This window comes from Ixodes scapularis, unplaced genomic scaffold (assembly GCF_016920785.2).
Source record: "Ixodes scapularis isolate PalLabHiFi unplaced genomic scaffold, ASM1692078v2 PGA_scaffold3__209_contigs__length_174095766, whole genome shotgun sequence".
Taxonomy (NCBI): domain Eukaryota; kingdom Metazoa; phylum Arthropoda; class Arachnida; order Ixodida; family Ixodidae; genus Ixodes; species Ixodes scapularis.
The window spans coordinates 119,366,739-119,486,201 of record NW_024609868.1 but is presented as its reverse complement, the minus strand read 5'-3'; the positions used below and the strand labels follow the sequence as shown (position 1 = coordinate 119,486,201).

The following is a 119,463-nucleotide window of genomic DNA, read 5'->3' as shown; positions in this document are numbered from 1 at the left end:
ACTAGAACACTGTACCAAAGAAACAAAGAGCGGGTTGGTAAAAATACAAGAATAAAAACACTTAGGGACAAGGACAGGCAGCCAGTTCTTTCAAGAGTTGAAAGAACTCCTGTCTGTCCTTGTTTCGAAGTCTTTTTATTCGTTCTTTGATTCCTGAACACTGTACCAGTTGGTCGTTTTGAAGACTGGGTGAAAGGAGGGGGCGGGGGGGGGGGGGGGGGGAGGGGAGGGGGAGGAGTTGTTTGAAGTGGGAAGAGAGGGCGGTGCGTTTATTATCCGCTTGTTGTTACCAGACCGTTGGCGAGGGTCGCGCACATCGTTGCCGCTGACCGGGAAACAAGAGGTAGCATTGATATTAATTAAATTGCTTGTGAGGGGCATGCGTTCATTCTGGGCATTTTGCCAGATGCCGTTTGAGCGTTCCAGACCTTGGCAAATTGCTTTCGAAATGCAATTGGATTTCTGTTACTTCGTTGAAAAATAGCTCAGCTTTTTCAAATTACCTCTCAGCAGTAATTCGTTACAATTACACATTACTTTTAAAACGTAGTGGAAACAATTAACTCTTAGTGGCCTAACTTGCATTCTTGAGTAAATTACTTTTCAGTGTAATAAACAATGGACATATCAGGGACTATCTTTGCAGTTATAAGTTCAGACAAAAAGGGTGTGCGGAGAGCAAGTCATCTGCCGTCTACGCAGGGGTTGCGGTGACGACTACGCCAAATGCTGGTTGATTTTGATTAGAAGGATGTGCATCAACACTGTTGCTTTAAGGCCTACCCACTATTTTTTTTTTTCAATTAGCCAATAAGAGTTTAGCTTTCTGACATTATCACAATTCCTGTGCAAGAAGCAAACGAACTTGCGCTCTGCACATTAGCCGAGACAAAGTCAACGCCTCCATGTATTTTCATTCTTCCATTTTTATCGTGTTCACCTCTCACCTTACATGAATTTTTAAATGGACACAATGTGGCCAACTAATACAGTGCCAATTAAAGTTCCCAGCATCAAATGAAAGTGAATATTGCAATGTGCTCCCAGTTAAGGGAATCAACCTTTTCTAACTTTTTTATTCTCATGCAGCGACAATAAAATGTTTGTTTTATGTATTTTATTGGTTTGATTTCTGCAGGCACTGAAAACAGTGAGCTGAGACCGAAAATTCTTAAATCATGAGAAGGTAATCAGTGTACATACCATGATCTAAATTGCTTATTATTTTTCTTTCCATGCTGACAACAGAAAAGACTGCACTTATGCTGTAAGTAAGGCATCTGCTGTAATAAAATGATCTAAAGTACATCCTAGCTGTGATTTTGATTGTGGTTCGTTTGCATCTGCAGTCAATCCTCAGATGCAGCTTTTGTTCTACAGAAGCCAGTCACCATTAACTGATGGAAGCACAAATGACAGACATCGTGGGCTTCTTTCTTCGACAGCTACTTCATAAAAATGAGCTGTGCAATCATGAAATTATTTTCAAACAGTGTAACAGAATATAATGAAAAATTTTCCATTTATTAGTACTAAAGTAGTGGTTAAGATACAATCCCCTTTAGGTAAAAGTAATAAATCAAAATTAAAAATTATGTTGAGTAATTAGATTACAGTAGTTTGATCGCTGTAATTAAACTACCACCCAAGGTTCAAAACTTGTTCTGTACGCTTTTCCATGGCCAATATCCTATAATAATGTTTAAGTCATAATTGCACTAATTTATTTTTCACTTAGTTGACTAAGATGTTTCAAAAATCATGTTGAAATGCTTAACACTTAAAATTTTATGACATTTGCATACTACATGTGCGAGGTCCACAAGACGCTACCACAGCACTGCATGAAAAACTTGGGACTGAAGCAATTCCTTTCTTGCCCACAGGATGCATTTAAGCTAATACAAGTATTAAAATCAAGAAATTAAATGCACTCGGGTGGAGTGGAGACTTAATACCTCACATTTCTACCACCTTTCAAAAAAACAAAACAGTGATACTACTGCATACCACAGGTAAACAAAAAGAACATAATAAATGAAGCGAAGAAAGATCTGCGACTATACTCGGCATCGACTACTTTGTGCGCTACATTGCCAGGGCTAGCATAGCTTCCATGGTACTGCAGCCCCGCACTCTTGCGAGAGCACGTGACTCTGTCTCGCGTCTCAAGTGCCGTTCGCACACTTGCAACAGGGTACGACCAAGAGAGACAAGACCGGTTTTTAAGCCTCTTGCAACGGCGTAGAACCTGCTCCGCAGCAGCGCATCTGGTCTTCCACCGTCACAAGAGGCTTAAAATCCAGTCTTGTCTCTCTTGGTCGTACTCGGTTGCAAGTGTGGGAACGATGCTTCATTTGTATGTGCCCGCGCAACTAACTCTGATAGAGTTGGAGGACTGTGGAAGCTACGCTAGCCTTAACAACGTAGCACAAAATGGTTGACGCCAAGTGTAAAACTGGCAGCAAGCCAAACCGGAGTGTTTTTTATTTTGCCGATTTTGTTGGCATTTTTTTTACTATTTAGGTATGTCACAATGGGCCATCTTAACCATGTCAGGCAGTGACCTCTTCAAAGAGGAATGAGACAATAGCAGAATTCAATGTGAGAAAGAAAGTCACCAAAAACGAAGGTTAAAAAATTTATAGTTTATATTATCAGAGTAGAGATCCAAGCATTGTATTCAGTCCATGAGCTTCAGGGTAGAAATAGACTCCACAATCCTCGCTAGCTCTCCTTCAACTTGCTGAACCTGCAAAACAAACAAAAAGAATGATGTGCACAGTCAAAGGTAGGCTTTGCACCAAGTGACTCCTTAATTCATCACCTTACATGGCCCCATGTAAAATATACATGGGAAAGCCAAAGTGCACCATTCCTTTTGCCATTAACTCCTCATTGGCAGAGAAGGGGTCACACGCATAAAAATTATCCGAAGCACTTGCGAGGATAACTTTCGTCCTATGTACAGTAGCTCGATACCAGAGTCAGAAGTTATTTGCCAAAAATAGTTGTGGCCAAAGCTGCCCGGTATCTACTTAACCCAGCACTTCGAGAGCAAAAGCAAGGTCAATCACAAATGGAGATTAGGAAAGAACAGAATGTGCGGTCCAATTACGAGCGGCCTAATGACTTCTTCCCGAGATTGCAGTCACCATCAGCAACACCTCTAGAGCTGGATTTGGATCATTGCAAGATCCAATATGCCTCTCACGGATCAAGCTGAGATTTCATCACTAGGCAGTTTGTCCGCTAACGCGAGCAAACAACGGGGTCTGTCTGCCATGAAGTGCCACTTGCAGATGTAAACGAAACAAGAAAACACTACATCGTCTGCTAGGAACTGAGTGCCATGGCAAGTTGACATCGGATGCAGTCTGAAGATGTGATTGTCTGCCATTTCACGTTGGAAGCGATCGATAACTCTTGATTCCTTTGCGAATCTCAAGTCGTTCCGCCGCTTTGCGTCAGCCGACATCAGCCGGTGGATGAATGAAAAAATACTCCCAACCGTGATAACTGAAATAAGTACACTGACCTGACAGAGCATACAAAACAAATTCATTGGACCCCCCCAGGCTCACCTTCTCGTCGTTGGCTGCCTGCACAGCGGGGGGCACCTTGGTGGAGTAGTCTGAGGCCGCCATGGCCGCCCTCAGCTTCGTCAGCTGTGCTTGCAGCTTCTCCTCTTTCTGCTGCATGCGCTCTATCTCCTTGGCCGGGTCTACCACTCCCTGCGTCGTGCAGAAAAAGCAATGCCGTCTGTGCTACGTCGCTTCTCTACAGCTTGAGAGCCCAAATGCTCTTGTCGTCATCATCGCACTCCAGTAAAATCGCAAGCAAGGAAATGATATAGTCCATGGTATCTCTAACTGTTTTCCTGGGAACAGAGGAGTTTTCTTAGAGTGGCAGTCCTTTGAGCCGCCCAAATTCCTCGGCAGATCGCCACACTAAAACATTTTTCCAGATTATTATTTATTTATTTTTGCCGATACTGAGGCTTTCCATTGAGAGCCAATGCAGGAGTGGGATCAATGGCAATATGCAGAGAAAATAAATGTGAGCAATTAAAAAGTGGTTTAAGAAAGTTTGTTGTTAAGGGCAGCGGTGAAATTTTCGATGAAAGAAAGCGCTGGAAAATTAATACTTAAAAACATTGTTTTAAATTTGTGTTGCTTTATAGTTCTGGTGTGATTGATCCTGGTTGATCCAGTGGATGAAAAGGTGATATAATTTTTAACATTAAAAAACCGTCAACACTAGTTTAACGAGATTTTAGGCGCAGTGAGCCGCTAAATTGACCACACACCAAATATTCTCAGCTTTCTTCCTACAATGTACGCCGCACGACACTACTGCATAAACACAACGTCGAAGCTCTTCTGAATTTTACTTCGAAAGGGCATTGGCAGGTGCCATATTTTACCGCTTAGGTTAGTACACCAAATGAGCATTTACAAACAACACTAGTGGTCTTGATAACAAGCTCTCAGCATTAAAGAAAAGAAGAAAAAAAAGATTGTTTGTTTGCAGTGTTGTATTCTGCACATTACTGTTAGTGAAGTGTAAAACTCTTCAAACATTTTCGCTATAAGAATGTAGGAAGAGGAAGGTGATCTTCAATTGCGACTCAAGGTAGCCAGGAGTTCTCCAAACTCAAGTTCGCAGTGTGGCTGCTCCGGTATATCTCAGAAAACACGTGGAAGCAAAACAAGTTTGCTTCTGCTGGAATTCAGGGCTCCAGTGACGACCATCATTGCAAGGAGTGGATGGCTTTACTTTGGAAGTGACTTTGGAAGGCTTTACTTTGGAAGCTGTATGTCACTGATCCCCGACAGAGGAAATGTATAGACCCGTATCTCAATGTAACTGGAAAAAAACCAAAAAACAAAGGCTGCTAGGACTGAATATAAATAAGTTACCTATTGTTAAATTTTAGGTTCATAGGTTGAAGTATAGGGTGATTGAAATAACCAGGCTCGGTCTGAAATGGGCTCTAAAAATCGGCACTGCACGTAGCAATCTAGATTTTGCGTCAAGGGTGTATTTCACAGGTCCGTGTTTTCTTATAAAATTACAAAGTGTAGCTCCCTTTCTGTAAGAAATTGGGCCAAAAAACTTGCCACAGATAATGGCGGACGGTGATGCAGATGACCGGGTTGAGTGGCGGGGCACGTTCGCCACATGCATTTATAGATGGTGCTAGCTCCTTATCGAGACTGCTCGCGACCACTGTGATCTACTAAAATTAACATAATCTTTTGTAGTGTACCCTTGGTTTAAAAATAGATACGGACAATAAAAACAAAACTTGAAGTTAAAAAAAAAGAAAAAAAAGAGGTTGCATAACGATGGCGTTCTTGCTGCCGACGAATTTCGTCTGTGTGTCGTCTGCTTTCTTTCGCTGGTTGACTACACCTTCCGACGCTGCTCCCGACGCCATCTTTCAATATGTGCACCAAGCGTCGCCGCCTGCCGTCGATCTTCGCAAGTTTTTGGAACGCAGCTCTTAGGTGCCTGCTTCCAGGTCGAGCGGAGTTGCTGTTGCCGTCGGCGCAATTGCACGTTGCATTATGGGACGTTTCCCATAATGACATCACACATGACGTCAAGATCACGAAGGTAAAATTTTCCCGCTAAATTTGTTGGGAAATTTTTTCGCTAAATTTGGCGGGAAAGCTTTTCCACTAAATTTAGTGGGGAAACAGTCCCGCTAAATTTGTCGGGAAATTTTTCTGCTAAATTTAGAAGAGAAATGTTCCCGCTAAATTTAGCAGAAAACTTTCCAGCCAAATATGGCCGAATATACACGTGACGCCACACAGCCCGGGAAAATTTTACCGCTAAATTTAGTGAAAAAATTTCCTGCCATATTTAGCTGGAAAATTTTACCCTCGTGATGTAACACGTGACATCATCTGAATGAATGTGATGTCACGTGAAATCAAACGAAAAAACTTTTCCGTCAATTTAAAACCTCAATGAGGTTGCAGTATTGAATAAATAAATAAATAATAAATTTAGCGCAAAAATTTCCTCGCTATATTTAGTGGGGAAATGGGCAACACATGACCTCAACACCAATTCAGTTTCCCCGCTAAGTTTAGCGGGAAATTTTTCGCTCAATTTCCCGCTAAATTTAGCGAAAATTTCCCGCTAAATTGGAGGGGAGCAGGAGAGTAGGAGGGGAAGGGGAGGAGGGACATGCCCTCCCTCCATACCCTCCCCACCTCCTTCTCAAGAGCTGCACTCTAATTTGGCATTACAGAAAATTGTAAATCTCTTTTAATGTTTTTGGCTCTATTTCTTACAGGAAGAGAGCTAAGCTTTGTAATTTCACAAAAAAAAAAAAAAGACCGGTGAAATACGTTTTTGACGAAAAGATCAGATTGCTACGGGCAGGTGCCAATTTTTACGGCACATTTTAGATCGAGCTTGGTTATTTCAGTATACAGGATGTTTCTTTTCAGTCTTAACAGGTTCGTTTATAAAAAAAAGGCGTGAAATCTACACTAAAGTTTGTGCACAGAGTCATACGGCCAGGGGGACATAATATAGGATGCCAACAGTAATGATCAGTCAGCTCATTAACTGAAATATATTAAATAACATATTAATTAATGACTATAAACATGTATGGTTCTAATCATAAACTTCCCGAGTGAAATCGAAAACCACTAAAACAGTCAATATTAGAAAGACTTGGAGCACATGGAAAGCACGGTAGAGCGCTAAACTTGGGATATTATGTCCTCCTGGCCGTACAACTCACTTGCACAAACCAGATTAGTGTGGCTTTCGAGGATTTTTTTTAAAACAAAGTTGCTAAGCTTAAAATCATATTTTTTTTTTATTACCCGAAACGATTGAAAACGATGCTGGGACATTACCCTCAAAATTTGAAACTTCGGAATTCAGCATTTGTGAAGTAAAAAACAACTTCCAAATGCTGAATTCGAAGTTCCCGCACAATCGGCGCCGGTGCGTTGACGTCAAATATTGCGGAGTCCTGAGAGTCCACTTTCTTTCACAACTCCTTGCTGTTGTCATCACGACCCAAAGCGAGGAGGAAAGGAGCGAGCACCGGCGAACTGGTTTTGAGCGGTGTTGCCTGTTTTCCGTAGGAGGATACAAATCCAGGAGGCGGCACCACAACGGACTCCGATTTTTGGTATTTCAAAAAGAAGGGCCGTAGTGCGTTCGCAATTGCATTAAAAAACATGTTTTACGATTGCCGTTATTAAATATTATAAAAATGTCACCTACAAAGCTTCTAAATTTCATGATTCTTGACGTCACGAATCAAAAGAAGCGACAAGGCGAAAAGCGAGAGAGCACAACGCCAAAAATAAAAAGGCGCGCGCGCCTCTCAGTGTTCCTTTAAAAAGAAACACCCTGTATAATAAATGCCAAAGAGATTAAGCGAGATAAAGAGATATTTCTAACAAGTTGGGCTGGTTGGTCGGAAGAGTTTTTTTGTCCGTTCCTTCTTCTAATACTACATTTCCTTCGTCCCATTTTTTTACTTGAGATATTTTCACACCTTTTGATGTGTTGGGTCTTAAGGCCCAACTACATAGAGCGCGTTTCATGTGCTTCCCCGACGTCAGCGTCTGCACACGCCTGACGAGGAAGAAAGCAGCCAACCCCACGGAGACACGCTACCAGCCGGCATCGGATGGATGGTAATGGCTATACCCTTTTTAACAAGTGGCAGCTTGCGCCACCTAGCCTAACATTTCGTCATTCCTTCTATTTTAAAATTTTTTATATATTTTGTTCTAACACTACCCTCCCCCTCCCTCTTTTAAAGTGTTTCCATTGCTTATTTTTATCTGTATTTATTTTTCCCCTCCCTAGGTCTTTTTCACCAATTTTCCAATCTCCTCTTATACTCTATTTCACCTTATGATGTACCGCAGGAGGTGCTAAAAGCGCAAGCTCCTTGCTCTGGGCACATCTCGGCGGCACAAGCCCTCGTGCATTAGGGGCAGCTGCCAACGCTACGAGCTCGTGCTTCTGGCCTTCGCTGCGGTACAACATAAGGTGAAACAGAGTATAGTTACTGCAATTCTTTCCCTATCCATCCATCTATGTCCGGAAAACCCAGTACCCCCTCCAAATCTGTAGTCATCCCCCCAGGGAGGGTGGGACGAAGCCCCCTGCACCCTAAAATTACATGTTCTATAGTTTCCCTCTCACGTTTGCATATGTCGCATAGACTGTCTATTTCCTGGAATTTAGCCCTATATGTTTTTGTTCTTAGCACATCTGTTCTAGCTTCAAACAGCAATGAGATCCCCAATGAATTATCATACAACTGTTCCTTCTTTATTTCTTGTTTCTTTGTTCTGTATATTGTTAAAGCTGATTTCCCTTGCCTTCTCTCTTCCCACAATTTCCTCTCTGTTTCCTTTACTCCCTTTTCTACTGATATCCTCTGACCTGCCCCATCTCGTTGAATGTATTTAGATCTCAGTTTGCAGGTTCGCAAGCTGAGATATCCATAAGAGCGCTGTGCAGTGTTGCCAGATCGACTAACCCTCAAACACCAAAATACCGGAAACAACCACCTGGTAAGGCTGTATTCGTGCTGGACAAAAAGGTTATATTTAAAAGTTACACAGTATCTCTTCTTTTAATTTTACCCCGAAGAAAAAGTGCCAATCTCAAAAAAATCAAATACCTTGCTGCTTTGGCTGCGCGGAAACTAAACTTAAAATGTTCCAGCAAAGGTCGCACCTGGCCTCACATCCACCATGCGCGACTCTGATTGATCCTTGCCTGGCAAGCCATGGCGACGCCAAGATGTGGTCGGGACAGAAGTTGGCTCGGCCCACTCAAGGTGTGGCTGGGCCTTCGACCATTTTGGAGTACCAATCAAAAGCGAAGCAGTCTGGTATCGATTGGACACATGAACTTTAAAAAAAAAACATAATTTTTCTAGAGAGAAAGGGTGCAATAACCGTACTGCTAAATACTATGGTACTACATAAAAAAAGCTCTCTGGTTGTTCCACTGAAACCAGGGCAGTAGCTTTGAACTAAAATGTGGCAAACGCTCTGGCTGGAAAGCCTGAGAGAGCATAGTCTGGTGGAGCTGGTGACTCCCACCTTGAGCATGAGGTAGGCTTGGCAGGAGTCCGAAATGGTGGTCATGGCACAGCCAGCCGGCACCGCAGCGCCGTCTTCCAGCAGCTCCACCTCAGAGGAGCAGGTGAGGGCGGCAATCACTCCGCCCAAGGACGAGATGATCTCCCTCCCGCTGCCGCTGCACTTGGCATACACTGCGTGCACAGAGTGGAGAGAACTTAGCGAGCGAGAAAGTAGCGTCTGCTGCAGTCTATCCCAAGGTGAAATGGGGTGCATGTAATTAGGGAACTTTATTCGTGCCATAAAATATGGAGCAGGTGCCAACCCAGAATTAGGAGATGATCTTGCAAAGCTGGGGGATGGGCGCTTGTTAAGTTAGGTTGGATTTAGGCTGGGTAGAGGAAAATTTAGGTTAGGGTAAGTTACTGAAGGAACCAACATGGCATGCCGGACACCCCAGAAAGACGGAACATTTGTGGCACTCACAGTGCACCTTGTTTTTGGTGAGGTTGTAGTCAGCCCTGAGGGAGCGCACCTTGTGCACAAGGTCTTGCATGAACGTGATCCCTTTCTCCAGAGACTCGTCCCTTGGAGGAAACTGGCAATTGAGGAAATGAAAACAAAAAGTGAATAAGACTGACAGAAGACAGCTGCGTCAGTACCGTCGTCATCTCAAGTCTGTTGGCTGTGCGAGTGCTTTCTTGCTTTCATAGACATCAAGGGTTCAGGCTTCTAGCTGTTACAACAAACAGGCAATGCGACAGGTAATGTTCAATTCAAACATGGGGGGCTCACACTAGTGAAGTGTGACTCTGTGTTTGAGAGAAATGACATGCAATCAAAAGGAACACTCAACCAAAAACTGAACAAAATTTTAAGACAAGTTACTCAAAGAATAAACAGAGAGACAGACACAACGACACATCTTTCGAATAAAAGATGTGTCATTATCCTTTCAGCAGCACATATTTCTACCAACGTGCTCACCTTCTAAACAAAATCTTAAGGATCCTCAAAATCCAAAAAGCTATTGCTAAAAATCTGCATTTGCATATTGATCTATCCATTAAATCGTCACAAGCGGAATTGCATTTTATAAAGGACACTACAGACACCAATTCCAGCCTAAGCCTTCTATTTGTTTGTCTTGTGCTTTACTGGTTGCAGTGTATCAATGTTTTTCCCCATGTACACAGACTAATTTGTGTATTGCCGTTGCTCGTGGCGATGCCACATTGTTTTGCAGCACCCCATGTATTCACATATGGCGTTGTTACTGCTTTATGCTCTCGTGTTATGTACCCCTCCCCTTATGTAATGCCCTCAACGAGGGCCTTTAAGGGAACTTGAATAAATAAATAAGCATGTGATGCCGGTCCTAGCACCATTACTATGTCTTCCTATTAAAAAATTGTTCATTTCTTTTCTTGCCGGAGCCTGCTGCACAGGTCTTTGGCAGTCGGCCAACTCTTTTTCACCGTAGCATAGGACACTCTGCCACGGTCACTGGTGAAATCATAGCTTCATTAAAAGTGCAATTCTGCATTAATAAAGCATGTGTGAACTACTACACTTGTGAACAAAATCTGACAAGGGCATGAACACTTAGGCACATCTCCCATCTTCCCTAGAAAGTTAGTGCGGTAGTACTCTATAAGGCTTGCACAGACCTCACATCAGCCACCATTGCGGTGACTTTGCTGCTGAGCGCAAACTCGATGCAACATAAATTTCACACCACAGAATTTGTTTTTTTCGGCACAATAAGAGGGAATGACCACCAGCCAGGTGCGATGCACGCCCTGTGCAAGCTGTGTACTTGTTTTTATGTGTTAATTTTTTTCACAATGCCGGCAGTGAGACCAGAGCAGGTGTCGTAACGGCAAACTCGGTTCACGTAAAGCAGGATGCTGCCAGTGAGTCGAAGATACCTCGATTCTCTGCAACACGGCTTATTTTATGCGGAAAATATGCTAATATTTACCAAGGGCCCTCAGAACAGCACTTTTGATAAATATAGTTCATGCTTAAAAAGACAAAAACAGCAAAAAATGTTAGCCAAGATCTTTTTCTTCTTGCATTGTGAACACTATCAATGAATGATCACTATGCACTTCAAATTTCTGTACCCACATCACCAGATTTTTTTATTGTGTTTCTTACAAAGTTGTCTTGAGGAAAAGCTCGCCGAGATTCAATACTTCTGCTGAGACCGGTTATAACGAAGTCAATGGGAATCATAAATTAATTTACTATATTTGCTTCTTTGTTATATATGGACTCCATGAAAGTAACACGGCAAAAAAAAGTGGAAGCCGTTTACAACTCCCTGTTACACCGAATTAGAGCGCAGCTCTTGAGGAGGAGGAGGGAAGGGTACTCGGGGGGGGGGGGCACGTGACCTTGGGGGTTCACGTGACGATGCCGATGATGTCATCAGTGACAATGACGATGCGGACACCGATGACGTCATCAGCGATGATGACGATGACGATGCGGATGTCGGTGACGTCATTCGTGATGATGGCGATGACGATGCGGATGCCGGTGACGTCATCCGTGATGATGACGATGACGATGCGGATGCCGGTGACGTGATCAGCGATGATGACGTCATCAGTGACGATGACGTCATCGGGGAGGTCACGTGACCTCGGCAGGGGGGTCACGTGACCCTGGGGGTGGTCACGTGACCTCGGGGGGTGCCACGTGACTTCGGGGGGGGTCACGTGACCTCGGGGTGACCTTGGGGGTCGCGTGACCTTGGAATGACCTTGGGGGCCGCGTGACCTTGGGGTGACCTTGGTGACGGCGACGCCGCTCAAGCCGGGAACGGGCCCCTAAGAGCTGCACTCTAAAAAGATAACACAAGCTGTCACGGGCACATGTTTATCGTACCTGCAGAAAGTGCTCAAGGTTTCCCTGCACGCACTTCCTGCTAGATTGGAGCTGCTTCTTGCCAACTGCGAGAAGAAGTTCCGATCTAAGAAAGATCTTGGGAGCTAAGTACAGACCCTGTCAATAGCTGCGATGGCTGCCGCGAAGGACACCGGCAGCGAAGCGGCATTCTTTATATTTAATGTTCACTTCGTCGAGGATGGCACGCTTTTGTTTCAAGGAGACTGCCTTCCTCTTCCCCATTGAGGTGCCGGTGGTGCTGGCATTCGGCATCGCTAAGTGGCAATGACTTGCTGAATCGGTGCTTGAGCGAAGTTCGACTTTCGCGCGCAGAGAGTGACCACACCGACCAGCGACGATGACACAGAACACGAAGCAAACGAAGTAGTGCGCACGGCACCAGGCTCGCACTCAAGTTTGTGTTTTGTCGGTACAGAGCACCTAGATTTAAGAGAGGGGGCAGCTGCTCCATAGGGGTCACATGGTTTGTGGATCGCGTTTGCAGAACTAGCTGCAGCCTGCAAGGAGTCAAAAGTGTTCACCATCTGCAAACGTCTCCACCTCTCCACCCGGTTTCCTCGCCAAGCTGGCCACGTGACAGCCCAACGCAGGCACACTTGAGCCAATCTGCCTAGGAGGCGTCCGCCATTAAATTTCAAATGCTCTCCCCCAGTTGAAGTTGTTCTCTTTCTAAACTTTAAGCTCTCTTCATGGGTACGTCATAGCTAGGGCTCTAAACGCCCCTAACGGCATGCCACGATGGCTTCTTTGCGTTCGATGCAAAAAAGCCGCTTCCCAGATAAGGAGCAGGGAGCAGACGACGATGCAGAAGCTGCCGCCAGCAGCCTTCATAGCATCGTCTGCTGGCCGTTCTGGGTAACTACTCGACCGCAGCAGCAAACTGCGGCTGTCTGCAACTTGGTAAACTTTCTGAATCTAATTATTATTGCAAAAGCATTAGCTGTCTCATGGAGCAAGCAGACATCATCAGTTCGAAGAGCAAAAACGGCTCTCAGTTTCCGTGATCCCAATAGGAGCGATTCGCCTTCGGTTCCGTTGGCTGGCGCGTCGACGGGGCTTCCATTGGCCGCTGTGCCATAACCTCCGAGATCCCGAAGCGCGCGCGCGCTAGTATGCAGCAGACGACAAAGAAAGCGGACAAGCAGCTTGCATGCTTTCGCATTCACAACTCATAAGAAATGCATAGGTGCACCTCGAGCTTTTTTTTCAATTATCACAAAATTTTTCTTCGCTATATCCGTAGGAGCTGCTAAATTTCCTTTGCTAAGAACAGACACAAATAAGTAAAAAAGTGCAAATGGGAATTGGAAATCATGACTGCTTTGCTTTAGCCAACAATTCACTATACCGACTTCATTATAAGCGGGCGCAACAGTACTAGGAAAATACAAGGCGACATTTGTTTCAGCTTCAGCCCCTGATGTATGATATCTTCCTAAAATGCAGCACATACACCACTCATTTATGGAAGAGAGATGCAGCAGAAGGCTCTCATACTTTTCAAATAACCATAACTGATTATATGAGGAAACATTATAACAAGCTCCAAACTGACTTACAAGGCACCACAAACGAGCTTGTCAGAAAAGGTGTTTGTTACACTCTCAATAAGAGTGCAGAGTCTGGCAGTCATATTATTAATAACATCGCCTTGACATATGATGGAACAGATTTGTAGTGCATTCACCGAGTTTGGGAGCTTCTGTGTATCGCTGTCGGCGAAAGCGGTGGTGCTCTCGTCCTGGGCATCTTTTGTTGTGCCAATGCGAGGACAACAACTTGACGAAGTGCACTAATTTATTCTACGTAGTGTCGGGGGTGGCTAGCAGAGGCCAGCAGGCTCTAGTGGCCAAGCGCTACCCGCTTCCACACCGGAAGTAACAATGAGCAGCATCCAGCAGCCCTACCCCCTTCACCTCTGACAGCACTAAGGAGCCGGTGTGACTAGACAAATTTGAAGATTTATGCTCGTGTCCTCAGAAAAAGAAGGCAAGAAGTGCCGTGCCAATCAAAGCTTCACTTCATTGCATGGGAAGAAGAGCGAAAGAAGCCCTGAAGACGGTTAACCTCACCGAAACAGACACCGAGTTTAAAACGTGCAGACTTAATGAATGCGAGGTCCGTAATAAATGCATGTGTGTGTTTATCACAAGACTGCATCACAGGTACTTTTCATCATCTTTTCACAATCTTTAAAGAAGAAATATAGCTCAAATGTGCAGATGAGTGTATGTGATCAAATGGGAATACAGAGGACAGAAAGACACCAAATTATTTCAATGCCTTTCTACCTTTATATCCAGTCAATCAGTATGGCTCAATTAATTTATCTTTACACATTAATTATACGTTTGTAGTAAACATGTGTGTTTATTACGCACATGTTGTGGCCCATAATTGTGGCTCAAACGACCAGAGAAAATCGAGGCCCTTTGTTACACCAAGTTCAAGAGAGCCTGTAAATACCTGCCCCATCTGTAGTTGTCCACGCTCGTTTATACTGTACAGATTACTTTGGAGAATAAGCACAATACTATTTCTTGTATTTATCTCATCCATAAATTTTAGGCCCAATTATTTAGCTGCTTATTTTCCGCAAACACTCTGCCCTAAACACTACCATACTCACAAAAGAAAAGCAAAACAAAGGAGAGGGTCGAATGAAGACACTGCACATATCACAGAGAAAAAAAAGAGGTAAACTTTCATATGTATGCATAGCCATCCAAAAAAGAAAAAAGTTTCCTTTCTTAAGAAAAACAAAAAAAGCCAAAGCCAAACGCTATCTGAATGTGATGTAAGCTAAACAAACTAGAACGCCCAAAGCGTGTCGCTGCTTCATTACGCCGCCGAGCACAAGAAAATGCATTTTTACGGGAGGGTAACACATCATTCTAGCCCACTGCACAAAATGAATGAAGAATGGAGTGCTTCGTCTCTTTCCCCTACCTCTGTCACTTCAGGGTACCTGTCGACGCAGATGCTGGGAGCCAGCGAAGCCGACCGCCTCGGCAGCCGCTGGTAGAGCTCCTCGGTAAGGAAGGGCATAAGGGGGTGCAGCAGACGCAGCCCAGCGTGCAGGCACGTCAGCAGCACCTCCGAGGAGACCACCTTTGCCTCCGCGTCACTGCCTTGGAACACAGGCTTCAGGGATTCCTGCAGATGGTTGTTGCAAGGGGCTGGTGCGGTCAAACAAGTCTCTGACGAAATATAAATTCTCGAGACCGTCTTGACGCTTGTGGTGACCGAAACCTTTCTGCAAGATTGAGACAAATTGGTACAGTCTACCCGTGGCACGGAGAAAATGTCACGTTCGATGGCAACTGCGATTAACATGCCTCAATTGAAAACAGTGTTGTCTGCTTTCGACCGAGTTTTGTCGTCTGCTAGCTTCGCCTGCATCAGAAGATAGTGGCACAAGCATAGCCCTCAGTTAACTCTCGCCTGTGTTGCTGTGAGCCACTGACAATGTCAAGGGTGGTCTCATTTTATACAGGAACGTAGCTATGCCTTGAAATTTCAGGAGGTAAAATGCACCATTAAGATACACCTTTAATAAAAATTCGAGATTGCTATGGGTAGGCGCTGAGTTTTAGGGCCAATTTTAGATCGAGCCCCGGGAATCATAACACCATATACATATATTTTAAACTTGCTAGTTGGTGCAACGTGCTTTCAGACGGTGAGAACAGCACACACAGAAGACAGCTACGAAAGAAATAAAACTGCGCAGACAATCGCGCGACGTGATGCGAAAGGGCAGCGTCAGCTTGTGCAACATTTAGATGACGTTGCGTCCTGATTGACTGGAAATTCTGGCGATGCTGCACCGCACGGCATCTCGTGTAAACTCAGCTGATCACACACAAAGTGGCTAGCACCAAACATCGCTGACGCGCCGCACAAATTGCTTGGTCGCAACAGCGTGCCAATTCCTCGCTCGGTAAGGCTCTCTTCTACGTGCCGCTTCATGTTGACACGCAGCATGATATTGACGTCAAATGCGTTCCATCCTAACGCCCAGGGTGAGACTGTCGGCGTCTACACGTCGATAGCAGTCTCTCCCACGGGTGCGTTTACGCCGTCGAGCAGCTGCCGCTTGCTCCGGCAAGTGCTTTGGCCACCCGATTCTTGCACGCAAAGACTTGGAGCGCTGAGGGCACGGGCAACCGAAGGTGAAAAGGACCGGGTGGCGAGGAGCGCGATCAGATGAACCCCGGAGCAATCGCGATTGGCCGAACGCACTGCGCCTCCACCGCGACTATTATCGGCTAAAGGGCGAGGATATCGCTGATGTACTTGCCCTCTGCCAGTGTCAAAGCCACCCGGGATAATTGCACACATGCTACATTCATTTTTGGCAACAGGACCCAGTATGATGAGCTGGGCACAGCTGACGCAGTAGAAAGCCCACATATGCCGCTGTGTGTGTGCTCCTTTCCTTGGTGGTCACCTTTTGTGCGCACCATTCTCACTACAAGTTCATTGGCAAGCGGTTTGAATCGGTGCTCAAACTGCCGGGCACCTCACCAAGTAGACGTCGCACAGCTCGTACAGCCAGAAGCTGTAGATGGCGGTGGTGACCTGGGGGAAGTCGTAGGCCTCCAGCCCCGCATTGCAAGTCTCCGTGGCGGCCGCCAGTCGAGAGAGGATCCAGCGGTCCATCGGAGACTCCTTCCCAGAGACCTGGAAGAGGTGCACAAAGAGAACGGAATTTAATGTTGCCAATGCAACAGACAGGTCATGACTGGGGTTCCGTATTTTCAGGGTCTATTTTTCTTTAAATTGGGAAGTGTTTTCCTGGGAAAGGGGGGGGGGGGGGGTTGTACTGCAGATGCAGTGTTTTCTGGTGATGGATAAAAAAAAAAGATAATTTATCGAGGCTTATGTCGTAGGAAACGGGACATGCTCGGGAGATTCCTCAACCTGCAGGGAACTTGCATGTGACCCAAATACCACTAGGCTCAAGGTTTTCGCAAACAGAGTGGGCTGAAAACCACCTAAATCTTAGTTTTACATACCAGTGAGATAGTAAAAAGTGTGCTGACAGGTGGGCCATTCTAGAGGATTTTTTAGTGTTCATTCGTAGCAGGCACAGACCACGCAACAGAAACCCGCCACAAGAAAGAAGGCTCTCTCGTGAAACGAAGCAGTAGGATAGAATACAAGGGCCCAACTCACTGCTGCCACTTCCTTAGGCTTGAAGTCCTCCCCGATGGACATAAGGGCAAAGCGGGTGGCATTCCAGATCTTGTTGCAGAAGTGCCGGTAACCCTCGACGCGGTTGATGTCCATGTTGATGTCACGGCCTGCAGATTGGATCCAAACAAAGGACACAAAAGTATGCGGTGAGAAATTTTGACTATTACACTTTGTACAATCCCACGATGGACTGCCGGGGGCGCTACAAGTCATCAAAGTCAATTGATCGCTGTGCAAAAGGCTGCCCTGACAGGACACAGAAGATGCCGCACACGGCAAAAAAACGGGCGCCTTTTTCGCCCACATTGTAAAAGAAGCAAAAGCAATAGCTGCACGTCGCTGTGTACATGCATCCGCCTTGTCCTGTCATAGCTCGGGATCCTCAATGTGAGCGCGATGCTGGTCGCAATATGCAAAAGCCAGCCGTTCCCTCCGCGCTCACTCCTGGGAGGGAGTACGACCTTGGCTCGGCAACACTATTAGGACGCCTGTGGCAGTGATGACACAAGCGGAGGCGCAGGTTTCCTCGATGTTGTTGAGCCGTGAAAGGAGGGGGTAATGTTAGCATTCAGCGAAGAGTGCAGAGGAGGATGCATGTAAAGAAAGCAGGTAAAGCTTTGCGGGGATGGCGGGTGAAAGGCGAGGAGTTTTGGCAGAATATATTTTATGTTTCGAGTTGCGTTCGAGAAGTAGAGATGTTACAGTGAAATCGAATACAATGAAAGTTTCTAAAACCCTCCAACATTACGCGTAGCAACTGGATACTGCCAAAGTGGGATTTCGCATAACGCGAGTAATGCTTGAAAACGCCCGTTTTGAAGTTATTGTTAGCAGACGACAAGGGAAGATGCTCTGCCGACGCTTCCTCGTCGTTGCGCCGTTTTTGGCGGGTTGTCGGAGCTCTTCTCTTTCCTTTTCGCACGGCGCAAGCAATGGGAACACCAGACCTCTCTCCTCGCGCCACGAGCGGAGAGAACTGTTTTTCATCTCTGCTGTGACGACAGACAACAAACGCTGACACCGAAATTCCTGAATAGTGTCACCTCTAAAGCTATAGTTCTAAAACGCAGCTGCATCTCAAGAAGCATGAAAGTTGCGGCGTGCGCATACATTTCCCACGAGGACGTCAGCCACAAAAACAACTCGGTTTTCCTCCTCGCTGTCGTCTAGTACTCCCTTTTCTGGTTTTCAGGAGATTGGGGATCGACAACAACGGCAGAGGCCTTCACGACAACCAACAGAGTGTGTGAGTGACTGTCCAGACCTACATGATGAATACGCTTCAAGCCACTTTTCGAGAAAACAAGTAGAGGAAAGCTTTCCCCCCCTCCCCCCCCCCCCCGGCAAAATAAATGTGCCAAAGCGGACCGAAACCGGAGGAAAACTTCTACATCCGGTACAGCAAATGCTGTGACCGCAGAAAATGTGTCCTGTCTGAACAGCCCTTTAGTGTCACGTAGCCTTCAAAAGGGGCACAGCGATTTGCAAGGTGCGTAGTTATGCAAGATGTTCACGGTGCTGGGTTCACGGTGGCTCGTAGCATCCACTGCAATCCATCATAGGGTGAGACAGTAGAAAATTGGCTGCATGTTTAATCATTCTGCCAAATGCATTTAAATGCGGTAGCTTTATAAAGTGGGTAATCCTCTTAGTTTGGGTGGTGCCTAGGGTAGGATGATCCTTAGTCTTTCAGTGCCTGGGGTGAGTAGTGCTCTTAGCTTATGTGGTACCTAGGGCAGGGTTTTTGTATGCAAACAGATTACATCACACCATTGTCTCTTTGTGATGCTGCGTGCACTGCCCTCCAGCACGACCCAGATACAAAGCTTTTGCACTGAATTTTCAGGGTCATCAAGAGAAGAAAAATGCGCTTTCCTGCCTTTTCCACTCCCCGTTCCAAGCGCTCTTTCTAAACTACCTGTTTTTGCTCCTCTCTTCCTTGCCCTTTCCACCCCCTCCACTCTGCACACTTTCTCACACCACATTCTGCTCCTCCCGTTCCTGCATGCTGGGTCAATAGCTGAGTCAGCCGATGACTAAGGTTTGATCCTTGGCACTGGTTGCTGTTTTTTTCAAGATCGTATAGCGGTTACGAATTGGCCGACCTGGCACATTTTGTGCTTACGTGGCTCCCGAGGTTGGTTGGCACTATAAAGCTACCTCTTTAAAACTCTCTTGATAGAGTGTCAGTCAAGAAACCGATTTGTTTCAGTGTTGCGCACAATGCTTCATGGTGCACACTATGACCCTCCCCTTCAACATGCGCCAGTGGTTGAAGGCATTCCATCAGAGACATTCCGATTGTTGATAGCCCTACCGACCATGCAAGACCTTAAAGTTTCCAAGTAGCAAAATGCCTAAAACATGTCTGACTGGTATGCTTATCGTGTCTTTATGTTTATAACCTCGGCTTCTGACTGGTGACTCCACAACTGCATAATGCCGCCATTTGTCGAGACCCTGTTTGCAGTACAGCAGTGCAGGTGCATAGGGCAGACGCCAGCACAGCTGTAGCTTTCTCTGCAGCCAATCAACGGAAAAGGGCTCGGACCCTGCGACGACAGCAACACGTGCGTTCACTCTTCTTTGCCAGCGTTTCTACGACCAGTCAGCAAGGCCGCGACATTGCATACCATTTAGTTGCAGCGCCTGGAACATGTCTTCAACTGGTGTGCCTAATGTTCCCCACTGCCCATCGACTGAAAATGGTCCTCAAGTGGCAACAAATTACGTCACAAAAGCTAGTGCGTTGTGCTGTCAGTAGCGCCATTTTGGCGGTTGGCCGTAGAATTTCCAGCAAGAAGTAGAAGCAAACGCAAGTGTCACTGCTATTGCAGCGCCCTGACCCGTGGCTGCTTAGGCAAGTTTTCGTGGACCACAGAGCTGGCGAGCAACCCGTGGCAGAACGGGCATTGGCCACACTCATCGGTGTTGCTGTCCCGCCGCCAGGACCCTGCCGGACAATGGCAAGACACTTCCGCGATGTCCTCGGAAAGGAATCGGGCCACAGATGAGGATAAAATAAACACTCCGGTTGGAAATGCTTCCGGACATCGCCTATTTGTCGCCAGCTCCCGTAACGTATTCTGTTGCCATTACGGAGATGCCCTAAAGGAGGGGCCTCACCCTGCGACATGTAGGCACAGAGGGCGAAGCGCAGCGCGTCTGTGCCGCACTCCGGGATGCCCCTGGGATAGTCCGCCTTCTGCCCCTGCTTGGCACGCTCCACTTCCGATGGGTCCAGGTTGGAGTTGAGCAGTTGCTCGTTCAAGTCCTGCGTCGACACGCGGCGCTCATTAAAAACGCCCTGGAGCCATGGGGCACTTCGATACGGTGAAACCTCAAAGTAATTATGGTACAGTAAAACCTCGTTATAACAAAGTTAAAGGAGCGCTTGCAATTATTTTGTCATAACCATTAGTTTGTTATAGCCAATGTTCATTTCTTCCCACTATTAGCAAGCAAGGGAAATTATGATTGGTTTGCTATATACATTAGTTTGTTATACAGTAAAACCTCGTTATAACAAAACGGGATATAACAAACTAATGGATATAACAAAGCAATCATAATTCCCCTTGCTTGCTAATAGTGGGAAGAAATGGACACTGGCTATAACAAACTAATGGTTATAACGAAATAATTACGACCGCTCCTTCAACTTTGTCATAACGAGGTTTTACTGTATCCCATTTTGTTATAACGAGGTTTTACTGTAGTTCAGAGTTAATCATACTGCTGGTCTCTTTGATGACCAAACAGGAGTAGAAAACATAAAGAAAAAAAAAAAAAACACATTCCATGGTGCGTTTATTGCGAACTACAAAACTCAGAAATTGAGAAAGAGGCTGCGTTCGTAACATTGGGTAGCAGATTGTTTGCGAACTACAGCGCAATCCACTTTATAACGATAACGAGAAAACCCGAAAATTCAAATATTATAACCAATTATCATTGTACCTGGACTAGAAACTTTAGAAACTGATTGCTATAAGCAGTACATCGTTATAAGCTGTATTGTTATAAGTGGATTGCACTGTATTGTTCTTAAAAATAAGGAAAACTGAAATGTACAATTTTTATAAGTACCTATATATTGTTTGAAAAAATTATTATGAACGTTTGGGTGGTTGCTTGAGGACAAAAAAGCTTGATGTATTGATCTATTTACAGTGATGTGATTGGCCTGAGCCATTTTGGCGCACGCTTTGGAGCAACCAAAACAGTGTTTTGGCGCAGCAAATGTGGCCTTTGAAGGAACCAAAACACCGTTTTGGAGCAGCAAAAGCGGCTTTTGGAGTAGCCAAGACAGTGTTTCGGAGCAGCAAAAGTGGATTTTGGGGCAGATATTTTTAGGAAAATAAAAATATTTGTTTTAAGTGCTGCGCAAAGGAAGGGCACTTTGTGTTGTGTTGTGTTCTGATATGATGTGTTGTGAGGGAACTCGGTGCTTCTGTTTTTACTGCTCAGACATCCCACAAGTGTACAGTGCTGTAGGCATTGCCAAGCAATTTCGAAAAACCGCTTGCCACCGTTTTACTCGTTCCCGACGTGCCAGGTTTTCGTCAAAAGTAAGCAAATGTAAAACAATGAATTGCAAGCGTCCCAGCTGGTGTCTCAGTCTTGCAACCATGTTCGCATGCACGTGAGGCCAACTTCGGCAGGCTTGGTGTTGGGCATGCTTCGTCGCCCGAGCGCAGACAACGGCTGTCCGATCGAAACCGAAACCATGCCCCTCAGCTCCGTCGCTAACTTATCCCCAAAAATGTACACAAAATGTAACTTTCGAGCATGCGACAAAGACAGTCCAGTGGCGCGTTCTTGCCAGGCCGGCAAACAAGGTACAAGCTAAACACACAAAAAATAAAGAACCTGAGTGCATCACTGCAAGAAATTGCGAGCCAGCCTCAAAACGTTTTAGGAGCGCTTTGTGCAACGACTGAACTCGAGACAAACAAGCACGCTGTGCGGGTTCAGCGTGCAGACATTGCCTTCTTTGCTTTAGCTCACTTCTCTTCACCAACTTTCTTTCACGGCAGATCTTTCACGTACCAAGGTCCCTTTTGAAAAAAGGCCCACCGTTAGGAATCTAGATAATCAATACTTTGGCAGAGCAGTCTTTGAATTAAAGGTGGATTTTTGTAGTAACGTATGATTTAAACAAGAACAGGAATGTTGATGAACTTGCGGCGGTACTTAGTTTCATTTTAGAAAGTGCCATATCTGCAGTGATGTGTGGACGGCAACATTCGACGTCGCGCGACCACGGTGACTGAAAGGCAGTGACCTATAGTTTTCCCACGGCCGTTGCTTCAGCTCACAAAGTAACTCCTGCCGCGCAAAAACGTGGTTTCGTTTCACAGCATGACGGCATGGCTGGTACCCGGCACGCTAGCGTCGGAGCGTCTGCACACATCCGCGTCTATCTCTGAAAAAAAAAAAAAAAAAAAGAGAGACGAGATTTACAAGACAAGAGCGCGAAACGCGAGACGCCGGGAAAACCATGCAAGACCGGGTGGACAACTGATGCACGGTACTTTGTGTCAGGCGGCCGCTTGCGCCACATAACACACGCCTGCTCAATTACAGTAGTACTCAGTTTAGTTTCGGTTATGAAAGGCGACCTAAATTGGTCCATTGGCGCAGGCTTGGCGCAAATTACCCATATTTTGGCGAAATGTAGCAGGATGTAGCAGGGTTAGCCCCTTGGCGCAGTTTGGCACAATGGGCGCAGCAATCACATCACTGTATTTAATATTCCCAAATGATCAATAGTGACCAGATGAAAAAAAATTTATTTTATCTTTCTCTTTTGTGCAGCCGATTGATTGATTGCTCTAGCTTGAACAATGCTAAGGCTACCAGGGCCATAGAGAGCCAAAAACATTAGCTAGTAATAAGGTTGAGAGCCGGGCTAGTTGGTATTGTTCATACATGATGAATTAAAACGGTGTAGCTTCCGTTTGTACCTTTTTGTGCTGTTTTACTTCATTATATTACCTACCGTAGAATACCACGCATCCGCCCATTCCACACTAAGCGCCCATCCCCAAATTCGTAAGATCTGAGAAAATATGCACAGTACAGGGATATGTAAAATTGATGACCGGACAAGCGCCCATCCCCCATTTTTTCGCGATTATCTCTCAATTTTGAGTGGGCGCTTGTCTGGTATTTTACGGTAGTATATATTACAGGAAAGACGTATAGTAGAAAGCAAGGAAGACATTAGTCTATGTTGAAGAGACGAGTATTAGTTGAAGTGCCGAGCCCCTACCATGTACTACAATACCGAGAGTGGGAGGCCTCATTATTTAGAAAATTTGTTCCTCAATTCTTGCAACCTCTGGATCAGATGCTCCAAGCAGTGTGTTCTAATGCAGCAATAATATCTAAGATTGTAAACGTTACAAATTATAACTGGCACCTATCCTTCTAATCAGCATAAAACAAAAGCAAATTCTAATCCCCGCATTTTTACTCGCATCACTTTCTGAAAGGCATTGGTGCCATCTGGCGGACCCACGTTTAACTGAAAAAGGCCGCAAGTCTCACCTCCAGTGAAATCCCCCGAATGACGTCAATGGGGTCGATCACATTTCCCAGGGACTTGCTCATCTTCCTCCCGTGCGCGTCCCTCACAATGGAATGCAGCAGGACCTTTGGGGAGGGCAAAACAAATGCGGCAGTTTTTAAAGCACGGTATTAACTATTCCAATACTATACTGTATCTGCCAGATAGTACAGGGTGTACCATGCAACCCCAATTATGCATCCCCATTTTATCCGATGTCCCGCATTTCGCAACTATCTGGTCGGGTCTGGCGAACACCCCATAGGAGGAATGTATTGCAAGTTCAAACTTCACAGCACACAATCATATGCATTCCGTGTCATGCGATGAACCTGGTACGTTGCAGTGCTGAAAAAAATGGATGGGATGTGAAAACGAAACTGCGCACTGCGCTCGTTGTCATGTTCTCCTTCCTTCACTAACAGGCTGTCCTTCATCCATCCATTCATTCAATCTCCTTTGTAGGCAGTGTTGCTTTTGGTTGTTTATGCCCCATTCGCCTCCTTTTGATTGCATCTTCCTTTGCTCTCGCCCTCCATTTACATTTTTTTTTTTCTTTCTTTGACAACAGGCTGCCGTGCTGAGAGGTGGAGTGGGCTGTGATCGCAGCCAACACTGCCTCTCAAGGGTGACTTCCATGGGCTCCATGGTTCATGTGCTCTTGAATATCGACATGCCGTGCCCATGTGGACGTGATTGCTAGGTGGTAAATCTGCAGTACGTGCCGGGAAATGCAGCAAATGAACACCTTACAGATAAAACTGCCATGAGGGTCACCGCAGTGCCAGCAGTGTTTAGAATTCATTGCAACTCGTGGACCTCGTCAAATGCCAACGATGGCATCGCCACATGCGACACGGTGTCACTCGACGAAGTCCTTAAAAAGGGAACTGCCTGAAGACATGACGCTTTCGACAAAGGTGATGTGGTGCTTGCCAATGTTTGGGGAAATGTCATATTTTGGTGGCATTTGATGATCTCACGTCATTGACGACACATCAAATAATGTCACTGTCTTGTGATCTCATGCTGTCATGAGACATCACAGTGTCATGTGACTTGACGATGTCACATGATGGTGTCACCCAACTTTAGTTTCACGTGACACTGAAGTGATGTAACACCAGTGTCCCATGACATATTATGGTGCCATGTGACTGGAAGCGACAATGTCATGTCATAGTGTCACCTGTCATACGTGACTAGGGGCTTATCACGCCAGGTCATGCCACATAACACCATGATGCCGTACTATGGTGGCACCTGATGTGACATGACTTCATGTGACACCATGACATCCCATAACATCACCATGCCATGTGATGTCATGTCACATGACATCAGTGTCATGTGACTTGACGATGTCACGTGATAGTGTCACGTAACCTCAGTGTCACGTGACAATGAGGTGATGCCCCAATGTGACATCACAGTGTCTCCTGACAGTGTCACATGACATCATGGTGCCATGTGACTGGAAGTGACAAATGTCACGTCATGGTGTCACCTGTTGTACGTGACCAGGTGATGTACACCCGTGAGCGATATGAAGGTGAACAGCCCTCTTCTTGTTTTTGATGCTCCTGCAAGTTTTGGAACAAGCACTCTTCCAGAAGAGAACTAGAACGCAAAGTTTAGACCCCAAGCCACATACTATTTGAGATGTTGAGAGTTAAAATAGCTTTAGGAAGCCGTAAAACAGGCAAGAAACCAGGTAAGGTGTTCACCTTCATATCGCCGGCGGGAGTACCATCAGGTCAGCCACGGGACACCATGATGCCATATTTGGTGGCACCTGACATGATGCAACTTCATGTGACATTATGATATCACATCACGTCACTGTGTCATGTGATGTCATATTACGTGACATCAGAGTCATGTGACCTGATGATGTCTTGTGATGATGTCACCTAGCTTCAGTTTCATGCGACACTGAAGTGATGTGACATCACAGTGCCACAAGACATCATGACTCCACGTGACTGGAAGCGACAATGTCACGTCAAGGTGTCACCTGTCATATGAGACCAGGTGATGTAATATGAGATCATGCTACATGACACCACAATGTCACATGACCTCATGATGTCACGTGACATCAAAGAAGACCTTTAAATACTACTCATTCAGAGTGCATCTGGGAGAACGTCACATCACACTGTGATGTCATTGAGGTAACATCTGCGGACACAAAATCCGTAAGGCTGGCCCTTTAATGTTATGCACTTAAACTGCTCGACTAAGCTTTTCATCCACTCATGTCTACATCAGCTACCCTCGACAGCACCAGAGTCGCAATATTAGTTAAGGATGCACAAAAGCGGTCTTGACACTGTCTTTTTATGGCCCTAGTCGGCCTACTCTACAGTTTAAAATACCCAAATTATTCAAATAAGCATCCCACTTCTATTCACCTTCCCCGTGTTTATTCCAGAAGCGAAAACTTTACATCACTGAGCTTGTGTAGGCATGTGTGGCATCTGATATTCCAGAGAAGAATGCTACTGTGCGTGTTCAGACCATATTCCACCACCCACTAAACAAAGGTGGCTGTACCCTGTGAACAATTATGCCAATGGTCTACATAAAATGCACGAGCAAAGTACTGTACCCTTTTTCTTTCTCACGGCAAGAAAGGAGAAGGCAACAAATTCATCCCTTCCATTCCTTAGCATAGCAAAGGGAAAGAGTATGACCTGGATTGAGCACTTTATACGGAAGCACACAAACTGATTTGAAGTAGGTTGGTCGTGTTAGTGCCAAAAAAACAAACACAAAGTGAAAAAATTGCAAACGACCACACATAAGTGCGCTGTGATTGACAGCGGTAGCTGCTGCATTGTAGAAAGGCATTGTAGAAGATTAGCCTTCAACCAGTGTGCTGTACGTCTGCAATGGGTTCTTAGATTTCAGTGGAGTTGATGTAGGAGACAAGTTTGAGATGTGTGCTTTGATTGCATGTGTTAAAGAAGGACACAGAGACGCTTTTTTTTTTGGTGGTAAAACACTCTTTCAGAACGGAGGCACCCGTGATTGCGCCTAAGGTGGAAGAAGCAAAAGTGTGCACGCGAGCTGTTCTGTAGAGGCGCGGAGAGCACACGAGAACGGAACCTGGGCGGCAGCAGTGGGGAGGCGAGGAAGCGTGTTCGCACAGTGTTACCACGTGGGTATTACGCAATCGCGGCTGCCAGAGGGGTGGAGGGTGAGGGGGAAGAGGGAGTGTTTTCTCCACGATCACGTAGGGTTTTCGGAACAGCGGCAGCCTACAGAGGGGAAGGGCAGGGGAGCAAGAGAGAGCTTTGCCATGCGTGGGGAACGACAGGGAGAGGGAGAGCAGCGCCTCTGCTGTAGAGCGGGGTTTAGCGTTTGTACATGAGAATTTTTTACCTGGAAGGGGCACTAACAGCTATTGTATAAAAGCTGCTTCGAAGCATACCTCAGTGAAGGGCAGCTGGCCCATGAGGTGGCTCCCCAGCATGACCATCTTGGCCACCCAGAAGAAGAGGATGTCGTGGCCAGTCTCCAGGAAGGTGCCCGGGTAGAAGGCTGCAAGGTCTGCCGTCTGAAACACAGCAGGGAGGGATCGGGACGCGTCTCTCTCAACCGAGGGGACGCACATTAACAAGCCAAGCTGAATGCAAGCACCAATAGACCTTTTTTATCTACCCTAGTGCCGAGCCACATAGTTTGCATAACCAGTATCACAGACGCAAAACAAAAACAAAAACCTTACAGAATTAACGGAGAACATGCAGGCAAGCTGGTGAACTATCAACATCTTGAAAACCTAAGACTTGGAACAACAAAGAGAACAACATTTCTTGCGTCATCTCCTCTCTTGTTCCAAAGTCTTGAGTTTTCAGGATGTTAAAGACCTCACAACCTGGAATCGGTAAAAAAAATACAAAAGAGGCAAAACAAGGATGAGTGACAGTCGCGATCAAACGTGAACAGTTCCCAGTGAGTGGTGAGAGCAAAACAATATTTTTCCCCATGCTGGACGTTTCGTGATTCAAGATGATGTTCACGTGAAGAAGGTCTGTAGAGTAGGGACAGACATGAGGCTTTCTTTCACACGAGTACTGCACTAGCATCGGTGAGAATCCACCAGTGAGAATATGTGTCCTAGCCAAATGTTCACGCAGCACTCGAGTGACGCTCTTTCGTCACGGGAGTGCATCAGAGAAATTGGGTAGGAGCCAGCTATTATAATGCAAACTGAGTTAAAAATGGCAGTCCACAATAGGTTTCAGGGGGCATTTTGTATAGGCCAGTATCGTATAAGCCATTATGTTGCACATGGACATCAGACTGCTATTGATCAGTACAGCCAATAGAGCAACTACTAATGAGAAAGGTATAGGTATGTCAGCTCGAAAATAATTTCTTCACGAAGGACATCAAAACGGTGAAGAAATAGGTTGCACAACCTGGACAAAAATCTATGATCAATATCCTGGCACAGAATCACCCCGACGCAGTGCCCTTGCACGCTCAAAACCGGTTGCCAAGATCAACTCTGCTGGCTTCCTTGGACTTTTCCAATCTCATGTAGTGATCCCTGGGTCTCCATCCACTTTGAATTTGGGGTGCTTGGTGGCGCATAAAGTGTGAACAGAAAGAGCGAAGAAACACGATTGACTTGCCTCAATCCTACCAGGGATAAATTCGGTACGCACAGAATGTGTACTTTTGTGGCATTCTGTGAGGGGTTTGCGGTCAACTTTGAACCTGTTTTCCTTGGCGTCATGCAACGTCATCCTCGGAGATCCCAAACCTTAACCCTGTTCTGCGTTTGAACCTGCTAGAAACGATGCTGCTGGAACGGTCGTGAGAAGATGCAACGTCATGCTGTAAGGGCCAGCACGTTTGCTTTCAGGGGCGAAACTCCTTAGGGTCTAGCCTTGTCCTTCCGTCCGGCGTCTGTGCTCACATCGATTGCACTACCTCCGGGATCGGCCCACTTTTAAAAAAAAAACGTACACCCGCACGGGGTTCAAACTCAGGACTGCTTGCTTACGAGGCAGACGTCTTAACCACTATGCTACACTCCAACGTTGCATGTAGCCGCTTAACGTCTATACAGGAGAGGGCGCTGCAGTCAAATGCTTATATAATCGCGTTAAACTTTGCATGCATTGGCTGAACGTTTATACACGAGAGGGCGCTGCGGTCAAATGCTCAAATGCGTATATAACCACAATCCATACCACACATACTCTTTCTGACATGGACTGTTGACTTAAGCAGTGGAGATGCGTTCCCACGGCTTCTAGGGATCCAAGCTAATCCGCTAGAAGAACCACTGGCTCTGCATTTCACCGGCCATAAAGCAGTAATAATGAAGTCGAAACGCAACCCGGAACTCAGCACTACCTATGAGCAATAAAAAAAAATCAGCACCATCAGCACTAGCTATGAACAATAAAATCAGTATCATCAGCACCACCAGAGCTTCGGCCAAATCAACATCAATCACCATGTGGAGATGTGGCCTCTTTTTTTCATGTGTTCACACTAAAAGTAGATACGTGCAATTCTTGTGTTCCCATAAGGATCCCATAAATAGTATACCATTTAAAGATCTTCAAAAAGAACAAGAAATTCCGGGCTGGCAGGAGTGCTCCGGTAAAAATAACCAACGGGACAATGCGAACAGAGGCTACCAATATGCACGATCAACTCCGAGCGTTGTACAGGATTACTACCTGGTGCACCACCAAAGCCGTAAATAGTAGAGCAGGTAGATAGACAAGCGCAACTTTACAGCTGCGCTTGGGTCTCACCTGATCTGGCCATCCAAAAATAGAGAAAGGGAACAGAGCAGACGAGAACCAGGTGTCCAGGACATCTTCGTCTGTCAAAGACAGAGTCGCGTTAGCCACCACCTCCACGCACTTAAACCAATGGGTGAACCGGTTCGATCGAGCTAACCTTGGGTGAGCTTGATCTTGTCCTTGGAGACGCCAAACTTTTTGGCGGCTTTCTCTGCGGCTTCGTCCTGCGTCCTTCCGCTCACCCAGTAGTCGTTGTTGCTCTCCTGAAGTGGGAACGAGGCATCAAACTCTGTCCTTTGAGTGCACGAGACTCAAAAAGAACAAAGAGGAATGCGCCCCTCTAGGAATAAAGAAATTAAAAGTCAAAGTCATACGTGAAGAATAGTGAGGAAAGACAAAGGTGAAACAACAACTCTACACCTCCGCTTTTCCCCGCATGCGTCCAAATATCCGGAATTTAAATAGAATATCCTCGGAGTTAAATTCATGTTAGTTTCAAGACTTGGTCGTTCGGCAATTTTCTAATGTTGTCTGACAGCAAAATCTTCCTACATCTAAGAGATAATGAATGACTAGCATGTATGCGACGAAAATTTAAAAAAGAAGTAGATGAAGCAGGTTTTTTTCCATTCAGCTTTGGTTTTTCTTATTCAAAGACGGCTTTTAAGCAGACTTTTTTGGTTGTCTCCAATTTTCATTAAACTGACTCGAGGGTTACTTTTCGGGGTCAAGCAGTACGTACTGAAAACACAGAACCCCACTTATGCCGTAACTTATTTGCATCGTCGTAACAATCTTCAACAGACGGGCTACAAAGTAGAATAACCTTTATATGTATAATCATCGTGGCAATTGCACAAAACAGATGGCAACCTATGCAGGCAGTTTTGTCTCCGTTTAGGAACCTGCAAGAGCTTCGACTACACACGCAAGATCTACTCCACGCTCCAAACCCGCAACTAGATCCGGGGGTTTGAGATGTTAGAGCCCCGCCTCACCGCTCCGGGGGGAGCCTGCTGTCCCTCGACTTCCACAAAGTAAGCGGGAATCCTGTGCCCCCACCAGAGCTGCCGAGAGATGCACCAATCCCTGGAAAGAACACAGCGCAGCGTCAGAACAGACTGAAACAACGGACAATCCCTCTATGTCCTCTGGAGAGGGAAAGGAAGCATAAGCAAAGGCAGCGCATAAGATATATTCACTGTCACTTCGCGGGAATGTTCCACATTAACTCGGCATTTGTTTCGTGCCTCAACGGCGTGAATGGCGTCGTTCGCAGCATCTTTGAAAGGAAGTCCTGCCAGAGCTAGAACTGCAACGGGGCTGGCAAACTTAGTTTGCATCTCCTGCAGTCATAAACCCAACTTTGGCTCTGCCATATCACGAACGCCGAGTCGGAGTTCGCCCAAGACTCCCGTTCCGTCGTAGGGATGCGAGTTTCAGCCGAGCGCCGACGCGGCGCTTTTCCATCACGGGAGTGCAAAATGGAACACTGCCAGGAACCACCCGTATGCTAGCGCACACTACGTTAAAAGGTCACGCAGAAAAGCGTGCCAACAAGCAAGACTGAGCTCGTCGAGAACACAACACAAACACAGAGCCTCAAATGAAGCCTCCACACTGAGCGTGCTTTGTACTGCATGTCGAAATTCGCGAGCAGTTTTAGTCGGGAAAAGGTTAATGAGGGCATGATAAACTCCTCCCACAAAGCCCTCCCCTCTTTCCACTTTGGCAGAGCGAATGCTGGAGATGAGGAGAGGCTCCAATGTTCGCTCCGTTAAACTGGAAGGAGCGGATGTCTTTTTTGGAAGGAGCCTGTTGTACTAAATTTCTCAACCTACAACAGACTATAGCGGAACAGAAGCTGCCACCCGTCGGTGACCAGAGGACCGAACTGACCGAATGTTCTCCAGGAAGTAGTTCCAAATCTTGACGTGCTGTTCGGGTATAAGCTTCAGGTTGCCCTCCTTCACATCCTGGAATTTCGAAGCAAGATTTTACGAGTCGGCTCGAAACGTCCCGACCAAGAGCACCGCACGAACCGGCTCACCTTCACGGCTCGGGCAGCCATGTTGTTGCAGTCGATAAACCACTGCACTTTGGGCAGTGGCTCCACAATGTCTTTGGAACGGCTAGGCAGAAAGGAAGGAAGGGATTGTGAGGAAGACAAGAATCAGTTGCTTCTACTTTTGTCTGTACCATAATTCCTCCTAGTGAATGATCCTCAAGTGACACGGTCCTTCAACGGGTAAATATTTTCAAGGTAAAATTTATTTAAAAGCCACGGCTTAGCCCCAGCAATGATGTAGTAAGACGGAGTGGCTCGTTGACTGCCCTGGGACTAAAAAGGCAAATTCAGTCGCGTGCTATTTGAGCACGCAGGCCAGCATCACCAAACAGGGTGTTTTACGAAACTCCGGCAAATTCAATTTTGTGGAAACTATGCATTACACAAAAAGAAAGGTTGATGTCTTTTGGGTCCCTGCCCGGGGCCCATTTAGGAAAATTAATAAAGTTTGGAATAATTAAGTCATTAATTATTTCTAAGTAATTACCTTTTTACATTATTAAATTTAAGGGCACTAAACAACCTCTGAGTGGATCAGGGGGTCCATGACAGCCAGAAGTTTGAGAACCGCTGCGGTAAGTCATGCAAGTTTGCCTTCACCTCAGCATTCCAGTATGGCTCACCTGCAGATGGGCACTACCATGGGGTTGTCCTTGGTGTCCCTGTACAGGCCCCTCTCCTTCAGGGACTCTAGCACAGCCTTGCGGGCATCAAACCGCCTCATGCCCTGCAAGAGAAGTTGAACAGTCGGCCACCATTTGTAGTTTTGTCTCACACTTTGGCAATTGTGTTGCACACGTGAAACGTTCTAGCATCACAATGGTTTAGTGATTCTCTGAGTAACCAGATGCCTATGTTCACAAAGTTCTTAAACAGATAGTTTAATGTGCACCATCTGTACACTTTATAGTTGTTCCTAGGATGAAGCGATACTACTGCTAATCAGGCTGATAAACTTAGCAATCTTCCAGAGCCTTCCATACTCTCAAGCTACTCTCCCTTAGTGCACACAGGCAGTGGACTCTGCATGAGATGGTGAATATGATAGTGAATATGAATATCCGGTTTGAAACCAGATATTTGTATTCAAACATCCGGCCATCTGGTTTTACAAACCGGATATTCGTATAATTAAAGGATCCAAATAACCGGGGCTGTGTTCCAAATCTTACCCAAATGAATCCGAGTTACCCCGGCGGGTCGTTTCACGTGACAACACAGATTGAAAAACGCTGGACGCGGGTAGGTTTTAGAACGCCAAGGTACAAAACCCTTACCCTGGAGTAGGATCGAGTAAATTTTGGAACACGCCCCGGATAACCGGTATCAAAAACTGGATTTATTTTCCTCCGGATTAACTGGATATCCGGTATGATGGATATTTGCATGCATGAGTGTGCACAACACCAAGTGTGCATCTTGTCGTTATAGAGAGCCTACACGTAAGAGAGGGGGCAACTGCTCAATCAGGGTCACTTGGTTTGTGGACCGCATTTGCATAAGGAGCTGCAAGTAGTCAAAAGCATTCATCATCTGCAAACGTCTCTGCTTCTCCGCTCGGATTCCTTGTCACATGACAACCTAATGCATGCGCACTTGTGCCAATCTGCCCAGAAAGCGTCTGCCCTAAAATTGAAAATGCTTGCCATGAGCGGAGTTGCTCTTTCTCTTAAGTCTAGGCTCTCTCCGTCGGTACATTGTCGCTAGCGCTCTTAACACCCCTATCAGAATGCCACGTGCGATGCGGAAAAGCCGCCTCCCAGCAGCAGACGACGACGCAGAGGCAGCCGCCCGTGGCATTTGCAGCATCGTCTGCTGCCCGCTCGAGCTGCCTGCTTTGCGGCTGCAGCAAAGTGCGATTCTCTGCAACTTGATAGCCTTTGCGAATTCTCTTATTTTATTAAATTATCACGAAATTTCTTTTTACTTGATCTGCTAGATCTGCTCAAATTCCTTCGCTAAAAACAGACAGAAATACATTGAAAAAATGCAAACAGGATTGGGAAGTCGTGATCGCTTCACTATAGCCGCCATTTCGTTGTAACCGACTTTGTTATAAGTGGGCACGAACGGAAATGGCCCATCCAAAGAAAGGTATTTTGATTTAATATAGCCATAATTTGGCCATTATGGCTGTTTTAATAGTAAGTAGTAAATTCGCTGGTAATAATATTTTAGTTATGCTGCATAACAAGTCTAGAGGCAAGCTTCTAGCACCCAGGAAAACCCTTAAATCAAGATTTAGAGAAAGAAATGCTAGCATATAAAATTCTGGCCAGGTCAATGCCAGAATACAAATACGTAGCACCATTTGGTTTCCCCAAGCGCCAGATGGCACTATGAAACTAAAACATCTCCAAAAACGTGCTGTATGATATATTCCTAAGAAGTTTAGAAATGACATCCGTGAATCATGTTTGATAATCGAAACAAATGCCCAGTCACCAGAAACTAGAACAACAATGAGTATGCCGTAATGTTTACACTCAATCATCAGCGGCCAACCAAGTATTAATTTCTTCCGTTCCGTCTTTGAGAATTTATGATGCAATATCGATCACAGAAAGAGATAAAGGGAAAGATTTTCGAATATCAATTCGCAACTGGGACCGACTCAAACATTTTAGTAATGCCTGCAACACTCAATAGTTTAGTTAAGCCCTCAAAACCGTAGCAAGAAGACAACCTACTGTTATGGCTCACAGCAGAGCCTTGCAGTATCACTTTGATACTGTTAAAGACCTACCGTAATATCCCGAGAGAGAGCCTACCTAAAATCGAGAGCAAATTGGGTGAAAACAAGCATGGACTAACTTTCGGAGTGCAATCGAGAAAAGTTGCAAAAAATGCCATTTTTAGATTATGTGTCCCCGTCAAACTTGTTATTGCGGCAAATATTCCAGAAACCCACATTTCCAAAAATTAGCGAGATATGAAGCTTGAGAATATAAAACAATGTAAAGTATAACAAGATAATAGGTATAACCGATCGAGCCTCCCAAAAACAAAAACGGGACAGCCGGCACCCACCGAGAATTGTCCGCATCCCGCGCAGATGTTCCCGTTGTCGTCTATCATGGTGATGAAGGGAAGCTTGTGCCTTTTGCCCACCTCGTAGTCATTGTGGTCGTGGGCGGGCGTGATCTTCACGGCCCCTGCAGTTCCACAGAAAGGGCGTCTTAGGGAGCCACCATGGGCAACAGGAGGTAAGGAGCAAAAGACACTTTAAACGAGTAAGTAAACAAGACTCAGTGCAAGTGAAACAGACAGATTTCTTTAAACTGACAACTAGTACAAAAAAAACAAATTGTTCCTCAGTTTTATGTTACAAAAGGATAATTAAAAAGATAATCTGGGAGCCTCGCGATGAATCAAGATGCAACGTGTAGGTCATGCAGGACCCTGGGTGCTCATTTTTGGCCCATTTCAGGCTCAGATCAGGCTTATACAGTAGAACCTTGCTGATACGCTCCCGGTTTTTATGTTTCACCGGCCTTTACGTTCAAAACCACCAGACTTGCCAAGCTCCCAGCCACCCAAGGGCTTTTTTACGCTTTCCCAGATTATAAGATTTTTCCCATGATTCCTTCACAAATGTATCGATGAGGTTTTACTAAGGCCCATATCAAGGCCTACGGTATATGAGGTCTAAATCCCCCTCATATCAAGCCGCAACCAGGCCCATATCCAGCCCAAATGAACCACATATGGTATTGAAACATTGCTTATTTCCATCATGAGCGATGGTAGGTACCAAGGAAAAAAGCCCCTTTTATGAAGATTTACGAGCCATTGGTACCCCTATAAGACAAGCGCCGACAACACGACACTGAAAAGAATTAACATTAATATTAATATTTTTAAAAAAAACAATTTATACAGGTTACGTAAGATTTTATGCACAGTTAAGTACAGCAGTCTTGTTTAGTGAGGCGAGATCAATTTCTAGGGTTGCAAGGTGATTTAGTAGTTTGGGCAGTGTATATTTAACTCTGACGTCCAAAGTTAGTGCATGATTGGGGAATATGCCATGGATGTATCTGACGAGCTTGATGTACTGAAGTGCACAAACGGAGGTCAGCAATGTTTAGAAATGTTTTGTATTTACATTTCATGGCACAAAAGAAGTTGGTGGCCTAGTTGGTTGAACATCATAAAATATTAGCGCAAAGATGTAAGACAAAGACAAGCACTTCTCCTCTCCTGTCCTCCTTTGTCTTTTGCGCTAATATTTTACGAGTTTCATGGCACACTCATAAAGTAATCCCTCGTTATAACGAAATAGTTATTTTTCGAATTATCACCTTTATCGAAGTTCAATGTGGTCCCGCCGAAACGCTTGCATTTTGAACTGGATCATTCCAAGTGTATCAGCGGCTGACGATGCTTATTACGAAGGCCGCGGTGCCAAAAGCATGCAAGCCTACATAGAGGCACACGGAGACCCTTGCGTTACTTTCCCCTTCTCCACCGAGGCAAACGACAAACTGGGAATTGGCAAACAAGAAAACGGAGCAAATGGGTGACGAAGGTGTGCGCAAAGCATCACTTCCGATGCTGATGCGCCGATGTGGGCAGGGAGCGGCGTCCACGTTCCAACCTACTCACGGCGCCCGCGGCCGACACTGCCCGACCCTTGTCGAAATTGGGTCAAGGGAGCGATAGAGCCGATGAAGGCCGGAGGAGATCATCCCTTCGAGAGCCCCCAACGCGCGCGCCTGCGGCGTACACGTGCGTCGTATGAAAGAGTGGGAGTGTTTAGCGAAAGTCGCTTAGATCTGCGAGGTTGAGAAAAGGTTCCCAGGTTCGAAATTGCCAAAGAATTGAACATTCCGGCATCAGCTGTTCGACACGGTCCGCCATTTTGCAGAATGAGCAAGGCATACTGGACGGGTTCGAGAAATTTCTCATGCAAGAGAAAATGTGCTCGCGACCCAAAAATGGAAAATTGCCAATTGCACATCAGATTTTCTCTCACGAGCGTGCTTGCCGAGCCAGTGCACGATTCACAGAGCTGCAACAATCTCTACAGAGGTGTGTGCAAGCATGTTGGCAAAGCCACTGAGGATAACTTTGATTCGTTCGCGCTTGTTGATGCGGACATTTCCATTGTTGCTCCTGTCACGGATGCTGTAGGCCTTGCGTGTGGCCAGGGTAAACATGAAGCGACGTCAACCTCGAGAAACGCCGACGACCATGAAGATGCAAGACATTCTACGGCTGCTTTGAAACAAACTGGAGTGCAGAGGCGGTGACAGTGTTCTTGCAATGTCCGGAGCAGTTCGAGGAGAACTGATAGCGGTTAGAGGAGAACCGATGCCCGGATTAAATTATCGGCAAAGTCCACTTATTTACTTTTTTTAAAGCTGCTGCGAGTTTTTCATAACCAAGGCTTCTTTGATTCAATACGCTTTCAGAGTGTTCCGCAGTGTTCCCGTCCACTATCAAGGCTGCTGTGGCTCCTTTCTTGGCTCTCTCGCTTTTATTGAATTACCGCTTATATTGAATTGTTTTGCCACCCCGTTAACTTCATTATAACGAGGGATTACTGTATGTTAATATTGATTCTTGGGAATAAAATTTGTATACATCGGTTGTTGAATACACATGAAATAAAGGTAATGTTGGGGAACTTGCAGAAACATTAGCTACTGCTTGAATACAGTTAAACCTCAATGTAACGAAGTTGGTAAAATTCGCAATTTACTTCGTTACATTGAAATTTCGCTAAATCGAAATTTGGCTTTAGCATGCAAAACCAAAACAAAAAAAAATTCCGAAACATTTTACGGGTATGAAAACTCACCGAAAATGACATTTATTTAAAGGCAAAGTAGTCCACGAGTTTTGCTTGCGCCTTGTTCGACAGTAGCAGCGGCGTCATACGGCGTTCGAGCGCCCAGAGCGCTTGCATGGCATCTTGCTGCCCATGCGACGCCGTGTACCTCCTCAGTACGTCCATTGCGTCGAGCACTTTCCGAGTGTTCGTGATCTCGGCGGTTTCTTCAGGATGGCGTCCAAAACATTTGCTTTCTCATCCAAAGAAAGAACTTTACGTTTCCCTATGGCAGCAAGCACGTTAGTGAACCGCCCGGTTGAAAAATAAAGCTGTTTAGGCGGTGCCAATGTTTCCAACCTACACAGCACTCTTGCCCGCACAGTTTACTTGCCCCCTTGCGCCCACCGTGTGCTTACACCTTTGCTTTACATAACGACAGTGTGCTTGCGCCTTTGCTTTACATCACGCTCGCAAGATGATAGTCGGTCTTTTCCTAGATGGCACTGCCCGTGCGGTCGCGTCATCACGTCGCTCCCCCGCTGGAGTTGGCTCCCGCACTACCTGCGGTACAGTGGACTATGATGATCAGTGAATGTCAGTTTTGATGCTGTTATGCCGTGTTAACTTTTTGCTCGGCATTTTCTGGCCAGCCCCGCGGAATGCGCTTTGCCACATGCCTCGCCGGCGCTACCGGCGCCAAATACTTGGGCAGCCTAGGAACGTTGGAAGGCCTGTCCCCGTGAAGTGACCTAGCAAGCGCTTGCGTTTGCGCATAATTGTTTTTTAACCACAATTTTTTTGCGAAGTTGTTTTTTTAGTCTATTTATTTATTGCCTCCTATGGCAATGGCGCTTTGTTATATTGAAATAGCAGAAAAATAGACTTCGTTATATAGAGACTAAAAATACATGGGGTCTATGGGCAAGAAATTATGAAAAATAAAATACTTCATTAAATCGAGGATTTCGTTATATTGAAGTTCGCTATATCGAGGTTCGACTGTAGCTCTTTGTGGTAACCCTCCGAGTATATTCAAATCTTTTAAACTAGTAGATGCCAACACTACATGCGCGTAGCATGAGCTGGGATAGAAAAGATGATTTATAAATTTGTAGTTTTATATTTATGCCTACTATTTCTTAAAGCTTACCGCAGATGTGTGTGATATGCTTGCTCCAAGACACATTAAAAAAAAAATAGAGAGTTTTTACATGATCAACAAATTGAATAATGTCGGGACCATAATTTAAGGGAACGGACAACTTGAGTTCTTGAATGCAATTGAAATATTGCAGCCTCGCTTTTTCTCACATTTATATGAAGCAAGTTTTATGTTATACAAAACTTTTAATTTTGAATGGACACTATTTGTTTTGTTAATAAGATGTTGACCGTCCGTATCATAAATAATCATACTAGCATCGTCCGCATAAATAGCAAATTCTACACTAGAATCAATAGTAATACTCTCCGATGTCTCGGCCCTCACCTGTGCCAAACTCCATGTCGACGAAGTCGTCGCACACGATGGGGATCTTCCGGTCGCAGAAGGGGTGGACCACGTACTTGCCGTGCAGGTGGGTGTACCGGGGGTCCTTGGGGTGGACGGCCACCGCAGTGTCACCCAGCATCGTCTCGATCCGAGTGGTGGCCACAACCACTTCTTCGTCTGCAACAGAGGCAGCCCACCAACTGACCACCTTGCTCGTCCCTCCTGCCCGCCACTTTTACTCATACCCTACACTCCGACCAAAATAAAGTCCCAAAATCCCCGCATCTTGCAGAGCTCGCAGCTTCCTTGAGGGAAAAGATGTAATGAGATGATGCGAAAAATAAGCTTTACCAAAAGATGTACAATTAGGCAATTGAAAAAATAAAAAAGTAGTATTTTTTTGCTTACAGTGGTGAGAAGAAACGAAACCACGGTCGTGCAATGCAGGTGGGACGGTGCTGTCACATGTTCAAGGACGGAGCTGCGACGTGTTTAATTCTCATAGCTGTCACGGTGGGCATTGAGGATGCCATTGACGACTGCCACCAGTGGTCCGTGAAGTAAGTGGGTGAGCGTGGTGGAAGTTTCTAAAACCATCCAACCTTATGCATAGCAACTGGATGCTGCCAAAGTGCGATATGGGACAGCAGTTGGCGGGTGAAGTGGCAGCATATGCCAGGAAGGCCAGGAATGATTATGAGCATTGGTTGTGTTTCTCATAAAATGGAAATCCAAAATCATAATATCAGGCGTCGTCAACTTTTTCGGAAAAATATGGTTTCTCGGTTGCAGGAAACAAAAATGTGCCAAGCTCCTCCTCGCCTACCCCTCTTGTCATATGACCTCCCCGTTGACCCATCAACGTCGAGCACCTCACTCCTCCTCTTCCAATTGTCAACCGACCGATGTCGAGCCTCGCGCCAAGCTCTTATATGGGTGTCACGAAATGCCAAATGCCTAGCCAAAGAATGTTTTCCAATAAAATTATGCAATGCTTGAAACATGGGACAAAAAAGTTGAGCAGTTCCGTGTAAATCTGCAGTACAGTCAGAGCGATAGCTGCAATGAGTCACAGCCAAGTCGTTGGGCCTCGGCGTCGCATTCACGCATCATGGCGTGCGTGAGCAAAAGCGCTTGGAACAAAGCAGGCACGTGACCCGTAGCGGACGACAGAAAAAAAAACGCAAGTGCACAACATGAAGATTTGGTTAAAACTCTGCACTCCATTTTGCGTGCGCTGGCCGGCGTTCGGTGCACGCTGTCCGCTTGTGCCTATCCACGCCACCACATAGCTCCTCCCCCCTCCAGAGACGGAGTCGTCCCTCCCTGCTCCGTTCCGAACGCTTTTCCTTCTTTTTCTGTTCCGGAGTGCATAAAAGCACGGCTCCCTGCACGAGCTCTTGGCATCGACGGTGCTACGACGACATCTTGTTATCGACTACAGTCCCCGACCGATTATTCGGACGTCGCAGGGACCGAAAAAACGTCCGAATAATAGAGCAGTCCAAAAATTCGGCAGATTGAAAAACTTGCCTCTTTTATTTCTAAGTGGGCTTAAAAAAGCCGAAAATAGTGCCTCGCTTCAGGTTACGCCTCCGTTTGCGTTTGGCAACTTTCTGTTAGCTTGAGAATCGCTGCATTCCTTTCTAGCATTATGGTCGAGTACTTTCTGCGCTTCTTAACGACACATTGCGGCAGCAGAAGAACAGATGGGGCCATGACGTTCAAGCCAGCACTGTCTTAACGAGATGAGAGGCGCAAATCCACAAGCGCAAAATGGCGACTGGCAATGCGAAAGTGGGGCGGAGGTACGAAGGGATGGAAGGAAACAAACAATGATGGCATGCAACTAAATGGAAAAAAAAGGGCTAGCAAAGTAGCGCTGCCAAACCAAGCCAATCCATTTGCAGCCAACATAGAATTCAAAATGACTGCTTCTCGACAGTGTTCCGCTGATCGCTCGCTACGATTTTGTCTGAATAATCAAACTTTCAGACTTCAAGCTGTCCGAAACAGTGGTCGTGAAAATGCACTATTTTTATTGGGTAAGTAACAGTTGCTCCTTCAGGTCCAAAATATCTAACAAGTCCAAATGAGTCCAAATGAGTCCGAAAAACGGTCGGCGACTGTATTTTTATTTTTCCAGAGAGCGTATGAAGTGGGCATCGGATACACAAAACCTCCAAGTATAAAGCGGCTTTTGCACACAGCGAACCCAGGTTCGATTCCCGCGGGCGACCTTTTTTAAGGATTTTGCGACATCGACGACAGACACCCTACATCGCCAGCTACAAGAACTAGTACTACTACGATATCAACAACGGACGTTATTTCCAGTGGTGGGAATAGCCCATAACAGCTGTTGCTTTAATACAAACCTAAAATCGTTAAACATCAAGCACACTTGCCAGTGTAACAGTGGCCTAGTTATGCGAACGTTGCATTGCAAATAAAGCGACAAACATTGCTGCATGCACAATTGCCGTAGTCTGCACGGCAGCCACTTACCGGAGCCTTCCACGGGATAAGCGAAGGAGACGAGGACGCCAAACTCCACTTTCTCCTTGTAGCCTGGCACGGGAAGGAGGGTGCGACCTGGCAGCTCCTTTTTATCCACCTGAATTCACAAGGCACAGAAGGCCACGAGACTCCGCTCAATAAAAGCTTCCCGTCACGTGCACAAGTCCAAAGATTAGGGTTGTACAAATACTTGAATTTTCAAAAAGAAGTTTCAAGTAACGCATTATCCAATACTCGCTTCGAGATAATCTGCGACATTCACACTTTATGAAACGCTGATCGTGGCAGGTTTGTCCCGTCGAGCGTGCTTTTTTTTGAGCACCAATGAAATGCGGAGAAGCAACACCCGTGGAGCTTGCTTCGTTGCAGCGCAATCGTGGGCTTGGGAGAAAAGCGCACCTTCAATGCAGGATAGTGCACGCGCACCTAAAGAAATGGAAACTTCGCAAATCTTGATATCTAGAGTGCAGTAAAATTTTCGAAATTAAACTGTGGCTATTATGCGAGAGTATATGTTACAGTGTGCCGAAGGCAATGAGATAAAGATAAGGAAGAAGAGAATGAAGTTCAAAATGGAGCAGAATAAACACAATTTGGCCCGCACAGAGCGAGATACTTTACATACCTTAGGCAGTGATGTCCTAACAACCTGCATTCATGGTTCATGTTTGAAAGAGAGGATATTTGCATACAGCGAGGAAATTTATAAGTTCCTTCAATTAGGTATAGCTGGGAATTTACGCAGGTTTTATTTTATGGAAAATTTGTTGCTTACTTGCCACCCCAATGTAGGCACTTGACTTACTGAGGCCATAATCCATAAATATAGTTAGATTCAAATCAATTATCTTAGATCTTAGAAGTAGACAGGCGAAAGATGGGAACAATTCTTCACAAGCTGGATTTTCATTTAGGCATGGTTTCGTTTAGGCTCGAAAGAACTATTAATTATTCGATTGAAAAACATTTGGCCAGAATCACCCTTTGCTTCGAACTTAAAATTCACTAATCACACATGCCTACCCGGGAGAGTGGAAGAACCAAAGAGAGGTACCAAGAACAAATATGAGCTACCAGTGGGCATTTGGAATACAAATAGGCAACGGCTGAGCTAACTGCATCATAAGTGGGCATAAATCTTTCCAGTGTTTATTTGTAAAAAAAAAATGAACAGATCATTTTTGGTGTTTGATTATTCTTTTAAAAATCAACATATTTCGGCAATTGTTTTGTGTGGACCCTATAATGGTGATCACTGGTGAATAAATTACCAACAAAACAAATAAACTCCTAAAAAACAAAGCATTAAAGTGTAATTTACAATTTGTAGAAACCCTTATAAATCACGTTGCTTCACGCTTATCATAATGTCACATTGCTCGCGAACAACTGATTAGCAATCGAAACGCAGGTCAAAGTCTGCGTAGATACTCTTCAACATATCATCCAGAGCCTTTTAGAGCGCAGCTCTTAGGGGCCCGTTTCCGGCTTGAGCGGCATCGCCGTCGCCGTAACCGCGAGGCCACGTGACCCCCCCCGAGGTCACGTGACCCACCCAGGTCACGTGACCACCAGAAGTCACGTGACCCCCTGAGCTCACGTGACCCCCTGAGGTTACGTGACCTCCAGAAGTCACGTGACCCCCTGAGGTCACGTGATCCCCTGGTCATGTGACCCCCCGAGGTCACGTGACACCCTGAGGTCACGTGACCCCCCGAGGTCACGTGACCCCCTAAAGTCACGTGACCCCCTTGAGGTCACGTGACCCCCTGTCATGTGACCCCTTCAGGTCACCTGACCCCCAAGGTCACGTGACCCCCGAGGTCACGTGACCTCAAGGAGTCGCCTATCCCTCAGTACGCTTCCCTCTTCCTCCTGAAGAGCTGCGCTCTAACCGGCGTTACAGGGAATTGTAAACGGCTTTCATTTTTTTTCTTTTCTCTTACCTCGCTGTACTTTTTTTCACTGTGTAACAACAAGAATTGAAGTGTTCTCAAGCAAGCAGTTTCCGCCCTGACGAAGGCAAGTTGCTCTCGCTTCTTTTGCAAGGTTTCGCCAGTGACAACTGCCAGTGTAGTTTTTAACACTGTCATCCAGCCCTGACCCGAATAGAAGAAACATCTTGTGATCGATCGTGGCGGTCGACTGACCTAGCTTTTGTGCCACCGTCTTCCAGAGTCGGTAACTCGTGCCTGGAAGGGTGCTTGATTGTAGGCAAGGTTACATGCCTGAAGAATGCTTAAGGGAGGGTTCCACCGACAAATGTTTATATAGAAACAGACACAGGAAAGATGTTCCACAGTCAGTAGACAGCGAGTGAGTGAGGGCCCACCTCAATGTCCGAGATGGCCGACCGCAGGGTGCACGACCAGTTGATGAGGCGATTGCAGCGGTACACCAGGCCTTCCTCGTGGAGCCTCACAAAGGCTTCCGTGACTGCCTTGATCATTTTCTGCACGCGGGATCGGAAAATTCGGATAACCCGTCACTGCCAGTGCTGTTAGTGGCAAGGTAACAAACATTACCACTAATACTCAGCTATCACATGAAGACAAAGAGAAACTAAACCTCTCTTTTAATAGAAGGCTAACATGAATTTCCTTTACTTGGTCCATAAACTATGGATGAGCTAAGGTACTGTCAAAAGAAATGTTAATAACACTTGCACAGTGAAAATCTAAGAGATATGCCTCAGTTGAACTGTCAGACAACAGACGGGTTTTGTTGGCTTCGAGTTCACATGTTATCGTGCATCACAGCACTAAGCTCGATTACAGTTTACGGGCCAGGAGCAACACAGTCCCTTGCTTCGTTCTAAATTTGGTGGGGAGCGTTCATGATAAAGTCCCTTTTAATTTTTAGATATGAACCCCCAGCTCTGTCATTATCATATCCTTTAAAGTTCTTGAGGCGGTCTACAATGTCGGAAGCGAACATTAAACAATACTGAAAGAATACAAATATAACGACAAACACAACTTTTTTTTTTTCGTTTCGTCCATTTCGAGTTTATTTTTTCGGTGTCGTTTAATCCAGGTACCGAGAACTTCAAATAAAAAAATAACCCAAAGTAATTAGTTTTTAAAATATTAAAATACACCATACAGATGTTGAAATCCTGAGACTGGGAAGAAAAATTGAAAGAAAAAGTGTAAGAAGACACAAAACTAAGGGGACAGACAAACGTCTCAAAGATGAGTTTGAGAAGTTTGCCTGTCCTCGCATTTCTGTGTCTTTTTAGGCTTTTACAGCGGAGCTGTTAAACGGGCTAGTTTTTCCAAGACCGTGTCTGCCCTCAAATGACCTGATGACACAAAACTTTGGACAGCTAACGCCATCTACGAGTGACAGTGGCAACCAGACAACCGGCTTGGCGGTTGCCGCCGTTGTTCATAGATGGTGGCACCCTTTCAAGGCCTTTCCACTCTGGCTTGCCAACTTGCTGCCGGACATTACTTTATTCCCACCATCGTACAGCTTCGCTGGTCTACATTCTTCACCAGAGTAAAAAGACTGAAAGTTTTCTTTTTTTTAAATTTTCCTTCTTAGTCTCAGGATTTTAACATCATGATCAACATGCACCAGCTCGCCTGCACATTGATAATTTTTTCGTTAACCAAACAGAGTTCCTAATACACAATGGGACCATCTTCATCGCTGTAACGTTGCTCAAAATAGACGCAATTTGGACCGTTATCCTATTTTTGGTCCCCCCAAACTCGGACCAAACTTTACCCTTCTTGATTTAACTCGTACACTACGTACTGACTTGTGACACGTCATCTGTACACCCAGCGTGCACGTCAGATAACCGATTCATTTTCGCTCCAGGACGACTAAGTCAATAAGGAGTCACTGCAAATTATGTACAATCACCAAACGAGCACCGACACGCGCATATTCCCTAAACAAAGCCCAGAGGTTTCCACGGGCGTAAACTCACGGGATCCATGGTGAAGGTGGCTCGGTCAAAGTCCGCGGAACAACCCAGCAGACGCAACTGCTCGTAGATCCGGTCTCCCTTCCTGCACGAGGGGAATACGACCCCCGGGTATTATTCAGTGTGTCGAACCGAAAAAAATACAGGTTTGGTTACGGTTCAGGTTCAGGTAAATTTATTTTGTTCCGGTTCAGTTCCGGTTCGATTAATTCGACCCGCGAACCGGTTCGCGAACCGGTTCGGGACGCTAAACCGGTTTGCGAACCGGTTCGGAAATTATAAATGACAAATTGCAACATCAAAATAAATTACAAATAACAACATCTGAAATCAGCACATACGAAACGGGATACATCGTAGTGTAAGGCTCAGGGATTTCTACCAGGAATGGTTTCTTTATGTGCACTCAAAGGTTACCTCACCGACGTTTACGCATTCGGACTTCATCTAATTGGGTCTGACGCAGTAGCTGTAAAATCCGCGACCTCCTTACAAACCCACTTACAAGTAGAACTCGCTAACTATCCTGCCACCTCGGCGTGTAAGCAATTGAAGGAACAGTGGGGAGAAAATACAGCTTTCTTTATTTGAACTAGCCTTCGGTAACTCAAATTAGACCCTTAAAGAAGTTTTCATTAAACAAGATACGGAATATGAAAAACACTTCACCGAACGCAACGCCAGAAGGACGTAATAGGATAAACATTAAAATAGAAGAGTTCGCTGTCTCACAAATATGTTAGCTTCTAAGTGCCTATACGAAACCGGATGCATTATTATCAAACTCCACAGCCTTTTCTTTTCTCATTCCGATGGAAGCAAGCTTCAAGAACTCGCGCGTTCTAGAAACGTGTTATGAAATGAGCACACAGCAGCATTTAGGATTTACGAGATTGTAGGAAAATGAAATCCCGTGACGCGATTTTCTTTTTTTGCACAACCTTCCAGTTCTCTTTCTTCCATGCAAGCCGCGACCAGCGCAATACTGGTTCCTATGCCAAGATTCATGGATGCAGCGTTTGTCAAGAGTCATGGATGCAGCGTTTATATTCCTAAGACTGAGTGGAGAAGCAAAATATGTAAGTGAGGTGTGTGTCAGTTGACGGCACTTAAAAAACAAATGGCATTGAGAGCACATTCATTGTCAACAGCGCGTGGCCGAACCGTTTTGACATGAGCCGGTAACAGTTATTTTTTTCCGGTTCAGTTCCGGTTCGGGTTTATCGCGATAACAATATAACGGTTCGGGTTCAGGTTCAGTTCCGGAAAAAATACCGGTTCGGTTCTGGTTTTCGGTTCGGTTCCGGTTCGACACCCTGGTATTATTATAGTAATAATAATAATAATATTTAATTAAAGTGCCTCGAAACAACCATAATGAACTTTGGATTGGTGCATCCCTGGAAGAACACTAAAATAAAGAAACAAAAAATACATGATTACCCTCAAAACACGATATAGTTAGACAGAGTAAAGCAATAACGTGAGACATTATGCTAAACGTAGAAAAAAGGTCCGCATCTTCCCGCGCATTCTGGTTGCCTCGGAATGGCGAAACGTAGAGGCAGACTTTGTCATTTAAATATTACGTACAAATGTTTTCCAAAATTTAAAAAAAAAAATGTGCTGATTTTGGTATTTTGCAGGAAGCCGACTGACGCAAAATTTGTTTCGAGTTTCTATCTAACTTTTTTTAACCGTTTTGCCTGCTCGGCTTTCGGGGTAATTCATTCGGGATGTCAACGCCAGCGCATGATGCGTTCGACATCAGTCGGTTTTGGGCGAAGTACCAAGACGACCGTCCAAGTCTCTCCAGGGGGTATAACATTGGGCTACAGAGCACAAGGAACGAGGTTCAATTCCTGGTGAGGGACAAAGCATTCTTCGTAAAAAAACAAACAGGTTGGACACTTGTGTCTACACCTCGTTTCCCCTCGAGTGCAGATGCAGCAGACGCTACAAGCTGATGGGACCAGTAGGACAGGATCAAAAGCGCACCGTCGCGGTGTTCCTTGTGGTTTTGCACACGTTTCGTTGTCGCCAAACTAACTGTAAACAGAAAAGACCCAGTGGTGTGCGCTTTTGAAGCCGCTCGATCGGTCCCATTAGTTTGTAGCATCAGCTGCCTCAGGACTTAAGTCGAAACGAAGTATGGACGACGTAAACCTTTAAGGTATAGACGCCGGTTTACGCCGTAGGTGAGATATTTAGCCGGTGCAGTACGACCGCTGGCCTGGAGTCTTTGACCTGCATTACGGTAGTGATATGCCGGTACGACGCTCCTCCAAGTCGAGACGGGCGGGGGCGGGGATCAAACCCAGAACCTCCTAGTTCTGCAGTACAAGATTTCGCTCCACTTGCTCCGAGGTGGGGGTGCATTGGCATGCTCGGCCACTGGTCCACGATTCGTAAAAACGCCCAGAGGGGACCAGGGAAACTTGGTTACATCACGCTCTTGTAACGATTCTCCGTGACGCTCTAGACTCAGAAGCCAGCCCTAAAGCGCGTCCTGGGTTAAAATATATCTTGGGAGTTGCGCGTCCATTTAAGATATAAACTGGTAGTGCTCGTTCGATTACAAAAACGAATGAACGAATTCCATGAGGGCATTAATAATTAGGAACCAACTGGTGGCTGCAGGCCCGTCGTCGCCAACGGCTTACAGAGGTGCTCTGGCAAGATTTGAAAAGTCACCGATTTGCCTCAGAAAAGGTTTGACGCATTTCACCTAGTAACCCAAATCGCAAGTTGCAATAGTGTTTGTTTTCTTCCCGCAAAGTTATTAAATTTTTAAATTTGGTCCGTGAGGCTGAGAGGTTCTACTGGCAACACTGAAAATGTGACATCAGATGTTATAATATAAAAACAGTACAGCTTGTTCAAAATGGGTCACAGAAGGTACAATGGCATAAACTAAATCCCCAAAAAACTCACGCGAGAAAAAAAAAAAAAAAGGTGCGACATATTAGGCTTTTTAGACTGCCTGCTTCACTTGCGGGTTATACGATGTGCGACGTTGGCCCACCAGCGAGCACGGGAAAATCTGAACGTTGGTTTCGGCATAACCTTCACTTGCAGTTTTGTCAATAGCCACTTCGAATTTAGAGACGATAAATAGCGTGCCAGGAAGAGTAAAGCCCGGGGTATAACCGAAAGAGTGTTTAGTCTGGGTGCTGAAGAACGAATCTCAAAGCGTGAACACGTTAGCGAGTCGCACCCGGCATTTTTCTAGGCCGTCGGTGACTATGCTGGCCGAGAAGAGGGCTGGCACTCAACTCGTTCTTCCACTTCCAGACCTCCTGGACGAAGGCCTCCCTGCCGACGTCATGGCGCGTCTTGCCGGTCTCCCGCCACAGCTTCTTCTCCACGACCACTTGCGTTGCGATGCCCGCGTGGTCGCAGCCAGGGTTCCAGAGCGTCGTCCGCCCCTTCATGCGGTGCCTGTGCAACGCGCCAGAACCTTCGTCGCACTACGCTCCCCACCGTCGTCGACACTAGCTTCGTTCGATTTACCTGCACCTCCCGCACCGGTGCAGAAAACCGCAGGGCAGAGTACTTCCGGTATGCATACTCAGGTATGACTGAAAGTACACCACCGTACACATTTCTGCACCGGCGCGAGAGGGGCAGGTAAATCGAACCAAGCTACTGTCGCCGATTTGAAAAGAACCGTGAGCTTCCCGCTTTGACGACCGATTCTATGGCGTTGTTGCTGAAATCGATTGCCGAGACGGGGAGAAATGGACAGAAAAGCAATTGGCATTCGTGAAGCCAGCGCCAGGCACGCCCGGCAGCCATTCTTCGAAACGCTCTCTTTTCCCAGTCAGTGCTCCGCTGGGATTCGTGCTCTCACTGACCGAGTTCCAGCCGAGGGTTGGGTTGGGTTGGGTTGGGTTGGGTTGGGTTGGGTTGGGTTGGGTTGGGTTGGGTTGGGTTGGGTTGGGTTGGGTTGGGTTGGGTTGGGTTGGGTTGGGTTGGGTTGGGTTGGGTTGGGTTGGGTTGGGTTGGGTTGGGTTGGGTTGGGTTGGGTTGGGTTGGGTTGGGTTGGGTTGGGTTGGGTTGGGTTGGGTTGGGTTGGGTTGGGTTGGGTTGGGTTGGGTTGGGTTGGGTTGGGTTGGGTTGGGTTGGGTTGGGTTGGGTTGGGTTGGGTTGGGTTGGGTTGGGTTGGGTTGGGTTGGGTTGGGTTGGGTTGGGTTGGGTTGGGTTGGGTTGGGTTGGGTTGGGTTGGGTTGGGTTGGGTTGGGTTGGGTTGGGTTGGGTTGGGTTGGGTTGGGTTGGGTTGGGTTGGGTTGGGTTGGGTTGGGTTGGGTTGGGTTGGGTTGGGTTGGGTTGGGTTGGGTTGGGTTGGGTTGGGTTGGGTTGGGTTGGGTTGGGTTGGGTTGGGTTGGGTTGGGTTGGGTTGGGTTGGGTTGGGTTGGGTTGGGTTGGGTTGGGTTGGGTTGGGTTGGGTTGGGTTGGGTTGGGTTGGGTTGGGTTGGGTTGGGTTGGGTTGGGTTGGGTTGGGTTGGGTTGGGTTGGGTTGGGTTGGGTTGGGTTGGGTTGGGTTGGGTTGGGTTGGGTTGGGTTGGGTTGGGTTGGGTTGGGTTGGGTTGGGTTGGGTTGGGTTGGGTTGGGTTGGGTTGGGTTGGGTTGGGTTGGGTTGGGTTGGGTTGGGTTGGGTTGGGTTGGGTTGGGTTGGGTTGGGTTGGGTTGGGTTGGGTTGGGTTGGGTTGGGTTGGGTTGGGTTGGGTTGGGTTGGGTTGGGTTGGGTTGGGTTGGGTTGGGTTGGGTTGGGTTGGGTTGGGTTGGGTTGGGTTGGGTTGGGTTGGGTTGGGTTGGGTTGGGTTGGGTTGGGTTGGGTTGGGTTGGGTTGGGTTGGGTTGGGTTGGGTTGGGTTGGGTTGGGTTGGGTTGGGTTGGGTTGGGTTGGGTTGGGTTGGGTTGGGTTGGGTTGGGTTGGGTTGGGTTGGGTTGGGTTGGGTTGGGTTGGGTTGGGTTGGGTTGGGTTGGGTTGGGTTGGGTTGGGTTGGGTTGGGTTGGGTTGGGTTGGGTTGGGTTGGGTTGGGTTGGGTTGGGTTGGGTTGGGTTGGGTTGGGTTGGGTTGGGTTGGGTTGGGTTGGGTTGGGTTGGGTTGGGTTGGGTTGGGTTGGGTTGGGTTGGGTTGGGTTGGGTTGGGTTGTGGGTTGTGGGTTGTGGGTTGTGGGTTGTGGGTTGTGGGTTGTGGGTTGTGGGTTGTGGGTTGTGGGTTGTGGGTTGTGGGTTGGGTTGGGTTGGGTTGGGTTGGGTTGGGTTGGGTTGGGCTGGGTTGTGGGTTGTGGGTTGTGGGTTGGGTTGGGTTGGGTTGGGTTAGGTCGTCATAATTCGGTAACGACGCCTTGTTAAGGCGTCGTAATTAGATTATGGCAGCGCCCAAGTGCACCCCAACTGAGCAAGACGGTGGCGCCCTAAGGCCATACTTGCAAACATGTATACTACAGACCGTTTTTGTTTAAAACTTTACAGGTTTGTTTTAAAGAAGCCGCAAAAGCTACACTAAAGCGCGAAACACATGTACGACGAAACCGTCCGATCCGACGTCCGACCTCGCAATACGACGGTCGGAGGCGGGGGTTTTCAGCGCTCTCCGATGCTACGAAAGCCCTCGCCCCCCAAGGTCATTCTGGCAGTCCGCACGTCGGATCGGACGGTTTCGTCGTACATGTGTTTCGCGCTTAATGCAGCCTGTGAGGGACAGTTATTACAAGGCGGGGGAGACGTAATATAGGGGGATAATTGTCACGACAGGTCAACTAATTAACTAAAATTTGATAATTACCTTTTTAATAATTGAACATAAAGCCATTGTTTTAGTGAGAAACTTGCTGAGCGTCGTCAAAAGCCACTATAAACAAGTAAATTTGAGAAAGATTTCGGATGTGTGGGAAGTGCTCTGGTACACTAAAGTTGCCATTCAAACAGCAGGCGTGGGGCTCGTGGTGCAAAAATGCACCCGCGCGGCTTTCCGTCTCTTGCCATCCGCATTTTCGCACCACCAACATGGCACCCGTTGCACGAGTGGCAACTTTGGAGTACCGCTCTGCTTCTCACATGGCCAAAATTTTTCTAAAGCTTATTTAGTCGTCGTCGATGATGCTAAGCAAGTTGCTAATACAGCCCATTGGTTCATTTTCACCAATTAAAAAATTGTAGAGCCCTTTCACTTTACGTGAAGGTGGAGGACCAGCGAAGCTGTTATCTTTAAGACGTCTAGGACGATGGCTAGAGGACAATGTCTCGGACAACTTCTAGGACGACCTCGAGGACGATGTCTAGGGCGACCTCAAGGACGACGTCTAGGACAACCTCGAGAACGACACCTAGGATGACCTCTCGGACAATTTCAAGGACGAATTCTAGGTTGACCTCGAGGATAACTTCTAGGACGTCTAGGACAACCTCAAGGACGACCTCTTAGACGACCTCGAGGACGACTTCTAGGATGACCTCGTGGACGAGTTCAAGGACAACCTCAAGGACAATGCCTAGAGATGAAAAAAAGGGATCAGGACCTCACTATCTAATAATGCCAAGGAAGGCTGACTCAAGTTGGTTGCCCCCTTTTTGTTTTTATTTATTCATACTTGCCACGACCAATGGGGAGTTTTCTGTCGACATGTGAGGACGCATTTTTTCACAGACCCTAGCGTATAACAGCTCTGCTGTAGAAGGTTAAAGAACACACTTTAGTTAATTATTATTCTTATCGTGACAACCAGACCCCTATAATATGTTTCCCTGGCCGCATAACTCGTCTGCACAGACTGCATTAGTATTGCTTTCACGGCTTTTTTTAAATATTTTTTATAAACAAATCTGCAAAGCCCTACAAAAGAAAAAACACCCCTCATAATTCCGGAGATACACTTTCAACAAATTCTAAATGCACGAGAAAAAGCTGCATCGTGTTTTGTGGCAACCCTGGAAAGTCCTCAAACCCGACCCGTCTATTGAGTTATCGGCAATTTTTAAGTTTTGCAGCGCTGCTTTGGTCAACCATAAGTTTCTGCTTGTGCCAATCAAACAACGGTCATCCATGATTATGGAACTAGTATGATCGTATTGCTACAACGCACACGCTACGCAGAAGCGAGAGAAAGAGGTGCTCGCCATCGTGTGACGCAGTCTTCCACGGCAACGGTGAGGGCGTGCCCCAGGTGCAAGCTGCCCGTAACGTTGGGAGGTGGGATGACCATGACAAAGCGTCCCTTGGGGTTGGGCGCCATTGGATCCCTACCCTGAGGAGAGAAGGAAACGTGCCACAGTCAGTGTCGACGCCGGAACGCCCAACCGAAACATCATAAAGTATCCGCTTTTCTGTACAATTCGAAAATAAGCAAACAGTTTCGGCGGTGCTGTATTTGGCAATGTCGTAAAGGCCGGTTAACACGTACAATGCAGCGTTATCTGAGTACCAAATTAACACTACGGAAGCAGCACTGATGCTGTCTCGAACATAATTAGCAGTGGTGCAGAGAGCAGCATTGAAGATGAGATAGCACTAGGCGATGACCGAGTATGGAATGATTCGTTGAAGGATAGACTCGCACACAGTGTTGGTGTGCAATGGCTGTGTGCACCACATCTTTGCTGTCTCAGAGTGCCTCTTGATGCTGTAGACCCTTGGCAAATTTAGAGATATGCACTACCTGCCCAATTTATGGTGCATTCTCTTGCAGCCCTTTTGGTTACCTCTCGCAAGATTCTTGTACTTAAAACGTGTCACAGAGCCGTCGTGCAACGGGGTCACGCCACATTATGTGGTCGCATCACGTTACGTCCCGTTAAGCTCGGAGGATGACGTCACTTTCGCGCTACTTCTTACGTTAGTGTTTTTCTACATACCTATGCCTACAAGGTATTCTATGTTAAACAAATCAACTACCTACACAATTTATCTAATCTCGAGCTACTGCTGCTTTTTCTTATTTTTTATTCTTTTTTTGGCTCTGTGTAAGGAGTGACTCTTTAGGCTGAGCTGTCAGTAAACACACAATCTCGAGACCTTTAGCGGAAAAAAAACATCATTCTCTTCATAGGGATGTACCCACTTAACGGCCCGCACAACAGACAGCTTACCCCATACTCTGGCTTGAAGAACTGGCTCTTCTCCCACCAAGCGTGCCAGGCGGCCTCGACGTACTGGGGACTGTACGCATCTGGCATGGGCCCTGAAGTGTCTGCGAATTAATGAGAGACAATCAGGAACGCTCAGAGTATCTCCTCACACACACATTTCCTCATAGAAAACAAAGCTCCGGGAGAGGCCACTTTGTAAAAACATGATGCTGACAGATATCAACGTGAGAATGTGCCAATCATTATGTTCACCGAAGGGATCAAAACGGTAAAACATCTCCTTCTAAAGCCTGGCCTCCAGCCCATGCTCGTTGCCACCTGCCGTGCTTTGGCAGTGCAAGACGCTCACAAGACACTGAAGTGTTATAAAAGGTAAGTGGGTCGTGCTGTAAACGGGACAGCTAAAAGATCTAACAGTGACTGTAGTCACTTTTGGGAGCATTTGCCTCCGACCGACTCCCCAAAAGAAACACAGAAAATTCGAGAATAGCTCAAGTTTGGATTGGCAGAAATGCCGTAAAATCATCTTCACTATTTTACGGCACCCTATAGTCGCTAAAATCTTCAGTGTATCTAGAGACTGCAAGCTACGGCAAACATGTGTGCCTCGCATATATCATTGCAAGCATTTTCGTATGCTCTTAATAGATATTCTCAAATTCTGTCCTTTTCAAACGCTGCACAAATTAGATATAAATATTGAGGGTTTCACTTTGGCAATATCTTACCTATGATTTTATTACAGTTGTGCTGCAGGAAAGAAACAAAGCTAATGATTGTTTCCCAGATGCTGGCATTGGATGTTGGTTGCATTTTCCCAGCAACTTTGTGGAAACATTTGATCAAAGTGTTCAAGAGCCAAATCTCACCTTTCTTCTCTCCAGGTGCAGTGGGCTTGTCATAAACAATAACCTCCTTTTCTTTCTTCTCTTTTGGCTTTTTCTAAATAAAAAAGAATTAAGCAAATCAAAGGTGAATCTCTGGGTTCCAAATAGACAAACAAAATGTATTCTTTAATGACATCACAAATTTGGAATATGCTCATAGTAGGGAATTTCTGTTCAATGGTAACGTGCCATATAAGTTAGTAAAAGGCTTAATTAAGAACACACAGCTAAAGGTGCAAAAAATACCCCACTCATATTTCCAAAATGATAAGAATTAATTTATTGGTTTGTTAACATCACAATTTGTGATCCATTGTTACAAAGACAGCCTACCCAATTAGCAAAGCTGGCTGTTCGAAGCTCTATAGTAGCACATCAGTGATAAATATTTTTCAGCACGCAGCAAACTGAGAGGTTTTGCTTTGCTAGACTTTGACGGCATTTGATGTATATTATCTAGTGTAATCCATACATGAATTTTTCATCTGCAAGACTTAGTTTCTTGAGTACTCCATCAATATTGCAAACCTTCTGCACTTGGGAAGCCAAACTCTCTTTGTGAATTGTCACCAAGAAAAGCCTAATCAGTGGAAAAAAATATTCGTTTCTGAATATGTTGTATGTGTTGTAGAGGAAAAGATGCTCCCTGGTTTCCAAGGCCCGCCTAAGACGGGGCAACTTTCCCAGCAATTTCGGTGTTGCTGGTGGGTTGTTTCCTAGCTTTCCCTAGTACAACACGAATTGCCCAGATTGCATTCATCTCGAAACAAACAAACAACTCTGACAACTTGGAGACATTTGAAGCAGCAGCAGGCTAACGCAGCTAGCAGTGTACAAGGAAACCTCGGTAGAGGCCGCCAAGAGTCAGGGTTACGTCACAATGACGTCAAATATGTGAATAACACACTCCGACTATTAGGATGGGTACAGCCGTTAACATCAGAGTTCCTTTGGGGAGCTCTTTCTGCACTGAAGCTTAGGGATCTTCTTTCCACCGCCTCAAAACATGGCGTTACGATCAACACTGCCGCCGGGCAGCCGGGCGCCGCCGTCTGTGGCAACCGTGGCAACGGTGCAATCAGCGCAATGGTCACCAACGTCCAAATGAGCGTGATCGTCTGCTCCGAGTGTTCTGCGGAAAACGTGGTGTTCGCTCGGTCCGCGTTAATTTGACTTCAAAAGTTACGATTGTCTCGCAAGACAATGCCTTGGCACTACTGTGCTGTGAGATGGTGTGGGAACTCCAGCAAGCCGAAAGTCTTGTCATTCTTTCTATATCCAAAGGAGTTCCGAAGTGAGAGATAAAGTTTCATTTTTTGTCAGTTTCGTTTCAAGCCTGTTTTCAAGCAAGCGCACAGGACGATACAGGCATATTTGGTGCTCTCTCTGTGCTCACAGGCCCTTGCCTTGCTTTTGTGGGAGCGGAATCCCGCTCCCGTGAAAGAACCAGGCTGGACTCGGGTTGTTGACGGACCACGTGGGAAATGGCGAATCGGCAGCGGCACGCAAATTCCTACTAATGTTCACAAACAAACGTAAAGCCAAAGCTAAACACAAAGAGGGCCCCTAGACCTCGTGTCCTGTGATTACGCTTGATCCGGTCGCACACACTTGCCTAATCTTGATACCGCCCGGAGTCCTAAGAGGCTGTTCACCCCCTGGTCCACCGACTATATCTCGATCGATGGGCGAGGAAGTTTCTCCTCACCCGCCCTGGGGCGCCTGCAGCGCCATCCAGTGGCTAGGAGAGAAAGCGGCACGTCGGGAGCCGAATTCGAGATCCCGATCGACCTTGCGGCGACATGACCATGCGATCATGTCTGAGGCGAGGCAACCGCATAGCCACCTCGCAGCAACTATGCCAGAGTGGTTTGATGGGCGCCCTCGTGAAGGCAAGTGTGTGCGACCAAACCTAAGGTAATCGCGGGACACGAGGCCTGGGGGCCCTCTTTGTGTTTAGCTTTGGCTTTACGTGCATTTGTGAATATTTGTGTAATGTCACATGTATTTGTAGTTTAAATTGAGTGTTTTGAGCATTGTGTTTTATGTACCAATAAACAGGGAGCGGAATCCCTCTCCCGTGAAAGAACCAGGCTGGTCTCGGGTTGTTGACGGACCACATGGGAAATGGCGAATGGGCGGCGGCACGCGAATTCCTACAAATGGTGCATCAACGTTAGGGCAGGCAAGCCGTAATTACGGTTGCAACGTCCGTCGATAACACTGCGTGAAAGTTCACGCGGGGCGGTCCCCCCTGGCTGGCGGGTCTATACCGCGACACTTTGAAGGTGGGAAGGGCATGTCCAAACAAGTGTTCGGGATGGCCACGGGTAATTTCACGCTCACAGATTTAACGTTTTTGGCTGACGTGATGACTACACAAGCGGAAAAAGAGTGACTGCTCTCGGGGTTAGCGGAGGGGAACGCCGCGGAGATGATCGCAGTGCTGAGTCCGGACACGCCGACGGTATCGCCGGTCGTGTCTATGCTGCAAAGCACGGAGATGTCCCGTGAATCCACGGCATTGGTTGCGGCGTTCGCCCACGCCTTACAAAGCATGCAGAGGGAACCGCCAACGCCAAAAACCCTCATCCGTATTCCGGTGCCGGAGTACAGCGGACACAGCGATAGAGCTATGAGCGCGACCGACTTCTTGCTAGCAATCCAGCGATGTCGAAAAGCTACCAGCCTGACCGAGCAGGACACGCTAGGCGGGTTTCTGCCGGTGGCTCTCGTGGGTCTGGCGGCCAGGTGGCATTACCTTGTGGGCGAGTCAGCCGGAACACTCGGCGAGTTCACAGCCCTCTTCCGACAGAAGTTTTTGCCGACAGACTACCTGCCAAGAATGCGCAGGGAACTGGAGGAAAGAACGCAGGCTCCCGCTGAGCCCTTCGCGGAGTACCTGCAGGCAATTCCTGGCCCACAATGGGCAAGCTTGAAGAGTGCTTTCGGGCGTGCATTCTTAATCTGGTATACAAGGATGATGAGATGAAGAATATTTGTGCTTTCATGGTAGAAGTCGGAGAACCTTCTCCGTCCAGCAATCTGCTAGAAGTTCCTCCAGATGTTCTGCTATGAACCCTGGGGCATTTACACCTTTAAAAAGAAGAAATCTGCAAAAACCTCATTTTAAAAGGTCTACAGCTGATAGGAAAGCACAGAAACCGTGAAGCAAGTTATCTATCAGCTGAGTACAAAAAAACTTTTAGCCTTTCCACTCTGGTGAAGAAGGGAGTGCAGAAGGCTGTAGCTTCTGTCCTCGGCGGTGGCTTTCCAGGAGAGCGATTTGCTTTTCTTTCGCAAGGGCATCTGAAGCGCTCAACGGACGCAGCGGTTGCGGACCCATTCGCGTTACTGCGTACGTCGCCGCTCCTTCCGCACCCGGTCTTCTTTCCCCAAAGAATGGGCACGCGGCCAACATTGTGAGTTCAAACTGAAACTGAGAAGAGCGTAGGAGACAGCGCTCAAAACAGACGAGGACGAAGGAACATACGTGACGTGCGCTGCGCTCGTCACATGTGTTTCTTCTTCAACCTCTTCTGTTTTTTGTGCCTGTCTCCTACAATCAATTCCCACCAACTCGCCCAACTATCCATTCTTCTATGATAACTGGAAAGGTTGCCGCCACCTATGAGCAACGGTGACAGCCAGACTGCTTGTCTGGTTGCCAACGTCGCCTATAGATGACGGTAGCTGCCCAGAGGTTCGTGTAGGTTTGTGTCGACATTTCTTTGGTACCGGACACGATCCTGGGGAACCTATACTCCGTTTCACCTTATGTTGTACCGCAGCGAAGGCTCAAAGCGCGAGCTCATAGCGTTGACAGCTGCCCTTACTGCACGAGAGCTTGTGCCGCCGAGATCTGTTCCAGAGCAAGGAGCTCGCGCTTATAGCCTTCCCTGCGGTACAACATAAGGTGAAACAGAGTATAGCCCTTAACAGCTCCGCTGTAAGAAAATCATATTTTTGTCTGCAGAAAACACTGAAGTTTCTGTCGATCAAAACTGTGGTGGTGCAATATCTTTTATAAACTTATATTTCCTTAATTGTGCTCTTTGTGTTTCTCGTGCTATCTGTTCTCTTGTTCAATAAAGTTTATTATCTGTATATATCTTCTATTTTATGTATGAGATCTGTGTAAATACTAAAGTATGTATGAAAAGTAAATGTGTGCTCCTTGCTTCCTACCCACTTGAGGAGCAGCTTCTCTGAATTTGCTCTACAGTGATTTATAAAAAAAGATATAAAATAAAAGTGCCAGAAGACGAGAAGGAAATCGAAGAGAAATAAAATCAAGCAAGCGAACTGGGGGGGAGGGGAAGGGGGAAGAAAGGCGCGAACTGGGCGACGGCGAACCGGCCACCTAGGATGCAACAGTACAACTTGCGCCATCTAGGGGCGAATCGGGGCGGCCCGGCAGGAGTAGAGGCAGCGATTGTAACGCCATGTTTTGAGGTGGCAGAAACAAGAACCCTATGCTTGAGCGCAGAAAGTGCGCCCCGAGAAAACATGGATGTTAAAGGCTGTATTCCTCCTAGTGGCCAGAGTGGGTTATTACCATATTTGACATCGTCATGATGTCACTCTACTTTTCTCTTCTTTTTTTTGCTCATCGGTCGCTCTTTTTCTTGCTTCTTCGCTTGCTCAAACGCCCGGAGCGCATTACAATAGCCAAGGCTACGGCTGCGTTGGCCTGGCGGCAGCAGCTATTCAGGGCCGCAATATTTTCACGTGACACCCTGTGCCAGTGATGATGACAACTAAAGACTTGGTTCTGGTTTGAAATTTATTTTTCTGGGGGAATAACTGTTTCAGAAAGATGAGTTAGTATTCTCAACACCATTTAAACAAATAAAAAACATGTTTATAGCACATAAGTGTGTGTCCAGATAGTACAAGAAAAATAAAATTTAATGATGATGATAGAAAATTGCAGCCATTGGTTGCTGCATGTGAACGCGGGCGGCCTGAGTTGCTGGTGTCGCGAAATAAAGTTGCGGGGAGAAATCGCCTCGTCCGAAGCGGGCTTAAAGGGGCCCTGCGATCATATTTAGGTGTCTACCTTTTTGCGGTTTCCACGTCTCTTGGGGTTGAGGCAAGCCAGCGGGCACAGAGAGAGTAACTAAATATCAGTGAGTCATATTTTAACCGGACGACGCGGAAACCTCCTTCAACTACGAGGGTGACCCGCGTTGCCGAAAGCGCGCAATATGTGACGTCTTTGGTCCTGGGCTTACTACTGGTCAGAACCGCTAAAAGCATTTCTTTTTAGTCGAGATACAAAATATAAGTGTCGCGAACCATTTCAATTATGTATGAAAGTAGTTTTTGTTCAGTATTTTAGATCAGCAAAAAAACAAATGCAGTTTATAAAGTACGGAAACAAGGAATGACCCGTCGACATGCCTGCCACCAAGCGGCAGAAAAAACGGCGCATACTAGAAAGGGCTAGTGGGATGAGGCGCCAACGAATGGCGAGCGTAGAAAGGTCCCAGATGTACGTGACCGCGCTGCGGTCTTATACCGGCTCGAGGATCCGACCGGTTCCAAGCGTTCCGAAGGCTTTCGGCATGGGCTCGGCTGGCGATTTGGCCATTTGGCGGTATGGCAGCGCAAAGTGGCTCCCGTTTTGAACTGATCTTTACACCGTGTTTGCTGTCGTTTGTGGCCAATGAAGTGTTATGCCGAATTAGTCTTTAATCACGCAGCAAAAGCAATGCTAGCCGCCCTGGCCGCCCGCTTCATACAGCCTATCCAACACATGCTTAAGTGGCGCCCTCTTGAGCCGTCAACGCGGAGTGCGGCAGCTGTGAGTGCTTGATGAGCTCACTACTCCTCCTTCGGTTCACGGCCACTCCAGCCAGGGCCTACGATATCATGGAGGAGGTTATTTTTTGCTTGTTTTTGTAATTCTAATTTGCCTATAACTTTTAAAATAAAGCAAAATTTGAGAAAAGAAAAGTTCCTTTAAGTTACTACGTTCAGTGCGCTCATGTTCGGTGCAAATTAAAAACCAGTAAAAAAGTTGTTCAGGGCCCCTTTAAAGCATTCAACCTGTCATCTTTTGGGGCGACATGGCTGCTGGAAGACTCGATGTCACAATTACTAATCTGACGGCACTTTACAGAGCAACGGCGCCGCTTTACAGGAGCTGAAATCTCCAAAAAAAGACGTCATTTGTATGCGCAAGCAGAAATGAAAGCCGTTTACAACTCCCTGTAACGCCGAATTAGAGCACAGCTCTTGAGGAGGAGGAGGAAAGGGTACTGGGGGGAAGGTATACCCCTTCTCCCTCCTCCTCACATTCTTATCCTGCCTACTACCCCTCCCTCCGAGCGGCGTCGCCGTTGCCTCACAAGGGTCACGTGACCTCACGGGGGTCACGTGACGATGACGTCATCATCACTGGTGATGATCTTAGGCTCTTAGGTGCCCGTTTCCGGCTTAAGCGGCATTGCCGTCAGCGCCGGCATAACTGTGCAGTGCATTATGGGACGCATGACGTCACTGGTGATGTCACTGATGACGTCATCAGTGACGATGACAATGCCGTTGACGTCCTCAGGGACGATGACGATATCAGTGATGATGACGTCATCATCACTAGTGACGTTATCATCCCTAATGACGTCATCAGTGACGTCACTGATGATGTCACGCGTCCCATAATGCACCGCGCGGTTACACCAATGCCGCTCAAGCCGGAAACGGGCGACTAAGAGCTGCGCTCCAAAGAAAAAGAAAAGCACGCTAAGAAAGCATTGAAAACGTACTACGAAAGCTAAGATAATACCCCAGGAAAACAAAAGCAACAAACAGCACTACGAGAGCCAAAACCCCAAGTCGCTTCCTATCACTAACACCTGCGACAGCTGCTAAACACGCGCTACTTCACTTCAAGAAGTCTCACTCAAGCACCTGGATCAACAGGAAACACTGATCACTTAGGCAAAACAACTAGTCGAGGTAGGCGATATAGGCGAGAGAAGAGACAGCAGCGGCCATGGAAAGAATGGCGAAGCTTTTGTTTGTTATGGTATGAATATAAGCGGAAGTACCCGTCTTGTAAACCTTTTGTAAAGAATTCTTGTAAACCTTTTGTAAAGAATTCTTGTAAACATTTTGTAAATAATAATAACTCTCACCACATGGGTTTTTCTTTAAACGTAGAAATATGCTGCCAATAAGTTCGTCTGCTTCTTCTTGCATTGGGGTTGCGATGATGCCAAAACGCCAAGCTCTTAATGGCCAATACAAAAAAAAAAAACAAAAAAAAAACAGTGGTAGACCTTAAGGCATTTAGCATTGAGGTCTACCCACTATCCTTTTAATCAAATCAATCAGAGTTCGGCGTCGTTCTGACGTCACCGCAACTCCCGCGCAAGCAGACGACTAGTCACCGAAAAATAACCGCGGAAACGTCGAACACGGTTAGCTTTTCGACACTGATCCTATCGAATTTAGTGCCGAGTCGAGGCGTGCAAATTCAGCACAATTCCGCGACCGATCAACACACACGTCTACGAAAGCAATCGTAATTCGCTGCGTGCTGCTTTTTTCTCTCTTGCGCGAGGTACCGGAAAGAGTGCGAGCTTTCAATTTGTGCCCCCGATTCCACGTGGATGGGGAATGAATGGAGCGTTCCTCTCAAGGTCTCGACCACATCGCGTCAATATGGTGCTCTGACCTCCGCCTTGGGCTGCTGCGTCTGGAGTTTCTCCTGCTTCTGCTTGAACTTCTCGAGCTTTTCTTTCTTCTTGGCCTCTTTCTTAAGCTGGACGGCGCTCTTCTGCACAGGCTCGTCGCCCTGGGCAGCCGAGCTGCCGTTCTCGTCGGTCGCCTGAGGCATCCTCGCTGGCTTCACTGCGTCGTGACAGCGATCGGTGCCGTCGCACGGACGATTAATGAGTTCGTCGGAAGTAATGACAGGTAATGAGCCCGAAAAGCGCCAGTGACTGCTGACAACCCACACAGCTTCACACAAGCACGCTCTCCTTTCCACGCTTTCCACCGTTCACGCACGCCGCTTGACGTAACTGGAGCGACCGGAGCGGCTGATTAACCGCATAGTATCGTATTTTTTTATAGCTCACGAGTAAAAAACACAAACTATTTGGTAAATACATGTTAACAATACAAAGTATATAATATACAAATAATAAAATTTTGTTCAGCTTAGATTAAAGTATGAATAATTGTTTACGATAGCTAGCGGCTTTGCTTAATCATATTCGATAGCTTTATTCCCATAGAAACGCTTGTCCGAAAAGCGTCCAACAGACGCGCAGGCAGAGGCACGTGACAAGATGGTCACAGGCCGATGTCATCAGCAGACGATTTGAGGAATGAGGAACCAACAGGAACCGGGGTGGTAACAGGATTAAAGCATTCTTGCGCATTTTTCTTTCTGCGATTTGTAACGTTCGACAAATATGTCTGACCTTTATGCGGTGTCGTTTACATAAGCCGAAGTCATTTAATCAACATGGTTAAAGAACGGATGGTCATGATGTTATCCTTATCGTTTCGAATGGTTCCACACAGGACCTTTTCTTTTTCCACATATCATTTTGCATGATAAGGAGGTGCGCGCTGTGCCAATGCGCAAAAGAGCATCACGTGACCAAAACACCAAACTATCAACCAATCAAAAGTGCCGTTGAACAAACTCCGTTTATTCCTTACGCGATATCTCTCTCTCTCTTCACTTGCTCACAGTTGCTTCCGAGTCCCGTCCGCTTCCGTCAAGTACTCGTCACATGTCGCCGGTGTAATTTCCGCGTTAGGCGTGTTGGTGTGGTACGGCCAGTACGGCCGCAAATTCAAAACGAGTCGACTTTAGCGAGTGACAGCGGACTCCCAAGTGTCAGCTAAGCTGCAGAGACATGGCCCAAGCAGCACCGCCCGAACTTCGGCTCACTTCGACGCATCCGAAATACAGCAGCTTGGACAAGTTCGAAATCGCGCACGAAATCGGCAAGGGCTGCTTTAGTGCGGTGTACAGGGCCCGCTGTAAGGAGGACGGCAGTCACGTGGCCCTCAAGACCATAAAGGTATGACCGTATGACACCACGTATGGCCAGTATGACGTCTTCGCGTGTTTGTTGGTAAGGTCCCGTTAGTGCGAAGAAATGCGCGCCATATTCAAGCGGCCGCCGCCGCAATGCAGTGCGCTGCAATCCATTTTCTGAACGTAAATTGAAAATAATCTTCCCGAAAACCTTGAAGAGGCTGTCGCGACCGTGTCGAATTCTTGAGGGAGTCGCGAACCAAAAACGCTGGCTGCCACTATTCTTTTTCAAGCCTTCCCTTCGAGCTCCAACTGCTTCGACGAGACACCGTTCGACATCTTAAAATGGACCGCGGTAGAAGTTACGAGCCATCTGAGCCAATCGACTGTCGTGCGTGTGTCACGTGACCGTCGGGAGGGCCGGGTGGTTTTAGCAAATATTTTGTTTTAGGTGCATGTCCCGAGTGGTTCGCAAAGCGAAGACCCGTACGCGAGTGCTGGTGCCAGAAAAACTAAGCCGAAGAAGAAAAAAAAAAATATGTATATAGGGGCTCATAAAGTCACCAGGCTCGATCTCAAACGGACCATAAAAATTGACACCTGCACAAAGCAATCTAAACTTTTTGTCAAAGGTGTATTTCACAGGTCGGTTTTTTCTTGTAAAATTACAAAGCGTAGTTCTCTTTCTGTAAAAAATAAGGCCAAGAAACTTGCCAGGTCTACGGCTGGCAGCGACGCAGACGACAGGGGTCCAGTAGGGGGGAGTGTTCGGCATTCGTATTGATAGATGGTGGTATATACCTCCTTATTGCGACGGCTCGCGACCACCGTGGTTTACTAAAATTAACAGGGTCTTTTTGCAACGTACCTTCGGTTAAAAAGTAAATGCGGACAATAAAAGCAATACTCAAAGGAAAAAATGTGTCTGCATAACGACGGCGCTTTTGCTGCCAACGGTTTTCGTCTGCGTGTCGTCTGCTTTCTTTCGCTGGTCAGCTGCAGCTTCGGGCAGTGCTCCCAACACCATCTATCAATACGAACGCCAAACACACTCTGCTACCGGACTGGGTCATCGCCCGTCGTAGACCCTGGCAAGTTTCTTGGCCCTATTTTTTTTACAGAAAGAGAACTACGCTTTGAAATTTTACAAGAAGAAACCAACCTGTCAAATGCACCTTTGGCAAAAAGTATATAAATTGCTACGTGCAGGCGTCGATTTTTACGGTCCATTTTAGATAGAGCCTGGTGACTTGGACCACCCTCTATATATCGAAAGCTCGTGCGGCCTGTGAAAGTTGCAGCACCCTCCAGACTTGAGCGTTTTGCTTTGGAAGCTAGCGAGCGTAGCAGACGCAGGACGAGATAGGAGGGGAGAGACTGGCACAACTTCGTGGGATGCAAACGGGGTGTCGCATGCACTCTGTGTGTGCGTGACTCTGCTGTTTTCTGGGTGCTCCCAACCCTAGTACTCTTGGAACAGTGACTCTAGTGCTGAGGGGAGGTGATGCCGCCCAGTGCAGGCGGCTCACGGATAAGCGCGAGCCGCCTGCACTGGTGGCTCGCAGATAACACAGATATCCAAACACAGCTATAGACCTTTTTCACATACTCTCGCCCCCGACTACCAAGTAGGCATATCGGGTATGGGCGACGAAAAATATTAAAACATTTCAATGTGCAAATAGTAAAAAAATTGAGGGGAGACAAAACTAGAATGGGTGACGGTTACGCTTATATTCTAAATGCATTCTATTGGCGCGGCAAAGGCAAAGCAATGCTTTGCCCATACTGGAAGTGAAAATATTTCAAGATGGCGGCACCCTTGTGAAAAAGGTCTATAGGTGACTAGTGTGTGACCGAAAAAATCCTTCTGGTTTGGGTATTGAACCTGGAGCCTCTCCATTTCCGGTCAAGTGCTCTACCAACTCAGCTAACCAGGAGTTAGATGTCAATAGAGCAAACGGGTTTTACCAGCTGCCACCAGTCTAACACCAACAAGGGTGAATGGCCTGCATTTTTAAGGTTATAATTAAGATGTAATTAATGCAAAGGTGCAAGCGAGCTGGACAAGTGTTTGTCCTTTGTCCCCTTGTGCTTCGTTCGCCTTCTCCAGGGATTATTATTGCCATTCTCGTCGAGCTCATGCGCATTTTTGCATTAATTGCATCTTAGTGATTAGATCCTTGTTGGAGTTACAAATAGTTTGCTGAGTTGCTGAAGGCACACAAACTCAACATTAGTCCGTGATTTTGTTGTCGGATATCATCACGCTGTGAAACTTCAAGCTATTGTGCACAATGTGTCATATGAATACTTGGGATTCTTGCCTTAATTGAGCCTGTGCCAGAGGGCTCTAACAACAAGAGTAGACAAAATTGTTACTGAAGGCACCCTATTCTCACTAAACCAAATTTCAATTTGTGTGGATGACATGTGACACAAACAAAAGAACATTGTCGAGAACCACTCGCCTTGTCACTCATTGAGATGTGTAGAAGACTGGCAGTTTGTGAAAATGAAGCCCGCATTCTTGTCTAGGCCTGCCCGACTTGACATGACTCGCCCCGAACCAACATCATGCAACCAACGTTGCAAAAGGCAGTTGTGGGTCGCATGCAACGGCGCATGAATCTTCCGGATGTACGACGTCGCGAGCAAAAAACGGCTAAAACAAGCAGTAATGTCATGGTCACATGACATATGTCAAGTGACTTTGTAATGTCATCACGAGGACAACTGGACCAAGCGCTGTCTCGAAACTCTCATATTTACACTGGTGCTGACAGGCAGCTGACATTTAGAGCTGCCTTGTCAACACATAACCACAATAATGCAACAACATTTGGCTCCCAAGTATCTCATTAGAAAACATGATAAAACTTGAGCCAAAGTATTAATGTTCAGGACAGCAGAACAAATGACAGAAACCTCCAAGACCAGTGTTCCTGTCGCCTTATGTCGAGTCTGTGCTGCACCAATTTGCACTTTCGGACTTTTGCTGACCAAACACACAAATCTTTATGACCAGAATGCGCAAGTCCATCATCACAGCCCTTTGCATTGTCCACTTGCTCGACCAAGCACCTTCCGGAATGCCCCAAAATAAGGTTCTGGGTTATGCTTGTCTTGTGTAGGGGACTGGACTTGTGTCTGAATAAACCAAACAAACACGATTACCGAGTTAAACTTCTCTATGGGTGCTCTTGCGCGTTGAACATGAGTGTGGTACCAGGTTTTCAGTTTTCTTTCCTAAAATTTGGAAAAAAACATAATACCAAGTTTATTAAAAAAAAAGTTTTTTTTTCTTGAATTTTGATTTCTCAGATATTTGTAGTTTAATTACTCTGTATTAAAAATTTTCTTAACTCCTAAATAAATAGAAATAATATCTTGAAACAATGTTTACAATGAGCTCAGCCCTGCACTTTAACGTGAGCAAGTGGTACTATATCTAAATACAGGCTACGCCTAGTACGTCTAGTACGTCTAGTACTTTTAACAAGCATTAAAGCTTGCCATTAATCTATGGGATCATAGCTTCCACTGTTATAAAAACACCATCCCTCCTGTGGTTAAGTGGTTAAGAATAACGTTTAGTTTGTGCATGAAGCTAGGATACCAATTGTGTTTCTCCTGAATAGGTTTTCCGAAAGCCATGTTGTGAAAATGTGAAAAAAAACAGAGTATGCTCCAAGATTTTACATGGGATGCTGGTGAGAGAAATGGGCCGATAATTAAGTGGCGAATGCTTGTTACCTGATTTATGAAGTGGAATCACCTTCCCGACCTTTCACTCATTACCTTCAAGGCCCGGAGAGCATTACAGAAGGGAATGGGAAGGAGTAAAAAAAATATACATAAAATTGGTGAAAAAGAAAAACAAAAACAAAAATCATGTAGGTTTACAGTTGAGAAAATAATCTATGTCAAGTTTGAAAACTGATGCATTGTCGATTGGTGACCAATTTTTAATAGTACACTTTGGGAAAGAGATCTACTAGTTGCGGCCCTTTTCTGCATAGAAGGTGAGGGAGTTAGTCATCGTTGACAGTACGCTTGATAAGCGAGAGTAATTGGTGAAAACTAAACAATGTATGGATGGCAACTGACTAGAACACTAATCATATAAATATATGGCTTTGGTCGTTGTTTGCCTCCCAGTGGTGGTATGCATAGCCTTGGATGGAGTGCAAGGACAAGGAAGCATCTGATGACAAGATTTCCGAGGTCAACATGCTAAGCTGTTGGAAACGGTGACATGCAAACAAACTTGTGACATGCCTTGACTTTTTCTTGGGAGCAGTTCTGACTCTTTCCCAAATGAAAACATTTGAAATGGTTCCATTTCACCTGGTTTATTGCCCACATTCCCAGCTCAACTGGGAATTACGTCAGTAAACCGGTTGAACTGCAACGAGTTGCAATTGGTCCAAGTTGCAAGGGGTTTGGGCGCCCCTTGCATGAAATGTGAATGAAGTCCTCATTATATTTTCCAGATCAAGGAACTGGCAGACGAGAAGGCCAAAGTGGACTGCATGAAGGAGATGGCCCTGCTTGAGGTAGTCCTGACTATGTGCAGCACTTTTGCAATCCTTTAGGAGCATAGCACTGCAGCTCGTTTAGGTTTTTGCAGTAATCTGTGTAGCTCGCACCTGTTTTGGCAGTGCGATCCTAGCCCACAAGTGTGCGGCTATACCGCGAGTGTCGCAAACGCTTGTAGGACTCGAGGTTCGACTAGTTCACTTATCCTTCTCCCCTTTTGGGAATTCAAACAAGTTACACTCCTCAACAGGATTGCCAGACTGCTATAGAAAAATTAAAAATGGGAAAAAGACTATTTATATATAGTAGTTCATGTTATGAAATGATTAACCCTGCTTATGCAGTATAAAAGTAAACATATTTTATTGATTTAGCTAGTTCGCTACCTTCCTCTGTCTGCTAGCATTTGTTCGTGCTCACTTTTCGTTTGTGTGCATAATGCTCAAACTTACTAGTCAAACTTTCGTTTAACTTTGCTTAAAAAAAAAAAAAAAAAGAAATCTTGCTTGAGTTTTGGCTGGTTCACAACATGACTAGCCAACGAGTCTGCAAAAGCCGAGAACTGCATCCCCAGCTTTATTTGTGGGGAGCCTCAAGACGACGGCTAACGGGTTTTGCTTCGAGGAATTGGCTTACATCGGCAAATAATTGGGAGACCATTGGCAGCTGTTCTGGAGCTGTGCAGTGGAGAGACTGGTCCCGAACTGCATCCTCAGATTTTCGGGAGCCTCAAAATGACAGCTAACATTTTTCTAAGAAGAATTGGCTTACATCAACAAACAATTGGCAGCTGTTCTAGAGCTGTGCTGTTAAAAGACCAGTGTATTTAAGATACCTAATTTTGACCATGTCCTTTGAGTTCCCCGAGGAGAGACTTGCAGTACAGGGTGTCTTAAATAGTGGCCAAGCTCTTTAGATCGACCGCAAAAATCAGTTTCGTAACCTGTCGCGCTACGATTTTGTGCAGCGTTGCCCACAGCTGGTGCAGTTTTTCTATAAAATTTGCTAAGAGCGAACTTACCTGAAGAAAAAGTAAAAAAAAGGAAAAGGCTTAACTCCTATTGAAATGCAGTGAAGCCACTGGTCTTCAAATAGTAGGGCGCCCTGTTATTTGAAGACCGGTGGCTTTGCTGCATTTCCATAGGAGTTAAGCCTTTCTCTTTTTTGCTTTTTTCTCAAGAAAGCTCGCTCTGCAAATTTTGTAGAAAAAATGCAGCATCTGTGGGCAACGCTGCACAAAATCGTAGCGCAATAGGTTACGAAATTGATTTTTGCAGTCGATTTAAAGAGCCTGGCCGCTTTTTGAGACACCCTGTTTGTTGGACCCACTATTTTGGAATTGAGATAATTTAACAAAATCAAATGGGGTGGGGTTCATGTCTGTCAACAGTCGGGTTGTCATGTGACTAGAAAAAAAATGGAATGTTGTTCATTCTCAGGAGATGGAAATGTTGCAAACTCCTTGGAACGGAGCTAGATCTATGAGCATAAGCGCGATGCTTTGAATGCTTGGGGCTGCGCAAGTGCGTCTTTATGACGGGTACACTGAATACGGGGAGCTTTATTTTCTAGCTTCCGCTACTGTTCTTTGTAAGCTGAAACGGAGTATAGTTAAGTCTGATGGCAAGTAGAGTGTTACCTCTTGTACCATTCATGTTGCTCGAGGGGTTGTATTAAAATGGACGAGCAAACATTTTTGTTAGTGGCACTGGCCTATTTGGGAAGCTTATTAATAGCATCAGTAAAGAACAAAGTGCTTCCACGTTTTCCCAAAGTCCTGTCCAGAGGAATGCAAAAGTTGCTCCAATTCAATCGAGACCTGTTGCTGCGTGTCATTCCAGAAGCTCGACCATCCAAACATCATCAAGTACTACGCATCCTTCATAGCCAATGACGAAGTGCACATCGTCTTGGAGCTGGCGGACGGTGGCGACCTTGCAAAGATACTGAAGGCAAGCTGTGGCAAAATGTTACCGGTGCTCGGTGCCTGGAACGTGCGTTTGGCCGGTGCGTCCGACGTCCTATGCAGCACGCGCATCAAAGGTGGTCCCCAAGTGATACCGAGCGAAAGTCGCGGGTATCATGCTGTTGGGTGTCGTGATCCTGGCACTTGGTCGTAAAAGTTCCGTCAAAAAGTATGAGCCGACACGAGTGCCGTTGCCGTCGTTGCAGCATCCCAACTCTGGCTGCTCAAGTTTCCGTGGACTGTCGAGCTGGGAAGGGACCTACAGCGGGAGAGGCGTCTGCCTCGCTCACCTCCGCCACTGTATCACCGCCATGATCACGGCAGATAGCAACACGACACAAATGTGGTGTTATCGGGGGAAATTAAGGTACCAGAAATAATGATGCGATAAGCGCACACGCACCAGTGGGAGACGCGTTCCAGGCACCGCACCAGTGCGCAACCAGTGCGGAGCTCTGTGGAACTTTTGCACGACGAGGGAGACCTCTGACGTTTGGGGGTGGGGTTTTGACGTGCAGCGTTTCAGGGACCACGAGAAGCTGGTTCCGGAGCAGACGATATGGAAGTACTTCGTGCAAGTTTGTAGCGCCGTCGAACACATGCACCAGAAGAGGATCATGCATCGAGGTGCAGTGTCTATCTTCTTTCTAACTTTGGACAGTCCAAAAATGTGCATCTCAATTGCCAGATTTGGGAGGGGGGTTTGTGTCACATGGTGTGTCGCATTTCCAAATTAAAAATTTAGGGAGCTAGGTTGTCCGGTGGGGCGAGATACGACGTAAAGATTAGTACATACCTCGAAAAAAAGCTACTGCTACCATAAAGAGGTCTAGAGATGAGGTTACATAAATTTTCCGTGCAGGCAATAATTTTTTAGAACGGCGATATTGGGAAGGGGTTCGGTGGCTGAGCATGTTGGCACCTTGTGGCTTGGAGAAGATGGGGCAAATGCTTGTGCTGGCAGAGGCTAGGAATCGTTCCTGGCTTGGATCTGGGAGAGCATCGCACCAGTGTCCGGTCGTGTAATCCGCACTGCGTGATGCACATTAAAGACCTTCGGTTAGCAGTCATACTTCATAGGCTAATTGCTCATCTACGGTGTAAATCAGTGTTGCTGTATCTCAAAGGCAAACCAACCTCTAGCTGTTTGAATATTCAATGTCTCATCTGCTTTTTCCTTTCATCCTGCCTGGAAAGGTGCAGTCAGCAGCAATATGAGCTAGTTCAGCTGAGTGCTAGTTGGAAAGGGGTAATATGCAGCATGAGGTTCCTCCTAACTTTCAAGTACAAGTTAGGAGGAAAAGAAGGATGATTCTACAACAATGTCTTCAAAAGTAAATTATCCATCTGGTATCGCAGCATTTCGGAAATCGAGTTTTTCAGAAATAAATGTGAAGTCACACTTTTATCATTAAACATTCTTTGGAGTTCGTCAGTTTTACCCAAAAACTGAGAAGCCTAGTTTGTTCATTTAATCGGCTGATCACGTACCGGCTAGTCCTTTTCTATTCCATATTCGGGAAACATGCAAGGATACAACAAAGTCAAAAGCTTGGCTGAGGACTGTTGGGAAGGCAGGAATATGAGTTGCTCATTCAAAGCAAAAATCCTCAAAAATCTGTGGTCTTTTTTCTTTTATAAATCTCTGTTGTAAAACTATTTAGCGATTAAAACAGGTCGAGCATTTTGGATTTACTCAAACATGGAGCATTACTTCATGGTTCTGCATTCTAACATTTTCCACAAATTATATGGTAATTTTTTTTTTTTTTTTATTAAGAAAAACTTGTAAAGGATGTATACCGTAAAATACCAAGCATGCAGCCAGGTTGCAAAAAGCACTTATCCACTACTATTAAAATGTTTGGAAACCAAGCAAAGGACATGTATCAAATTCCCACCCCAGACTGGAAACCAAGCAAAGGACATGTATCAAACTCCCACCTAGCTAACCAAGTTGCTGCACCTCTTTATCAGCCCCTTCTTCTAGCACCTTGGTGCAAATCGGTGAAGCACACACTATCGTCTGTCCCTTCTGCATTTTTGCTTTTGGACCCATAACAAGTGCCCATTCCCCAGTTTTTATAAATTATCTCCCAAATTTGGGAGGGTGCTTTCTTGCTATTTTATAAAATGTATATTAACAGCTTAAAAAAAAAAAAAGTATGCCATAGTTACTTTTTAGTAAAACATAAAGTATGCCATAGTTATTTTTTTATGTATTTTTATTTTTGAGTGGCAGGAACCCACCTCAGTGGTTTCGAGGCCAAGTGCCAGCCTGCGGAACCCCAGGTTGCAGGTTTGAATCCCGGCCGAGTTGCCTGCAATCTGACTGAGGCTTATTGCAAAGAAGGGAGCCGAGCTTTCAGTTTAACGTCAAAAGGTTCCCCAACAGCCGAAATGAACCCTCGGCCGTTCGGTGGTGCGTGCCAGGTGCCCTTCATCGGTGCGGCACTTACAACCTCCAATTCGAGTGGTAGGGGCTGCACGAGACTTCACTGGAATCGCTGTGTGCCTGCCACGAGAAAATGGGAGGAGGTTTGGCAGTGGTTCTTCCAAGATTTAACGTCTCATGGAAAATCGGTGGTTGTTTAGAGAGATCGTCTCGTAATAAGGAAGATAAGAAAAAAAAAAAAAAAAAAGAGGCCTACTGCTTTTTAATATAATTTATTTCGTCCCTTCACCGAATTCTACTAAAATGTCGAATGAGCATTTCCACAGTTCGAAAGGATTTACAAAGAAGATTGGTATTCATTGAGTGACATAAATTTGTAACATATGTGCATAAAATAAACTGGATCAAAACAAACTGCCATTGTGGGTTGCGTTTTACTATTCCGGAAAAGTGGGCAACTGGACAAACCGTACATGCCAAGCGTAGTGCCAAAGTCCTTAACTCGACCGCGAAATAGCGGGGCAGCACCCAGCCCACTTTCACTGAAAACTGCGTTAATCTAGACATGGGCACTTGTCCGGTCAAATCAGGTGCTTAACGTATAATTTTCAGAATTCCCAACTTACGGAAATTTTTTGGTGGGCGCTTCTGCAGTATTTTATGGTAGTTGTGTTTAAAGGCGCATTCCTTCCCTAACTTTCCAATAATCGTGTCGTTCTACTCCGTCGGCACAAAAGAGAGATCGAAAGGGTGCTGAATACATTTGTAGAAATGGACATAAAAAATCTCTTTGAATTTTGAAGCAAGTCACCATCTTAATCCCTTAAAGGGGCCCTGCAATCATATTTAAGTGTCCACCTTTTTTGGGGTTTCCACGTCTCTTGGGGTTCGGGCAAGCCAGCGGGCACGGAGAGAGTAACTAAATGTCAGTGCGTCATATTTTAACCGGTCGACACGGAAACCTCCTCCATTGACGGGGGCGACCCACAGTACTAAAAGCGCGCGATATGTGTGACGCCTTTGGTCCTGGGCTTACTACTGATCAGAGCTGCTAAAGCTTCTTTTTAGTCAAAATACAAAATATAAGTGTCGCGAACCGTTTCAATTATTTATAAAAGTAGTTTTTGTTTACGATTTTAGATCGGAAAAGAAACAAATGCAGTTTATAAAGTACGGAAACAAGAAATGACCCGTGGACATACCCGCCATCAGGCGGTGGAAAAGGCGGCACATACTAGAAAGGAGTAGTGGGATCAGGTGTTGACACAGAAAGGTCCTGGATGTATGCGGCGGCGCTGCGGTCGTATGGACTGGAGGATCGGACCTGCTCCGAGTGTTCTGAAGGCCTTCGGCGAGAGGCTTTGTCTGGCAGTTTGGCCGTCTCGCGGTATGGCAGCGCGAAGTGGCTCCCATTCTGAACTGATATTTACCCCGTGTTTGCTGTCGTTTGTGGCCAATGAAGTGTCATGCCAAATTAGTGTTTAATCGCGCAGCAAATGCAATGAGAGCCGCTCTGGCTGCCCGCTGCGTACAGCCTATCCAGAACATGCTTTAGTGGCGCCCTCTCCTGCCATCGACGTGGAGTGCGGCAGCCGTGAGCGCTCTCTGAGCTCACTACCCCTCCTCTAGTTTACGGCCACTCAAGCAACCAAGGACGTCATGAAGGAGGTTATTTTTGGCTTGTTTTTGTAATTTTAATTTGCCTATTACTTTCAAAATGAAGCGAAAATCGAGAAATTAAAAGTTTCATTAGGTTGCTACGTTCAGTGCGCTCAGGTTCAGTGCAAATTAAAAATTAGTAAAAAAAAGTCATTACAGGGCTTTTTTAAGTGCCACTTTTTTTTTTTTAAAGCAACCTAAAAATGCCATATATTTTAATTAAGGAGTTTTAGTCCTCTAGTATAACAGATAAAATTTCAAAAGTTTATTACGCAAAATTTAGCGGCGTCGAAAAAAAAAAGGCACCAACGAAAACGAGTGCTGCCATCTATGATCAGCGCCGCAAACTACTTGGACAAGCCTAGCTCGTTCGTGGTATTGAGGGCTCCCGGAAAAACCTCTGGACGGGCTGAGCTCGTCCATGGCATTTTTAACCAGGAAGCAGCCGACGAGTACAGCTCGTCCAAGGCACCTAAAGGGTTAAATACCAAACCCTACTCGTCTTACCCTTTCCACATGCTTCTCTGCTGCATTCCAGCAAGCTAGTCGAGGTATGCCGTTTTTTCAGAACTCTCTCAATGGCATCCTCACTCTGCCAACGATGGGTTGTTTCCCACCATTTCAGACATCAAGCCGTCCAACGTCTTCGTGACAAGCCAGGGAGTGGTCAAGCTCGGAGACCTCGGGCTTGGGAGATTCTTCAGTCTCAAGACGGTCTCCGCTTATTCCTTAGGTGAATATTTCAGAAAATAATGGCATCAATGTTTTTTTGTTTTTTTTTCTGGCTCCCAGCATTTTCTTATTGGAAGCGTGCGACAAGACAGTGGCATCACTGTGCGGCTCCTAGACGAAGATTTCCCCTTAGACCGTGGCTGGACTGGCATAGACATTTTGTGTAGTAGTCAACCTTAGTTTATACATGCCGGCTTACCTGACCATGGCACTATACAAAACTTTTGGGGCCACAGTCGGCACAAACTTCTCTTTATACAAGACCAAGAAAAATGGCGGAATTCACCATCTTTCGGGTTAAACAAATACTTAACCTATCGTAAGAAAACTGGTATCTATAAAAAAAGTAATATGTATACCTTGCGTAAATTATTCAAGCACATTAATGGGGTCTTACGACCTCAGTTAGGAAACAAAACGACCCTTTGCCGCGTAGACTCCCAGCAAAATTTAGCAATTAAATGGCGTCCCTATCCCATGATTCGTGATCTAGCAGTTGCACCCACCCTAGCTAGAGCCTCTCTAGTGGCTTCCTTCTGACAGTGCTGCCAGTATGCCAATTTCTGGTGAAAACCTGCCATTTGATTGCATTACATATAAAGTTCAATGCTAAAACACTAAAAAAGCGAGGACAAAGTGAAAGGTGACAAGACGTGGTATAGCTTCAAACAGAATTTCTAATAAAGATTAGACGCGTACATCAAAACATAAAAAATGAACGTGTGCTTGCGGAACAATATGATTATTATATTTTAGTATGTTATACAAGCACGTGTTTGTTTATTGTTTGGATGTATCTGCTTCACCTTCATCAAAAATTCAGTTGTAAATCAAGGCTCGTCCACACACTTGCGACTTGGGACCGGAGAGGCAAAAAAACATTTTTTTAAAAAGGCACCGACACGTCAAAATTATTTTTTTTTATTATCCGAAACTACAAAAAACGATGCCTGGACATTACCCTATAAATTCAATATTTGGGAATTCAGTATTTGCAAAGTAAAGATAACAATTTCCAAATGCCGAATTTGAAGTTCCCACGCGATCCACGCCAGTGGGATAACGTCAAATATTGCAGAGTCCTGCGAGTAGAGTTTCCCTGATGCCCCCGAACTGCCTGAACCGCCGCCACTCGAAGTGTCGTGTTCGCCGGCGTTTCACGAACAATCAGTGTCCTCCGTGCGTGCCGCCTGTCGCTGCGAGCAGACGACGCTTCACTTTCGAGTTTAAAGTTCTTTTAGGGCCCTTTGAGCGATCTCAAATTTCTTGAAACGGTATGAGGTTGAAGAGAACGCGCTGTGGTCTTTTGTGAGGGATGCGAGAGGCCACGTCACGCCAGTTCTGCATGAAAGGCTGCCCCGGCGGAGTCACAACCGAAGCTATGATACACACACCAAATGCAGTTGCTTTGACCGTCTGATGATTTCCTTTTCAAAGTCTGAGAGGTCGTCGGGCTCCTAAAAAAGAGAACTTCGTTCGATTCCCCGACTCACCGATCATTCTCTGCTGCATGCATCGGGCATCGCCATGTTTTCCGAGGGAGGCTAAAAAGCAAAGAGGCGACATTACACCGGACTCCGATTTTCAATATTTCAAAAAGAAGGGCCGTAGTGTGTTCGCAATTGCGTTAAAAAGAAGCTGAAACACTTCTTGAAAAAAACGAGTTAGAGGTGAATTCTGGCGTATTTTTATCCCGTGAATCTGAATATCACTTTTGTTTTCCCCGAAGATGCAACTAAAAGCGAGAAAAAGCGAAAAAACATTCGACCAGTCGTGACGTCATACTAGGATCTTCGGGCCTCCAAGCGCGTGTCGCTCGTGTGTTCAGCGCGTGCAACGGCAAGCTTGCCAGGTATATTTCCCCGCACTGACACCAGTCGTGACGTCTCTTTCTGACCTTTCTGAAAATAGCAAGAGTGCGCGTGCATAGCTTTGACAGGCGCTGAAGATGCGCGAGAGCAGATATTCCGAACGCTCCTAGTGTGACGTCACGCTCCGGGAAGGAGGGGCTTCGGCGGTACTTTAAAAATTAATTTCTGAAGCCTCCGTGCACCAAATTGAAAAATAATCTTGATATTCCTGATCCTGGAGGTAGAATGAAGGCCATTGAAATGTTTTTTCTCAAATAGAGAACCGCTTCAGTTTCCCTTTAAAAAGCATGCTTTACGAATGCCAATATTAAATGTTATAGAAATGTCGCTTACAAATCTTCTAAATTTCACAATTTTCGGCATCACAAATCAAAAGAAGCGAGTCGGAGAGAAGTTCGCCAAAAATAAAAAGGCACGAGCGCACATGGGGTAATCTTTTTTTTTTTACGTTGTGGTATTTTTTTGGCCCTACGACTACAATTTGCATCGTTTTAAACAACAAAAAAAATATGACCTTTGGATTGTCAATTTAAAGGGATTGTCCGGTAGAAACCGGAAGTACTTAAGTTTTTGCACTCGTCCAGGGAGCCATCATACAGACAAACGTCATTTTTGTTTCAATATATGATCTCCCCTTATTAATTAAACTCTGTTATGAGCGTATGCACGATACTGCACCCCGAATTTCACCAGTGTCAATGGCTGGCATCCATAACTGCTGTGTGACGTCACAAAACGCAAACATTTGTCGGATGGTCGGGATAACAAGCGTTAATCAATGGGTGTCTTGTATTTTGTTTCAAAATATATAGTCTCGTAGGCTGTACCCTACTGAAATGCGTTCCTTTTAATGCAGTTTCCAAGCGTGAGCAACAGAAATCGCACCTTTTAGCAGGATATTACTCGAAAACAGCCAAACACAACTACGACGGCCACCGATCAAACTAAGAGCGCTTGCGAAGCAAAGGGTGCAGATTTTGCCTCTGAAGCAGCACCTCTAGGTATACGAAGCAGCATATGGGTACAGATATCGGCGGAACCACAGGGTCAGTGATGCTGCGGGTCGTTCCCTTGGAGGCAATGTCCGCGGGTCGAAGGCAAACACTGAATCGTTCAAATGCATGTCGTCGCTTGACTTGGATCAGCTTGGTGAATCGTAGCCTCGCTAGCTCATTTTCACACACGGGTCAAACAGAATCGACTGCACGCATGCTAAATACAACTTTTGGAATCGTTTCCAGACGGCCTAGCTGTTGGTGTCGGTTTAATCAAACCCATTGATCCGATTTGGGCGAGTATTGTATTGTATTCTATTGTATTTTATTGCGCTTTAATTACACAGTACTGCTTGGTGTGCAGGTATTCAGGGAAAGGCAGGTGCCAATACATGTTTCATGCCCCTGACACCTACCGAGCGGCGCTATAGGTTGACTAGGGAAATAGAAAATAAGGGGACGTAGTCGAATATCGTTGGCACAGCATCACACCTCAGCTTACGAGCCTTCTAGTCCACTTAGAGCTCAGCTGTAGCTCTCTTCTGTGAGATGGTTGCTTCGTAAGCTGGATCTCTATCTTTACGGGAACCCAGTCCCTACACACGGCGATGATCCATTTTGCTCGTCACCGCACGTCTCGCGGAAAGGTGAGGAACGTCATGTCTTGGCTCGCATGTGCTGCCGGGTGGTTGTGGCACCCAACCGCGCAACAAAAATCTCGCCCATTCACGAAACAAGTCGAGCGTAACAACGAAGACGAAGCGAGCTGCAGCGTTCACTCGCAGGCAAAAGACGAGGCAGAAATGTTTGCTTTGCGTTGTGTTACGTCAGAGCTCCAATATTGCCAACGAAAACAGTGTTTACACTAGGATGCGACTGGACCAGTATAAATTCAATTACTCGTGCAGAGGGGCACATTAAATTCAGATATTGCACGTACGACGCGTCTCGAGGCAATAGCAATAATATTCAATTGTTTTCTCGAATACGAAATTTGACCGGACAGTCCCTTCAAGCCTTTTGTGATGGCTTATGGCCGGCTCCACAGTAGTGCAGCCGGTCGTAAGCCCAAATGTGTGAACGAATTTTTACACCGCTTCATGCTGTTGCCCTGCACTTTGTCCTCGTATTTTTGGCGGTCTACTGTTAAGATGTGTCCAAACCGACAAGCCCATTTAGCCATTTTAATTTTAGCTCTATACTGTTTTGAAAAGGGCACGTAAGCAGTGCTCATGCTTGTTTCCATACTTCTAGTGTGCCCTCAGGTTAAGTTTTTTTTTTTGCTATAGGTGCTTGCTAAACTTTCTGTTCCAATGGAGAAAGGGACTGTAACCAGTATGTAAGTATAACAGGTTGCCAGGGGCACTTCTATTTTAAATATGCTAGAGAGAAGTAGGAAATGAAAGCTTCGGCCGCTCTTCACCTACACCTTCAGTTGTTTCGAAGTGGTCTGTTGGCACGTGCGCAAATTTTAAACCTAGCCTTTATCACGTAACAGCTGACTGTTTTATTCATACTACCTAGATCAGTGGATCTTTAGCATTTATTAAAATAAAATATATATATCCGAGTAATTCGTACGAGTTTGCGACTTGGTTTGTGCCGCTTGTCTTGGAGAGAGCCACAGCCACTGGAGTGACTAGACTCTAACTGTACAATCTCAAATAGCAAAAGAAACACTATCAGGGGTGTTACTGTAAGTGGACTTCATCATATAAAAAATTGTTTATTAAAAAAAAAAGCTATTCAGAAAAGATTTATTTTTTTAAAAGGTGATTTTGAAAAGTTCCATATTTGTATCTACCAACATTTGGCCAAGCTGCGGCTTTTCGCGTATTAAAGTGTGGCTTGCGGCTCCCACCCCTACCCTCACTCCCCCGCCTCCTTCCCGGTCACACAAGCACTTCCCCAAAAAGAAAAATGGAACGCGTTTTAAATCTAAAGACAGGTTGCAGTTTGGTAGTCTTGTGCTACTGCTACCTTACGTAGACTGGGAGTGCTTTTGACTCGGGCAGATTGAAAGTAGTTTGAGTTTCGTTTATTGCTCTGAACAAAAATTTGCCTCCCCCCCCCCCCCCGTGGCTCTTGGAAGTTTCGTGGTTTTGTTTGCGACTCTTAGGCCGGGTCAGCTTGGCCACTCCTGATCTAGAGAGCATTCCCAGAAAATTTTATTTGTTTACACTTCAGTTATTCTTTTATAAATTACTTTCCATCCACCAATGCCAGAGAAAAGGTAGAGGTTCAAGCACTTTGCGTTTTTCTCCATTCCACTTTTTGGCAAAAATTCTACTTTAGGAAAACTATCAGTTGGTAATGGGGGCAGAAGAAAAAGCTTGCTCATTGTTTTCCCTAACTGGAATTTAATGGGCAATGCTACTTTGGCATTGTCTTACTTTGTGGATGTCTTTTATGAAAGACGCTAGGATTTTATCAACGACATAAAAGGCAAAATATTCAATTTTTCAGCGGATGTAAGCCTAAAATAAATTACTTTTTTAAAATATAGTTTTTGCAGTTGCACTCTCTAGGCACTTGCTGCGTATCTAGTGAAGAAAAATCTTGGGTATTAATTACATTAGCATTCTAACAATAGTTTTCCTAAACATTTTCAATGTGTTCCTGATGTAAACAGCTGCAATTTCATGTACACTCTTTTTCAATAACCCTGCTTCTTTTAAAGACTAAAAAAAAAGATAAAAAGAGTGGAGATAAGCTTACCAGAGAAATAATGGAAGCCTGCCAGATAAACAAGCAAAAAGACAAATATCAGATGGAAGCCTGTGAGATAAACAAGCAAAAAGACAAAAAGACAGATAAGGAATTGCAGTATTTGACTTAGTCATGACAAAGTAAGCAAAGAGAGTTCTAAATTTACCGATTGAAGAAAGTGCAAGTACTACAACATTTCTAAGTGATATCCAGTGTTGTATTGACTGAGGAAATGTGCCTTATTGCACATGTTTCATGCGAAACGTGTGTTCCAGTGGGCACCCCCTACTACATGTCGCCAGAGAGGATACGCGAAGAAGAGTATGACTTCCGCTCTGACGTCTGGTCGTTGGGCTGCCTGCTCTACGAGGTAGGTCTTTTTTTCAAAAGCCCAGAGGCCTCTGTGCTCCATTGCTAGGTGATCATTACCAGGCAGCACAGAGAGCTCTTTGCTGTGCTGCATTTCGTGAAAACATTGGAGTGAATTACACAATTAAGAAAGCATTTTAAGACTTATAGTACGTGCGATGCCTGCAACTTAACTCTGAACTTGAATGCTTCACATACTCTTCAGTTACAGTGATCACATTTTTGGATGTGTTGATACATTTTATATGAAACTTGTCTGGTTTCTAAGTTCTTTATTTCGGTTGGCCCCAACTATTTTGGGTCTTTTGCTCCTACTGATAATTATTGTCTGCCTCATGCCGAAAAGAGAAGACACAAAATTGTTGAAGCTTCGTAAAGATGTGTAATGCTTGCTTGAGCTTTTCAGTTATTTCTAATTATTTGGTTACATAATTATACTTGGAACGAGAAATTTAAATACAAGAAGAATTGTGCAGGAAATTTACTGACATATGCAATCTCTAATCCATCCATCAACCCATCCATTCATCAGTCTCTTGATCACTGGGTAGGGCGTACATGCCCAGCGATCAAGCAACTGCTGGATGAAGGGGTTTGGGGTTTGGGAGTCTATAGGGCGGCGACATCTTTAGTCAATTTTCGGGATATCTCCTCAGGTGACTGCCATATTCAACAAATCACCATTTTTGTCCTATCCCTGTGGTGCACTAATTGGGAAGGCTACAAGGTAGGCTAGCCTTATTGCTTTAATATCAACACATACATACTACCATATCTGACTTGACCACATAATAAAATTGTACTATTGGAAAGTTTAGTGCATTTTCAAATAATTTCAAAAGCAATTTCAAAATATTTCACCCTTTTGTGGCTCTATTTAGTGCTGTTGCTACATTTGAGACTTCTGTCATGGGTTTTGCAGTATGGTGGCTTGATAAAAGAGCGCTTCTAAGCAGGTCTGTGCATGTTATACTTAAAAACAAATTGGTAGCCTTAGTTGATGCAGATAACAATTATACTGCTTTAAGAGTAAGAAACATTTGATGCCATCTGTTACAGTAGAACCTCAATGATGCTCTAGGCAAATGAGTTTTCCCAGCTGTTATGCTGACAAATGCCGATTCTGTTGAACATTCATAGGGATATGTGCTCTATTAATTTTCCATTTCTTTCATTTGCTTTTCTGCCCGTTATGTCTAAGAACTCATCCAACGTGGCCTGGGCAACATGTTGGGCAGCCCGACTGCCTCTTCGTCTCGCTCCGCCCCCCCCCCCCCTCTTTCTTCCTCTTTTTTGCCTCGGCGCTGTGCCAAGTACATACTGCATTCAAGAAATGCAGTGTGTACTTTTTCTCAAGCACCCTGCATATTCCGTAATAATGGGTACCATCACTTTTTAGAAATTTCCAGAAATGGCATGTAACCCTTGAAGATCATGGTAAAAACCCCTTCGGCACCTTATTCAAACTGCTAACATTAGAATCGGGTGAAATCCAAGCTCTCAGTGATACAGTTTTGGCACAATTCAAGAAATGCAGTGCGTACAATTTTTTCAAATTACCTACGTATTCTGTTATTTCAAAGAAAGTCATTCTTGACTGGAAATCTTGTATCACTTAATGAATGAAAATTATAAAGTAGACCTTTTTGAATTAATTGTTTTCTTTTTGGGATATACCAGCATACTTTCTGTTCAATAAACAACTGTTCTAAGTATTTTTTAAATTTTTTGCGAGAACAGTAGGTGTTTGGAATAACCTTACTATTATTTAGAGGTGCGCAAATATTCCAGATTTTAAATAATTTGTGACCAGTGTTTGCTATTAACTTCACAACAGACTTGTACTGTTCAAAGTATTTGAATATTTTAATACTCAAAAGTTGTGAATAATGCCTTCAAAATTTCTCAATATTCCGAGTCAAACTTCTCTGCATGGCACCGGCGCTCATATGTCAAACTTCATCACTTTGCACCAGCTTGCGCATGTCAAGCTTCACTGCTTTCCGCCATTGCATTCGGAGAAACTGCCGATACACAGAAACACCTTGTTGGTTAGATGGGCTTAAAAAAAATTTTGCTCGCTGTCGTAGCTCAACCTTTTTTAGCTATAATTAAAGGCCACCCTGATTTTAAAGGACGGCGTGGGAAAAAGAATATCAGCCTATATTCAAATAAATAAGGTACCATATTTCGGCACGTGTTACTCGCCCTTGTGTATACCGTAAAGTTCCGAAACAACGCCCACCCAAAATGAAGAGATAAATGGTGAAAAACATGGGGTAGGCTATCTTTGGGGACGCCACAGCAAAACTTTATCAAAAACCGGCTACAAACCACATGACGTGGGAACTGATACCGCAGATTGGGAGACACCGCAAATCCGCGTTTCACAGTGTGATAAAAATGCGGGAATTCGCAACGAACTCCTGTGTTACAAGAAAAGATATACCGCAGCTTGCGGACGCAGCAGATTCGTGTTTAACGGTGCGAAGGACCTGCGGAAATCCAGCGAGAACTCGCATATTACGGGAACGGATGCCGCAAATCGCGGACACAGCAGATGCAAGTTTTATGGTGCAATAAACACGCAGGAACCCACTACCAACTTGCCTGTCACGGGAACCGATATCACGCACGCAGATTGCGGACAAAAAGGCAGGAATCCGCTGCAAACTTTGTCACGGGAACGGATATTGCAGATTGCGGATGCAGCAGATTCGGATCTCGCAGTGCAACATACACGTGGGAACAACTCGCATGTTACGGGAGCCGATATCGCGTGCGCAGATTGTGGACAAAGACTCAAGAACCCGCTATAAACTGGCTTGTGAGACTTGCCGGTACAGCAAATTGCGCGGCTGATGCGATTCCCGTCGGACATTGCATGATGTCTGACGGAGATCGGGGGGAAGTGGGCGATGTTTCGGAATTTTTATGTTACAGATATTTAGCCAGAAAAACGGAATGGGCGATCTCTTGCGGGTGGGTGTTCTCTCGAAACTTAACGGTAACTGTACCCCCAAACTCGGAGAAAAAAACAAAAACAAAGATGTTTACGAATCTCTTCCGCGAGATTAGAGTGCAGCTCTTGAGGAGGAGGGGAGTGTATGCTCCTCCTCCTCCTACTTCATACCCTCTACTCCTCCCCTCCTCCTCTGCTCCTCGTCCTCCCCTCCTCATCCTTTCCTCCTCCTCTCATCTTGCTGTTGTGGTCACGTGGCGTCAATTTTCCTGCTAATTCTGGCGGAGAAACTGGATTTGTTCATAGGTGACGTGACACCAAGTCATGTGACGTCATTTTCCCCGCTAAATTTAGCGGGGAAACTGAATTGGCGTTGAGGTCACGTGATGACTGTTGGGAAGTGACGATGCAGCAACAGAGTAATTACTGACAGTGACGTGATGGTGCGAGAGAGGCCAGCACCGCTTGCACGTGTCGGTGTTTCTTTCCATGTCTGTTTTCTTCTTCTTTATTCAAGCCTTCCTTTTCTGACAATAAACCTCAGCTGCCATCATGCTGCGAAAGGGGTCGGTCGTGTCCACTTTATAGCAATGACAATTTTCCTGCTAAATTTAGCGGGGAATTGAATTGCTCTTGAAGTCATGTGAAGTCAATTTTCCTGCTAAATCTGGTGGAGAAACTGAAATTCATAGGTAACGTGACGCAAAGTCATGTGCAATCATTTTCCCCGCTAAATTTAGCGGGGAAAATGAAATGAAACTTCCTTTTGTATAAGTATGTTTGCTGAAAAAAAGAATTTGAGCTTTAGGTATGAAAGTATCCACGAATGTAAAATTCTTAAATTCAAAAATTCCGTTCGATTCGCAGACAACTTTTAGTAGTTCTGGTCGATTCACAGTAAAAATACTCAGTATTCAGACGCCTCTACCAATAACGTAGTTTTGCACTGATTATTGCCGTTAGTGTTCACATCCCACTGCAGATGTGTTTGTTTTTTATTCTAGAAGTTGTAATTTGCAGCGATGAAAGCACTGTGCCATTTGCATCAAATTACATCATTTACAAAAGTCTGGTACACCTTGCGCCAAAACGTCAGTTCTGCTAAGAATTTTGCCACACCTGCTCCAAGATTGGCGTGAACAAAAAAAAGAATAAAAAAGAGAATATTTTATCATTGGCCGGCCTTCATGTTTAGATAAGTAGGACAGGAAAATGGTCCCAAATATATGTATTTCCCAGCGTCTTGACTTACCGCATTGTCAGGAATGGAAAAGGCTCGACCAGCGTAAACTGCAAACAGGTTTATTTATCAAACTTGTGTTGTAAAAAAATGAAAGAAAAAAACTTTGAAACAACAGCAGCAAAGTCACGCTATCGTCCGCGTGACAGCTGGATGGAGCGAGACTGTAGAAGCGCGTGTCGTCGTTGGGAAAGTGAGTCCGCAAGGTCACGTTGGTCTCCTTATCTGCTACACTCAGTATCTCAAACATACTCAAAGTGCAAGTCATGGGACATTCGCTGCACTTAAGCGGAAGAAAGAACATGTAAAGGAAGATGTGGCTCTTGGAACCAAAAGTCAGTGTCACCTTTAAAGCACAAGATATGGACGTGTTAGCAAATATGTTGGTTTCTGCTGACATTTCGCAGAAATTATATTGACAGGCTAAAGAAAACTACCTAGTGTAAAAGCGGGAGGGTAGAGAGGCTTTATCCAAAATGAAGTGTCTCACTACAATTCATTTTTCAGCAATTTTTAATACCTTATAATTATAATGAATATAAAATAAACACCAACGGACACCGGATCAGATGATCCTTGTAGCTCTGATATTTGTGATCACTCAAAGAATAACGGCACAGATACATTGAAAAAGAAATAGACACTTTATTTGGAAAATGTGTGCAACTGTAAAAGAATCAAGAAAAAAAACACAGAAGTGCAAACAAGTCAGATATGAAGCCTATGCCCAAGAAATATGGAACTTCACCTTCTGTATGTCAGGTTTACGTGATCTTATAGTACACACACATGTACTTTCCCAGGTTCTCCTGGTTGATCTGCACTCTTTCTTTCCTGTTACCATGACCCTGAGCTTCAAAAATGCCCTCTCAACGCTAACACTGGACACTGGCAGGCTGAGGAGATGAAGCGCTGCCTGAGCCAAAATCGGCCAATCAACCAGTCTTGGGTAGTAACGTGTTACTAGTAATGCGTTACTGTAACTTTGTTACTTTGGTAACTTGTAACTGTAATGAGTTACTTTTTAAAAATGTAACTTGTAACTGTAGTTCTATTACTTTTTCTGAGGTAACGATGAAAGTAACGACGTTACTTTTGTCGTTACTTTCCAGTGTTTTATGAATAATATATCACTGAACGAGTGCAATTTAGCCATTCTTTGCACTTTCCAAATCGTCTATTCCGACATTTCCAGTGTCAAGTTGGCCTTGCACAAAGTTGTGAATACGTTCTTTCTTGCGAGTCAAGACACGAATTTAGCCACGTCTAGATTTCATGAAAAAATATCTAGTTATCTTTACGCACGCGCTTGTACTTTGGGACTGAACACTTGCATCTTAGTGTCTTGAAGCACGATCTATGTTGTGGTTTTCTTTTTTCTGTGCGAACGCCTTTTTAATCAGGTGAATCAACTGTGAAACAACAATACACGTGGAGGGCACTGCGCATGTCTCGTATTTTGATTAGCGCCACTACTCCGCATTGCGCATGTTTCGTATTTTGATTTGCGCCACTACTCTGGTGTGGAAGCTTTCAAACACTAACTCTGGGAAGCAACTGCTGCTAAGTTACAATATGAAGTAAAAAGCATACTTTTTAATTTTATGCAATAAAACGGTAAGGGGCGTTTTCTAGTTTTTTCAAATTTTTTTTTGTGTTATAGAAAAGTAACTGAAAAGTAACGTCATTACTTTTTAAAAGTAACTGTAACTGTAATGAGTTACTCTTTCGTTGCGGTAACTGTAACTGTAACGAATTCCTTTTTAAAAGTAACTTACCCAAGACTGCAATCAACCAATTGTGACCGCCAAAAGAGACACCGTGCAACGTTTTGAAGCACAACACAACATGCAGAGCTTGCATCAAGTCAGTCTTCTTACAACAAGTTTAAAAATACGCTTGCACATAGTGAAGTCATGGAGCATTTCGGACTTCATATTCTGATCGATGCTGCGCACATTACACCAAAATGTTGTGATGGCATCCATGTATCCCATACGTTCAGACACGTTTCGATAAACACTGTCGTTCCACTTTTTCGCTTTGGCTCTGCGGTACGACGGGATGGTTAAAGTGACCTTTTCCGGTTAAAACTGAATTTTAGAAAAATGGATTTGACATAGTTTTATCGGTTTTTATTGGTTTAAATCGAAAATTCCAAATCTAAAAACTGACCTTTTTCGGTTAAAACCGAATTTCCGAAAATGAATTTGGCGTATTTTTATTGTTTTTCATCGGATTAAACCGAAAACTTTGAACCCAGTATAAGTAGTGAGTGGAACTTCCAATGACCAGACCAGAGTTCTAAAAAGAAGGCTCTGTATTCTCTTTGCATTCTATTTATTCTTATTACAAAAGGTAAAAAGTACAATATGCTTCAGTACCAAAGAGGAACCCTCAATCATTGTCATATATGAACTTGCATAGTGATCCAGAAACATCGGTAGCAGCTCCAAGCCCGTATTTTACCTGCAACAAAACCTGCTACAAAAGGTCTAATGCCTCTTCCATCACTGAATTTGCCAGATGGTTATATTCCGGCCACTGTAATCCACACTGCTAAAATCCAAAGTAGGGTTTACTATTTTATATGTAATATAAAATAATATTGACGGGCACGACGCGTTCTATGGGTGCCTTTGGCCCCACCGTGGCATCCAATATCGAGAGTCCTGTGGGACGCATGTGCAGATGGCCGCCCACCAGTCGCCGTTCCACTGTGACAAGCGCAACCTCTTCTCCCTCCTCAAGAAGATAGTGGACAGCGACTACCCCCCCATCCCCAGCAACATATACTCGGATGAGGTGGGCATATTTTCTCCTCTGCGGTGGCACCTTCCCCCGGTGTACACTGGTAGCCTTGAAGCACCTGCTGCTTCAAGGCACAACTTCGTTCAGCGGATTTTTGTTGTCAAACCTTTTGTGTCTGCTTCGCTTGGCCGTACGTTGGTTCTTTGCTGCCAAACCTTTTATGTCTGTGTTTGCTTGGTCGTAGGTCTATTGAACGACGAGGTGAAATAAAATTTTAGCTGTGTTTGGAGTTTTGTGTCTGTCCTACGTCCCTTTTTTCCGGTCCAGGATTACCATGTCTCTATATGTTGGTAGATGTAAATATGGCATTTTTCAATCAACCTTTTTTGCTCAATTCGTTTTTTTTTTCTTTCTTCTAAACATTTTAACAAAAATTTTTTTTTCTTTCTTTCTCTTAAAGGGGCCTTGCAATCATATTTAAGCGTCAAACATTTTTCCGGTTTCCACGTCTCTTGGGGTTCGGGCAAGCCAGCGGGCACGGAGAGAGTAACTAATTATCAGTGCATCATATTTTAACCGGACGACACGGGAACCTCGATCCTCCACCGACGGGGGCGACCCGCGGTACCGAAAGCGCGCGATATGTGATGTCTTAGGTCCTAAGCTTACTACTGTTCAGAGCCGCTAAAAGCTTCGTTTTAGGCGAAATACAAAATACAAGTGGCGCGAACCGTTTCAATTATTTATAAAAGTAGTTTTTGTTTACGATTTTAGATCGGAAAAGAAACAAATGCAGTTTAATAAGTATGGAAAGAAGAAATGACTCGTCGACATACCCGGCACCAAGCGGTGGAAAAGGCGGTGCATACTAGAAAGGAGTAGTGTAACTTTTCGAAAGCAAAACTCTAAAACAAATGGCACTTTGCACGTGCATTTCACAAACAATTTATTTTAGTTATTTACTTGAATTCTGTATAGGGAAGGCGAGCGCACATGTACCTACGTCCCAAGCATTCTCTTTGATGCTTAGGTAATTTAGCCTTCACATTGCACATTGCCAGCCAAAAAAAAAATTATACTTTAGGGGTACATTCTACAGCGAACATGTGAGAACGGCAGAGCGCATCTTTCGAAAACCTGGCCTCCAGCATGCACTCCTGGCGTGCTTTGGCTGAGCATGCACACGTGAGTCGCATGAGATGCCCAAGCGCCATCGAAGCTAGGAAGCTTGCACCGGAGGCGGGACAACTGAAGCTGCTCCCTGTCATTCTCACTCTGTCTGTGACTAAACTACGGTTCGTCTGCACTGGTGCTGTCGTTCCCGTCGTCGTCGCTGCTACGTTTTCAAGGCAAGATGTCGGCGTCGTTCAACGAAATCTGGCACCTCAAATCGCCGCGTCAACCGCATCTTCTGCGCCTGCTCAGTGATTGCGTCTCCCGTCACGAGGGGTAGGGACTGATCACGCACTTCTCCGACGTACGTTGCGAGCCTGGCCTCTCCAGAAGGCTATCGGGCCTATTCAGACTTTGGCCCGCGGAAACCCCTTTGTTCGCCGTCATAATTAAGATCCTGCGCCGTTGCAGACGCCACTTTAGCACCATCCACTCCAATGGGTTGGACTTGCATTTGGCAACGCAGTTGTTGGTTGTTTTCAGATGAATGGCCGTAAATGAGCATTGAAATCCTAAACTGCCCGGATCACGCGTGTCAATGCGGAGAAATGTAGATAGCACCCCAGCACGGTTACACAATCTCGACACTTGCGATCGTGCATCGTACAAAAAGCAGCAGCGGGGAGCGAGGTTGTTCCAGTGGATGTTCTGGAGTGGCTCTTACATTGAGTGCCGCCACCCCTGGGAGTCGAGCGCGTCGTTCACTGTCATACATTGGTGCTAATTTGTGAATTGCAATCAATAATACTTGTTTGTGCAAATTTAAAGAAAAAAAATATAGAAGTGTTGAAATGGGCGTACAGAATGGCTCAATGCTTCAAGTACAATTGACTGAACTCGTGACAAGCAGAGGCGTTCTTAATATTGCAATTGTTTTGTTTTTGTCAGTGGAGGAATGCTTTACCCCCTGCCCCCTTCAGATTTAAAAAATAAAAAAATAAAAAAATGGGTCGACATAGAGTTGTGTAAATACAGTAATACGAGTGGAGGCATTTCAAAGTGTTTCTCGTTAAAAAAAAACCTCAACCGCTATAGCACTTTAATTTAGATGAAACCTAAGCCAAGCAATTTTCTCGTTTACCCCCTGCCCCCTTCAGATTTAAAAAATAAAAAAATAAAAAAATGGGTCGACATAGAGTTGTGTAAATACAGTAATACGAGTGGAGGCATTTCAAAGTGTTTCTCGTTAAAAAAAAACCTCAACCGCTATAGCACTTTAATTTAGATGAAACCTAAGCCAAGCAATTTTCTCGTTTTTTTTTTTTTGTGGAGGGGGCAAATTTTTGCCTGTACGCTGAAAGCTGGGAAGAAATGTTCCATGCTGATTATCATCTCCACGTCTCACTATTCCAGTTGCGAGCTCTGGTGGCGGTGTGCATCGATCCCATCCCCGAGAAGCGCCGAGACATCAGCTACGCCAGCCGGGTCGCGAACCAGATGCACCTGCGCTTCTCCAAGGCGACCTCCTAGGAGGGTGGCGAAGAACTGGACGCAGATGACGCCGTATTCCGGAAAGGCATTCTCAATATTCTACTCTAGTCAACTGAGGGCAGGCTTTGCACAATTGTGCATTCTTGTTACAAGCCAACAATACTATACTTGTTCAATGTTTCAATGTTCACAACTTGGAGGCAGCCAATAATGACGAGGCCTTGGCCCCGCTGCAGCTTGCATTTACAAAAGAGTGTTCCAAGTCAAGAAAAGGCACGCTATTTTTGTAACACTTTTGGCTGCTAGTATTTTCTAGAAGTTGTTTTACACTGCCCAAGAAGAGTCACGTGGCCCTCAACTGTTATGCAAGACCTTAGAATTTGGTAATTGCAAAGTGTACAATTTTCTACTAAATAAATTTGTTCTTTTGTTTTCTTGTTTGCCTCGTTGTGCGGCGCAGGTACTGGTGGCAATGCCGCTGTATTGAAACTCTTCACAACTTTGGTCTTTCATCAGCCTCGTGCTTCGGCAACTTTTGCTCTAGTGGTACTGTTAAAACTTGTAAAAACAACTTCGTTATTCTGCCACTTGTATTTACACGATGCAGGGCAGAAAAGCTTATGTAGCTAATGCTTCTGTTTGGATCACTGAACTAGCATAATAAGCTTAGTGTTTTGTCCAATATTGATCATTTCTACTCTAATGAGTCGGAGAGCTTAATTTTTTGCTTCTAGAGAACATGCTGCTTTGTTTGAAGTCTTTGAGGTTAACTCCAACATTGTTTTCGTTTTGATATCTTCAGTGCTCGCAAAACATTACATACAATACTGCAACCATTTACTCCATACAAAATAGTTTCAACATGAAGAATGCTACACGGCATTATGAAAAAGCATTGCGAAAAATTGCTTACTATTGCAAAAGATGTGCTGCATGTTGAGATTTGCCTTCAGCTAGTTTGCTGTACGATGCTTACAATGGGTTCTTCAGTAGAACAAGTGTGCAAAATGTTGCAAGTGTAAAAAAAAAAGTTATTTTTTATTTTTGCTCAAACGTCTTTAGAATGGGAGCGTCTGCAGTGGAAGAAACGCATGTACGTGAGCTGTTCTGTAGATGTGCAGAGAGTACAAGGAACAACCACGTGAGTATTTTGCAGCGATGACTGCTGATGGGGAGGGAGAGGGGAAGTGGAAAGGGACAGCATTGCCTCTGCTCAGTGGGGTTTTATGTTTGTACATGAGCATTTTTTGTCGCGAAGGGGCACCAACAGCTACCGCTGTAAGAATTTCGCTAACAAGTTTTGTATAATCCTGTACCAATTCAATCCAATGTCACGGGAGGAGCCTATTTAAGCGACATGTCGTGGTCTTGTGTGACCCTTAGTCCGTTATTTACTGGCTTGGAAACTCATTGTAGGCACTATGATTTTGTCGGGCGTGACCAGTGTTTATATTACCCCTGGTCCCACATGCCGTAACAAACACCAGGTTTTAATTTTTCAAAAACCAATTACTCAGAATTTTTGTGCACAGTAATGGCATCTTTGACTCGGACTGCAAATTCTGACAGCTGGCGACGATGACGAAAACACCTGACGACTAGCTGCCGAGGAAGGTATTTGTCAGATACATAAGAAACCATCCAACACTGTAAAAATAAATTCTTGAAAAAAGCAAGAGTTGTACTAAAGTGCTTACCTTGCTACATTTTACCAAAATGTGAGGAATTTGCAACGGCATTGCACCATAACTAAATTTCACTTTAATAATATTGGAAATATAATACTTTGATTTCGCTACCCGGCGCAATCATTACAACAGGCTTGTGAGAGTTTTCAGAATTTTGTTTATTGCCTCGAATAACATACTATTGGGTTTGATTTTTTATCAAGCACAGTACTTTGAGTTTCACAACATTTCTCGTGTTTGTGTTCTGGTGGGTATAGTTTGAGTGCACTTCTTTCTGTGCACTGGTGTAATGCGGTGAAATGACAACTGCGGAGTAGGCATCGCCATTTTGCGTGTCGTGCTTTACCCCGCGACACATCCGATCGGGTGCTAAGGGGAAAGCACTCCTCCAGAGCAGGCTTCACAGTAGGCATCGTCATTTTGCTTGTCGTGCTTTACCCCGCGACACATCCGATCGTGTGTTAAGGGGAAAGCACTCCTCCAGAGCAAGCTGCGGAGTAGGCATCGTCATTTTGTGTGTCGTGCTTTCCCCCACGACACATTCAATTATGTGCTAAGGGGAAAGCACTCCTCCAGAGCAAGCTGCAGAGTAGGCATCGTCATTTTGCATGTCGTGCTTTGCCTTGCGACATATCTCATCCGTGTGCTAAGGGGAAAGCACTCCAGATCAGGCTGCAGAGTAGGCATCGCCATTTTGCGTGTCGTGCTTTGCCCTGCGACACATTCAATTATGTGCTAAGGGGAAAGCACTCCTCCAGAGCAAGCTGCAGAGTAGGCATCGTCATTTTGCATGTCGTGCTTTGCCCCGCGACATATCTCATCCGTGTGCTAAGGGGAAAGCACTCCAGATCAGGCTGCAGAGTAGGCATTGCCATTTTGCGTGTCGTGCTTTGCCCTGCGACACATTCAATTATGTGCTAAGGGGAAAGCACTCCTCCAGAGCAAGCTGCAGAGTAGGCATCGTCATTTTGCATGTCGTGCTTTGCCCCACGACATATCTCATCCGTGTGCTAAGGGGAAAACACTCCAGATCAGGCTGCAGAGTAGGCATCGCCATTTTGCGTGTCGTGCTTTGCCCTGCGACACATTCAATTATGTGCTAAGGGGAAAGCACTCCTCCAGAGCAAGCTGCAGAGTAGGCATCGTCATTTTGCATGTCGTGCTTTGCTCCGCGACATATCTCATCCGTGTGCTAAGGGGAAAGCACTCCAGATCAGGCTGCAGAGTAGGCATCGCCATTTTGCGTGTCGTGCTTTGCCCTGCGACACATTCAATTATGTGCTAAGGGGAAAGCACTCCTCCAGAGCAAGCTGCAGAGTAGGCATCGTCATTTTGCATGTCGTGCTTTGCCCCGCGACATATCTCATCCGTGTGCTAAGGGGAAAGCACTCCAGATCAGGCTGCAGAGTAGGCATCGCCATTTTGTGTGTCGTGCTTTCCCCCACGACACATTCAATTATGTGCTAAGGGGAAAGCACTCCTCCAGAGCAAGCTGCAGAGTAGGCATCGTCATTTTGCATGTCGTGCTTTGCCCCACGACATATCTCATCCGTGTGCTAAGGGGAAAGCACTCCAGATCAGGCTGCAGAGTAGGCATCGCCATTTTGCGTGTCGTGCTTTGCCCTGCGACACATTCAATTATGTGCTAAGGGGAAAGCACTCCTCCAGAGCAAGCTGCAGAGTAGGCATCATCATTTTGCATGTCGTGCTTTGCCCCGCAACATATCTCATCCGTGTGCTAAGGGGAAAGCACTCCAGATCAGGCTGCAGAGTAGGCATCGCCATTTTGCGTGTCGTGCTTTGCTCTGCGACACATTCAATTATGTGCTAAGGGGAAAGCACTCCTCCAGAGCAAGCTGCAGAGTAGGCATCGTCATTTTGCATGTCGTGCTTTGCTCCGCGACATATCTCATCCGTGTGCTAAGGGGAAAGCACTCCAGATCAGGCTGCAGAGTAGGCATCGCCATTTTGTGTGTCGTGCTTTCCCCCACGACACATTCAATCATGTGCTAAGGGGAAAGCACTCCTCCAGAGCAAGCTGCAGAGTAGGCATCGTCATTTTGCATGTCGTGCTTTGCCCCGAGACATATCTCATCCGTGTGCTAAGGGGAAAGCACTCCCGATCAGGCTGCAGAGTAGGCATCGCCATTTTGCGTGTCGTGCTTTGCCCTGCGACACATTCGCCATCCGTGTGATAAGGTGAAAACACTTTTCCAGAGAAGGCTGCAGAGTAGGCATCGCCATTTTGCGTGTCGTGCTCTGCCCCGCAACACATCCGCATCTGTGTGCTAAGGAAAAAGCACTCCTTCAGAGCAGGCTGCAGAGTAGGCATTGTCATTTTGCATGTCGTGCTTTGCCCCGGAACACATCCGCATCCGTGTGCTAAGGGGAAAGCACTCCTCCAGAGCAGGCATTGCCATTTTGCGTGTCATGCTTTGCCCTGCAACACATCCGCATCCGTGTGCTAAGGAGAAAACACTCCTCCAGAGCAGGCTGCAGAGTAGGCATCACCATTTTGCGTGTCATGCTTTGCCCCGCAACACATCTGCATGCTAAGTGGAAAACACTCTTCCAGAACAGGCTGCAGAGTAGGCATTGCCATTTTGCGTGTCATGCTTTGCCCCGCAACACATCCGCATCCTAAGCTAAGGGGAAAGCACTGCTCCAGAGCAGGCTGCAGAGTAGGCATTGCGATTTTGCGTGTCATGCTTTGCCCCGCAACACATCCACATCCGTGTGCTAAGAGGAAAGAACTCCTCCAGAGCAGGCTGCAGAGTAGGCATCACCATTTTGCGTGTCATGCTTTGCTCCGCAACACATCTGCATCCGTGTGCTAAGGGGAAAGCACTCCTTTAGAGCAGGCTGCAGAGTAGGCATTGCCATTTTGCGTATCATGCTTTGCCCCGCAACACATCCGCATTTGTGTGCTAAGGGGAAAGCACTCCCCCAGAGTAGGCATTGCCATTTTGCGTGTCATGCTTTTTTTTTCTTTATTAGACAACAATGCAGCACATAATGCTATGTCATGAAAACACCTCGCCACACTGCTTGTGGGCGGAACTAAAGTTCTTTCGTGTTCTTTATCTTGTCAAACAAGTGCGCCCAATCGGGTGTGGTTTCTGCAGTACGGCAGTATACAGACTGAACTTCGGCCACAACATCGAGGAAGTGCTTATGTACAGATTTGATCTTGGGGTCGGCATGCTGGAATTCCATCCTAGTTTTCCAAATGCTGAACGGTCCAAGCAAAATGAAAACATCATAAGGGACATTGTCGCTCTTCTCAACTGGAAGGTACCGAATAGTGTGCTGGGTTAATAAAATGTCTTTTTTCAAAGTTCTTTGCAGAATGCCCCAGAAGAACACGGCGTCCCAACAATGGATGAAGACGTGTTCGATGGTTTCAGGTGTTTTACACAGGAGGCAATCCACAGACCAGGGGACAAAAATTCCTTTTTCGCTTAGCCACGGTTTGACCGGGAGCGTGCCACTCTGCAACTTAAAGAAAAATGACTTAGCAGCTGGTGGAACGCACATTCTTTTCACGTGACAAGGTACATCTTGCCCGGGACACTGGCTGTACAGCGAGCGATACAAAGGTGCAAGAAAAGGGAGCTCAACCAGGTCTCGGCTGAGCTTTTTCTTCGTGACAGTTCCAAGGTATTCCATTGAAAAACGGGTTTGCAAAAACAGTGCGGCCTCTTTTACCTCTTTCGAGTACCCCGAAAGACTTGGGGGCTCAGTACATTGATTAGTCACCAGCATTGTCGGTAGGGAGTTCGCCAGTCTCACCTGGATAATATTGCGTAAAAACGGGTAGTTCTGGTCGCGCGGAAAGAAGCGCGAAACAAGCTTTCTAACAAAAAGATGCGAAAGTCCTTCTCACCCGTTCCCAATCCGATTTCCAAATAAAAGTGGCAAACATCCTGTGGAACTTTTGGATATTGACGTGCGGACATGACAAGACTTGCAAAATATACCATATTTTTGCTGCCAGAAAAATATTGCACACTGTAGCTCTCGCGAATATTGACAGGCCGTGGTTTCTCCATGTGTCTGCCTTACTCTTTAAAACATTCGCTACTTCAGTCCAGTACGGCGCGCTGCTTTATATTACTCCAGTGGCACCCCGAGATAAGTACAGGGTGTATTTTCCCAGGTTATACCCGCAAAAAACCGAGGCTTTAAATCCCACATGCCGTGCCACACTCCGCAACATTTCCCCCAGTTAATCGCCGCTCCGGTGGCATTACAGAATTCTTTGGTGAGCACAACAGTTTCCATAACACTTACTGCATCACTACAAAAAACGGCAACGTCGTCAGCATATGCAGACACTTTAATCTCGACACTATTTAAAGAGAAACCGCGAATGTTATTGCTGGCTGCTACACTCACGCAAAAGGGTTCGAGGTATAGTGAAAACAATAAAGGCGACGGGACAGGCCTGTCTGACTGACGTTAGAACAGCAATGCTTTTAGAAACATGATTATTTAACACAAGTCTGGTGGTACACCCTTTATATGCCATGCACACCCCTTTTAGAATAATGTCTCCTACATTAACATGCTCTAATATAGTCGTCAGGACATCATGTTGGACTTTGTCGAAAGCTTTCTCGAAGTCTAGCTGTATCATTGCTACTTGGCCCCTCCCCACTGTTTCCAGAATGCTTCTAGCGACATGAATGTTAGTTTGTATAGAGCGTCCTTTTATCCCACACGTCTGGTGGTTTTCGATTAAACTGCCAATTATGCTTTGAAGCCTACGCGTAAGGATCTTAGTAAAAATTTTGTAATCGGTGTTACACAGTGTACTAGGCCTGTAACCCGTGACTTTAAGCTTTGTCTTTTCATCCTCCGACTTTGGTATCAAGATGGTATGGGCTTCCGGAAAGGACAACGGTAGTCGTTGATTTTCGTATGCCTCACGAAAAACGCGTAACAATAAAGGGCTAATTGTGTCTTTAAACGTTTGGTAAAATTCAGCACAGAGACCGTCAGGCCCAGGCGTCTTTTGTTTTGCTAGGGATTCTATTGCGTGGTCCACTTCGCTCTGGGTGATATCTCCTTCAAGCCAAGTTTTGACGTTGTCATGAAGCTTCGGCATGTGTGTTAGAAAATCGTTTAACTTATCAAAGCCTATGGGAGTCAGTTTTTCACCAAAAAGATGTTGATAATATTCAAAGAACACTCCTTCAATAACTGCCGTATCGCTACTGATTGTTCCTTCATATTCTATTTCTCGAATTTCTCTGGATAAAGCGTACTTCTTCTCGTCAGCGAGCGCTCGTTTGGTGGGTTGCTCTCCACACAGAAATTTCTCTGAGCGTGCACGCACGACAGCTCCCTTGTACTTTTCGAGGTAGATTTTGTCTAGCTCTGCTTTTATATACCGAATGTCCTCGTTACTCGTGCCTGGTTGTTTACACTCTATTAGGCAAAGAGCGTTCAAATTTCGCTTCAATTCCTTTTCACGAGCTCGACTTTGGAAGGTAATGTTACTCGCCCGTTCTACCGTGGCTAATTTAACGTCTTCTTTAGAAACATCCCAAGTTTCGCTGATGGCGGTCTCTCTTTTGGCCATAGTGCACAACAGCTCACAGACAGTATCAGCGAACTGTTTATCGGTCAGGAGCGTTCGGTTTAGTTTCCAGAGCCCCCAGTTGAATCTAGAAGTCGAGAGTTCTTTCTTTCCAACCTTGACGCTAACAAAGCAATGGTAGTAAAAAAAATGGGTTTAACGTGATAGTCGTGCACTGCTCACAGAACGCCGACTGAAACATAAATAGTCTAAGCGGGCGTGCGATGCCTTTTGAAAATGGGTAAATCTAAAGTTGTCCCTTCTACTGCACAACGCACCAACGTCCTCAAGTCCACACGATTCGACGATTTCTTTCAACACTTGAACTACTGTCACTATACGCTGCCTGCGCGGTTGTGTCTCGTTCGTCACACACACAATTAAAGTCGCCCATGAGAACAACACTTTTGTCGCACTCCATATAACTGCAAAAATTGAAAAAACACCTCTCTCTCTCGCAGTATTAGGTGCATAAATACACACCAAGCGCCATTGCACTCCTGACAATATGAAATTGCATGAAATGAAACGCCCGCACTCATCAATGACTACTTGCAGGTTTTTATATCTTAAAGACTTTTTTAGAAAAAGAAAACAGCTTGCCGAAAAGCTCACAGCATGACTCGCGGCTACCTCGTATCGCCCCAGATAAGGACTCAGCGCTCTGGCGATATTATCCTCCGCTTCCATCTTCGTCTCTTGTACCGCAAGAAAATCCGGCTGCTCGTCTGCCAACAGACGCTGCAATTGGTATTGCTTCTTTCTCGAAAACAACCCCCGAACATTCAAAGTAGCAAAACTAAGGGCCATTCGGATCTCATTTAAGTAGACCAAGTCACACAAGGAAGGGAGGCTAGGATGCAATGAGATTAAGCAATTGGCAGAACACGCTTTGCGGTATATACACCAATACAAGGTACAACGTTCTTACTTGTGGTTCTCTTCCTAAGTGACAAAGACCGGGCACCCTGCAATTACATTTATGGTTCCTTTTGCGCTGAGTCCTTTGTTGTCGGACTTCCACCTGTAGCACCAGGCCTTGCGTGGTGCCGGCCCCTCTTGGTTATCAGCTGAAACCTCTGGGCCATTCTCCCCTGAAGCCCATCCGTCTGTTCGGGCTCCTGGATCTGTGCCGTCTCTAGTGGTCTTTTTGCAGTGCCACTTGTGGCCTCCATATCTTGCTCGTCGTCCTTCTGGGCTTCTTCCTCACCACTTGCCCTTGATCTTGAGGGGATGAACCTAGCGCTGGCTCTCTGTCCGCGGGTTTGGTAACACCCGCAGTATCCGGAGCAAGCTCCGACGCGGCCAGGGCCTTGGAAGGGGCGCCTGCAGCTTCTTCGGCTTCTTCCTGGTCCATGACGAGCTCTGAGGTTTCGTCCGCCGTCCCCACGTTAGCGGCGTCGGCGTACGTCCTCTTACAGTCCTCTGTAGTGTGCCCGAAGCGCCGACAGCTGTCGCAGCGAGGCACACTGCACTCTCTCCTGATGTGGCCAGTTCTTCGGCACCTGAGGCAGAATGGAGCCCTACCTGGAGCCAGGACGAGTACTGTGCAGCCAGGCAGCTGCTCTACAGTGACTCCCTCCTTCAATGTTAGCCTCGCAATTCTCGTGGTAGACCGGACCCCTTCGAAGCCACTAACGCGCCAGGTCTCTCTTGCGACCTCTGTCACTTTCCCGTACAGCTCCAGGGCCTTCCTGACGTTGTCGTCCGGAAGGTGGAAGGGAATCCAGTGAAGTTTGATTCTCACCTCGTTTTTCTATGGGTCAACGAGACAGCGTCTTCCTTTAGCCTCGATGGTTCCGGCGGACACCAGCTTCTGCTTGGCAGATGAGGACTTCAGGGTCACCATCCACACGTGGCTCATTTGAAAAGAGCCACATGCGGCAATGTCGCCCAAGACCCCTGCTTTTGCCAGGCCGACCTTCAAATCATCGATATGGTAGGGCCGCGCGCCGATATCGCCGTGAAGAAACACAGTATTTAGGGCGTGAACGCCTGTTGGCAGCGGGGGCAACACTATCTTATAACTTTCGTTGCTCAGCTCAGCAGATAAACCGCGGCTATCAGTAGCCGTTGATGCCGCTCCGACGGAGCTCATACTGATACGTCCTTCCACTTCGAAAGCCGGAAATCGAATCCGTGTCATGCTTTGCCCCGCAACACATCCACATCCGTGTGCTAAGGAGAAAGCACTCCTCCAGAGCAGGCTGTAGAGTAGGCATCACCATTTTGCGTGTCATGCTTTGCCCCGCAACACATCCACATGCTAAGGCGAAAGCACTCCTCCAGAGCAGGCTGCAGAGTAGGCATTGCCATTTTGCGTGTCATGCTTTGTCCCACAACGCATCCGCATCCGTGTGCTAAGGGGAAAGCACTCCTCCAGAGCAGGCTGCAGAGTAGGCATTGCCGTTTTGCGTGTCGTGCTTGGACCCGTAACACGTCTACATCCGTGTGGTAAGGGGAAAGCACTCCTCCAGATCAGGCTGCAGAGTAGGCATTACCATTTTGCGTGTCCTGCTTTTCCCCGTGACACATCCGTGTGCTAAGGGGAAAGCACTCCTCCAGAGCAGGCTGCAGAGTAGGCACCACCATTTTGCGTGTTGTGCTTTGCCCTGCAACACATCCGTGTGCCCTCCAGAGCAGGGAATTTCGGTATACTGTTTTACTCGCATAAGGGACACTTTTTTCCCCGAAAGATTTACACTGGGGGGGGGGGGGAGGGGGGGCGTTCATTATGCAGGGTAAAATTTTTGCATTTACACACTTTGTGCAAATGTCATATTAAGTGCCAGTAGGGCACTGCAAGGTACTGTGGGAATACCAGGTTCGAATTTTGCTAGCCCACTTTTAACACTTTTTGAGTTGTTTTTTAAGTGAAATGGTCACGAACGAGCTTTGTGAATGTGTGACACGCTCGGAGTGGTGCAGACGTTGAGGATATACATAAAGTTCGAGCCCCGGCGGGGCTTGAACTTGGGTCGGTGCAGTGGTGGTCAGACACTATGGGCACTGAGCTACAGGCACAGCCGGTCGGGAAGGGTCAATGATTTCATTTCAGTGCAAACGTGCTGGTGAGAATGACAGGTTTTGGATGAAAACAATAACTTAATACATAAAATAATAAAATAGAAACTTAAGTGAATACATAAATATAAAAATAATTAACAAGATAACAAAAATAAAACAGAAAATAAATTAAAAAAACACGATTGAAAAATTTGCGAAAACCACACATTCTGTGCTCTCTGGTCTTTTTCCGCATACTGTATTTACTCGCAGAATGAACACTTTTTTTCGCAAAAAATGCAAAGCTGGTGGGGGGGGGGGGGGGGGGGCTCATTAAACGGAGTAAAATTTTTCCGTCCGTGTCTACTCGCATAATGAACGGACCTTTTATCCCGAAAAATCGACGTAACTCCTTATCTGTGCTGTTTGCGCGACTCAGAAACCAAACTGCGATGATGCACAAAAAAAAAAAGCTCCTCTCCATGTACTTTTTCTTGCTTCTGTGTTTTTTTTTTTTTTTCCCGCCTTTCGCAAGTTGTTTTGTTTGCCCACGCCCATGCATTCGCGACCTCGCTGCACCAGGATAGAAAAGTGCGTTCATTTCGAAGGCTTCTCACTTCTCTTTTCAAAGTGCGAGGAGGAGGCGAGGGCAAGATGCCTTCATTATCTGCGCTTTGCTTAGGCGAGGGCTTCTTTCTTACCTCCTTGCGCGCGGCGCACGACCCAAAATCCGGACTGTGCTGTGCAAAAAAAAAAAAAAAGCTCTTCATGTTTTTTTTTCCTTCCGTTGGATCTTTTTTTATTTTTTTTACGCCTTTTGCAAGGCGTTTTGTATGCCCAGAGGGCTTCTCCGTTTCTCTTTCTTATCTCCTTGTGCGCCGCGCACGACCCGAAATCTAGACTGCGCTGTGCAAAAAAAAAGAAAAAGCTCTTTTCTGTTTGTTTTCTTGCTTCCGTTGGATCTTTTTTTATTTTTTAACGCCCTTTGCAAGGCGTTTTGTCTGCCGACGCTGCCTATGCATTTGTGACCTCGTTGCACCAGGATAAAAAAGTGTGTTCATTTCGCGCGCGGGTGGGGAAAGGGGGGGGGGGTTCAAAATTTTGACTTCCGAGTTAGGGGTGCTTTTTATACGCGAGTGAAAAAAAAGTCGAAATTTTGATAGTCGACTTGGGGGTGCGTTCATTACGCGAGTGCGTTCATTGTGCGAGTAAATACGGTAATCACGCCTCTCATTTTTTCAATTTATCGCTTGTCTGTTTGGATAGTTCTAGTTCACTCTAGATTTGTCATAGGTACTAGGCTAGAACCTTCCTAAATCTAGAGCATGTATAGCCGCAGCGCTCTGCACTGGGTCAGTCTTACGCTAGTGCTTATGTTGGTGACCCAAATGAGCACTTCACACCACGCTTTGATGGTAGCCTTTCAGTTCTAAGAAAAAAACAAAATAAATCAGTAATGGCTTGTTTGTGTTAACTGCGTCCCACTCTGTATATGCCGCCTTGAATACATAGTGAACTATCCGGCTATTCAGACTCTGAAAGAGTCTGAATAGCTGGATAGTCCAAATCTGGGTATCCAATACACTCCAGGACAATTTGTTGAAATACCAGAAATAATTTAAATATACGGTTGACTTAATAATACAAAGGTCATGAGGACAGAGAGACACTTCGAATTAAGCATACTTCAAATTAGAAATGTAAACTCAAACCTTTTTTATTGTTTTTTTTGTTCGGTATTTACTGGGAGAAGTTTATTTTTTCTTGCCTCCGCCAATGGGGATGTGCAGCATTCCACTAACAGATAGGCACGGTATTAACTATGCTCTGCAAAGTGAAAAAAATTATCAAAAAGAAAACAAAATTTGCAATCCGTGGGGCCCCGGCAGGTTCCGTGTTAGCGACACTAGACCACTCGGCACAGAAAGCGACGCGACCATTCTTATAGGCCTAACCACTTGCATGGCATGTCACAGTCCGAAAACAGACTACAGATTACGACACATTTGTTGACATAAATATGTTCGATATACAAAACATCTGGTAGGGCTGGGTATGGCCTCAAACAAAGTTTTGTACGGTGTACACGCGCTGTGCTTTCTTCCGGAGCTTTTTTGGCAATTACGCCATGATGCGCAGGAACGATGCTGTCATGCTGACTCTACTTGACTTAGCTTTGCATGGGTTATACACGGTCGATAAAAGTGATAAAGTGTGCATGGGTGCGATTTAAACTTGGTCAGCATAATCGTGAGGCTTTTTCATGCTCCCAGACTTGCCGGACTTCACGAACACATCAAAAAATCTTTTGAAGTAGCCAGTCCCACAGGGTAAACATCCAATTGCCGCACATTTTTCTCGTAGACTTGTATATGTAATTGCCGGGACCATTCGCCTGCTTTTATTTAATTGAAAATTTGAATAAAGCGACTGAATTATTGAGTCAACTGCATTCCATACATCAAGCGAGAATAGATCTACCGTCCGACACTACTACTAAAGCCCATTTAAACTTCATTTTGGTTGTGTGTAACTCTACAGAGTCACCGTTATGATAAAGCTAGACAGTGCCTACCATGTATGACCTGATAGGCACTGTCAGTACAAAACAATCAAATTCCTAGTATGGTCTCTTAGTGCTTAAATGTTCACCATGTATGAATAATTATAATTTTTATTTAACGTGCCCAGAAACCACAATGGCTTTTAGACACGCATACCAAAATAGCACAAAACCCACGGAAGGAAAATTAGTTGTTAAAAGATGTTCAGCCTTTCCACTCTCGTGAAGAAGGAAGACCAGCGGAGCTGTACTCGATACACTGTGTGCTTCTTCGTCGTCGTCTGTTTTTCGTGCTGTCTCCTACGATGAATTCCCACCAACACGCCCAACTAACCATTCTTCTATTATAGCTGGAAAGGTTGCCGCCATCTACGAGCGACGGCAGAAACCATACTGGTTGTGTGCTTGCCGCCGTCGCTTATAGATGGCGGTAGCTGTCCAAGTAGGTTTGTGTCGACATACCGGACACGATCTTGGGGAACCTAGCCCTTAACAGCTCCGTTGTAAAAAGAAATTACCCAACAGGCAACATTTGATGGTAATCCCTATTAATTTATTATAAAGTACAATACATTCTATAAAATTACGGTCGACGTCACATCAAAGTTTTCCCCAGCACATACTTTGAATACCACAGAAATGTGGTGGCTGCACTGAGGGAATACCTGGAAAAAGAAAAAAGTAACAACGGGATCTTAGATACATTGGAGTAATGCTGATAGGATGTTCACAATTAAACATTCACTCCTGGAAATAGGGCAAAATATTAGTAAAAGCAATTGTGAATTTCACAAGGATAGCACCCAGAAATGTCTCTGATTTTTATGCTTTTCGTCGAGGGACTAATATAAAAACAGAACCTCACATGAGAAAAAAAAAATACTACTAAGTTTAAAAGAAAGGGGGGATGTCCAACCAAGCCCCGATTGTGAACCCTATGCTTCAATGCTTACTCAGCTCTTCTTCAGGAATGACAGTGGCAATGGCCGTCGAGGCACAGCACTTTAATGAGACTTTACCGAACAAAATATGTAATACCAAGGTTTAACAAGCTTTAAACAATTACACCGGATCGTCTCGCTGCAGATACTTAACAGGTCTGGTGCTTGCGGTACCACGACAATGACCGGGCACCATTCGCAGTGTGGACATTCCCACTGGAGGGAGACGTGCCAGAGAAAAAAAGTGGGAAAACAAGGCCCCTCGACTGAGGCCAACATTTGCTCCTTTGCTTTCCACAGGCCAGAGGACTAGAGCTTTGCTTTTCGAGGTGCTTGCTCATTCCAAAAATGTAGCGTGCTCTCTCATTTCTCGCAGTCCGGCGCTTACCAGGTCAAGATGTAGGAGAAGTGCTCATTCCTCAGGGTGACCTTGGTTTGACCTCCGACAGGGCCCCCTGTTACGGTACTTGCTGCAAAAAGAGCACAGACTAATTGCAAAGGCACCGTGCAGAAACTACAAGAAGCATCCCCTCTGTTAGCCAGATTGCATCCAATTTGAAGAAGATTTAACGAAACATATTTTGGCAAATATTTTTGGAGCGTAAAGATATATAGACAAATATATAACAAAAAAAAAATCAAACCAGTCTAAACTGAGATTTGTGTTTATAGACAAACAACTCAATCTTTGCACTTTATTATGTAGCAGACATCCACATCATGTGACATGCATTTGGCACTGCCTAAATAACATCTGCAATTTTAATTAATGATGACAATTATACATTTGTTACATACTATTTAATTGCTAATGTAGTGATGTAATTGCTGCACCATTTGCACCAAACTGTGTGCCCTGCTACATTTCATCACGTGAGGAGTTTTGCCAACATTGTACCAAAACTTAATTTCACATTATTAATACTGGAAATTTATTAGCTCAGCTACCCAACTAAAAATTCTCATTAGATTCGATTCGAATTCTAACTGGTTATAATTGGAACCAATTGGTTGCAGTAGGTTCCAATTGAAAGCACACTAACCAATGGGTCTCCCCAATTGGAAAACTTTTCCAGTTGGAACCTTAATGGGTACCAAGTGGTTCCCATAGGTTTCCCATGGCAGTGACCAATTGGTTGTCCGAAAACCTAACTGGTACTAATGGGCAATTTCAATTGGAATCTAATGGGAATTTTCAACTGGAAGGCCCTGCTATATGGTAAGAGAGTGCAAATTTTTAGAACTTTTGATTATTGGCTCAAATAACATGTTACTAATTTGATCTCTGTACTAACCACGGACAGTACTTTGAAGTTTTGAACAATTTCTCATGTTCAGTCTGTTCTGGCGGTTAGCTAGCTTCGATGAGTGCAGTTCTCACCATGCACTGGTGTGCTGCAGTGAAGCGACAGCCACAAAGTAGGCATTGCGATTTTGCACGTTTTGCTTTGCCGCAGCGCACCCGAGTGCTAAGGGGAAAAGTACTCCTCCAGAGCGGGACATGACAAACAAAGGTGTCGCTAAAGGGGCACTGACAGGGCATTTATGCTTGCCAAAGTTTTATTTGTACATGACATGAGAGAGTCCAACTACCCAGAACACAACTCGCGGCTCAAAATTGGTTTTCTTTAAGCCTGAAAACCGCCGATCGAGAACTGGCCGGCTTGAGTCATGCTCACTCTCTTCTCTGTGGTCATGTGCCATTCTCTATGGTTTAGACACACACACACCAAATATAATCAAAGTCGTGGGTCATCGAAAGCAAAGACTCAATATTAAAAATCGAAAAATATATCATATTCATTTTTTGTGGCTTCTAAAAAAACTGCAAATACGCTGATTAAAAAAAATGTTTGCAGAGAGAATGGGAAGCACTCTGTGCATTCCTGCGTAGTTTTCAACATGGCATCGTATTGTGGGAGTCGAAAGCTGGACAGGTGAACGAAGTGGACTAAGCTACGACGGCGGATAACCGGCGAGGGACCCTTACTTCAGAACTGCTGTTCGCAGTACCGGCAAATGTCTAGTTTTTTAAAGAAAACTTTTTACCGATCAAAACAATTAAGATTTATTCCGTACGACACGCCCGACCGCCAAGCTGATTTGCACGAAGGCTCCGACGAGTTGTTGCCCCTTTGCCTGACTTAAGACATTGCTCGTCTTACGAACACATTGGCACAAACGTCAAGCACGAAGTGCCTGACGTTTGAGTTTTTCATGTGAATTGCGGCATCTGCAATATTCGTCTGGTTTGCACAACCAGAAAAACGGAAGGAAAAAAAAAACGCAGTTGGGTGTAGGCACGTGACTTCTGGCGACTCTCTCCTCCTCTAGATTTTTTCCTCCTCAGTTCAGATCGTTTCGAGCAGTTGCGTTTTTTTACTTGATTAAAAACATATGTGACACTGTAGCAAAAGTGGTGTCAATGCCCCTTAATATAAAAAAGGAAGAACCTAATGAGTGCTGATGTAACAACTCTACCTTGCAGGAAACGTTTATGGATAAAACTGTGGGCTAGTACGATAGACTGCAATGTTCTGAGAATATATTTCCCAAATTGGAGATTTAGCAAGGATACTTGAGTACTGCAAGAAGATTTGTATATTGACTGCTTTAGTATTTGTGTAACCTTTCTTGTTTAGTCTCACTTTTATATAGGTTTCATTCGTTTGATAGCACAGTCAATATAGTAAAGTAAAACTAAATTAGCTGGAGCAGAGGTGGAAGCTTAAGAATAACCCGATCTAGTTTGTATTTGTCATTCGCATGCCGATTCTTGTTATAAAGCTCCACACAAAAAACGTAATTGATGTTCATAATCAAAGGACAAAAGATTTGTTTTTATCTGAATTAAGAATTGCAGTTTCGTTAGAAGTTGAACAAAACATGAATTTGGGCGTTGAAAATGAGTTCTTTGACATTGTTTTAAATACACTACTATTTGGTTTACCTTCGATTCTGTATCTAAAATAACCATTCATAGCATTTCATACTGTCCTTCATCCCTCAGCGTCTTGTTAACCCGTGTCTGCTGCTTCTACACACAACAGTTATTTCTGTACTTGAGGAAATCAAACGTGCTGTGCAACTGATGCAAACAAAAGGTTGCACAGAAGTGGGAAGGCAAGGTAGAAACTCTTCTACATGGACTGGCCAATGTATGAATCTTAATAGGTACAAACAAAAATTATGTGTGTGCTTAGGCTCCAAAAGTTTTAAGGCGAAAGCCTTACTTGTCCCACTGAGCGAAAAAGCAGTGTCGTGTCCGGAAGATGGCCATAAAAATATGTCATCAAGCACATGCCGCTCAATCATATGCTCAAGGACGACGCATCCTTGAGGTTGTCCTAGACGTCGTCCAGTGGGCGTGGTTTTCAAAGTCGTCCTCTAGGCGTCGTCCTTGAGGCTGTCTTAGAGGTCATCCTAGAAGTTGTCCTAGACGTTAACTGTTCTTGACATCGTCCTAGAGGACGTCCTAGATGTCGTCTTCTAGGTGTCGTTCTTGACATCGTCCTACAGAACGTCTTAGACGTCATCTTCTAGGTGTCGTTCTTGACGTTGTCCTAGAGGTCATCCGAGTCGTTGTTCTAGACGCCGTCCTTGACATTGTCCTCGACGTCGTCCTAAAGGTTGTCCTAGACGCCGTACTTGGTGTCGATCTCTAGGACGTCGTCTTAAACTTTAATATGTGTTGAAGTGTTACTCGAAACCATTTCCCCCATGGGACGATAATGCTTTCCTTTCCCACACGTAAACTGTCTTACAAGGCATTTATCTTTAAAAAAAAAAAATGAATGTTTAGGTAAAAAAAAACAAAAAAAAACGCTTTGTATATATAGTCTGTTGCAGTTTAAGGAAGAGCAGGTCAAGCTCCTTTCCCATAAAGTCCTTTACTCTTTCCACTTTAAAGGGATACCTCAACAAAAAATTTGAAATATACCTGTCGTGTTCATAAATAGGCTGAATGTGATCCACAATATCCGTAAATGACAATCGCATGTCGTTTGTATTTTGAGCCTGATGGCTGTCTTTTTCGTAATAAAAGGCCCACTCTGGCAAACGCTTGGAGAGCAGCCAGCGGAGAACACGTCACATCCGCCACAATCGTGACGTAGTTTGTCGCGGGCCAGTGATACGCTTTCTGCGCGTCGCTGTGCCCTCTCTTCAAGGCCACGTGACATTCACACGGCCATGGATAGGTCCTGATGGCTCGTAGCATCCGCTGAAAGCAGCCGAAGCACACCAGCGATCGGGCCACTGCAAGTATCCCCAAAGCTGCCTTTGTACGAATTTTGAGTGACAGGTTAATCTTCTATAATTTTCTAGAGAGACAATAGCGACTTTTGGGAAACACAAAAGAGAGTCTTGGGGAGAGGGGAGTTCCTCCAGCTTTTTTTCTCGTCGTGGCTGGAGGCGAGAGTTATCGTCACTACCTGTCAAGGTTCCTAGACGGGCATTACAAATGAGGCGTTAGCGACGTCCACTAGGTGCTCTTTGCTAATCGTTTAATTTGTTTCAAAATTCCTTTTCTTATCTTTTTCAACAAGAGATTGGTGTGTCTGATGTGATAATGTTCCCTTGAACACAAATAGACGAAGAAATAAGGGTCGAAATTTCGTTGTAGTATCCCTTTAACAGAGCAAACGCTGGAAAGGAGAAGAGTGGAGAGGGGGAAACCGCCAATCAGGAAAGCAGGAAACCTTGTGGGAGGGGGTTTGTTCTCCTTTTCTTAACCTGCAACGGACTATAGAACATGAACATCATAAAAAATGTGACTAAAATTTCAGGCTTAACATAATGCGCAGCTTTCAACGCCTCCTCGACTGCCCTCACCCGAGTCAGCATCAATCAGGACGGGGGCCACGTCGCAGAAGCGTGCCATGCCTTCTATGTCCTTGTAGAGCCAGACAGTGCCGCTGTGGCCCTCCTTGGGGCCGAGGGGGGGTCTCTGCACAAACGAGCGCCGTGAGGTACCATCCGCAAGTCAGCCTGCTCGTCTACTAATCACATCGTGCTTGGGTGATGTTTCCTTATTAGATGTGTTTTTTTTTTCCTCTTTTGATCGGTACATATACGTGGTGTCTCTCCCCAAATTTAATAAGTGTTTTTCACCGCAAAATTAAACTACTATGCAATGCTGAATGCTCAGTTTCCATTCATATCTGGCATTAGCAGTCTGGATCAGATGTCAAAGTTTTAGAGCTCGCCATTATCGCATTCAAAGAGATTTGGGACAAATTTAAACATGCAAATGGCGACCGACAAGGACCCACAAATACATGGAGATGAGTGGCGTCAGCTACTGGAAACGGGTTCCATTTCCTCGTTGAAAGTTTCAGGTCACGTGACCTTTGAATATGATGCTGGTTATTTCTGAAACTTTGGCACCTGGCCCGGAACGCTAGTGCTACATTTGGGTGGACGCCGTGTTCGGCAATGAGCAGTTTATTTTTGTGGTGAAAAAAACATTGTAAACATTTTCTGGGAACAAGTTGTATGAGCGGGCAATAATGCATTTTGCATTATTGCCCGCTCGTTTTGATAATGCAAAAGCCGCAACCAAATAATGACGCCCGCGCAGAAGCGGCATTCGACGCACAATGCTTTGGAATCCGTACGTCCTTGAAGCGGTCGTTGACACGTTGGTGTGAGGTTCGCTAGAGGCGACGGGCAGAAGCGAACAAGTAGCTCGTCTAAGCGTGGAACAATGCCAGATCAATGCAGTGCTTACCAAGGAAGAAGTAAAATCCTCAGCAATATATGCCAGGGTAAAACCACGGCATGGAAATTGATGGATACGAGCGCTTATAAATAGAGTAAGGCTTTCGAAGAAAAGTAACAATTAGGGTGCCTACACACACGCTTTGCCTAGGCTGGTACCACTCGAGAGTTCCCAGTCGCCGACAAACACCTGCATTGCCAATCCGGGACATTACCACGGTTATTCCGTCGTCTTCGTTGGCCCTGTTTCATGGTGATAACTACAGTCGAAAAACTACAGGTTGCTGGTCAGATGAGCCTGTAGACACACGGGTGGTAATGTTAGGTCACATGCTTATCAACCTAGGTAAAGCAAAGAGAAATGTGCAAAAACATTTATCGAGCCATTTGCTCCCATTAATGCGTGCGTTTTACGAGGCCGGCGGCCAAAGCACGCTTGACAGTGTAGATGTCCGAAATAGAAATTCAGAGTAAGTAGTGAATAAGAAAACTATTGCTCGAATTTCGTAGGTAAAAACCGAGACTTCTAGCCTGCAAGGTTGGGGCATAAAACAGCAGAGTAAAAAAAGCATTGAGCAATGCGACGATTACTGCTGCACCTGCTGCATGTCATCCGCCGTCGGACGGTCCTACAGAAATGGAAGCAGCCGCATGACGTAGCGAGGATTTCCAGGCTGTCAGAAACTCGATGTTGCTCACGTTTAAGTTGGGAGAATAAGACAGAGTTGGAAGAGGATGTGGAACGAGGAACGGCACGCTGGCAGCACCCTAAGCAAAGTGCACCTAAAGGCACCCTATTGTCTGCTTTAGATTAAAGAAAACAGCTCAAGCCCCTCCCTTAAAGCCACCTGCCCGCCACCAGCTGCTGGTTTCCTCCTTTCCAGTATTCGCTCTAAAAACTGAAGAGAGTGCAGAGCTTTGTGGGAGGAGTTTATCCTGCTTTTCTTAACTCTTCCTCCACTCTCTACATTGAGCATCGATCACACGTGATTGACGGGCACGGAGGCTGATTATAAAACTCCCATAGGGCTCCCGTGCTCCATGGATTATCTTGTAGGTAGTTGGAAGACTACAGTTTTGGTTTTTGTTTCTCTTTCTGCACGGCAATAATTTTTAAACCAAGCGTGAAACCAACGGCACGTCATTGTTTTTGGCGCCCTTGGCTCCATGGTCGCTTCCTCAGGCCCGACGTGCGCTTGCAGGCGTGGCGATTCTCACGAATTCTCCATCAATTTCTCGGGCTTAGACAGCAGCAGTGGGTCTGACGAAGAAGCCAGGTCGTTATGCTACTGCAGTTCTGATGACCTGCGCTTCACCACATTGAGAAACTGCCTAGCCAAATGGCATAACAGTCACAATGACTGTGTGTTTGGTAGCTCAAATTCTATTTGGGCTAGAACTCTGATTTATGCAAAAATCTTTATTGACAATTTTTTTTTTTAAATATATATTAGAGGCATAAGTCAGTTAGAACTAATTTCTGGAAAAAGATTCTGTATGGCACATTAACCTCGACACTCACATCATTCCAAAACCCACTTATTTAGCTTCATTTCTATGTATGGCACCACATAGCAAACTTAACAGTGTCCTCAGAAAAAAAAAAAGCCACACCAAACAGGCATTTTTTTTAGCAATCGGGAAAGAGCTAAACTGCTCTTTGCCGACCACCTCTTCCGAACAATGCTTGGCTGGACACCACCATTCGTGCAGAAAAGGTAATGCAGAAATTTAAGTGGACAGTTTTGTCCCCATCCTCCATACAGCATGGATATTGCCCCATAATATTTTCATCTATCTGAGCCACTGAATGTGTTCGATCAAACAACCAAATAATTTTTGCAGAGAGCGCCATATGTGCGTCTCAAAATACTGGACCGTGGTTTTTCAAAAACGCTAAATAGAAAGTAACTTGACACGCTTCATGATTTCAGAAATGGGATTCAAACTTGCGCTTGAAGAGAAGAAATTACTTGATTGCCGGCACCAATGAGCTCTAAAGACGGGGACCTATGTGTTCAAATGCTGGGATTCTGCAGATATTCGAATTTTCTAATATGAGTAGTTTTGAATAATACGCTATTTAATATTCGCTTTGAGATGAACCACAATATTAACATTTTTCGAAGTATTGATCGCGGCAGGTTAGTCCTGTTGAGCACACTCCTTACTGAGCACCAGTGTGATGCGGAGAAGCAACACCTGCGGAAGCGTGCTCCGCAGGCGTTTTTCCACGGTGCACAGGTGCTCAGTAAGAAGCGCGCTCAACGGGGCTAACCCGTTGCAATAGATACGTTGAAAAGTACAAATATTGCAGTCGCGTGCCTAGGATGAAAGTGCACTTTGAAGACACGATGGTGCAGGTGTGCACCTTGTGTATTAAAAAAAATTAAAGCTTTCTGCACATCAATATCTGTGCTGCAGTAAAATGTCTAAAATTAAACTCTGGCTGTCATGCGAAAGTTTATGGAAGGCAGAGATGCCCTGACAGGCTGCATCATTCTTGATTGTCTTTGTTTCAAATTCAAGATAAAAAAAAATTATTTGTGTGCAGCAAGATCTACAAATGTCCTCTATTAGGTATAGCTGGAATCTTTGTAGGTTTAATTTTATGCAAAATCTCGTTTACTTGCAATCCCAATGTAGGCATCAGACTTGCTGAGGCCACAGTTCCTAACTATCAGAAAATACCAGGACAGGGTTAGTGCCCACCCCACTTTCACTGAAAACAGGATTAATCTAGACATGGGCACTTGCACAGTCCAATCAGGCACTTAACATATAATTTATGGGATTCCCAAGTTTGGAACACGTTATTGGGGGCCGGCGCTTGAACGAAGTGGAAGCTTTCGTGGCATTTTACGGATTGTATTATTAGGTTGAAATTAGCTTATAAATGAGTAAGTGGAAGCTTGGGAACAACCTTCATGAGTTCAGTTGAGTTTTTGTTTAAGCATGGTGCAACAGTGGTAAAAGGCTTGAAGAAACTACTCACTATTCACTTTCAAAATATTTGGCCTGAACCACTATTCACTTTAAACTCAAAATTCAATATTCGCTCGTGTCTATAAAATGCTGTGATCTAAAGTGTGATTAATTTATTCTTACCGATTTTATCTCTACTTAATAATCCTTATAATCTTTGTATCATATTTTATGTATCAAATAAAAATGACCCAATATGATCGCGAAATCAGTTAAACATCCATATATAACTGGCGACTGAGAAATGCGTAAATGTTAGCCATTTCTCTGCGTGCAGTTTTTTAGATTGTGATGTTTCCCACCATCACATTTATGTTGAGAAGTAAACCTAGATATCTTCACTCCACAACATTAATTTGTAACTTAAATTTCTCACAAAAATTTAATAAAAAAAACTTTCTAGCTCCAGAAGAATATTGCTACACATCTATGATAATATTCAAACGTGTTTTTCTATTTTTGTAATTTTGGGGCGGCTTCACAGTTTGTGCACAATGATTTTTGTTCTTAACATTGTCCTGTCACAACCAAATTCAGCATGGCTCTACGATATGAAGGAAGAACTATAAAGGTTTGGTAGACTATATTTTTTATATTTATAAAATCTAAAAGGAACTTTTGTTAGTCCTTAAAAATTATTTTTTGAAATTTACAAATATTTTAAAATATAACAAGTTGGTGATCTACATTGCCTTAAAACGAAAAACACGCAAGAGGACAAAACAGACTACACAGCTTTCGACTTGCAACGACAGATTTACTGGGGCGGCTAGCAACTTAGAGCTGGACTTGGGGAGGCGATGGGGAAAGGGGGATGAGGGGAGATGTAAGAAACAGAGGGAGACCATTACAGGGGCGAACACACACATTATTTTTCTTGTTTATTGCACTCAGTGGCTCTTTTAAGTGTTGCCATGCCCCATGCATATGCAAGAACATTTTTATTTTGCATGTGCATTTCATCCAGGACAATAAAAAACAAGGCATATCAGAACACCAGATTTATAAAAAGGAAACCAAGCACTATAAACCGTCAAAATTTCATTCAGTTGTTGCAAACAATAAAAAAAATGTTTTCCCCTGGCGCATGTCCCCTTAAATTTGAATTCCCCTTATTTGTCTCTAGCTATTCCCTAGAAAATGAATACTTAAATTGGGTTCTTAGGAACCCAGGATTTCCCCAAGGATTCCCCACAACACCCTCAGGGAATCCACAGGGCGCCCTCAGGGTTCTCCAGCGTACCCTTAAAGGGACACTTCAACGAAATTTGAAATATTCCCGTCGTGTTCAAAAATAGGTCGAATATGATTCACAATATCCGTAAATGACAATCGCACATTTGCATTTTGAGCGTGGTGGCTGTATTTTTCGTTATAAACGGCCCACTCTGGCAATCGCTCGGAGAAGGCCCAGCTTAGAGCACGTGACATCCAACGCAATCGTGACGTAGGTCGTCTCAAGATGAGCAAAGCTACCGCGAGGCTGACGTCGAGAGGATGGCCTAGTCGTTCCAGCCACCGAAGCGGCTGCTTTTGTATGAATTTTGAGGGACGGGTTAATCTTCTATAATCTTCTAGGGGGACAATAGCGACTTCTGCGACACACAAAAGGGATTCTCGGGAAGAGGGGAGTTCCTCCTTCCCCACTTCTCTCGTCGTGGCCGGAGACGAGACAACCTCCGTCACTAGCTGTCAAGGTTCCTAGACGAGCATTACAAACGAGGCGTTAGCGACATCCACCAGGTGCTCTTTGCTAATCGTTTAATTCGTTTTAAAATTCCTTTTTGAGACTTTTTTAACAAGATATTGGTATGTTCCATGTGATACTGCTCTTTTGAACACATATAGACCAAAAAATGAGCGCCGAAATTTCGTTGTAGTATCCCTTTAAAGGTTCCTCAGGTACCAACAGAAGTTCTCCAGGGCACCCTCAGAAGTTCCCCAGGGCACCCTCAGGAGTGCCCCAAGGTACCCTCGAGGGTTACCCATACCCTCAGGGGTTCCCCAAGGCACCCTCAGGGGTCTCCAGCGTTTCTGCAAGGTATCCCAGGTAACCTTAGAGGATTCTCCAGGGCACCCTCAGTGGTTCCTCTGGGTACCCTAAGGGATTTCCAGGGCACCCTCAGGGATCCCCAGAGTACACTCAAGAGTTCCCCAGGTACGCCTATGCATTCCCCTAGTTACAAAATTTTCTCGGTTCTCCCTGACCCTAAATGAACTGTCTTTCCAGTTTAAGCACTATTTTAGATGATGTGAGCCATCCATCGATGCATAACAATGTGCCAAACACTTCCTAGTGTGCGCATTGCTTTAGTTGGAAATAAAACCACCAAGAACAAGGACAAACCCCACTTGAGCTGTCATCTGTATGTTTTGTCTTTTGCGTTCTTATCTTTAAAAACTAGAGTACCCCATTCACAACACGCTCGCATTGATTCGTGTGCTTTACTCTTTGCAAGGGTTTTGGGCATCTGCACTGTTTTACTGCACCGCTACTGATGCTGGAAGGTGCTCATGGGCTGCCAATGGAAAGAAAAGGGTGTCCCCCAAGATGTTTGAGAACGCCTCTCTAAGTACATACTTTATATAATGCATATTTTCTGTAATTCCCCAGCATGTCCCAGTTACCTTTTGTTTATTTGACTAGTGCTCTATTATCATGGGTTTCAGCCATGCCTGTCATCTGTATTTAGTGCTCCTACTATTTGGACAGTTCCCTCTTATGCAATGCTGAACAAATGTTCCCAAATAATTAAATAAGTGGTAAAAAAACTGGCTTCTTCTCATTTAAAGGGACACTGACAGGGTATTTATGCTTGCCAAGGTTTTAATTTGTGCTGACATGAGAGCCCAACTACGCAGAACACAATCTGTGGCTCGAAATTTGTTTTCTTTCCGGCCAAAAAGCGTCGATTGAGAACAGGCCGGTTTGAGTCGCGCTCACTTTCTTCTCCGTGGTCGCGTGCCATTTTCTATGGTTTAGAAACAACCACCAAATATAATCAGTTGTGGGTCATCGAAGGCCCACACTCAATATTAAAAATAGAAAAGAAATATGATAGCTATTTTTTTGTGACTTCCAAAAAGCTCAAAGTATGTTGATTAAAAACAAAAAGTTGCACAGCCACATGACTCAGGTAGTCTTCAGACAACCATAATGAATTGCCTAGCGAAAAATAAACAAAAGAAATTTTGGGGGTTGTCAGCGCCCTTTAAGGTCGCAGCCCAGTATACTGACAAGAGCCTGTTACATGTCAAGCTTGTTGTTATGCCAGTAGCTTGTGACTGGAGTGAAGTTTATGCATTGTAAGGCTAGTGAAAAACTAGAATGTTTCTGACAAACTGGTTGTTATAATGCCCAAGTCTCTCTAAAGCGACAAAAACAAATGACAGCGACAAGCCTCGTCAATTTGCAGCATGCTCGCAATGGCACTTTTGGCAGGCGTTTAGTCGTTTGAAGCTCGTGAAGTAAGCACAAGTGATTGCAAGCCTGCCAAAGATACACTAGCATGCATGATGCCCATGTTTGAGCATACCCTCCTTTATTCTACAAAGCCTGTCAAATTGCAAAAGACCGGTTTGAGGCTTGTCACTGTTGTTTGTCACTCTAGTGGGACTCGTGCATAAGTGAAGCCGTTAAACTAGGCAAGTTGCTCGGCACATACTGACCTTCTCGGGCTTCCGGACTATTCCAGTCAGCTGCACCTCTCCCTCAATCTGCAGAAACAAAAGAGCACACGAAGCAAATCTTCAGACGAAAAGTTGGCCCCGAAGCTTCTACGATACCTGCACGATACAGCGCAGTTTTAACACGGAATGTGTTATAGGGCAGAGTTTAGAAAAGTGACACATTACGATCAACGGACACACAGGTCAAGGAGCAATATAGCCCCATGAAGCTATTTCGCTCACATGACCTCGACATCGAGGTGTCACAACACCACAAGACATAACTTGATGTGACTTGACTTCAGGTTTGGGTGTCATGCAATGTCACGTGACACCGTGACAACACATAACCGTGTGACATCACCAAGATTGTAAAGCCATGTCATGTCACACACACACACAGCACATACCCAGCCGATTCGCAACAGGTTCTGTGCATCTTTGAGTCTACCAAATATGGTCGAGACACGCTTATTACCGACAACTGAGAGTGCTTGTTGGGACAATGACATAGATTCATATTTCAACAGCTCACCTGCAGCAAATGCTAGACGGCAGTTTATGAGCAAACAATATTTGCCGGATTCAGAGGGGCAGTCCCTAATTGAAACTTACTCTTGGCTAGAGCACTGCACGGGCCTACTTTTTGAGACTTGGCCCGGCCTGGGCCCACTGAATCTTATAGAATCCTCGATCACCCGCACCAGTGTGCCCCGGGGCAGCGAGGTTCGCCCCATTGTCTTCGATCAAGTGCACCGGTGCGCACCGGACGTCCTCGATCAACGGAGTGCACCCTCCTGGTATGGCTTTTCGTTGCCCCAACGTGCACCAAGAAAATCGACGGTGCACCGGGGTGCAGTACCATGAGGCTTTGCGGCCAGGAGCGGGAATCGAGGAGATGGCAGGAATAACAGACGGCGCAGTCTATCGAGGTGGCGACCTTGCGAAGACGAACATGCCTCGCAGCTGCACTCTATTAATTCCTTAGCTCTTCTGAGAGCGAGACGACGATCTTCTTACCATTGCCACGATTACCGTCGATTGCTGCGGTGACAAGGAGCGTCCGAAAGGTATGAACTTCGTGGAAAGCGTTGCGAGGTGTTTCGATGACACTGAGGTACGTCCATTATGTGGTGGTTCTCTTTCTTGAACCACCCATAATGGGCAGCATATACCTGTGGAACTGTCACCCGCTTCGTGACCCCATCGACAATCACGTCCATTAAGTTCATTCGTGTGGGACCGCGAAATCCGCAAGTCAAAGAACGGGAGAGATTGACAGCAGATGGGCACCGCGCGCGGACCTACGCAAGAAAAAACAAACAAACTGCGAGGTGACGCATGGTGGAATCTTGCCGCGGTGCACCGCCGCGGCGCAGTTTGTCTTCGATGTTGCACCGACTTCGTGCTACACGACCGAGGAGCGCTGTGCACTGTCCAGGTTTCAGGGTGATTCCGGTGCTTGTTGATCAAAAATGCTTTAAGTCTCACCTGACCTGGGCTCGGCCCAATGGGATGCCTACCCGCCCAGGCCTGGCACGACTCAGGCCGTGTCTGATCATCGTACGTTCATGACATATCTAGCTGTGCTGAAATTTTTTTCACAGCTGGCACTTGTGGCAGAGATGCACTGCCCTTTTTTCGCAAGTACTGCAAGTTGTGGAAATGTGCATTGATGAGACTGCCACCGATTTGCGAAAATTAAGGGCTCGCGAATATTAAGGGTTTTACAGTATGGTTTCAATGAGAAACTGACTGAGCATCATTGAAAATCACTAAATCGGTCAAATTTAGAACGACTTGAAGCACATGGGAAACACGGGGGTGCACCAAAGTTACCACTCGTGCAGCAGGCGCAAAGCTAGCGGTGGGGAAACGCAAATGGTATCATCTGCATTCCCCCCCCTAGCTTTGCGCCTGCTGCACGGGTGGTAACTTTGGTGCACCCCCGTGTTTCCCACGTACTCAAGTCGTTCTAAATTTGACCGATTTAGTGATTTTCAATGATGCTCAGTCAATTTCTCATTGAAACCATACTGTAAAACCCTTAATATTCGCGAGCCCTTAATTTTCGCAAATTTTGTGAATTGAAAAATTTGCAAAATTTAAGGGCACGCGAAAATTTTGGTTTTTAAGAGTTTCAATGCAGGCGTCTTGAATGCACAAAATTTAGCGGCCGCGATAATGTCCTCTGCGACCGATTCGCGAAAAATAAGGGCCGCGAAAATAAAAGGTTTGACATTAAGTTTATTTTCACTAATTAAAAAGACAATTAACGAACTTTACTTAACTACTCACAGGACTGTCATGCTTGTTCACCCCTCAAATGTCCGCTGAGCTCAAGATACATATAGCAGTAAAGACGCCTTTTTAAAAAAAATCTGTTCTGGATTAAAAATATTACCATGTATATGGGAAAAGGGGTGTACGTAATACACCCCCTTTTTCTGAGTGTACACCGGTTTTTCCTCACTTTCTGGAAGCATTAGAAGCTGCCGAAACTGTGGGCACAAGAATATTGCTACCTTATGAATATCTTCCGATTTGCAAGTAGCTTTCCAAGTGCTTTGCTCTGTCACTGAGTTTTATGATCAGAGAAGAGTCTCCAGGCTTCACATGAAGATGACTGCTTAGTATGGCAAAGCACAACACCACCAACGGCAAGGTGGGGCGCCTATCTTGTTCCAGCTTGTCGCTCGACTTAAAAAGGGTTCCAAAGAAATCAATGATGTCCTCCAGTATAGGTTTGCACACCGCATCAAGCAAAGAGTTGCTTTGAGTGTAGAGGAGAGATTCAATGCCTTCGTAGTGGGTGAACACCGACTTGAGCATGGCCAGTTTAAGATTCCACCTTGTGCTCACATCTCGGTAGACAGCATCTGGCAACCGGCTAACAAGTCCACTTGGCTTCAGAAATGTCACCCCCAACTTCACACCTTTGATGTTTTTGTGCAAGGCGGGGAGCTCTTGTGTGACAAAGGGCTCCTCGAATGTATTTTGGAGCACCCTATTTAAGATCCGAGCAATGTCGCTCATTTTTGTATAGGACCGGAGTGCATTTATATTTGCGCCTTGGTCAGTCACAAACACCATGTTGGCCAGGACGTCTTCACCAAATCCAAGTTTTGAAAATCCTCCGCACAATTTCTTTACGT

The 119,463-nt window shown here is 45.4% G+C and overlaps 3 protein-coding genes across 5 annotated transcripts in view; 1 reads left to right on the top strand and 2 right to left on the bottom strand.

The window, feature by feature from the left end:
• Positions 1–2,627: 2,627 nt before the first annotated feature.
• LOC115308401 (valine--tRNA ligase) lies at positions 2,628–62,377 on the bottom strand. The gene is made up of 26 exons (XM_029966300.2): positions 62,034–62,377; positions 54,329–54,401; positions 53,460–53,560; positions 52,491–52,618; positions 48,643–48,807; positions 45,370–45,451; positions 43,759–43,878; positions 41,415–41,523; positions 38,904–39,083; positions 34,666–34,790; positions 32,259–32,362; positions 31,618–31,699; positions 31,467–31,543; positions 30,566–30,656; positions 29,725–29,830; positions 29,577–29,647; positions 27,227–27,352; positions 23,769–23,873; positions 20,340–20,487; positions 17,193–17,320; positions 16,542–16,697; positions 14,961–15,167; positions 9,579–9,690; positions 9,114–9,286; positions 3,585–3,734; positions 2,628–2,752 (listed from the first exon to the last, which is right to left on the bottom strand). Exons 1-26 carry the CDS (start codon positions 62,193–62,195, stop codon positions 2,684–2,686), a joined length of 3,150 nt encoding a protein of 1,049 aa, XP_029822160.1. The 5' UTR covers positions 62,196–62,377; the 3' UTR covers positions 2,628–2,683.
• A 274-nt stretch (positions 62,378–62,651) lies between these two features.
• Positions 62,652–90,584, top strand: LOC8026572 (serine/threonine-protein kinase Nek7). 3 transcript variants are annotated; one of them, XM_040211186.2, is made up of 8 exons: positions 62,652–62,717; positions 67,853–67,915; positions 69,740–69,850; positions 70,383–70,491; positions 74,544–74,651; positions 80,501–80,595; positions 87,488–87,601; positions 90,074–90,584. In XM_040211186.2, exons 1-8 carry the CDS (start codon positions 62,667–62,669, stop codon positions 90,188–90,190), a joined length of 768 nt encoding a protein of 255 aa, XP_040067120.1. In that variant the 5' UTR covers positions 62,652–62,666; the 3' UTR covers positions 90,191–90,584. The 3 variants fall into 3 exon arrangements, with proteins under 3 accessions (XP_040067120.1, XP_029822161.1, XP_040067121.1); XM_029966301.3 differs by lacking the exon at positions 62,652–62,717 and adding an exon at positions 63,044–63,399; XM_040211187.2 differs by lacking the exon at positions 62,652–62,717 and adding an exon at positions 67,392–67,583.
• Positions 90,585–103,540: 12,956 nt separating this feature from the next.
• Positions 103,541–119,463, bottom strand: part of LOC115308400 (surfeit locus protein 1) — a 31,068-nt gene continuing 15,145 nt past the window's right edge. Inside the window, exons 6-9 of the mRNA XM_029966298.4 lie at positions 116,309–116,356; positions 108,767–108,881; positions 104,322–104,403; positions 103,541–103,657 (exon numbers count right to left, since the gene is read on the bottom strand). Of these exons, the coding sequence (XP_029822158.1) occupies positions 103,588–103,657; positions 104,322–104,403; positions 108,767–108,881; positions 116,309–116,356 (315 nt within the window). The 3' untranslated portion in view covers positions 103,541–103,587. The remainder of the gene's footprint in view (positions 103,658–104,321; positions 104,404–108,766; positions 108,882–116,308; positions 116,357–119,463) is intronic.

What these genes read in the sequence shown, in the direction of transcription:
- LOC115308401 (XM_029966300.2), bottom strand. Translation starts at nt 62,195, where the DNA reads ATGCCTCAGGCGACCGACGAGAACGGCAGCTCGGCTGCCCAGGGCGAC. An exon ending in CTGTGCCTACATGTCGCAGG is followed by an intron (nt 17,321 to 20,339) that starts GTGAGGCCCCTC and finishes TCCAATCTGCAG; the next exon opens with GCCGTGACATCAACATGGAC. An exon ending in CACCAAAAACAAGGTGCACT is followed by an intron (nt 9,287 to 9,578) that starts GTGAGTGCCACA and finishes CTGTGCACGCAG; the next exon opens with TGTATGCCAAGTGCAGCGGC.
- LOC8026572 (XM_029966301.3), top strand. Translation starts at nt 63,232, where the DNA reads ATGGCCCAAGCAGCACCGCCCGAACTTCGGCTCACTTCGACGCATCCG. An exon ending in AGGAGATGGCCCTGCTTGAG is followed by an intron (nt 67,916 to 69,739) that starts GTAGTCCTGACT and finishes GTGTCATTCCAG; the next exon opens with AAGCTCGACCATCCAAACAT. An exon ending in TGGGCTGCCTGCTCTACGAG is followed by an intron (nt 80,596 to 87,487) that starts GTAGGTCTTTTT and finishes ACGCATGTGCAG; the next exon opens with ATGGCCGCCCACCAGTCGCC.